The following is a 144,179-nucleotide window of genomic DNA, read 5'->3' on the forward strand; positions in this document are numbered from 1 at the left end:
GACAAATTATGAGGAAATAGACAGTGGCATAGCAGCAGTGTTTGACATGTGAAATTACACACTGTGTTGCTCTAACTCCATGAGTAGAACACAGTCTCTTCTACACACGACTTCTGTCGAGCAAATGTATACATAGTTTGATTGGTTGGTTGATTTAGACCAGTAGACCAAACAGCGACATCATCAGTCCCATCGGATTAAGGAAGGATGGGGGAAGGAAGTCGACCGTGCCCTTTCAAAGGACCCATCCCGGCATTAGCCTCAAATGATTTAGGGAAACGACAGAAATCCTAAATCAGAAAGGCCAGATACAGGTCTGAACCTTCGTCCTCCCGAATGTGAGTCCAGTGTGCTAAGCACTGTTCCCCCACGCTCGGTAATGTGTACACAGGGATTGCAGTATCTCTCAAACCCATGTTGTTAACTTAGAATCACTGTAGTTATGAAAGTGAAGACTCAATTTGTGTCCAAGATGTGGCAGGGGAATGGGTTACTTTGCATACATCTTTGTTCTTCTAGAGGAGGGTGCCGAAATAGGTTTTCCATCAGCTTGGGAGACATGATTCATCACACATGTGTTGGAAGTCCTCTGCTGACTGCGTTACAGAGAGGATTGCTGTTAATGATCGCAGATAGATAGCGCTCTGTCACACACAGAAAATGCACTTGTGTACGAGTCAAACACAGGTTATTCCATATAAATGATACGCTTTGAGAGAACAACGGGAAAAAATGCGAGATAAATGGCCTGCCACAACATCTCCCTCTGTCTAGAATGCATCATCAGTCTACTATTAAATAATACCTCGTTAGAATCTCTCTCATCCAATTACTCTGTCTACTTTCTGCCAGCCTTTAATGCAGATTCATGTCAATTTAGAGGCAGATGGTCCTCTTTTCCAAGAAAGCATCAATGACAGCAGTCAGCTTGTATGTATCCCTGTTACCTCAACAGACATACAGCAAAATGTTGTTAGAAACCAAGCAGCAACTGTTTTGTAAAGTATTTGTTAGCTGACACTTCACGGTTTTGATTGGTAGACAGTACAGGGAAGCACATTGTAAATACTGTTTCTTAGAGTTTAAAACACATAAACAGTTTTGCACAGGGTTAAACATGCGATCCATTCTGTAGTTGAATATTGCAGCTGCCAAGCTCTGTAGCTAAGGACCTTTGTAAGAAACTATAAGGTGTTTACCAATAACCTTGGGGTCACACCTGGGTTTGTGATCCAACATTTATAAATTTATTAATCAACTTTTCATGGTCATCAACGATAAACTATCTACTCCAGCCACGTTATTACTGCCCACAGTTCCCGCTGTTTCCATATCAGCTTTTTCTCATATTCCTCTGCTGTCACATACTCGTCCGCATGTGCAAGAATTTTCCTGCACCAAGCAGACATGTAAGTACTCGCTCGTTCTCGCTCAGTTTCTCCCTCAATTTATACATATTTTCTGTCACTTTTCGTGATTTTACCGATTTTATGTCACTTCTTCTCATGTGATCATGACATCACATCAGGGATAAGGGTAGAGAGTGGATCCACGAAGCGTTACGTTTGGGATGGGGTTCGAAGGTGGATCTACCATGCATTATGACCAGGGACAGGGTTTAGGGGTGGATCCACCACGCATTATGGCAGGGACAGTGTTCTAAAGTGAATCGACTCCCTATATGTCTGGGACAGTCTATGAAGACGAATTCGCCAGTGGTAGGTTGAAAGTATACTATGTGGGTCGCTCGGCAGGGGTCTGTGACTTGGCCTCGGTAAACAGAAGACGGGAAGGACTTTTAATTGTAATTATGCCCTTTATTCCTCAACAAATACGTGATGACGACGATGTGGTGGAAGGTTTCTGCTACTGGGAAGCTATGGTAGGTTGTGTGAAACGACACCCATCTGGTGTGAGTGTGGACATACCATAATTTGTTGGACACCTGTAAATGATAATCACGCTACCTCCAGCACAATGGATTTCCTGCTGACGACCTAGCTGTGCCGGTGTCCTCCAAAAGGATGCAAGGAAAGTCCAGAAGGGGGAAAGAATAAGATTTGGAAACCATGCAGTTGCAGGATTGAATCCCAGAATTTCCTGCCACATGTACCAGTCCTAGTTTCCACCAATGGGAAGCAAGGAAATACTGTCCCATACAGAGAGTATTTATTTAATTAATTAGTCAGTCGATTTGATAGAGTGAGTGGGGGTAGCGCGAATGGACTATTTTCAAGACATCCACAGCTGGAGATTTGCCAGGTACCCACTACTTTGTTCAGGACAAAAGAGGGGTTAATGTGATACACAACAGATACTTGCAGGACAAGAAGCAGCCACATGAAAGAGAGAGAGAGAGAGAGAGAGAGAGAGAGAGAGATGGAGGGTGAAGGAGAGAGTATATATGTTTCAACAGGAATTTCTCAGGTATCAATATCAAAGAGTTGCTGCCAGCTGATGCTTTGTTTGACAAGAAGTAATCAGAGGATGAGGGGGATGGGGGGAGAGGATTCGAGGGAGGAGGTGAGGTTGCTTCTCTCAGTGTCCTCTGCTGATGGTATTGTGGACCAATGCAGTCAGTATCTGCACAATGGGGCGAGCATATAGAGCTGCTGCTGCCACTGACCTGATATGGAAGGTGTGTGTTTGGGAGCAAAACAAGACATGAGTCTGGTATCAAAGGGGCACTGGCACCTGATACTTTGCTCAGTGTTTAAGTAGCAAGCAACCAGGGACTGCTATCGATGGTGGCCTGGCACTCCTGCAGTCACTGCCTGCTGTTAAACATGCGTGCAGCCGCGACCCCATCATTGCCCGGCCGTCTGCGGACAGCAAGTATGAAGAAGCAAGTGTATGCAATTTGAATGTTGTTTTTTCGACAGATATGTTTAGTGAGATCTGTAATAGTGTAATTACATGTGGTGAGTGTTGTGTGTTGACAGTAGTCCTTGTGCAATTGGAAAAAAGCGATCTATTTACCTATTTCCTGCATTTTTTTCGATATATTTTATGAGACCTGCATCTTCTAAAATTAAATAAACGGCAGAGGATGATGATGTTTTCCCGCCACATAAAAGAGAGACCTAATCCCTGCAAACTGAATTTTGTGAATAAACAATGTATTTTTATTATTTGTTAGTATTCCTCTTCAATACATTTGAATTTCCTGTTGTGGGATCCTTCCATTCCACCAGCTCAGCGATTTTTGCCCCTTTTTTCTGGAAAGGGTTGGGACGGAGGGGGATGGGACAAGGTAGAGGGAGGGACAGTCTCTGATGGTGACATTGTGCACTAGCTCAGTCAGTCCCTGCATATCAAGGCGAACACACAAAGAGCTTTCCCTGCCAATTTCCAGAAAATGTTCCAACAGGATAACACTCATAATTTCCAAAAGTAAATGTTATGTCCCTCCACACCAACAGCTCAGCACAGATCAAGGGATTTTATCGCCAGTTTCCAGATGGGGAGGGGGAAGTGGGGGAAGGGATGTGAGGTCTGGGGGATTTCTCAGAGGGGGTTATTAATTGATAGACATAGAAAGTCAGTTAATTTGATATGAAGAGTGTGTTTATATCAGGAAATGATAAAGGGGTTGGGGATTTGCCAGAGAGGTGGGGAGGAGGAAGTAGAGGGAGCGAGATGGAGGGTTTTCTCAAAAGAACCGATTGTCCCCAGGGGATCACAAATCAACCCCATGGGCTAATAAGTCAATTTGCATAACAATAGGTTTCCCATGAATTTATGCTTGCCTATGATGTATGCAACCCACACTAACAAAATGTGGCAGAATGGCTTTACCCTACTACTCCCATACGTGTAAAAGACTATGGACCACGAATTTGCTGCTGCTGCTGCTGCTGATGATGATGATGATGAATGTCAGCAAATAACAAACAAAAAACAATAATATTCACAAATGATTAAATGATCAGTTCCATAAGGCAGGTTACAAACTACATCTGCTCCACACTCCATAGGCTACCTTTTAATGTTTGGTGGGGGGTGCTTGGGCATTAACGCACATCACTGATTATATGCTCTTGTCGCTACTTGCATGCAGGAGGAAGAAGTAAGACGTGTGTGAGAAAAGTAAGGAGACTGACCACACTGCAAGTGATCTGGCAACACTGTGTTGTTCTTCTTATATAGACCGGTGTGTTCATCCCTTCCAGTTGTTCAGTCAGAGTTTCAGTTCCATACAGCCATCACTTGATTTTTGAGAGCGCCATCAGTGACGTCGTGTTTTTATGATGTGTTACGAAAACGGGACAGTGGGATTTAGAGTTATGTTATGCCATCAAGTTTTGTGTTAAACCTGGGGAGTGCATGACTGTAACCTCTTAAAAGCTGAAACTGGCCTATGGGAACATTCCATAGCCAGAGCACAAGTTTTTGTTGGGACAAGACATTTTTGGAAGCTCGAGAACACGTTGAAGATGAGCCTCACTCAGGGAGACCTTTAACTTTAAAAACCGACGAAAACGTCGAAAGTGTGCATGCTCATGTGAGATCAAACCGACGTTTAACAATAGAGATGATGGATGACCTCTGAAACACTTTCTCCTGGCATCAAAATTTGACTGATGTACTGCACATGCGAAAGGTTTGTGCCGAAATGGTGCTGAGAGACCTCACAACTTAGCTGGAGAACAATCAATGAAACATGTGCGTTAATCTTCTATCGAGGATTGGCAATGATGATGAATGGTTACATTTTTTTGATCATAGGTGATGAATCCTTAGTTTTTGAGACGAAATGGCGAAGTGAAGAGTGGCACACTAAGTCATATCCTCCACAGAAAAAAGCACTAATGAGCAAATCAAAGAGGAAAACAATGTTGATTCTTTTTTTTACAATAGTGGTGTCGTGCATAAAGAATTTGTTCCTCCAGGACAAAATTTCAACCAAGTGTTTTTACGAAGATGTCCTTGAAAAGCTAAGGCAAAGGGTGAATTGAATGAGATGGGACATTGCAGACAAGTGGATGCTCCATCATGACAACACGCCATGTCACGTGGCCACTTCCATCACGGAATTTTTGACCTCAAATAGCATTTCTGTTGTTCCACAGCCCCACTGTTGACGTGATCTTAGTCCTTCTGACCTTATTCTTTTCCCGAATTGAAAAAATGTCTTAAAAGGACACCATTTTGGGATTCTGGAGAACATTCAAAAGAATGTGATCGACGTTTTAAAGGTCCTACCATAGAAGCCTTTCAGCACTTCTACTAAGATTGGGAACGACTATAGCAGTGTATAGCTGCTGAAAGGAACTACCCTGAAGGGGATGATATTGTTGTTTGAAAAAAAATGAAAACTTTGGTAGATAAAAAATCGATCTCATTACTTTTGTCACACACCTCGTACGTTACTTGTTTCTTCTTGGAACTTACGGCATTGGAATTACAAGCGGTAATGTCCTCCATGACTCTCGAGGCCCCTGTCTTGCTGCATCTGACGAAGGAGATTAATGAGTATCGCTGCAACGCGATAGCTGTCACTAAACAAAGCATTGACGAAGACTGCCGCTATCGCAACAGTGACACACCAAATACTCGAATGCTTCACGGGAAATATTTTAACCGTATATCATTCAAAAACAAATCTGATACACTTTCAGGCAACACACAACAAACTGAAAGTCCCTTAAGTGGACGTTAATGGGCAGAAAATCAGTGAGACATTCCTATGCATCTGAATGGAATATCATTTAAGATGGAATGGCCATATTGATCATCTAATCAAGAAACGTAGCGTAGCATGCTTTGCACTATGAACTGTTTCCCAGTAGGTTTTTAGGTCATGATACTGCTGTCACTCATAGCACATCTCTATTCTCTTCTCTCCAACAGTATGATATTCTGAGGGGTTTCTGAAACAACCAAAAAAGTTTTTAAATGACACTGGTCAACAAAGAAAAATTTTCAAAAATGGAAAACGAGGTTTCTCTTGTATTTTGACCCCCCAAGCACGAATATGTTATTTGTTATTTTGTAGCACCCTCAGTCTTAAAATACATTACATAAGAATAGTTACGAAAAGCAAATAGGTAGATTTCTTTAAAAATGCAATCTATTCAAGACCGCTCTCATGACGCAACTCCCGGAAAATTTTCTTACTATTAATCTTGTACAATAGGGCAACAATGAGCACGACTAATTGTTTGTTGCTGCTGAATACCATGTTCTTATCGGTCGTGAGGAAATGCTACCTTTGTTTTCCCGTGCATTCACGAGTGTGATTGTTTCAAATGGCTCTGAGCACTATGGGACTCAACTTCTGAGGTCATCAGTTCCCTAGAACTTAGAACTAGTTAAACCTAACTAACCTAAGGACATCAAACACATCCATGCCAGAGGCAGGATTCGACCCTGCGACCGTAGCGGTCTCGCGCTTCCAGACTGCAGCGCCTAGAACCGCACGGCCACTTCGGCCGGCACACGAGTGTGAGTAGTGCGATATAAATGTACTTTGTGCTGAGTGCTTCGTTTTGTTTTAGTGGACCATTTGTGTTAGTGTTTGTACTATGTCATGGAGGGTATGTTTGAATCACTCAAATAACTTTTGCTAACCTGTGGCGAGTACGTTAGTAAATCAGGCAGACAATATGCGACACCCGTAGTGAAGAAATTGTATTTCGTGTGAAAGTTAGGTGGTCACGACCTAAAATGGGCACCATATGGTATCTGTGTGAACTGTCCGTCTCGTCTTAATGATCGGGTGAAGAGAAACGGTAAAGTTGCAATGTCTTTTGCTATTCTAATGACTTGGAGGAAACCGACCAATCACGTAGATGATTGCTATTTCTGCATGGTTAAAATAGTAGGGATGAAGGGCAACGATAGAAAGACGATCAAATATCCCTCCATCAAATCAGCTATTCGACCCTTACCGCACAGTTATTCCTTACCTGTCCACGTTCCTCCAGACAGATGGTCATACGGGGTTGAAACCTAAGTCGAATCTCACCTGCCTCGAGATGACTGGGTGTTTGTGTTGTCCTCATCATTTCATCATCATCATGGAGGTGGCGAGATTGGGCTCAGCAAAGGTTCGGAATTTATCCGGGCGCTGATAACCGCGCAGTTTAGCGCCCCACAAACCAAACATCATCATCATCATCTAAGTCGAATCTAGAACAGATGCGGAGATTGCAAGCTCTGATTTCGATTACGAAATTAAATGAAACGAAGAAACGACACTACGTCTCCTGACACAAAATGATTCGAATGACCATGTTAGGGACCTGAATCTTTCTAAGGCACAAGCTGAACTTTTGGGTTCGCGTCTCAAAAAGTGTAATTTACTAGACAAGAATTCTATGGTTTCATCCCCTGGATATTGTCAGGCTGCCCCCGTATCATTTTCTGACTTGGGAGAGACACTCTGTTGCCGCAGTGATATGAGTCTTCTGTTTAATTTTATGGGGATGAAACATTCAGGGTGACAATTATTGAACTATACAAAAAAAACAAAAAAAACTTAAATCAGTTACAGACTGCGGTGTTCAACACATTATTCAACATGTAAACGTCACTACAGATATTCGGATTTAGGTTATGGCATGTTCGATATGCCTGCCATCACTGGCGATGATGTGTCACAGACGAATAGCGAAATTCTGTATGACCCACTGAAGTGTCAGAACACCAATGCTGTCGATGACCTCTTGAATGGCTATTTTCAGTTCAGCAATGGATTTGGGGTTATTGCTGTACACCTTGTCTATAATAAAGCCCCACAAACAGAAGTCTCATGTGTTCAGATCCGGAGAATATGGCGGCTAATCGAGGCCCATGCAGTGGCCTCTGGGTACCACAGAGCCAGAATGCGGTCTCCAAAGTGTTCCTCCAGGACATCAAACACTCTCCTGCTTCGATGGGGTGAGGTCCGTCTTGAATGAACTATTTATTGTCGAAATCAGGGTCACTTTGGATAACAGGGACGAAATCACCTCCCAGAACCTTCACGTACTGTTCGGTAGTCACCGTGCCATCAAGAAATATCAAAATGGTTCAAATGGCTCTGAGCACTATGGGACTTAACTACTGAGGTCATCAGTCCCCTAGAACTTAGAACTACTTAAACCTAACTAACCCAAGGACATCACACTCATCCATGCCCGAGGCAGGATTCGAACCTGCGACCGTAGCGGTCACGCGGTTCCAAACTGACGCGCTTAGAACCGCACGGCCACACCGGCCGGCATCAAGAAATATTGCACCGATTATTCCGTGACTGGACATTGCACATCACACAATCACCTGTTGAGGGTGAAGAGACTTCTCGATGGCGAAATGCGGATTCTCAGTCCCGCAAACGCGCCAGTTTTGGTTACTGGCGAGCCCATTCAAATAAAAGTGGACTTCGTCGCTAAAACAAATCATCATGGGCATACTAATTCCCATCATTTCCCGCAGTCAACCGTGCAGTTTGAACGTCCTAACGCAAACCGTTATGATGATTTTATTTCATATCGTTCAATAATTATCACCCTGCATATCATCTGAATGGCGACTATTCGTTGATGGCTCCCAAAGTAGCCTAAAAGCGGTACTTCTTCACATTACCAAAGTACATCGTCTTGTTCCTGTAGCTTATGCCACTATTTTGAAGGAAACATACAGCAGTAAGGAACTTTTATTGAATAAAATTCAATATAACGGTCACAAGTAACAAATCTGCGCTGACTTCAAAGTAACTGGAATACTTACAGGATTCTAATTCGGGGTGTACAAAGCATTGCTGTTTTTTTTTTGCGAATGGGGTAGTGGTGATCGGAAGAGTCATTACGAGAAACGGATTTGGCCTGCCTATACACAAATGGAACCTAGTTGGAGAAATTTATCAAGCGTTCCATTGGTGAATTTGAAAGACATTTTGTTACCGCCACTTCACATAAAATTTAGACTTATAAGTCGTTCGTTGTTGCAACGAACAAAGGCGGACCTGGTTATATGTGTTTACGTCAGAAATTCCGTGCGTTGAGTGAAGCCAAAGTGAAAGCTGGTGTGTTTGTTGGCCCTCAAATTAGACAACTTATTCACGATCATGCTTTTGTCACAGCTTTGAGCCCTATTGAGCTGGACTGCTGGAATTCTTTCAAAAAACTGTTTTCTGATTCTTTTGGAAACAACGAAACAGACAATAGCGACGTGTTAGTCAACGAACTACTACAGTCTTACCGTAATCATGGTTACAACATGTCGTTAAAACTGCACGTTATTCACTCACAATTGAATTCTTTTCCTACCGGTGGTCTTGGACAGGTCTCCACTGAACATGGGGAAAGATTTCATCAAGAATATCTACACTGGAGCAATGCTGTTAGGGTCAATGTGCAAAAAGTAAGATGGCTGACTATTGCTGGACACTATTACAGGATAGCAGTGCCACGTCTAAGACATGCAGAAAACGTCCGAAAATAATTTAGATGTGTATGAAAACATATTTCATTAGCGTTTCCTGCTCTTTGTGTTGATAAATTAGTATTTACAGATGAAATCATATTGTTTAAGCAACACAAAAATCGAATGCAATTAGATAGTGACTAGTACAGTTTACACAGAAACTGTGGCTGTTGTGGAAAAACCAAAGTCAGATCCGTGTTCAGCAGGTCGAAATACGCGAGGATAACTATTTGGTGCTCGAAAATTTTAGAAAGTTGAATGTTATAGACCAGTGTTACAAAAAAGAGCAGATTTGTGGGGTTAGTAGGAACACCTCAGCTTGCTATGTGTTCACGGTTCTTCAGATATTTACAGTCACCTTTAAACATATCTACTCATTAAGGTTGTTTGTAGCCCTCTTGAACAAAGAGAACATTAAAGACCATGGCTCACGGTAGAACCATAGTTTTCGCAATGGCTCGGCATGTATCGTAAGGGTACAAAAGGAAATTATTTGTAACGAAATAAAAGTTTATAACAAGATTCCTCTCAGCATAAACAGGACATTTCAAATCCACTGGAATTCGAGAAGAAACTTTACGGTCGCAGGTTCGAATCCTGCCTCGGGCATGGATGTGTGTGATGTTATTAGGTTAGGTAGTTTAATGAAATTTGCCAATTTAAATGGAATTTCATTAAAGAATAAAAGTAAATAATCAGTTACCTTTTTTAAATTTGTTTCTTTTAGTTAATTAATTTGCCTTCTGTCTGTACGAACGAACTTTGTTGTAGAACCTCTCATTTACGTGTGGTAATAAAAAATTCATTTACACGGAACTAAGTACATTTAAAATTACGTGAACTCATATTGACTGATTAAGAATATTTATCTGAGAATTAAATCCTTTACATAATTCGGCCTTGGCACACATTTTCTAAATGCAGTGGTTTTTTTTTTTAAATATTTACTGAATTCTTTCCCGGCGTTAGCTATGGAACACAAGACTGTCTCTATTAGCAGAAAATGGTTAAATATTGCCAAGCCGACGTTTAATTATCACTGATAAAACACACATCGCTATACATTTAAGTTATTTGAAAGAACCAAAATTGTTAAATTTCAACATTAACTATCCGCCTATGAATGCACAAATGTGTAACTATTTTTAAAATCCGTAAGTCTCAGGATCGCTGTAAAAGAAGAACATTTTCTTAATTCACTGCTAATTTTTATCTGTTCCCGATTTACGGGTTTGGTTAATTTTTCTTAGCGGAACAATTTTTTAAATGTGCCGCCGCTGCAAATCGATCGGTCGCGGCACAGCCCAGCAACACCGCTAAAAATGCTGAAAATTCTTTAAAGAAATATTATAGATGACATGGGCAAGCTAATTTACATTAATAATACGCACTTTTGATAAATTATGATGTATTTATACCACAACAATAATTCAACTTACACTAGTTTGTAATTTCTCCTCTAATGGCGGCTAAATCTCGATACAGACAAAAGAAGTCTACCCATTCATAAAACGCTTCGTCACAGCTTCCTATCGCTTTCAGCTCTAAAGGAGGATGACCAAAGAATACATAGTACATTGTTCTTTTATACTACTGCTGACTATTAACATTTCTTTGTAATCTCACAACATTATTTTCCTTTGGCTGAATTTCACATCTCTGTTATCGCAGATATTGACACATTTCGCAATTACATTATGAATATAAAAATATTACCATCCTAAATACAGAGAGAATATTACTACAAAAAATATTACAATAATAACAAATGTCTTTTACACAAAATTCAATAATATTTTTTGCTAAATAATTACAGTATATACAAATTGCTCAGAGCGGCGTATATGGTACAATTAAATCTTAGTTTATTAATAGTGTGAGTTTGCCAGGGAACGTTACAGTAGCTTTAGGTAGTTCTAAGTTCTAGGGGACTGATGACCTCAGATGTTAAGTCCCATAGTGCTCAGAGCCATTTGAACCATTTTTTTTTAATTAGTGTTTACTATTGTTGCAGGTACTGATGAGTCCACTTACGCCATGGAAGAACAGATCGTAATGAGCACATGGGCTCATGAACGACCCCATGTAGGAAAATCAGTAACAGATATTCAGCTTGATGTCACTGTAAGGTTTCAGAAACTTGCCGCATCAAAATCATCAGTTGTACAAAGGGAGAAAAAGAGCTTTGCAAGTGTTCACATAAAAGATAATGCCCGCTCAGGACAACCACAATCACGACTGGAAACGCGAATGGAGACTTCAGCGTCTGTCGAACGTTCACCAAAGAAGTCCATTTGTTGCCTGTCACAGGAATTGGGAGTTCTATACCTATGAAAAAGGATTTCCACTTAAAGGCATATACACTCCTGGAAATTGAAATAAGAACACCGTGAATTCATTGTCCCAGGAAGGGGAAACTTTATTGACACATTCCTGGGGTCAGATACATCACATGATCTCACTGACAGAACCACAGGCACATAGACACAGGCAACAGAGCATGCACAATGTCGGCACTAGTACAGTGTATATCCACCTTTCGCAGCAATGCAGGCTGCTATTCTCCCATGGAGACGATCGTAGAGATGCTGGATGTAGTCCTGTGGAACGGCTTGCCATGCCATTTCCACCTGGCGCCTCAGTTGGACCAGCGTTCGTGCTGGACGTGCAGACCACGTGAGACGACGCTTCATCCAGTCCCAAACATGCTCAATGGGGGACAGATCCGGAGATCTTGCTGGCCAGGGTAGTTGACTTACACCTTCTAGAGCACGTTGGGTGGCACGGGATACATGCGGACGTGCATTGTCCTGTTGGAACAGCAAGTTCCCTTGCCGGTCTAGGAATGGTAGAACGATGGGTTCGATGACGGTTTGGATGTACCGTGCACTATTCAGTGTCCCCTCGACGATCACCAGTGGTGTACGGCCAGCGTAGGAGATCGCTCCCCACACCATGATGCCGGGTGTTGGCCCTGTGTGCCTCGGTCGTATGCAGTCCTGATTGTGGCGCTCACCTGCACGGCGCCAAACACGCATACGACCATCATTGGCACCAAGGCAGAAGCGACTCTCATCGCTGAAGACGACACGTCTCCATTCGTCCCTCCATTCACGCCTGTCGCGACACCACTGGAGGCGGGCTGCACGATGTTGGGGCGTGAGCGGAAGACGGCCTAACGGTGTGCGGGACCGTAGCCCAGCTTCATGGAGACGGTTGCGAATGGTCCTCGCCGATACCCCAGGAGCAACAGTGTCCGTAATTTGCTGGGAAGTGGCGGTGCGGTCCCCTACGGCTCTGCGTAGGATCCTACGGTCTTGGCGTGCATCCGTGCGTCGCTGCGGTCCGGTCCCAGGTCGACGGGCACGTGCACCTTCCGCCGACCGCTGGCGACAACATCGATGTACTGTGGAGACCTCACGCCCCACGTGTTGAGCAATTCGGCGGTACGTCCACCCGGCCTCCCGCATGCCCACTATACGCCCTCGCTCAAAGTCCGTCAACTGCACATACGGTTCACGTCCACGCTGTCGCGGCATGCTGCCAGTGTTAAAGACTGCGATGGAGCTCCGTATGCCACGTCAAACTGGCTGACACTGACGGCGGCGGTGCACAAATGCTGCGCAGCTAGCGTCATTCGACGGCCAACACCGCGGTTCCTGGTGTGTCCGCTGTGCCGTGCGTGTGATCATTGCTTGTACAGCCCTCTCGCAGTGTCCGGAGGAAGTATGGTAGGTCTGCAGCTCACTTGGTAGATTCACGTATCTTTGACGGTACTGTGAATCACATTGTGTATCTCACCTTGTTACGTGACTGGTTTATTCCAAATAATAGTGTCACACCATATTAAAGGACATTTTCCCCCTTTCTCTCATCGATGTCATTACGATTGTAATTAAACTGAGGTTAAATAATAATTACCATCGTCTGCATGAAAAGCAGTGACTATCAGAAACATCGTACTACGTTAACTGCAAAGTTAAAGAAAGAGGACAAAGATTGTCATGTGTACTTTATTGTAAAAGGCACAAACAATGGCGATATCGGCCATTTCATTTACATTCGCATTCGACGATCTGATGAGATTTAACGTGTGGTCTCGCACTGTGTTTTATAGGTAGTTGTGTGAAACAATTAAACTGAAAGAGTTTAATTTTAACCTGAATTATCCTTTAGAATTTCCTTTCCAGTTACTTACAGATGCGGTTCTAGGCGCTTGGTACAGACCCGAGTGGAGGGTCTGAATCAGAGGCTGAGACGGTTCTGCGACCGTGTGGGCTGCAGATTCCTCGACTTGCGCCATAGGGTGGGGGGTTTCGGGTTCCGCTGGATAGGTCAGGAGTCCACTACACGCAGCAAGTGGCTACACGGGTAGCAGGGGTTGTGTGGCGTGGACTGGGCGGTTTTTTAGGTTAGATGGCCTCGGGCAAGTACAGAAAGGGCAACAGCCTCAAAGGGTGCGGGGCAAAGTCAGGACATGCGGGGACCAAGCAGCAATCGGTATTGTAATTGTAAACTGTCGAAGCTGCATTGGTAAAGTACCGGAACTTCAAGCGCTGATAGAAAGCACCGAAGCTGAAATCGTTATAGGTACAGAAAGCTGGCTGAAGCCAGAGATAAATTCTGCCGAAATTTTTACAAAGGCACAGACGGTGTTTAGAAAGGATAGATAGCATGCAACCGGTGGTGGCGTGTTTGTCGCTGTTAGTAGTAGTTTATCCTGTAGTGAAGTAGAAGTGGATAGTTCCTGTGAATTATTATGGGTGGAGGTTACACTCAACAACCGAGCTAGGTTAATAATTGGCTCCTTTTACCGACCTCCCGACTCAGCAGCATTAGTGGCAGAACAACTGAGAGAAAATTTGGAATACATTTCACATAAATTTTCTCAGCATGTTATAGTCTTAGGTGGAGATTTCAATTTACCAGATATAGACTGGGACACTCAGATGTTTAGGACGGGTGGTAGGGACAGAGCATCAAGTGACGTTATACTATCCGAAAATTACCTCGAGCGATTAAACAGAGAACCGACTCGTGGAGATAACATCTTGGACCTACTGATAACAAACAGACCCGAACTTTTCGACTCTGTAAGTGCAGAACAGGGAATCAGTGATCATAAGGCCTTTGCAGCATCCCTGAATATGGAAGTTAATAGGAATATAAAAAAAAGGAGGAAGGTTTATCTGTTTAGCAAGAGTAATATAAGGTAGATTTCAGACTACCTAACAGATCAAAACGAAAATTTCTGTTCCGACACTGACAATGTTGAGTGTTTATGGAAAAAGTTCAAGGCAATCGTAAAATGCGTTTTAGACAGGTACGTGCCGAGTAAAACTGTGAGGGACGGGAAAAACCCACCGTGGTTCAACAACAAAGTTAGGAAACTACTGCGAAAGCAAAGAGAGCTTCACTCCAAGTTTAAACGCAGCCAAAACCTCTCAGACAAACAGAAGTTAAACGATGTCAAAGTTAGCGTAAGGAGGACTATGCGTGAAGCGTTCAGTGGATTCGAAAGTAAAATTCTATGTACCAACTTGACAGAAAATCCTAGGAAGTTCTGGTCTTACGTTAAATCAGTAAGTGGCTCGAAACAGCACATCCAGACACTCCGGCATGATGATGGCATTGAAACAGATGATGAAACGCGTAAAGCTGAAATACTAAACACCTTTTTCCAAAGCTGTTTCACAGAGGAAGACCGCACTGCAGTTCCTTCTCTAAATCCTCGCACAAACGAAAAAATGGCTGACATCGAAATAAGTGTCCAAGGAATAGAAAAGCAACTGGAATCACTCGACAGAGGAATATCCACTGGACCTGACGGGATACCAATTCGATTCTACACAGAGTACGCGAAAGAACTTGCCCCCCTTCTAACAACCGTGTGCCGCAAGTCTCTAGAGGAACGGAAGGTTACAAATTATTGGGAAAGAGCACAGGTAGTCCCAGCCTTCAAGAAGGGTTGTCGAGCAGATGCGCAAAACTATAGACCTATATCTCTGACGTCGATCTGTTGCAGAATTTTAGAACATGTTTTTTGCTCGCGTATCATGTCGTTTTTGGAAACCCAGAATCTACTCTGTAGGAATCAACATGGATTCCGGAAACAGCGATCGTGTGAGACCCAACTCGCCTTATTTGTTCATGAGACCCAGAAAATATTAGATACAGGCTCCCAGGTAGATGCTATTTTCCTTGACTTACGGAAGGCGTTCGTACAGTTCCGCACTGTCGCCTGATAAACAAAGTAAGAGCCTACGGAATATCAGACCAGCTGTGTGGCTGGATTGAAGAGGTTTCAGCAAACAGAACACAGTATGTTGTTCTCAATGGAGAGACGTCTACAGACGTTAAAGTAACCTCTGGCGTGCCACAGGGGAGTGTTATGGGACCATTGCTTTTCACAATATATATAAATGACCTAATAGATAGTGTCGGAAGTTCCATGCGGCTTTTCGCGGATGATGCTGTAGTATACAGAGAAGTTGCAGCATTAGAAAGTTGTAGCGAAATGCAGGAAGATCTGCAGCGGATAGGTACTTGGTGCAGGGAGTGGCAACTGACCCTTAACATAGAGAAATGTAATGTATTGCGAATACATAGAAATAAGGATCCTTTATTGTATGATTATATGATAGGGGAACAAACACTGGTAGCAGTTACTTCTGTAAAATATCTGGGAGTATGCGTGCGGAACGATTTGTAGTGGAATGATCATATAAAATTAATTGTTGGTAAGGCGGGTACCAGGGTGAGATTCATTGGGAGAGTCCTTAGAAAATGTAGTCCATCAACAAAGGAGCTAGCTTACAAAACACTCGTTCGACCTATACTTGAGTATTGCTCATCAGTGTGGGATCCGTACCAGATCGGGTTGACGGAGGAGATAGAGAAGATCCAAAGAAGAGCGGCGCGTTTCGTCACAGGGTTATTTGGTAACCGTGATAGCGTTACGGAGATGTTTAGCAAACTCAAGTGGCAGACTCTACAAGAGAGGCGCTCTGCATCGCGGTGTAGCTTGCTCGCCAGGTTTCGAGAGGGTGCGTTTCTGGATGAGGTATCGAATATATTGCTTCCCCCTGCTTATGCCTCCCGAGGAGCTCACGAATGTAAAATTAGAGAGATTCGAGCGCGCACGGAGGCTTTCAGACAGTCGTTCTCCCCGCGAACCATATGCGACTGGAACAGAAAAGGGAGGTAATGGCAGTGGCACGTAAAGTGCCCTCCGCCACACACCGTTGGGTGGCTTGCGGAGTATAAATGCAGATGTAGATGTACAGTCTGGAGACGCTCGACCGCTGCGGTCGCAGGTTCGAATCCTGCCTCGGGCATGGATGTGTGTGATGTCCTTAGGTTAGATAGGTTTAAGTAGTTCAAAGTTCTAGGGGACTGATAATCTCAGCAGTTAAGTCCCATAGTGCTCAGAGCCATTTGAACCAGTTCAAAACTATTGCAAAATGTAGGGTAATGAAATACTGAAGCTTTTCGTTTGCGTGTAGGGTTTAATTCTAGCTGCCAGTTACTGCACTCATTAAATACTATAGAACCTGCAATCACTTTCAGTAGTTCAGAAGTCCGAATTGAAACAAGCGAATTGTTTTCATGTAAACCGTGGGCCACTGTTATTATGAAAGTAACAGCAAAGAACTGCTAGAGATTTTTCAACAATTTAGCAGTTTTATTAAAGACAGAATTCAGTATTTAAGTCAAGGATAATTTTTGGGCTCCAATTATTACGTTTATCGTTGAAGTAAATAGCACATGTGCTAATTGAGATCTGAATTAATTAAATACCAATTAAAGACAGAGAGTAAAACTCAAATTAAACGTTAAGACTAATAGGCCGTGTATGTTCCAGCAGGATGGAACACCAGCCCATTACGCTATTAGCGTTAGAGGCTATCTCCATGAGTTTTTTCCTGATTGGACGTGGTTCCGTCCATTTGCCTGCACCATTGGAATGACCACCCTGAAGTTCTGATCTCTCATCCTGTGACAGTTCAGCACGGTGATTCGTTAACAGACGGTTGCTGCCACACAAGACAATTGACGAACTTAAGAATCCTGTTTGACGTGCGTTTACTGCCGTCATCTTAGCAATATTGGGGAGACTTTCGCTTCGTACATGGAGGAGAGTCATACTCTGTTATGAAAACGATGGTGTGCACACAGACACAGAAACTGACAATTAAAACCATAGTCAAACCACAGTTGTCCTCTACCATGTTCTCAAATTAATACAGTGCAACCATCTATGATTATGTGGCCACGCTATAGGGAGTAATGGGACTTTGTGATCACTACGTAGAAATATTGAATAATGATTAAAAATTATTTTACAATATCCACATAGCTATGGAAACTAGACTTATTAAGAAGAGACAAAATAGAAAATAAAAAGTGTTCAACTGGGAAGCATGCACCGGGAGATTAGAGTATTTATGTAACCACAGATGGAGCGCCAAATTTCGCACTCATACGTTGCAATTCTCCCCATGAACCATGGACCTTGCCGTTGGTGGGGAGGCTTGCGTGCCTCAGCGATACAGATAGCCGTACCGTAGGTGCAACCACAACGGAGGGGTATCTGTTGAGAGGCCAGACAAACGTGTGGTTCCTGAAGAGGGGCAGCAGCCTTTTCGGTAGTTGCAAAGGCAACAGTCTGGATGATTGACTGATCTGGCCTTGTAACAATAAGCAAAACGGCCTTGCTGTGCTGGTACTGCGAACGGCTGAAAGCAAGGGGAAACTACGGCCGTAATTTTTCCCGAGGGCATGCAGCTTTACTGTATGGATAAATGATGATGGCGTCCTCTTGGGTAAAATATTCCGGAGGTAAAATAGTCCCCCAGTCGGATCTCCGGGCGGGGACTACTCAAGAGGATGTCGTTATCAGGAGAAAGAAAACTGGCGTTCTACGGACTGGAGTGTGTAATGTCAGATCCCTTAATCGGGCAGGTAGGTTAGAAAATTTAAAAAGGGAAATGGATAGGTTAAAGTTAGATATAGTGGGAATTAGTGAAGTTCGGTGGCAGGAGGAACAAGACTTCTGGTCAGGTGACTACAGGGTTATAAACACAAAATCAAATAAGGGTAATGCAGGAGTAGGTTTAATAATGAATAGGAAAATAGGAATGCGGGTAAGCTACTACAAACAGCACAGTGAACGCATTATTGTGGCCAAGATAGATACGAAGCCCACACCTACAACAGTAGTACAAGTTTATATGCCAACTAGCTCTGCAGATGACGAAGAAATTGAAGAAATGTATGATGAAATAAAAGAAATTATTCAGATAGTGAAGGGTGACGAAAATTTAATAGTCATGGGTGACTGGAATTCGGTAGTAGGAAAAGGGAGAGAAGGAAACGTAGTAGGTGAATATGGATTGGGGATAAGAAATGAAAGAGTAAGCCGCCTGGTAAATTTTGCACAGAGCCCAACTTAATCATAGCTAACACTTGGCTTAAGAATCATGAAAAAAGGTTGTATACATGGAAGAAGCCTGGAGATTCTAAAAGGTATCAGATAGATTATATAATGGTAAGACAGAGATTTAGGAACCAGGTTTTAAATTGTAAGACATTTCCAGGGGCAGATGTGGACTCTGACCACAATCTATTGGTTACGACCTGTAGATTAAAATTGAAGAAACTGCAAAAAGGTGGGAACTTAAGGAAATGGGACCTGGATAAACTGAAAGAACCAGAGGTAGTACAGAGTTTCAGGGAGAGCATAAGGGCAAATTGACAGGAATGGGGGAAAGAAATACAGTAGATGAAGAATGGGTAGCTTTGAGGGATGAAGTAGTGAAGGCAGCAGAGGATCAAGTAGGTAAAAAGACGAGGGCTAGTAGAAATCTTTGGGTAACAGAAGAAATATTGAATTTAATTGATGAAAGGAGAAAATATAAAAATGCAGTAAATGAAGCAGACAAAAAGGAATACAAACGTCTCAAAAATGAGATCGACAGTAAGTGCAAAATAGCTAAGCAGGGATGGCTAGAGGACAAATGTAAAGATGTAGAGGCTTATCTCACTAGGGGTAAGATAGATACTGCCTACAGGAAAATTAAAGAGACCTTTGGAGATAAGAGAACCACTTGTATGAACATCAAGAACTCAGATGGAAACCCAGTTCTAAGCAAAGAAGGGAAAGCAGAAAGGTGGAAGGAGTATATAGATGGTCTATACAACGGCGATGTACTTGAGGACAATATTATGGAAATGGAAGAGGATGTAGATGAAGATGAAATGGGAGATACGATACTGCGTGAAGAGTTTGACAGAGCACTGAAAGACCTGAGTCGAAACAAGGCCCCCGGAGTAGACAACATTCCATTGGAACTACTGACGGCCTTGGGAGAGCCACTCGTGACAAAACTCTACCATCTGGTGAGCAAGATGTATGAGACAGGTGAAATACTTCAAGAAGAATATAATAATCCCAATCCCAAAGAAAGCAGGTGTTGACAGATGTGAAAATTACTGAACTATCAGTTTAATAAGCCACAGCTGCAAAATACTAACACGAATTCTTTACAGACGAATGGAAAAACTGGTAGAAGCCGACCTCGGGGAAGATCAGCTTGGATTCCGTAGAAATACTGGAACACGTGAGGCAATACTGACCTTACGACTTATCTTAGAAGAAAGATTAAGGAAAGGCAAACCTACGTTTCTAGCATTTGTAGACTTAGAGAATGCTTTTGACAATGTTGGCTGGAATACTCTCTTTCAAATTCTAAAGGTGGCAGGGGGAAAATACAGGGAGCGAAAGGCTATTTACAATTTGTACAGAAACCAGATGGCGGTTGTAAGAGTTGAGGGACATGAAAGGGAAGCAGTTGTTGGGAAGGGAGTAAGACAGGGTTGTAGCCTCTCCCCGATGTTATTCAATCTGTATATTGAGCAAGCAGTGAAGGAAACAAAAGAAAAATTCGGAGTAGGTATTAAAATCCATGGAGAAGAAATAAAAACTTTAAGGTTCGCCGATGACATTGTAATTCTGTCAGAGACAGCAAAGGACTTGGAAGAGTAGTTGAACGGAATGGATAGCGTCTTGAAAGGAGGATATAAGATGAACACCAACAAAAGCAAAACGAGGATAATGGGATGTAGTCGAATTAGGTCGGGTGATGCTGAGGGAATTAGATTAGGAAATGAGACACTTAAAGTAGTAAAGGAGTTTTGCTATTTGGGGATCAAAATAACTGACGATGGTCGAAGCAGAGAGGATATAAAATGTAGACTGGCAATGGCAAGGAAAGCGTTTCTGAAGCAGAGAAATTTGGTAACATCGAGTATAGATTTAATTGTCGGGAAGTCATTTCTGAAAGTATTTGTATGGAGTGTAGCCATGTATGGAAGTGAAACATGGACGATAACTAGTTTGGACAAGAAGAGAATAGAAGCTTTCGAAATGTGGTGCTACAGAAGAATGCTGAAGATTAGATGGGTAGATCACATAACTAATGAGGAAGTATTGCATAGGATTGGGGAGAAGAGAAGTTTGTGGCACAGCTTGATTAGAAGAAGGGATCAGTTGGTAGGACATGTTCTGAGGCATCAAGGGATCACCAATTTAGTATTGGAGGGCAGCGTGGAGGGTAAAAATCGTAGAGGGAGACCAAGAGATGAATACAGTAACCAGATTCAGAAGGATGTAGGTTGCAGTAGGTACTGGGAGATGAAGAAGCTTGCACAGGATAGAGTAGCATGGAGAGCTGCATCAAACCAGTCTCAGGACTGAAGACCACAACAACAACAACAACGTTGCAATTTAGTAGAAAAAGAAAAAGATGTTTGTGTATATGAGGATCTCACAGCACAATAAAACAGGAACACCTGTTGGAAGGTACACCTTAAATTTCACAAGAAACTGCAGGAATACAGCAAGTGGTTTACATCTACTCCTTCTTTCTTCTGCCGAACGCAGAAAGGGCTGTCCTTGATGCCGATTCTATGTAAATGGGAAGGAGTTGAACCATGATTGGTGAGCATTCGTGCCAAGACAGTTTCCTGCTCGCGTGAAAACTGTGAAACCGTGGTGTCCTGGTTAATGGTTGCATCGCAGCCTAGTGCACACCTTTATGGCAAGCAGAAAGGTGCCAATCCTCTGCCCATTCTTCCACCGCCAGTTGCCACATTGGATCATGAAACCGGAGGATGGTAGACTGGCGTTCGACATATGGCCAGAAACGCTGGCCTCCTTTGGCAGCTGGTCGACCTCAAAATTACTGACCAATCATACGAGGGACATTTCATAAATAATGCACAGGCTCGCGTTACTGTGGATCGTTTGGTGCAACAACAATGAAAGTTACGTCAGATGTGCTTGGGAACTTGAGGAAGAAGCACGTTTTTTTTGTTTTTTTTTTTTTGTTTTATCGCGGTGTACTCTAACATAAAATTAGCGAGAGGTAGAAATGGGCCCTGGAGGGATCTCGGGTGCTGTGATTGTTGAAAAGCAGAGGTTGTACACCAAGATCGAAATTTTACGCGGCAAAGTCCCAACAGAAGTCCACAGTGCGTTAAGTGAAGTTTACGGTGACTTTACAGTAGTCCATAGTACAGTTTCGCGTTGCGTTAACCCTTTTTGTGGAGGTCGTAAGAGCATAGACGATAATCCAAGACCCGGAAGGCCATAAACGTCAACAGATAAACAAAGTATGGAACTTGTGGCAGATTCTCTCGAAGAAGATCGCAGTGCGACTTGTGAGCAACTCACTGAAGCCACGGGAATCCCCTAACATCAGTACTACGAGTTCTGGCAAATGATTTGAAGAAGAGAAAAATACCTGCGAGATGGGTGCCACACTATTTGACTGCTGTATGGGAGTAGATATGGCTGGACATTGTAAACTTGCTCAAACAACGATTCGACCGTAAAAGTCGAGGACTCTTGTGCCGAATTGTCGCTATTGATGAATCGTGGATTAGAGACTCTGAACTGGAGTTGAAATTACAGTCTAATGAGTGGAGAGCTTCAGATATTCCACGTCGAAAAAAATTTCGACGCGCTCAATCAAAGTTCAAGTAAATGTCAATTTTTGCTTATGATCACTAAGGAATCATAAAGGCAGAGAGAGTCGCATGTGGAAGAAGTGTCTCAAGAATGTATTATCGTAACTTCATGCAAAACCTGCCCAGAAAAATGCACAAGACCCCACCTCAGTTTCTGGTCGCTGTGCCACTCATTCTCCAGGACAATGTTCGCCCTCATACCGGCAATGTTGTGGCCCAGAAACTGCGCGAATACAGATGGGAAATGGTGCCGCATCCTCCCTACATTCCAGACATGTGGCCACCAGATTTCGACTTGTTCCCGAAGTTGAAAAAAACCTCGTTATCTTCCTCTGGAAGAGCACCCAGCTAAATTTAACTTTCAAGGTAGTCCATACTGACTGAAACTGGTTTTCGAAAGTAAGTAAATTGTGATCTAGATTGTGTTATCCTGACGAAACGGCATTTGTTTCCCCAAAAGCGTTACAATTCTCCCTCTTCTGTTAGCTCTTTTGCTGACCATCCAGTTGTTTTATTCGTCTGATTTGGATAAAAAATACTCATCAAGGAGTTCTATGACTTCTTCCTTAATCTATGCAATTTCCTTTTTCATTATGTACACATAATTTAGTGCTGTAGGATGAGAATGTAGAATAATTAGGTTCAGTATATTTAGTTATATCTTAACTGATTTTTAGGCCTATTTATAAACTTAGTCTATTAATAATTATTCAAAAAGCCTTCTTCCAAAAACACAATTTTTGTTTTGTTTAATCCCAAAACATCTTTCGTCACAGCTTGGAATCTTCATGTTTTCTTTTTTGTGAAGTAAATACATACAAATTTTATGTAAGTTAGTAATAAGTTGACATCACATTCTGTTGTAAAAATTATGAATATACTTAATATTTTTCACATGATTTATGCCCTGTGGATGCCAGCAGAAATCAGCCACAAGTTCAGATTAATACTGGATGTCATCTGCAACATAAGGATGTTCAGGCAGTGTCTAAATTGAATTTTTATTTTGAATATAGCGTCGCTCTACCACGTTTCTCCAGTCACTCTTGAACCCCAATTCCAATAGAAGCAAACAGTATACTGTCATCGGCAGAATGAAGCTGGATGAGGTATGATCCATAAACATGTATTTCTTTTGTTTCCCAGCTTCAAGATATTACAATATGCTCTGCAGCTACTGAGAATAGTTTTGGTGATCTGGCATCTTCTTGCCTGACTTCTCTTTTCAATGTGAACTTCACAGAAAAAAGGCTTTTCAAATTCTGACAACTTCCTATGGCATCTCTGCAGTCATAGCGGGGCACTGGGAACTATGCTAACAGTCGTTTCATGTTAACATGTGTTTTATGTGTACAGTCGTTTCATGTTATTATGTATTTAATATGTACAGTTATTTTAACTTGGACACTGAACTTTTGTATCGCTATTATTCCCATCTCTTTTCGTTTTATTTCGTAAATTTGTGGCCGTGGAACAACTATCTTTGCCGAACTACTATTTACATTTACACAGCATGTGAAATAACTACCCTGTAAAATTACACAGCACATGAAATACCTTTGTTGAACGTCTATTTGATATTTATATTTGTACCACAGCAGCATTACTAATCGTTACTATCAGTATTTTGTTCTTCTATCATTTCTTTTAAATTAAGGAAATATGTTATTTAATATTCATACATGTAGATCAACAATGGGCTTAAAATCCCTTTGTTAAACTGGTATATATTCTCATATTATGTCATATACACTACTGGCCATTAAAATTGCTACACTACGAAGATGACGTGCTACAGACGCGAAATTTAACCGACAGGAAGAAGATGCTGTGATATGCAAGTGATTATCTTTTCAGAGCATTCAGACGAGGTTGGCGCCGGTGGCGATACCTACAACGTGCTGACATGAGCAAAGTTTCCAACCGATTTCTCATACACAAACAGCAGTTGACCGGCGTTGCCTGGTGAAACGTTGTTGTGATGCCTCGTGTAAGGAGGAGATATGCGTACCATCACGTTTACGACTTTGATAAAGGTCGGATTGTAGTCATCGCGATTGCGGTTTATCGTATCGCGACATTGCTGCTTGCGTTGGTCGAGATCCAATGACTGTTAGCAGAATATGGAATCGGTAGGTTCAGGAGGGTAATACGGAATGCCGTGCTGGATCCCAATGGCCTCGTATCACTAGAAGTCGAGATGACAGGCATCTTATCCGCATGGCTGTAACGGATCGTGCAGCCACGTCTCGATCCCTGAGTCAACAGATGGGAGCGTTTGCAAGACAACAACCATCTGCACGAACAGTTCGACGACGTTTGCAGCAGCATGGACTATCAGCTCGGAGACCATGGCTGCGGTTACACTTGACGCTGCATCACACAGACAGGAGCGTCTGCGATGGTGTACTCAACGACGACCCTGGGTGCACGAGTGGCAAAACGTCATTTTTTCGGATGAATCGAGGTTCTGTTTACAGCGTCATGATGGTCGCATCTGTGTTTGGCGACATCGCGGTGAACGCATATTGGAAGCGTGTATTCGTCCTCGCCATACTGGCGTATCACCCGGCATGATTGTATGGGATGCCATTGGTTACACGTCTCGGTCACCTCTTGTTCGCACTGACGGCACTTTGAACAGTGGACGTTACATTTCAGATGTGTTACGACCCGTGGCTCTACCCTTCATTCGATCCCTGCGAAACCCTACATTTCAGCAGGATAATGCACGACCGCATGTTGCAGGTCCTGTACGGGCCTTTCTGGATACAGAAAACGTTCGACTGCTGCCCTGGCCAGCACATTCTCCAGATCTCTCACCAACTGAAAACGTCTGGTCAATGGTGACCGAGCAACTGGCTCGTCACAATACGCCAGTCACTACTCTTGATGACCTGTGGTATCGTGTTGAAGCTGCATGGGCAGCTGTACCTGTACACGCTATCCAAGCTCTGGTTGGCTCAATGCCCAGGCGCATCAATGCCGTTATTACGGCTGGAGATGGTTGTTCTGGGTACTGATTTCTCAGGATCTATGCACCAAAATTGCGTGAAAATGTTATCACATGTCAATTCTAGTATAATATATTTGTCCAATGAATACCTATTTATCATCTGCATTTCTTCTTGGTGTAGCAATTTTAATGGCCAGTAATGTATTTATGTTTTTTACTGCGTGTTAGCTGTATACCTTTTACCTGGCTAAATGACTGATAGATGCCGAAGGGCAAATAAAATAAAATTTAATAGCTCTGAACTTCTCACATGTTGATGAAGTCAAGCTTTTGCAACAGTGTCCTAAGGAATTTCCCTGGCGGGCGAGCTCACAGTCACCCTGCTGATTACCTGTCTGAGCAGCTTGCCGGCTGCAGTCTGACCACCACTTCAGCCACCACCCAAACTCGAACCAGAACCGTCAGTGACAGATGCAGAATCAACTCCAGCACCAGCCACCTCACACTACAGCACACCACATTGCCTCCCATCACGACTCACACTGCACCCCTGTATATGATATCCAGGCAACGTCCAAGGATGAGGGCCGACACCCACACTCCTCTACGATGTTGACCTCACACCATGCCCTCCAGAGATCCGCACGTTGGGAAAGGGATGGACTTGAAGCAGCCATACGGATGAGTAGAATGCTTGTGCTTCATACTGGCAGTTTATGCTGAGTTATGAGATGCAGTGGACGATTTTGTATAGCGCAGTCTTTCGTACATCTTTGTTGCCAAAATGTCTATCTTTGCATATTACACTCTGCAGCGGAGTGTGCGCTGATATGAAACTTCCTGGCAGATTAAAACTGTGTGCCAGGCCGAGACTCGAACTCGGGTCCTTTGCCTTTCGTGGGCAAGTGCTCTACCAACTGAGCTACCCAAGCACGACTCACGCCCCGTCCTCACAGCTTTACTTCTACCAGAACCTCGTCTCCTACCTTCCAAACTTTACAGAAGCTCTCCTGCGAAACTTCATATCAATGCACACTCTGCTGCAGAGTGGAAATCTCATTCTGGAAACATTCCCTAGGCTGTGGCTAAGCCATGTCTCCGCAATATCCTTTCTTTCAGGATTGCTAGTTCTGCAAGTTTCGCAGGAGAGCTTCTGTAAAGTTTGAAAGATAGGAGACGAGGTACTGCCACCGGAGTTTATCTATCATCTCCATAATGCTTTCGCGATTGCTAAATGATCCTGTAACGAAACGCGCTGCTCTCTGTTGGATCTTCTCTAACTCTTCTATCAACCCTATCTGGTACGGATCCCACACCGATGAGCAGTATTCAAGCAGTGGGCGAGCAAGCGTATTGTATCCTACTTCCTTTGTTTTCGGATTGCATTTCCTTAGGATTCTTCCAATGAATCTGTCTGGCATCTGCTTTACCGACGATCAACTTTATATGATCATCCCATTTTAAATCACTCCTAATGCATACTCCCAGATAATTTATGGAATTAACTGCTTCCAGTTGCTGACCTGCTATATTGTAGCTAAATGATAAGGGATCTATCTTTCTATGTATTCACAGCATATTACACTTGTCTGCAATGAGATTCAATTGCCTTCCCTGCACCATGAGTCAATGCGCTGCAGATCCTCCTGCATTTCAGTACAATTTTCCATTGTTACAATCTCTCGATATACCACAGCATCATCTGCAAAAAGTCTCAGTGAACTTCCGATGTCATCCACAAGGTCATTTATATATATTGTGAATAGTAACGGTCCTACGATACTCCCATGTGGTACACCTGAAATCAGTCATACTTCGGAAGACTTCTCTCCATTGAGAATGACGTGCTGTGTTCTGTTATCTAGGAACTCTTCAATCCAATCACACAATTGGTCTGACAGTCCATATGCTCTTACTTTGTTCATTAAGGGGAGCCGGAGGTGCCTATGCTGCCCATGTTAAAATCACTAAGTTTGAGGAACATTTATGAATATACTACCAAATAGAAAAATTTGAATTTTTTTTACATATAGAGTGGTTTAGTATTGCAGTTATGACAGAGGAATTTTGGAGTATCTTTTCTAGTTTCCTTCCAATTATTTTTTTCATTAATGACCCAATTTTTTTACAAATAATTGCTTTATAATTAAACTGAAATGAAACTACTGAACATATTGCCAAATGGCTGTGTTACAATGTAAGTTTGACCACTAGGAGTGCTGTATAAAAATTCCATCTCTCTAGCTTGAGTGGATTTTGAGAAAATGTTCCTTATATTCGAAAAATTCTAATTAACGGGAAATGGCTATCAAAGTTTCTCAATACATTCCTGCACTGTAGGATGGATTTTCAGGCTCTTCTTCTTCATCCTCCAAAAGCTTCCTCTTCTGTCTTCTTTTCTGGCCTGTTGTTCCGTCATACTTCATATGCCTTTCTCTTGTTTCTGCTCGTCTTATCCTTTCTCTGTCAATATTTCTTAGTGCTCGTAGAGTGTTCACACCAGCTGTAAATCCTAATGCCTTCAGAACTTCACACTTCACACTGTTCCCTTGGTTGTAGGTTGCTATTGCATCATAAATGCCAAAGTGCAGTGTTTTTATGCTTACAAACACGCTTTTAGGAATCACTTTCCAAATAAAATTGTTTACACTCTCATTAGGATTCTGCGTCTTTCCGTGTAGACATTTGTGTAACAATTCTGGCTGTGCTAAGTCATGAAAAATTGGTTTTATTGCATTTATCACAGCTGCTGGCAAACCATGTTTGTGATCATAGTCCTTTTTTGCATTATATTTGCACCAGGAATCTTTTGGAAACAGGCTGTGTTGAGGGTATTCATTGGAAGAGGCAGTATGAAGGAACAATGCCCACACTGCTTTTCGCATGTCACTAACATTACTAGTATTTTGCCTTATAGCATACCCATAACATCTCTGTAGACGTTCAATCACCTCATCAATAGGCCTGCCTCTCCCTCCTATTGTCTTTCCATCACTGAGCTTACTTGAACCCAAAGTTTGTTTGAGCCTTCGAAGCCGTGCACCCATATGCTTTTGCACATGCCCAATGTATTCCAACTTTTCAACTACAAATTCATTTCCATATGGTTTCAGTTCCTCTATAGTCTTGAAACCTTTGGAGTCACCATCCCCAAGGTAGTATTTGTACCTAACGTTGTATCTGGGAACTGAACGTTCAAAAATTTGTTTCACTCCATCCACTTCCATTGCTCCACTTGATCCACTAAAATTTGCCTCACTGTGCTCTCCTTTGATTTTATTTTTGCACCTACAAAGTTTTGATAATATTGCAACATCTATCACTTTTGCACTATCACCACAAGTAGCAGTTACAACCCCATTCAGGGATTTATGACCCCTCTTTTGCCAGGAACCATCTAATGCCACTACCAAATCCCTAGAACCACCGTTCATTTCTACAGATTCCTCCACTGCTTCCTTCATGGTTTTCAAAGCCACATCTTCAACAGAGGATCCTACCAGTTCACAGTAGTACCCAAATTTGCTTGGAGGCGATGGCAAGTTCATAATACCACAAAACAATTTACCAGCAGCAGACCCTTTTCCAATGGATCGAAGACCATGCACAAGTCGAACATTCACATCAAACACTCTAGATCGCCCATTTTCACCAAAGAGACTGGCATGTGAATTGTAGAAAGTCACTTGATACTTGCAACATGCACAGATTATCTTCATCTCACAAGCTAAACCAAAGTGCTTTGTTATCTCTAGTCCCACTCCTACACGTGAACACATTTTGCACAGAACACTTTCTTTCAGCACAGAAGATAATAATCCAATATTCAGTACTTCGTTAATATCATTACTGTCACTAACATATTCACGAAATCTGTCACTTCCACCAGTCAGCTTCTTGCTAGAAGATGTCACAGGGCTATGGCCGGCCATGTGTTGCTTAGCAGAAGAACGCACTGTTTCAGTAATTGTAGTATCGCAACTTGGTGTTAGTGTCAATTTTCTTTTCCCTACGTTCTTCCTCTTCTTATATACACGGTTACTAAAACGTGGCATCGTAACCAAAACAACGCTTTACACAAGAAGTATAATACTACCAACAACAGGCGCAACACTGAACTAATTAGAAACGGTAAACAGCAAAGAGACGATGTTCCGCGCTCTTAGCGCTTCATTTGTCACAATGTAGCCAACCGTTGCACACTCGCTGTATGCGTAACATAAGGCGCTGTATGCGTAACAGGCCGAGAAAATCCCAAGCAGTTCGCCAGGAAGTCACGAGCCGGTGTTAGATGCATTCAGCGGCCGCCCATTTCCTCTGCAGGCGTGGGGGAAAATGGTAATAATTCCACTTCTAGGGCGAGTAGAACAATAATTCAAAGTTTACATTAAAGAGGAATGTTCCAATTAATTTTCGGTAGCAAAAAAAAATCGTAATTTTTTGGATTTGATCACCTCCGGCTCCCCTTAAACGACTGTGGGGAACTGAATCAAACGCCTTGCGGAAGTCAAGAAACACGGCATCTACCTGGGAACCCGTGTCCATGGCCCTCTGAGTCTCGTGGACGAATAGCGCGAGCTGGGTTTCACACGATCGTCTTTTTCGAAACCCATGCTGATTCCTCCAGAGTAGATTTCTAGTCTCCTTAAAAGTCATTATACTCGAACATAATACGTGTTCCAAAATTCTACAACTGATCGACGTTAGAGATATAGATCTGTAGTTCTGCACATCTGTTCCACCTCCCTTCTTGAGAACTGGAATGACCTGTGCCCTTTTCTAATCCTTTGGAACGATACGCTCTTCTAGAGACGTACGGTACACCGCTGCAAGAAGGGGGGCAAGTTCCTTCGCGTACTCTATGTAAAATCGAACTGGTATCCCATCAGGTCCAGCGGCCTTTCCTCTTTTGAGCGATTTTAATTGCTTCTCTATCCCTCTGTCGTCTATTTCGATATCTACCATTTTGTCATCTGTGCGACAATCTAGAGAAGGAACTACAGTGCAGTCTTCCTCTGTGAAACAGCTTTGGAAAAAGACATTTAGTATTTAGGCCTTTAGCCTGTCATCCTCTATTTCAGTACCATTATGGTCACAGAGTGTCTGGACATTTTGTTTTGATTCATCTACCGCTTTGACATCAGACCAAAATTTCTTAGGATTTTCTGCCAAGTCAGTACATAGAATTTTACTTTCGAATTCACTGAACGCCTCTCGCATAGCCCTCCTCACACTACATTTCGCTTCGCGTAATTTTTGTTTGTCTGCAAGGCTTTGGCTATGTTTATGTTTTTGCCATGAAGTTCCCTTTGCTTCCGCAGCAGTTTTCTAACTCGGTTGTTGTACCACGTGGCTCTTTTCCATCACTTACGATCTTGCTTGGCACATACTCATCTAACGCATATTGTACGATGGTTTTGAACTTTGTCCACTGATCCTTAACACTATCTGTACTTGAGACAAAACTTTTTGCGTTGAGCCGTCAGGTACTCTGAAATCTGCTTTTTGTCACTTTTGCTAAACAGAAAACTGTACCTACCTTTTTTAAAATTTCTATTTACGGCTAAAGCAGTTTGTGGAAAAACAGACAATTGCTTGGCGAACACAATGTGGTGTAATGTCAATGCTGACACAGCAGTACTGATCAGTATTATTGACCAGTGAAAATTCAATGCATGGAAAATTTAGTGCATGAAATATTCGCACTTTATCACCTAACTTACAGGAGTAAGACTGAACGACCAGTCGACAACAACGTCATTTCGACGACGTACAACTTCGGATTGGAGATCGTCGGGGAAGGCAGCAGGCCTTGTTCTTTTTGAAAGGAACCACTGCATTTCCCTTAAGAAATTTAGGGAAACTACAGAAAATGTAAATCTGGAATAATACGTGAACTCGAGTCCTCTCTTGAAAAATTTCGTCACATCAGTCAGTACACCTGCAGTATTCCAGTTTTTAGTCCCAGTACGGCACAGAGTTTTAATATACTAGTAAGTTTCAGAGCAGTGTGTACACCGCAACAGACTGAGAGGTTCATTCTGGAAAGTTTCACATTTATTGTCTTCCTATGAAGACGAGTAGGAAGCTTGCCCAAAACGTTGCTTCAAGGCTACGATTTTTACTCGGCTCGAAAAATGAGAGGATTTTATCAGTGATCAAGACTACATTGTCATCTGACAGGAGGTGGGAAGTAGAGAGTACTATCTGTGGCTTCGAGAGGATTAGGCGAGACACTCATCAGTTAATTACTGACAAAGGGGGGGGGGGGGGGCACCAGAGTGTCAGTGAGTCTCAAATCGTTGCGTTCCTGTCGGAAAGATTATCAGTTGAGCAGTCGCTGTCCGATAAGAGATAACGTGATGTCATCTTCAGCAGAATAGACATTTCAATAAGCATGATTTGCCCACAAACAGTGCAGACTGTCAGCTCGATGCAAATTAAACTCGGCGTCTTTCCCATACTTTTGATACTCATAAAAATTTTCTCACAAGCTTAGTTAATACACTCCTGGAAATGGAAAAAAGAACACATTGACACCGGTGTGTCAGACCCACCATACTTGCTCCGGACACTGCGAGAGGGCTGTACAAGCAATGATCACAAGCACGGCACAGCGGACACACCAGGAACCGCGGTGTTGGCCGTCGAATGGCGCTAGCTGCGCAGCATTTGTGCACCGCCGCCGTCAGTGTCAGCCAGTTTGCCGTGGCATACGGAGCTCCATCGCAGTCTTTAACACTGGTAGCATGCCGCGACAGTGTGGACGTGAACCGTATGTGCAGTTGACGGACTTTGAGCGAGGGCGTATAGTGGGCATGCGGGAGGCCGGGTGGACGTACCGCCGAATTGCTCAACACGTGGGGCGTGAGGTCTCCACAGTACATCGATGTTGTCGCCAGTGGTCGGCGGAAGGTGCACGTGCCCGTCGACCTGGGACCGGACCGCAGCGACGCACGGATGCACGCCAAGACCGTAGGATCCTACGCAGTGCCGTAGGGGACCGCACCGCCACTTCCCAGCAAATTAGGGACACTGTTGCTCCTGGGGTATCGGCGAGGACCATTCGCAACCGTCTCCATGAAGCTGGGCTACGGTCCCGCACACCGTTAGGCCGTCTTCCACTCACGCCCCAACATCGTGCAGCCCGCCTCCAGTGGTGTCGCGACAGGCGTGAATGGAGGGACGAATGGAGACGTGTCGTCTTCAGCGATGAGAGTCGCTTCTGCCTTGGTGCCAATGATGGTCGTATGCGTGTTTGGCGCCGTGCAGGTGAGCGCCACAATCAGGACTGCATACGACCGAGACACACAGGGCCAACACCCGGCATCATGGTGTGGGGAGCGATCTCCTACACTGGCCGTACACCACTGGTGATCGTCGAGGGGACACTGAATAGTGCACGGTACATCCAAACCGTCATCGAACCCATCGTTCTACCATTCCTAGCCCGGCAAGGGAACTTGCTGTTCCAACAGGACAATGCACGTCCGCATGTATCCTGTGCCACCCAACGTGCTCTAGAGGGTGTAAGTCAACTACCCTGGCCAGCAAGATCTCCGGATCTGTCCCCCATTGAGCATGTTTGGGACTGGATGAAGCGTCGTCTCACGTGGTCTGCACGTCCAGCACGAACGCTGGTCCAACTGAGGCGCCAGGTGGAAATGGCATGGCAAGCCGTTCCACAGGACTACATCCAGCATCTCTACGATCGTCTCCATGGGAGAATAGCAGCCTGCATTGCTGCGAAAGGTGGATATACACTGTACTAGTGCCGACATTGTGCATGCTCTGTTGCCTGTGTCTATGTGCCTGTGGTTCTGTCAGTGTGATCATGTGATGTATCTGACCCCAGGAATGTGTCAATAAAGTTTCCCCTTCCTGGGACAATGAATTCACGGTGTTCTTATTTCAATTTCCAGGAGTGTAGTAATAAAAAAGTTGTAGGAGAAGATGGCGTAAAGTGCCCAGGATGAGTGGTTTGCAGGGGAGAGGGCGGTAGTGGCCATTGCACATCTTTTTTTTTCCTGAACAGTGCCGCTGCCTGCCGAGAAGTTGTCAAACTATATCCAACATTGGTGTCAGTGAGTCTGACAGAGGAAGCTTGTTTCGTTATTTTTTAGCAAAAAGTTTCCTTATTTTCAGTTGTCCAGCGTAAGATAAATAATTTGTAGTATTCTTGTTACCTCACTTAGGCGAACAGTTGCATTTTGTTGCAATATGAACGCTTAAACAAAGTCTTTTGGCCTAGAAATGTAATTCTTTTTTGTTTCTTTCGGTTTGCTGGTTTCATCTGCAAACCACTAATGGTGACACGGAGTCCAATCTGGAAAGGTGACCACACTATAGTCAGTAAAAATTACCATGATGTTTACCCCTAACTATAGTTTTTGCTTTCATATATCACGCATAATATTACCGATTGACTTCTGAAGCCATTTATATACGAAGCTGTCATCCGTCATCCCACCACTTTGTGGCGATTTTAAATTAATTAATTAATATTATGTAGAACCATATGTCTTGTTATATTTGGTCAAATAATAATAATGTCGTGTGACTAGGGCCTCCCGTCGGGTCGACCGTTCGCCAGGTGCAAGTCTTTCAATTTGACGCCACTTCGGTGACTTGCGCATCGATGGGGATGAAATGATGATGATTAGGACAACACAACACCCAGACCCTGAGCGGAGTAAATCTCCGACCCAGCTGGGAATCGAACCCGGGCCCTTAGGATTGACATTCTGTCGCGCTGACCACTTTTTTTTTTTTTTTTTTTTTTTTTTTTTTTTTTGAGGTCATTTTGTTCTAGATTGTTCTTTGAATTTGTTCGTGGCAGACGTCCGATGACGCCTGTTCTGGTTGATCGTTGATTGGTTCACTCAGTTTTTTTGCTACAGAGGGTAGCTAAACCTTCTGACCGAACACGCTGATCACTCAGCTACCGGAGGCGGACATTTGATCTAATACAAAAGTATGATGAAAACGGTCTGCTGCAGCAGCTTATTGGTGTTTTAGATACTAGGGCATCAGTGTCTAGAAAATACGTCCAGATATCGGAACAACCAACATGGAAACCTATTGCGATGGCACTGCCACTTTTTACCCCCTTAGGTAGGAAAAGGTGGTCACTATGTAAGCCTTAACAAAAATTGATATAGTTACTGTAGTTTTTCCCTTTTCCACTTGTGATATCTTATAATATGTAGATTAAAAATGTGTAAACAGCGAACTTCTATGGCGGCAGCAGTGGAAATATATTCACTCATGGATCACCTCTAATGGCGGTGAACTTGTCCTGTTACTACAGTTTAAAAACGTAAAAAACATAATTCACATATACAGACATTTTCGTACTTACAGGTCTAGTCTGATAAGAGTGAGAGGGGGCACTCGGAACCATTCTAGCATTTACCTGAAATAATTTAGGGAAATCACAAGACTAACGTCCAATATCCTCACCATCCATTTGTTGTAGATTCTTAGAACATAGTCTGAGCTCAAATTACATTCTGCAAGTCGAAGTTCAAGGCGTCAAGAAGATACAGTATTTCTTGATTTCCGAAAAACACTTGCCCAACGCTTATTATCAAAAGTTCCATCGTAATCAAGTGAAATTTCTCATTGGATTGAGGATTCTTTTGTAAGGGAGGACGCAGTATATTATCTTGGGTGGAGAATCTTCGACAGATGTAGGAATAACTTAAGTTCTACCCCAGGGCAGCACTTAGGGCCCCTCGCTGTTCATGGAGTGTATTAATAACTTTGCAGACAATTTTTTCTTTTTATTATTGAGTTGAGCCTGTATGGACTCCGTGGTAACAACCAATTTCATTATAGTGTCTACGCCTTGTTCTTGTTCCAGCTTTGACTTCCTGCCAGTATCTTCTGAGCCCACCAAGAAGTACGTGTTTATGGTCTTACGCTCTTCGGACAAAGGTCTCTCCGTCTTTTGGACGTTGACGCCATTGTAAAACCTTGGTAGTTGTTCACCAATCTTCTAAATTTGTTCCTGTCAGGAATTTCTCTCTCTAAGATGCCAATCTGCCTAAGATCTTTTTCACATTCTTCGAACAATCTCGGCCTTGTTTTCTTAGATTGGATGAAAGTCCATCTCTTTTTGTTAGTCGGTCACCGCCCATCCGCATGAGATGACCGTAAAATAACAACCGTCTCTTCTTAATGGATACTGTGATAGGTTCTGTCTGGCTGTACAAGTCCTCATTTGTTCTCATTCGCCATTGTCCATCAACCCATCTATTACCTAGGATTTTCCTTAATATCCTACGCTCTCGCTTTTCCAGCCACTCGGCTTGACCTTGTCTATTCATGGTCAAAGTTTCGGACGCATATAAGCCCTCGGGTTTTGCAACTGTATTTTAACGTCAGAACTTGGCCCCTATACTCATAGACTTTTTGTTGTAGGTATTCTTTGTCAGTTGGTATGCCTGGTCTAACTTCCTCATCCTGACATTAATTGCTTCTTCTTCTAATCCATTCTCCTGGATGACTTCACCGATACACTTGAAATTCTTAACTCGTCCGATTTTTCCCAGATTGGTGATCATCCATTCAGGTCCGGCACAGATATTCGTCATATATTTTGTCTTTTGAATGAGATCTGGAGCCCAACTTTTTCAGAAATTTCTGACAGCCTATTGATCTTGTTGACTCGTGACTCTATGTTGTTAGCAAAAATGGCTAGGCGAAGCAGTCAATGTACACCCCTTTGTTCTTAGGACCAAGTCTGAACCGCTCTTCATTTGTTTCTTCTTGGGCTAACAACTTTCTACACTCTCGAATGACCTTTTCCAAGACGCAGTTGAAAAGAAGTGGGGATAGTCCATCTCCTTGTCTTACGCCCGTTCTGCAGACAATATTAGTATTAACCTCAGACTTTCGCAGATGATGCGGTTGTGTATAACGAACCAATGGAATCTGTATGTAATGGAACGATGAAATAGGCTTAGCTATAGGTAAAGCAGGTAGCAGACATAGGTTTATTGGTGGAATACTAGGGAAATGGCTTACGAAAAACTCGGCCCAACCTAGAATTTTGCTTAAATGTATGAAATCTGTTGGCAGGGGATATGGAACGTATACAGAAAAGGGCAGCACGAGTGGTCGGTTTTCAATTGTATCATTTTTTCCAATGACAGTTTAACCTGACTGTTAATACCGCTGAAAATGATTGGTTTCTGAAATAACCGATTTCGGTGTTTTATTTCTATTATTTCCTATGATAAACGTAGAACTGAACAAAGATTGAAAAATTTTGACTCTCCCAGTTTCAAGATACATAGACTCCAAATATTAAATTAAATAGGCAAATAAAAGAAATGTTACTCCGTCCAGCGTTCGCTGGTTTTCCCGATTGGTCTCCTTTACAGGTGAACCACACCTTCCCAAAATTCTCCCAAAAGCTGAAGTCGAGCCTTCCATATTACCAACCTGACGTGCTCGTCCCATTTCATATCGCTTTGCAACGTTACGCCCAAATATTTAAACAACGTGAGTGTGTCAAGCAGGACACTACTATCGCTATATTCAAGCACTATGCGTTTGTTTTTCCTACTCATCAGTATTAAATTACATTTTTCTACATTTATCGCACCTACTAGAATATTTGTCTAATTGTAACTCATCCTGTATCCTCCTACAGTCACTCAACGACGACACTTTCCAGTACGCCACAACATCGTCAGCAAATAGCCTTAGATTGCTGCTCGCCCTGTCCGTTAGATCATTTACACACATACAGCAGATGGTTTACACATTTGACATTACAGCAGATAGTTTACGCATTTGCCATTATGGCCGTTTTAGCTGAATTTGGTCACGAATTGAACCTGAAACAACAAATGGACTTTTTAGTTTCACTACAAGCAATCTACAAATGAAATAAAATACACATAGTTTTAATGAACAAAATAAGATGTAGGGCCTACTTATTATTTTGACGCAATGAACTGTCCCTCGCTTGCACAAGCATAAAAACAGTTATGTACTTTATTTCGGAAATTAGAGTTAACCAAGCATTTTAAAAGTTACAGTAGTTGTTTTGAACTCATTTACAATTTTATTGCCGACATGAATAATTTCTGCACACTACTATGTTCCTGTGTAAGCAACAAAGCAAATATAGAGTTTGAGAAACTGTCCAAGAAAGGCTTATTAATTAAGGAAAGGCCAAAGTTGCTCTAGGAAATTGCATCCCAGAATTATATCAACTCTATGTTCGTCGCTAGAAGTTTCTGTATAATAAAACTGTTTTCACTCAGTATCACAGTATTTTGAAAACTGAATTTGTAAATATACTGCACTTCTGTTACCAAGAAGCTCTCTCCGGGAAAATATGTATATACAAGTATTAGACAAAATGAGAGTGAAAAAATGCCAAATTGCTTTAAGTGTACTGTATTGCATTGTGTTATATGTTATAAACATATCCCACTTAGCAAGAAAATACATAAAATTCCCATGTAAAGAATTTTTCTCTGTTGTAAAATAGTACAAACATCATAAAAATTACCCTAGTAAATAATATTCGGTGTAACAATGTTTGAATTAAGGGAAATTTGTCCAACGTTTTGGGTATAATATACGTACCTCAAAGATTTTAGAACAAATATCAATAATAAATATATAATCCTCGGAGGTAGTGACTGCCTTGAGCTATTCTCGAGATTTGTGGTGCAGTAGGGGCCTACCTCTGCAGGGGGAGCTCCGCATTTCATTGGATCTAAATTTTTTGGAATGAGGAATTCTTCCATTAGCTGACCTGTGAATATAAAATTTCCAGCCATCTGAGCCACCAACCCATTGCTACAGTATACGTATCATAGACACAATAATCCTGTAATGAACATTCCAAGTGTTGGATGGTCAGACAGGAAGATATCTCGTTGAATAAGAACTGATTTTTGTTGCTGTTTCATTGCTCTATCAGTCCGAGATTTGTTATTCTACTTCATATCTTATCTTAAGTGTTTCGTGTGGGCTTTACAGATGTATATCTCAGTTATAAGAGACGAGAGCAAGTTTACAAGTACCACTGTTTGTAATCAGCTACAGTGTTGCTGATCTCAAGATCACTAAACATGGCTGAAAACCGCGTGACGCCGAAGTACACCCAGGTAGACTGAGACATTTTCGTATGTATTTCTATTCTGAACCCAAATTACGGTACAGTTTCATCCCTTCCCATTTCATCCATCGGTATTACGCATAAAGGAAAATGGTCCATATCCCTTTGAATGAGTGCGAATTTCTGTAATTTTAGTGACATGGTCATTATGATGTTCACTCGCTCGCCCTGAAAAGTTGGTTCTCGCAATTTTATGTGTATGGCTCTCTGAGATGCAAATCGACTATTTTTTTAAAGAAATTTCCGCCATCTGACTGTACATTAATGTTCATTTATTTCACACAATCATGATTTCGGCTTTATACCCATTCTCAAGTGCAGCTGAAATGTTGCAATATATCTGACCTGTCTACATGACACGTCGTCATAGAAAAAACGTATTTCTGGACTTGTAAACCAGTGGTCCTATTACAGAATATTGTATTGTGTTTGTATCTCTTTATTCATCCAGTAAATCGTGATTAAGTACATAGTTTGTACAAACAATAAAGAATAACTCAGGTTTGATATAGTACATACAAGTTTATACATACTATGATTTAGAAAACAACAGTCGATACATACTGAACACTGGTAACTTAATTATAAAAACAATAAGGTGATTGAAAGAATTGTATGGAGAAGAATAACGATGTAATCAATTGCACTATATTTTCTTGGCGCCCCAAATCTCAGAAGCAGAATAGAAGCAGTGTTCAAGCAAGTACTCTTTTAGTTTCACTTTAAATTTAGGTAAATTTTGTATCTGTCTTCAGAAAGGATGGCAGGCTGTTATATAACATAATGCCACAATGATACACTCATCTCCTACAAATGTTTTTACTCACTGAATTGAGATGCAGATGATGCTTCTGCCTAGTATCATGAGAGTGGAAATCACAATTATGTCTGAAGATTATTTTCTTCTTTTAATATGCTTACTTTGATGATGATTAGTACTTCGTAGATATATAAACAAGGGAGGGGCAGTATAATAAGACTTTTAAATATTGGTCTACATGAGTCTGTGTATTTAGCATGATTTATTAGTCTCATAATATTTTTTGTAGCCTAAGTGTATCTCTGCTACATATGGAGTTCCCCCAAATGATAAGTCCATACATCAGTGCTGAATGGGTATTGCTGTAGTACATTGTGAACACTGATGCACAACTTGTATTTTGTGAGAGGATTCTTAGAACTGTAATTGTATTTAACTTTTTATTTACATTTCAGGTGTATCTCGCATGTCAGGTTATCTTGGATATATATACCTAAAAATTTTGTAACATTCACAGATCAGACAGTTTATCCATCAATGTTAAAAATTGATGTTGCTGGGTGGAGTTTCTGTGAAATGTGGAAATTGACTGACACAGTTTTTCAGAATTTATTATTAGATTATTTGTTCTGAACCATTGTGTTATGTCTTGTATTATGTCTGCAGTTGTTTTTTGGAGGCTGTCTTCATCACATGACTTAAGTAGGGTATTTGTGTCATCTGCAAAAAGTACTGTTGTCTCTTTAGTTAATAGTTCAGATAGATCATTAACAGAAAAAATAAAAAGACTGGGGGCAAAGACTAATCCATGAGGCTCTCCATAACTGATTTTTTGTGGATTACTATAAAAATTAAAAATTTTGTGCATTTTTATATCTTAATATTTTGTTTGAGTGATCTATTGGCAATCACACAAGTAAGAGTGGATCCACCTGTTCGGTATGCCTTGTATTCCATAATTTCTTAGTTTATGCAACAGGATGTCATGATCAGTTACACTGAAAGCTTTACTAAGGTCAAAGAATATGACAGAAACGTGTTGCTTATATACAGCAGTTAGAATTTCATCTAGGAAGGCAAAAATAGCTGACTATGTTGAACTGCCACTTCTGAATCCATGTTGTGAATCATTGGTTATCATTTCTGTACTTAGGAAGGGTACCAGTCTCCCATGAAACAATTATTTAACAATTTTACCAAAGCCTGATAATACTGATACAGGCCTATAGTCTGCAACCTTACATTTGTCTCTTTTCTCGTGCTTTTGTCAATTTCAGATTTTGTAGTAATACACCACTCATGAAGGATGGGTTGAAAATATCTTTTAATGGTTCTATGATAAATATGGCACTTGCTTTGGTGATAATATCTGGTATTTCATCAACACCTGCTGATGTATATTGAGTAATCTTTTTATAATCACAAATAATTCCTCTGATTTTATAGGAGACATTAATAGACTTCTTGTATAAATATCTGAATCTGAATGTAGTGGATTGCTGCCTGTTTGTGAGCTGTAATGTTTAGTAATCAAGTGTTGTGTTATATTTGAAAAGTAGTTGGTAAATTTATTAGCGACTTCTGTGGGGTCAGTTGCTGTTGTTGTCGTGGTCTTCAGTCCTGAGACTGGTTTGACGCAGCTCTCCATGCTACTCTATCCTGTGCAAGCTTCTTCATCTCCCAGTACTTACAGCAACCTACATCCTTCTGAATCTGCTTAGTGTATTCATCTCTTGGTCTCCCTCTAAGATTTTTACCCTCCACACTGCCCTCCAATGCTAAATTTGTGATCCCCTGATGCCTCAGAACATGTCCCACCAACTGGTCCCTCCTCCTTGTCGAATTGTGCCACAAACTCCTCTCCAATTCTATTCAATACCTCCTCATTAGTTATGTGATCTACTCATCTAACCTTCAGCATTCTTCTGTAGCACCACATTTAGAAAGTTTCTATTCTCTTCTTGTCCAAACTATTTATTTTCCATGTTTCACTTCCATACATGGCTACACGCCATACAAATTCTTTCAGAAACGACATCCTGACACTTAAATCCATACTCGATGTTGACAAATTTTTCTTCTTCAGAAACGCTTTCCTTGCCATTGCCAGTCTACATTTTATATCCTCTCTATTTCTACCATCATCAGTTATTTTGCTCCCCAAATAGCAAAACTCATTTACTACTTTAAGTATCTCATTTCCTAATCTAATTCCCTCAGCATCACCCGACTTAATTCGACTACATTCCATTATCCTCGTTTTGCTTTTGTTGATGTTCATCTTATATCCTCCTTTCAAGACACTGTCCATTTCATTCAACTGCTCTTCCAAGTCCTTTGCTGTCTCTGACAGAATTACAATTTCATCAGCGAATCTCAAAGTTTTTATTTCTCCTCCACGGATTTTAATGCTTACTCCGAATATTTCTTTTGTTTTCTTTACTGCTAGCTCAATATACAGACTGAATAACATCGGGGAGAGGCTACAACCCTGTCTCAATACCTTCCCAACCACTGCTTCCCTTTCGTGCCCCTCGACTGTTATAACTGCCATCTGGTTTCTGTACAAATTGTAAATAGCCTTTCGCTCCCTGTATTTTACCCCTGCCACCTTTAGATTTTGAAAGAGAGTATTCCAATCAACATTGTCAAAAGCTTTCTCTAAGTCTACAAATGCTAGAAATATAGTTTTGCCTTTCCTTAATCTTTCTTCTAAGATAAGTCGTAAGGTCAGTATTGCCTCACGTGTTCCAACATTTCTACGGAATCCAAACTGACCTTCCCCGTGGTCGGCTTCTACCAGTTTTTCCATTCGTCTGTAAAGAATTGCCGTTAGTATTTTGCAGCCGTGACTTATTAAACTGATAGTTCGGTAATTTTCACATCAGTCAACACCTGCTTTCTTTGGGATTGGAATTATTATATTTTTCTTTAAGTCTGAGAGAAAGTCGCCTGTCTCATACATCTTGCTCACCAGATGGTAGAGTTTTGTCAGGACTGGGTCTCCAAGTGAGCAGTCAGCAGTTCTAATGGAATGTTGTCTACTCCTGGGGCCTTGTTTCGACTCAGGTCTTTCAGTGCTCTGTCAAACTCTTCACGCAGTATCGTATCTCCCATTTCATCTTCATCTACATCCTCTCCTATTTCCATGATATTGTCCTCAAGTACATCGCCCTTGTATAGACCCTCTATATACTCCTTCCACCTTTCTGCTTTCCCTTCTTTGCTTAGAACTGGGTTTCCATCTGAGCTCTTGATATTGATACAAGTGGTTCTCTTTTCTCCAAAGGTCTCTTTAATTTTCCTGTAGGCAGTATCTATCTTACCCCTAGTGAGATAAGCCTCTACATCCTTACATTTGTCCTCTAGCCATCCCTGCTTAGCCATTTTGCACTTCCTGTCGATCTCATTTTTGAGACGTTTGTATTCCTTTTTGCCTGCTTCATTTACTGCGTTTTTATATTTTCTTCTTTCATCAATTAAATTCAATATTTCTTCTGTTACCCACGGCTTTCTACTAGCCCTCGTCTTTTTACCTACTTGATCCTCTGCTGCCTTCACTATTACATCCCTCAAAGCTACGCATTCTTCTTCTACTGTATTTCTTTCCCCCATTCCTGTCAATTATTCCCTTATGCTCTCCCTGAAACTCTGTATAACCTCTGGTTTAGTCAGTTTATCCAGGTCCCATCTCCTTAAATTCCTACCTTTTTGCAGTTTCTTCAGTTGTAGTCTACAGTTCATAACCAACAGATTGTGGTCAGAGTCCACATCTGCCCCTGGAAACGTCTTACAATTGAAAACCTTGTTCCTGAATCTCTGTCTTACCATTATATAATCTATCTGAAACCCGTCAGTATCTTTAGGCTTCTTCCATGAATACAGCCTTCTTTTATGATTCTTGAACCAAGTGTTAGTATGATTAAGTTGTGTTCTGTGCAAAATTCTACCAGGCAGCTTCCTCTTTCATTTCTTAGCCCCAGTCCATATTCACCTACTATGTTTCCTTCTCTCCCTTTTCCTACTCTCGAATTCCAGTCACCTGTGATTATTAAATTTTCGTCTCCCTTCACTACCTGAATAATTTCAGTAATTCTGTTGTTATTTTCATGAAGTCATGTTGTTGTGGGCTAATGATGTAGTACCTGTTACTTTTTTGATTTTTTAGATGATATTCCTAGTTACTTTAGTCTTCTTTCTGAAATTTTCTATATGTTTGTCATTTTCCATCTTTTTTGCTTTTCATGCAACTTGTCTAAGAATTCGCTTATATTGTTTAAAATGGTCAATAGAAACAGGATTTGTGGTTTGCTTTGAGTATTCATACAATTTTCTTTTATTTTGTCATGATATTTTTTTCCTGCTATGATCCATTGATTTGGACTGTTCATGCAATTTATTACAGATGTCTGTTTAGGAAATACTATTTCAAAAAAGTGTTTGTATGTGGCCATAAATGTATCAAATTTGCTAACTGTGTTTGAGCTGTAAGCATCATTCCAGTTTACTCTTCTCAAGAGAGTACGAAACTAATCTTGAATTTCATCATTGAACTTCCTGATATAAGCTCTAATTTTTGGGGGAGTTTATGTCTCCTGGAATAGCTATTGTTAATATTTAGACATGTTGACGACTAAAACCAGTGTTTGCTGTCTGTGTGTTGCAGGTATATTTCTAAATACTTACAAAAACCTGATCAGTAGTTGTTGCAGAAGTACTGGTTATATGAGTTGGGTTAGTTACAATTGGTTTTAAGTTAAAGGACTTAAGTAGATCCTTGATTTCATCTTTAATTTATTGGGTTTGTAGAATTCAACACAGAAGTTTCCACGTATGAAACTATTTTTCTTCAGGGTGTTGAAATTCTCTAATTACGCTTCCATATTACTATAAAAAAAATTTGTGTCACCATCAGGTGACCTGTGTACGCAGATGATTACTGTATTTTGATTTAACAGTTCTACTATTGACAGTTCTATGTCTCTTTCTCTGGATAAGCTATCAAATTTTGTCATATTACTGAATTCTTTATTTTCTCAGATCTATATGCAGCTACGACCATGCCTGAGTATTTTTCTACAAAATATGCCTGCTAATTTGAACTGAGATAGATGTGTCAGTTCTAATATTTCTGTATTCAACCAGTGTTCAACAAAACATAAAACAGAAATACAGTCTGGTGAAACAATTTAGAGTTTGAACTAGGGATTTTACTGCACCTAGCTTGACCATTACTTCTCTTTTTTGATCTAGCATTGTTAGCTGTACAAAATCCTCCTCATTTTGCGAGATGTCAGCTGGATCCATGGAACCTGGGTCCTGCCTTTCTTGCGATGTAGTTTTTATAATTATAATCCATTTGTCGAGAAGCATTTGTTTCATTTTTGTCACTTGTATCTCATTGGCTTTCAAACTGTATTTATTTTGTTGAAACTCTGATGTCTTCAAGCAGACTTGTTGTTTCAAAGACGAATCCACCCATGTTACACAACTGCTACTTTTAATTACTCAAGAAAGCCTATTGCATACTTGCTGCTTTCCCTGTCTGGTCAAGTGAAAACTGTGATGCTTTTGAATTTATCACGTGAGTCTTTCCATTTCAAGGTTCACAGGTATTCTGCTTTTGTTGCACGATTTCGAACAGTTCACTGTTTGCACTAAATAATGATTAACCTAGATAATTTTGATATGAATACGTATCGAAAATACATAATATGACTGACATTGTTCACAGTTGATAACCGTTAATATACAGTGTTGCATATGTATACTCTGTTCTTCATACGAATAAATCTTATATAAACAAACACAAACGCGATGGTTGGTGAGACGACGTAGCACACGTACACTGGTGGTGTTACGCTCTTGGAAGTAGGTCCTACTTATGTATTAGATATCTTGTTACTTAATTACGTTAAATGAAACTTTAAGGTTGTTCTAGAGTATTAACAGCCATCAACGTTTGACTTAATTACGCTTTAGCCATGTAGTTTTTATTGCAAAAATCGTGTGCAGTCACTGTCTCTGTACTGTTGTGCACTGATCGTCGCACTGTTAATACGTAGTATGAAAGTGGCTGAGGCTGCTTCCTGCTCCATAGTGAAACACGTGTGTGGAACACGGCTAAAAATGCCGAGAAATTGTTGTTTTTAATGTTTTTCAGAAATTTACAGAAAAAATCGACTTTGAAGTTCTTCTTGAGATTGTATTTGATACAGTTGAGACACACAAGCGTAGTGGGTATTTAGCGGAATCGGTAGTATATTAATAATCTGGTGAAGTTCATGGATTGCTGTTTCAAGCCTCGGCTAGGTCAATGTTTTTTCGTGCTATTTGTAATACCAACATCTCGTAGTTGTAAAATTCATCATAATTTTTATGAATAATGCACGTCTTCTTATTTCTAATTACATATTGGATGTGAAATTTCTGTTTCATTTCAAATATAAATTCTTAGTTATTGAGCTTTTATGAAACACTGTTAATAAATGTTGCTTAAGGGGAGTTGGAACGCACTATCCACACATTGTTAAAATTAGTGACTTGGCTCCCCTGTACTTCAGGAACCACTGTATCCATTAATATGAAACTTTTACAGGACATTAAACTGTGTGTTCTGAGTCTACTGAAATACAATAATTGCACTTCAGCCATTGCTTTCGGAAATCCAAATTTTTCCTTACACGGTTAAAGTTTTGTGTACCTTTTTGTACGTTATCCTAATTAATATTAATTATACATAACATTGTGTTCTTCTTTATGCAGACACTTCTTTGGTAATTCAGGATTTGCCAGGTCTCTGTAAATAGGTTTTATGATATCCATGACTGCTGCTAGGATGGAATCTTTGTGGTTGAATGAACTGTTTGAGTACTGGGCTTGCAATAATTGCACCATGAATCAAGTCCAGGAGTGCAAAGGTGGAGTACTGGCTTTTCATTAGTTGACGTTCTGTGGAAGAAGGTAACCCATGCTGCCTGCTTCATTTTCGACAAATTCTCAGTATTAATTCTAACGGCCATCCCAGAATACTGCTGTAGTTCATCAATCATTTTGTCCATCAGCCTGCCTCTTGTGGTTTTATCGTCACTTCGACAAACAACGCATATTTATACTATGAAACTATACAATACTGTTGTTGACAGTGCTACCAATACAAACACATAATTTAACCTTTATAACACCGCAATCTATAGCCTTCTATATAAAAAATTACCGATTTTATTCGATCTTGACGTAATGCACGTAAAAATTTTAACATTTTTAACCAGTGTAGATTATATTAAAGAAATAAAATAAAATACTTCCCAAGTGAGTTGATTCGGTAAATTGCAAATTTTATTATGAGATAAAAATCCGAAATGTGAAAAAAATTTCCGTTCGAAGTCCCCAAAAAATAAAAAAAAACATAACAGTTAATTTTTTAGGACAAAAATGACAAAAATGAAAAACCAAATATTCTATATTTGGACTATGTCCATTGTTTATTCTACAAATGTAGGTCACACGAACCAATGTGGTAAGTGTCGTAGAAACACGAAAAACTATCTTTTTCACAGCATCTTGCACATCATATAAGCTGGCCAGTGTGGCCGAGCGGTTCTAGGCGCTTCAATATGGAACTGCGCGACCAGTACGGACGCATGTTCGGATCCTGCCTTGAGTATGGATGTGTGATGTCCTTAGGTTAGTTAGGTTCTAAGTTCTAGGGGACTGATGACCTCAGATGTTAAGTCCCATAATGCTCAAGCCATTTTTGAACGCCATACAAATGCTGCATTTTTACATTTTCCACTGTACCATTATAATATGAACCCAACAAAAGTATCTGGGCCAAGGAAAGGGATTTGTTGAGAGAAATAACAATAGTGTTAAACTGTTAAAACTAAAGCCTAGTTTACACGACGACACTAGGTTCCAGGCAACTGCGCTACCGGCCACTGCGTATGCGCGCCGCGCGTTTGCGCAACTCGTTGTTGAAACTAAACACTTTCGGCGTGTTCCAACCTTGGCGACACTAGTTGCATTAGTTTTGAGGTTGTGTGTGTTAGTAGAGTGTAGACAAACTGAAATATGAAGTGGGGAACAGAGAATAATGTTCGCTTTTTGGATATCTATGCTTTGCATAGGTGTTTATGGGATTTCAGTGATGCTGATTACAAAAATAAGCAACATATTGCTGCCACTGAGACCATCATCTGCGATTGTAATACAAATGTTTCGACAATATCTGAGCTGCAAAGCAAAATTTATTGAGTTAGGTGCACATATACAACTGAATTAATAAAAATACAAGCAAGTGTAATTCTAGGCAACGGCCTTGCTGCAGTGGATACACCGGTTCCCATGAGATCACCGAAGTTAAGCGCTGTCGGGTGTGGCTGGCACTTGGATGGGTGACCATCCAGGCCTCCATGCACTGTTGCCGTTTTTCTGGGTGCACTTAACCTCGTGATGCCAATTGAGGAGCTACTGGACCGAATAGTAGCGGCTCCAGTCAAAGAAAACCATCATAACGACCAGGAGAGCGGTATGCTGACCACTTGCCCCTCCTATCCGCATCCTCAACTGAGGATGACACGGCGGTCGGATGGTCCCGATGGACCACTTGTGGCCTGAAGACGGAGTGCAAATGTAATTCTAGCTGTGGCAATGCTATCGTCTACGAGACTAAAATCCCATCGTTGGAGTTGGCCAACTCTTTGTTAAGGAATATTGTTGACAGGGGGAAGGTTATACAGATTCAAGAAGCAGCCTTCTTTATTCAATATTCATCTTTTTAAAACGTCGCTGCAGTGTTCCCCATTCACATATGTTAGAATTTTGAAATATTGCCACTGTAAATATCTCTCTTCAAGAGAGTAGTTTGCAAACCATTCTCTTCTTAATGCGGCCTCCTTCGAGTAATTATTGTTGCTAATGTTGATAATTATTACAGTTAATGTTGATAATTATTGGTGTTAATGAAAAAGCGTCATCACCAACTAAAACCGCATCTTATAGCATGCCGAGTGCACTTGATTGTATTGCATACAATGTGATATGTAATTTCAGTTCTGGCGTCAGTGCTTCATGCAATACAATATCTTTATTCCTTATCGCATAATTAACTCTGTTTAGAAGAAACGTTAACACTTCTGGTGACATTCTACGATAATTAAAAGAACTTCTTGGATGTTCCATTACAAATTATTTCAGCAAGGATGCTGACCAACCGAACTGACGTCTTTTCTTCATCCAGTCACGAATCGAAACGCGTTTCTTATGCAGCGATTCCACGCAACAAGCGTTAAATCACAACTCGTGCGACGTGCAGCTGCCAAAACTTTCATTTCAGACACGACTCAGGAACTCACAAAACGATGAAACTGATGTATATGCTGGTTTCGCCGTGTCTGCAGTAAAATATGAAACCATTTGAGTGCAACTCATTCCAAGCAACGAGTGGCGCAACCCAATGTCATCCTGTAAACTAGGCTTACGGCACGTTGCTTTTTTACATGTCACCACCGAACGCTGGCGTGATATAGAACGGCACGTCATACAAGAAGAGGAGGAAATGCGGCGCCTGGGTGACTTCGTGGATTCTGTTGTTCACAAACTCGTTATCAACGTAGCAGATGACAGTTCCAGAACGGAAATGTATTTCTCGGATTCGGATAAGGAAAGAGCTAAGAGATTACCAGACTCTGACGCAATTAATACATTCAGGATTCAACAATACGGTGAAATCCCTGCAGTAAGCATTTGCATTACACGTCGCTCAATCAGAAGAATTGTCCCGTCTTGTTAGGAATTTTCATCACTCTTGTTTGTAATTAGAATACTATGTTAGGTGAGACCGAGAGTATTTTATCCTTATGCTTTCCGTCTGGTCACCTAAGAAGCGCGCGGCAGTTTTGCCGAAAGTTATTTCATTCTCTCTAAAAATTAAATGACATTCGTAGCTGCATTGTTTCTCTGCCTGTCTCTTTTTACTGCTCTGAACTGCAAAGCTCACATCATTGCAAGTTAGTTGGACCAACTGGATTGTCAGCTCTGTCCAAGTTAAATGCGTCGCTAAAGCTGTTGTCCCGCATTATCGCTCAGTCTATGTGCGTGTAATACAGGATAAAACGTATCCTTATGACCGTACTTGACTGTACTGGACACGGCTTGGCTTTCGCTCCACGTGAAACACAATCCAACGACATTCTAGCAAACGAGGAAGAATACGTGGTGTAATGTTTACATCAGGTTTATTCTTATGATGAACAGAGTATAGGAATCAATGCACTGCAGTGGCCTGCGTTTAACAGATCCATCCATCAACTGACGATAACATTTGTCAAGACAGATATACGGAATTGTAACATTTTAATATGCACTTGAGAATGGCTATAAAACAGAAATCACGGCTGTTTGAAACAAATGAAGAGTAATTTACAGTCAAGTGGTGAAAATTCGTGTAGAAAAGTTCTGCTTGACTATGGTTGTACACGAAGGGGAAAAAATGGTTCAAATGGCTCTAAGCACTATGGGACATTAACATCTGTGGTCATCAGTCCCCTAGACTTATAACTACTTAAACCTAACTAACCTAAGGACATCACACACATCCATGCCCCAGGCAGGATTCGAACCTGCGACCGTAGCAGCAGCGCGGTTCCGCACTGAAACTCCTAGAATCGCTCGGCCACGGCGGCCGGCCACGAAGGGAAAATAATCGTTTATTTTGCAGTGCATCCAATTACAGTTCGTTGGGCATTCCTGCGCATATCACGCTGACCAAATGAACCACCTGACGAATCGCGCACTTCTTCCTTGAATCGTTTCTATCTTGTCGTTAATCCAACTTGGGAAGGATCCTCTACCGATGAACATTACTCACGAATTGTGTATTGCAGTATCATTTATTACCAGTTCTGCATCATTCACCAACCTTGGCTGGATACACTGCATCAGATTTACAATATTATTAAATTACAGTCTCGCGGTTTGAGGCGTTGTGTCACGGACTGCGCGGCCCCTCCCGCCGGAGGTTCGAGTCCTCCCTCGGTCATGGGTGTGTGTGTGTGTTGTTCTTAGCATAAGTTAGTGTAAGTAGTGTGTAATTCTAGGGACCGCTGACCTAAGCAGTTTGGTTCCTTAGGAGTTCACACATTTGAACATACTACATTACAATACAGCTAATATACAGGGTGGTCCATTTATCGTGACCGGGCGAAATATCTCACGAAATAAGCGTCAAACGAAAAAACTACAAAGAACGAAACTTGTCTAGCTAGAAGGGGGAAACCAGATGGCGCTATGGTTGGCCCGCTAGATGGCGCTGCCATAGGTTAAACGGTAATCAACTGCGTTCCTTTAAATAGGAACCCCCATTTTCATTACATATTCGTGTAGTACGTAAAGAAATACGAATGTTTTAGTTGGACCACTTGTTTCGCTTTGTGATAGATGGCGCTGTAATAGTCACAAACATATGTCTCACAATTTTAAACGAACAGTTGGTAACAGGTAGGTTTTTTAAATTAAAATACAAAACGTAGGTACGTTTGAACATCTTATTTCGGTTGTTCCAATGTGATACATGTACCTTTGTGAACTTATCATTTCTGAGAACGCATGCTGTTACAGCGTGAATACCTGTAAATACCACATTAATGCAATAAATGCTCAAAATGATGTCCGTCAACCTCAATGCAACTGGCAATAAGTGTAACGACATTCCTTTCAACAGCGAGTAGTTCGCCTTCCGTAATGTTTGCACATGCATTGACAATGCGCTGACGCACGTTGTCAGGCGTTGTCGGTAGATCACGATAGCAAATATCCTTCAACTTTCCCCACAGAAAGAAATTCGGGGACGTCAAATACGGTGAACGTGCGGGCCACGGTATGGTGCTTCGACGACCAACCCACCTGTCATGAAATGTGCTATTCAATACCGCTTCAACCACACGCGAGCTATGTGTCGGACATCCATCATGTTGGAAGTACACCGCCATTCTGCCTTGCAGTGAAACATCTTGTAGGAACATCGGTAGAACATTACGTAGGAAATCAGCATACATTGCACCATTTAGATTGCCATCGATAAAATGGGGGCCAATTATCCTTCCTCCCATAATGCCGCACCATACATTAACCCGCCAAGGTCGCTGGTGTTCCACTTTGTCGCAGTCATCGTGGATTTTCCGTTGCCCAATAGTGCATATTATGCCGGTTTACGTTACCGCTGTTGGTGAATGACGCTTCGTCGCTAAATAGAACGCGTGCAAAAAATCTGTCATCGTCCCGTAATTTCTCTTGTGCCCAGAGGCAGAACTGTACACGACGTTCAAAGACGTCGCCATGCAATTCCTGGTGCATAGAAGTATGGTACGGGTGCAATCGATGTTGATGTATCATTCTCATCATCGACGTTTTTGAGATTCCCGATTCTCGCGCAATTTGCCTGCTACTGATGTGCGGATTAGGCGCGACAGCAGCTAAAACACCTACTTGGGCATCATTATTTGTTGCAGGTCGTGGTCGACGTTCCACATGTGGCTGAACACTTCCTGTTTCCTTAAATAACGTAATTATCCAGCGAACGGTCCGGGCACTTGGATGATGTCGTCCAGGATACCGAGCAGCATACATAGCACACGCCCGTTGGGCATTTTCATCACAATAGCCCTACATCAACACGGTATCGACATTTTCCGTAATTGGTAAACGGTCCATTTTAACACGGGTAATGTATCACGAAGCAAATACCATCCGCACTGGCGGAATGTTACGTGATACCACGTACTTATATGTTTTTGACTATTACAGCGTCATCTATCACAAAGCGAAAAAAGTGGTCCAGCTAAAACATTCATATTTCTTTACGTACTACACGAATATGTAAAAAAAATGGGGGTTCCTATTTAAAAAAAAACCGCAGTTGATATCCGTTTGACATGGCAGCGACATCTAGCGGGCCAACCAAAGCGCCATCTGGTTTCCCCCTTCAAGCTAGACGAGTTTCGTTCTTTGTAGTTTTTTCGTTTGATGCTTATTTCGTGAGATATTTGGCCCGGTCACTATCAATGGACCACCCTGTATATAACAACTGATTTAAACAAATCAAACATTTTACTGTAGAATAAATTTTTGATGAACATATTGTTCATCAATAAATCTACGAAGTTTGGAGAAAGTTCAGTAGATCCATTCACTGCTATGAGAGTAACATAGCATCGAGCATAGCAGATGCAGTTTTAGGTCGCATGTAGATATTTTTTCATGAACTTCTCTAGTGGTACAATTTGCACTTCCAAGGGTAATGATTCTAACCAATGGCACCTTTGTCAGGATATGCGCATGCAAACAGTGGTAGGCGCCTAATCGTACATCACTGCCAGTGGCGGTATCAAGTGCAGTGTTCACGCCAGGAAAATAATTATTTAGTGACGATTTGTACAAATCCCAGTATGATGTGGATAACTCCGACTTGTTGCGTTAAACCTTTAACGTAAGATTATACCTCTTAATGAGTAGAGTACGCCAGCATTTTAAATTCTTCCAGTAATTATATTAAGCACTGAAAAATAAATTCTAGTTGCCTCTGGAAGCTGTTAGACAGACAACCTGCAACTACGAACCAGGTGATTAGTAATAAACACACGTAATTTGCCAGGCCGTTTATATACACCGCAGCATGCAGGGGAACCGCGATCTGCGCCAACAAAATTTAGAAGGTTCGTCAAAGATATTTTCTGAGCATTATGGTACAAGACAAGTGTGGACCTCAGCGGCTCGTTACAGAAAAATTGAGTATCGTTTGATTGCTTACCCCCCCATTTATCTTTGTATCCACGCTTGACGCTACACTGAAAACATCTGCACTGCAGTGCAAATGTCGAAGGCATGCACTGTAGATCTTGTTCCATTCACTCACGATACCTGCGGTTGACTGCAACGGTTCACTTCACTTACTGTATACTTCGCAAGCCACCTTGCGGTGCGTGGCGGAGGGTACTTTGTGTACCAATGCCGCGTCCCCCTATTCTTGTTCCAGTCGCGAATGGTTCGCGGGAAGATTGATTGCTGCAAAATCTCTGTGTGGGATCGACTCTCTCTAATTTTATCTTCATGTTCATTTCGCGAGATGTATGTACGAGGAATTTTAACTGTAGACCTGATGCAGAAAGCCTCTCATGCAGCGTCTGCTACCGGTGTTCGCTGAGAACCTCCGTGAACCTGTCGCGCTTACTAAATGAAACTGTAACGAAATGTGCTGCTCTTCTTTGGATCTTTTCTGTTTCCTCTGTTAATCCTTCCCTGTTTCCCTGTGGAGTGCAGTGTGTTGACAGTTGTAGTACTAGTGGTTATAGGAATTGCAAAACAATGAAGTGCAGTGAAAATTAGAACTTCCTATTTAATACAAAAAATAATTTTAGCATTTCCAGCCATATTAACAACGATATTCAGTTAAATGCAGATAGTTAAGTCGTTTGGAGTATCCCAGTGTACTGCAGTTCCCCTTAGACTTGATATCAGAGTTGGGCATCCTACAGCGAAACCTGTGCACATATCCTACGTCTGGGGCATTAGACACAATTTTTTTGAGAGTAAATAACTTGGCAACAGAGTTTAAACCATTATGTGACCTCCTTCAGCAGGTGTTCAGTTCAATTCAATCTCTTTATTCATCCGTTAACAATATACGTTGTATGGATGTAGTCGACAAGAAATGATCCATTCTACATACAACATTTACAAATGAACTTTTTAGAAGCATACAGACATGCATACTTTGATACAACCCTCCCCTCCCCAAAGTGCTTTGTTCACACTCAATACACATAAAAGGATCAAATTACTACAGAGTAATGCAGTGCAAAGTAAGCTGACTGACTGAAATACGAAAACTAATCGACAAAGCCTAACAGACTCAAATATGCAATTGTTAAGCGTTTGTTCAAGAATGGTGGTACTGTGAGGTTTTCAACTCCCGGCCAATTCCATTGCTAACAAGTCTTTCTAAAATCCTAGAGAAACTAATGTTCAAGACAATCATGTATTATCTTAATAAACATAACATCCTTAATAAAAATCAATTTGGATTCCAGAAGAATATTTCAACTGAACACGAATTTTCTCATTTGTAAACCGACTCCTCGAATCTGTAAACAATAAAATGTCACCAGTTGGAATCTTTTGTGAGCTGTCTAATGTTCGACTGTGTAAATCACAAAATTCTGTTTATGAAGGCTGAGAGCTATGGCTTATACTGTAAAGTAGGAAGTGGCTCAAATCAAATCTAGATTAGAGAAGGCAGAAGGTAGTACTGAACAATTCTGAAATGGCACATGCCTCCTCTGATGGGTCAAAGTGAAATGTGGAGCATCACAGGGCTCGGTGCTTAATCTAGAGAACTGTGTGACCACTATACTCAAAGAAATTCTAGATTGGTTCACTTCTAATGGTCTGTCCATCAATCTCAACAAGACTGAATTCATGCAGTTTCAAACAGCAAACAAAAATCTGAAAAACACTGAAAGAAAATGTCGTGATGATGGAATATTGAGAGCTGAGTCTTCCAGGTCTTGGGATTACACATTGACAACACCCTAACCTAGTCAATTCACATCACTAGCCTATGGAAAAGGCTATATTCAGGAGCATTTGCCACTCACTCAATTTCATCTGTTTGTGACTTGGAAACAATCAAAACTGCATACTTTGGATATTTCCATTCACTTACGACATTTGTCATCATGTTTTGGGGAATCCAGTCATGAGCAAATAAAGTCTTTATTGCACAGAAGAGAGTCATCAGAGTTATGGAGAGATATGAATTAGAATGTAAGCCTTGTGGCTTTTGGGACCACACAGCCCAAGAAATTAGTATAAGATTAGGAAAGCCGTTTAGTTCAACAGAATGTCTAATTACTACATCTAGGAAGTATAATGACCAGAATATACGACATTTCCTTAAATATCTGTGTAAAGAAACTTGGGAAGACATCTATGAATGTAAAAGTACAAATGATAAAAGTTCAACAAATTCCTAAATAGTTTTAGCTATTCCTATTTTAAGAATTACAAAAAGATTTTAATTAAAGTCATAAAAGAAGCAAAAAGAATGGCAAATAGTTCCTTCATAGCAAATGAAAGCCATATGGGACATTGTAAGGCATGAAACAGGAGTAAAATGAAGAGTATACCATAATATCAAACTGAATGATAACACTTCTGTAATATCTGATCCCTAGCAGATAGCAAATAATTTTAACTCATATTTCTCTGAGGCAGCTGAGATTCTGGTGAAGCAAAACTTTCAATACGCTGTCACTGCAAATCAGATTAAAACTATCCCAAGTAACAAGTCACTCTTCCTATACCCAACAGATGAACAGGATGTGCTAAAAACAATAGGGGAGCTAAAATCGAAATTTTCTTCTGGTACTGACAACATACCACACCAAATCATTAAAAAATGTGCACCCTTAGTAGTTAGGCCCATGGTAGACATATGCAATAGTTCACTTTCTCAGGGAATCTTCCCAGAAAGGTTAAAAATCGCTAAAGTGAAACCATTGTACACAAAGGGTGAAAAAACAGATATAACAAATTATAGGCCAGTCTCTCTACTATCTGTTTTTTTCTAACACAATTGAAAAAAATCTTTTATAAAAGACTCATAGATTTCATAGAAAAAAATAAACCTTTCTCAGCTACACAGCATGGTTTCCGAAAAAGTAAATCCACTGAGACAGCTATTATCAATTTCTTAAATGAAGCTTTAAATGCATTAGATAAAAAAGAACACATGGCAGCAATATTCCTAGATCTTTCAAAAGCATTTGACATCATTAACGATGGTCTACTGCTTAGAAATTAGAAAATGTTGGTGTCAGAGGCCCAGCCTATGAGTGGGTAAAGTCATATCTACAAAACAGACACCAAATAGTTGAAGTCTTGTACAAAGAAGGAAAAAATTTAACTTCCTATCAATCAGAAAAACAGTGTGTTAAATACGGTGTGCTGCAGGGTTCCGTATTGGGACCAATCTTGTTCTTGCTGTTTGTAAAGGATCTGCCCTAACTATAAGTACATTAAAAATGCCAGTGATACAAATATACTTATCAAAGGAAAGATCCCAGAAGAGCTTCAAAATGAAATAAAAAAGAGCACTTCACATGTATCAGAATGGTTCGCAATGAACAACTTAATAATGAACACACATAAAACAAACACTATGCATCTACACACAGTGCAGAATAAACAGCCTTTAACTGCAACCATAGAACTGTTAGGCAAAAGACTTGAAATTGTAAATAGCACCAAATTTTTGGGAGTTTGGATCCAAGATGACCTAAGATGGCAGAAACACACACAAAGCCTATGTAGCAAATTAAATACCATTTGTTATAGTATAAAAATTCTTGCTGGATGCACATCAATGCAAGCCATAAAAAATGTGTACTATGCCCAAGCAGAATCACTACTAAGATATGGTTTAATTTGCTGGGGAAATTCACCACTCAGCAAAAGCTGTTTTATTGCACAAAAAAGAATTATAAGAGCCATGGAAGGCTCAGCACCTCAATCTTCATGAAAACCCTCATTTAAAAAGCTTCATATTCTTCCATTACCATGCCTATATATCCTAGAAACAATAATGTTTATAAGGAAAATCATAGATGAAAATAGCAAGATTGCTCCAAAAAACCAAAATATCCATTCATACAACACAAGGAATAATCAAGACTCACATATGCAGTTTTCACATACAACACTAAAACAAAAAGGACCCTTGCAAGCAGGAAAAAAACTGTATAACAAACTACCTAAAAAAATTAAGGCAATAACTGGCATGCATAAATTCAAAACTGCAGTGAGTGACTACTTGCTACAGAATTGCTACTATAGTGTTGATGAATTTTTATCTACAATGTAAATATGTGAAAAATTTAAATATGTTATGCAATTAAGACCAAAATAAGAAATCTGTACATGTAGATTTATCTGTGTATTATATGTGGTCTATTACATACATGTATGTGTCTGTATAATCAAGGCCGAAAGTATGAAATGTGTGTGTGTAAAATTTATTTGTGTATTTGTGAAATGTTATTCCCATATGTTAGAGTTATATTGCTATAGACTGAAAACCATACAACAGTTTTTCTGTTAAACTTTATTGCAAATTATTTGACTTATCCTACATCATTATGTACCCCTGTACAGTGTATGGTTCACAGGACCAATAAATATACAATACAATACATATCTGGTAAGGATCCCAGACTGATGAGCAATATCAAAACAGGGGTCACATTAGCGTTTTGTAAGTTATCTCCTTTTTTAATGGAATACATTTCCTGAGGATTCCCTGATGAATCTGTCTGGCACTTGCCTTACCTGTGATTAATTTTGTGTGGTTTTTCCACTTTAAATTGTTCCATATGCGTATCCCATATTTTAAGGAAGTAAGTCTATGTACTGTATATGTGGTGCATTACATTTATGTTGAGGGTCAGTTACTGCTCCCTGCAGCAAGTGTTGATACTCTACTGGTCTTCGTTTCAAGGTTCAAGGGCATACAGCCTGCAAATGTCCAGAATAGGTTGAGTTAAACCTATCTGGCCAACCTGTCTATAGTGAAGGCACTTAGAATTTGATCAGTTGCATGATGCGGAACATTTGCAAACTTGGATCCCAAAAAGTGAGCAAAGCCAACACAAAAACATCTGTTCTGAGTCATGGATAGAATGTCCATCCCCATTGACTGAGTGTGTGCGTGTGTGTGTGTGTGTGTGTGTGTGTGTGTGTGTGTGTGTGTGTGTGTGTGTGTGTTGTGAACAGATGGTGTCTGGAATTCCCGGTAACTGCTGCATCATGTTGTTTACCCATGGTGTCACTGTCTTGTATCTCTGTGAGTGCTCAGTGTCATTCAACAACTTGTTGCTGTGACAAACAAGTTAAGAACTGCTACCAGTGTAAGCTTTGGCTACCACAATAACAATGTTGCCAATGGTGTCCAAATGAAAAAAATCTATCTGCAATTTGTAATCTGCCTTCCCACATAACATATTCATGCAAAATCATTGCATCCTGTTTAGGTGGGGGTAGCTTATTTAATCACAAAGTCCAAAGTGTATCATATCATGTGTATGTTGGATTTATTAGTTCATGTAAATGTCTCCAAAACTGTGATGGTGTTCTACTGCCCAGATTTTCTACGTACACCACTGTTTTCTTGTTTTCGGTTAGGTGTTTGAGCAAGGTGGCTTTGTTGTATCAAATTTGTTGGTGGTAGGAGGTGATTGTATCTCAGTGCTTATGAGATTAGAGGCTCGTAGTGTGGAAAACATCGAAGTGTCATCCATTAAGTCACAGCTGGAAAGGAAGTTGTTCAGATGGAGAACACCTTCTCACAGGAATTTAATGGAAAATATATCCATCAGAATCTAGTTTCGTCAATCTGAGGGCTTTCGTGGATGATTTTACATGGCATAGAAGGAACGCCAAAATTTTCTCATGTAACCCAACTGTGTTCTACATGGATTCGACCGGATTGCTTCCAGCATGGAAGGGCAAAAATGATGTGGGGGGCTGCTGTGCAGTTTTGAATTAGCTAGGAATATAGACCCAAACACATGCACAATGTTCTGTACTTGGAGAACTTGATCAGAATCATTTGTAAAGTCAGTTAGGGGAATTGACTATGTTGCAATTTTTATAGTTATTCCATGTGACCATGATTATGTGCTGATGGTGAAAGTTTGTCACTTTCTGATTTCACTGTATACACTGTCCGTTCAGCATTGCTCAAAACATGTTGAAGGCCACTAAGAAAGCCCCCACACTGGTAAAATGGTCCAAGTAGTTTGGATAACAGTTGTTCATTGGAACAAGCCATTATCTCTGTAAAATACACTGTAGTATATCTCAGATGTCATCAAAAATGATTTGCTTACTTGTCACATGTCACCCCTGTAGAAACTGTAAGTAGATTGATACTCAGAATAACACTCATGTGGGTGTAGAGGGATGTTACAGTATTTGACTGAGTAGATCACTGAACACATGAACAAAGTGTTAACACAAGTAGGTTGCAAAGAACTAACTGTACTCATGCTACTCTATGAAGACAAAACACACTTCAAAGAACTGGTCACTCAGAGATAGTTGCACGCAGTCTATTGCTCTTTGGGTGTGAAGTCCCCACTTCCACATTACTAAATGGCTAAAACAGTTCCTGGTGCTCGGTCCCAGGTACAGGTTGTGTGTCTGATGGCTTCCAGGGCCAGCAACAATTTGATTTCAAATATTTCATATAATTATTGACCAGATTTAAAAATTTAAAATTCTGTCATAATATATTCATTTCCCTCTACATTGATGCACTAATGATATTTCTTTTCAGTAATTAAAATCAGTTTTAATTGAATTGTGATTTACGTAATCACAATAAAAGGTAGAAAAATTATGCCCATACAGACTCAAGCTCCTCATGTAGGATTCAGAGTGGGTTTTACATTGTATTGTGACAGTATTACACAAACTTCTATCTGGCATAAAGGAAGGAGTTGAGAATTCCTGTAGATTCAAAAGAAATAGACCTAATTAGTTACCTCTTTTATAAACTATCTTATTACTTAGTTTTGATGGCTGAAGCTTTCTGTTATGTGCATGACAAGAAGCTGTATTCATTCCACCAGGCCTTTGTTCTTATGGTACATAGTTAACTATTGTTCTATGATAAATATAAAAGTAATTCTTCATTATGGATATATAAAATATATTGCATGAATGAATGAACTGAAAGAGCACTGCTGGGGCAAATATATTTTGGAAAATTGGAATACTCAATAGGAAAAACATAAACCACTTACAATCCACTGTTCCTTCTTGTCAATATGTTGTGTAACAGAGTGGTTTTCTCCTACCATCATATATTCTGATGTTGTGCTAATTGTTAAGATTATTTGAGTTGAGAAAATAGCGGCTGTTGACAACAATAAATTTCGTGAAATCTTCTCGGGTGATCAGCCGAGTAAAGGCGTCGTCTTCTCGCAACGTTTCGAAGGGTTTCGTACCCATCATCTTCAAGCGAAGATGATGGGTACGAAACCCTTCGAAACGTTGCGAGAAGACGACGCCTTTACTCGGCTGATCACCCGAGAAGATTTCACGAATGGAATACGCCGAGAAAGTCTCAAATCACATTTAACAATAAATTTATGAAGCAGTCTTCACAAAATTTTATTAACAAAAAGTCAAAGGCAAAGTTTAATGAGGGATACTTTGTAGTCATTATCCCAAAATTATTGAAACCATTCTAATATGTGTTGTAGCCATCGCTGAGACCATGAATGCTATTTACAAAAGAAACATTCAAAGGTGCCTCATGTAAATTATGAACTATGCTGTTATTGCAAGTATGATAAAAATCAGAAAACTGATGCTTTATCTCATTTCATTTCAGCTATTCATCAATAATGAATTTGTTGACTCAGCATCTGGAAAGAAGTTCCCCGTCATAAACCCTTCTACAGGTGAAAAGATTGCTGATGTTGCAGAAGGTGACAAGGTAAGCATTTAAAAAAAGTATTTCTTAAGGTTCACATGTTAATGTGAGTAATATGCAGTGCAACACTGCACACTGTGAGGCTATAAAGATTAGAGACGTTTGTAAGTTGCTAATATCTTTTTGGTGTGACCAAATTTTAGTACTAGTCCTGGACAAAGTCAGAACAATTAGGGGAATTAACTGTACTTAGCTTTATGATGTTGAAGTTTTGATGATAACCTCCCAGGCTTCTCCTTCTTCCTGTGCAGGCTTGTAAAAATAGGTTCTGGCAGCACGTTTATGTTTGGCCTTTTTCCTTTAAATAAATAGTCTTGGCCATGATGTCATTTTTTTTACCATACGGTTTAATTCCAGATTCTGATACACTTTCACAGTTGGTTAGCATATTCACATATATTAGTGATAACAATTGTTTACAGAGTGATCCATGACAGACATCAGCTTCCTAGAATTCCTGACAACCAAGTGAGTTATCTGCATCCATTTTTAAGACAGTTTAATACCATTATAAAGCCAGAAAAATATTAAAACACAGGTTGAGAATACCACTTACAGTCATTTTGGTAATTATTTATGAAAATATGCTGTTCTGTATCGTATTGACAATGGTATATTTAATTTGATCTGGGCATATTTTTCACTGTGATTGTCAAACAGGTGTTTCACAGTTTTTATTTTTTCTGCAAATGGGTTACATCTGCCTTAAGTTCTGTATCAGGACCTACAAATAATGAAAATAATTTTGGTGTGAACAGTTTTGTGAATTGACTATGCTTTTGAATTCAAAATTATGATGTAATTTTCATATTTCAAATTTGGCTATTTTCTATCTTGGGTAGAACTGACAAAAACTAGGAAGTGTTTCAGTGTCTCTGTCTCCAAAGTTCTTGGATGAGACACAGAGTTCCAAAAAGTAATTTAATTAATTATTTAACATATTTGCACAATTTGTAAATATTGTCTTTTGGTTTGTTATTGAAATTAAAATAGCTATTTCTATTATGTTAAAGGCCAGGAGTTTGTTTACAAGCAATATGCATTTTGTCTGTTTCAAAATCTAAGTTCTCTCAATAACTGAGTAGTTGCGAATTTCGTTTTAAGACTGCCCTGAAGATAATTTTCGATAAGCTGCAAAATCCATATCGCATTTCTTCTATACAGATATTATAGGGTGCCTACAGGTATTATCTGTTGAAGTATTGTATGAACAGTTTGAACACATTAAGTGGTAAGGCCTGCATCTCCTGAACTTCAAAAGATGAACTAGACAGCTTTAATGAATCTACTGATACCATATCCATAATGTTAATGTTCCTCCCACATTGGTAGGATAGCTCTTTTCCTTTAACTCAATTCACTCAAGACGAGGGGAGTATTTTAAAGGAAAAATATAACTAAAGATGACCTGTACAGTCCAAAATGCAATGTACTAAAGTAAAACATGAGTGCCTGTGACTAAAAATGGTGTTCATGGCACTCTCTGTGTAAGGTAACTGGTGATTTTAACAATAAAGTAATATTTTCAAAACACCATTCATATTGGCACTTAAACTTAAAGCTGATCTTGTGACTTGATGGTTGATTTGAACACCATGGCGAGTTAACAGACATGGTCTCAGTGAATTTGGTATGCCTATGTCTTCGTCTGATCTTTGAACTGACTTACCCAGGCAGTATGGGGGGGACTATGGATCTCTTAAGTCAGGTGCAGATCAAGAGGGTGATGAGAAGGAGAAGGCATCAAGACATTTCACTACAAGCACTCATATTTTTAACTGTATCAATTTAGAAATTTTTTGTCTAATTTTGTGAGAATGTAGTAGCAAGAAAACTAATGAGTTTCAAAAATGGCAACGAATTCTGGAAAACTAAATGCTCTGATTAACACTAATACTTTCCACTTGATTTGTAATAGACTTCCTTCTAGTCTTACAGCTTTTTATCCTGGTAGATATTCAGGCATCAGCTTTCTCTTATATCTATAGGCACAATTCATAAACAAGAGTCACAGAAAGGCTCAAATAAACTGGTATATTAAATAAAAATTCCAGATTGAGACACAAGGTCATTCTTTCTTCTTCATAAAGCACAAGTTTGCAACAAGTTTCAAGTTGCAAGTATTCAAAGAATCAGCAAAAAATCAATTCAGTGATAAAATTAAGTCCCTACATTAAGATGACAGTGAGGAGTAGTATTATGGCCATCCCTTAGAAACTAGGTATACAACAATGTGTGTTACTCACACAAAGTAGGAAAACGTTGTCATACAATTAAAGAACCACACCTTCTTGCTGTGGTCCAATGAATGTTTCTTGAGGTAGGGAGAGAAATACCACCATTTTAAGCTGAAGCCTTCAACATGCCAAACTATTTCCAGAGTCATGCTGAAACTCATATATTACACACAATAATCAACATTTGGATGAATACCGTTGTGTAAATGGACACCAATTTTACCATATTCAGTGCCAAAGAGCCAGTGGCTGATAATCTCACAGTGTTATTCGTAAAGAGTTGTCTTAAGTAACCATGACGCAGTTTTCTATTTCTCAAGAAGGCGACTAATTTAAAACTCCAAATTAAATTTATGGTTTATGGCAAATATTTATGAAAGCTGTTAAGAGATTATCAGAATCCCTTAAAACTGATATAATAAAGAGGGTTTAAGGTATGTGTTTCTCACACTAATCTTTTCATTCTAGTTCCATGTCACAGTCCATCACAACTCAGACAGCGCTTATTCAAACTGCCTGGTCAACCACAGTATGATGCATAACATATATGTTGACTCATATTTACTTGTCACTCTATTGTTGCTTAAGTGGATAAAATAACACAGAAAATAACTGCTACTAATTGTTCATATATATATATCAGGATTGTTTAAATCAGCTTGTAAGAAGAAATTTTTTTGCAGATTGATATAGACAGAGCAGTTGCTGCAGCAAAAGCTGCTTTTAACAGAAAATCTGAATGGAGACAAATGGATGCCTCAGCACGAGCAAAGCTCATGAATAAGGTAACTATACACAAGACATTTTTGGTGTTCATGGACTTCTATTGCCTGTAGTATAATACAACTACAAAATATATCTGTCCACTTTGATTCAAAGGATAAAATGCTACTCACCTTACCCAGGAGACGCTCAGTCAAAGAGAGGTACAATGAACAGACTGCTATACATTGTGGCTTTCAGCCAAAGGGCCTTCTTCTGAAATAAAACACACACACACACACACACACACACACACACACACACACACACACACACACACACATATGCACAACTCAACTCACATAGGACTACTGGTCCCTGGTCACTGAGTCTGGCCACAGTGGCCAAAGTGCCTGTCTGTGACTCAACATCTCTATATGGTCAGTAGCAACCTATCCTTTTCATATAATGTTGAAATTCCATTCTGGATTTTCATGCACAAGCTGCAACATGCTCACACATAGAATAGTGAGCCAAAAAATATAGAATAAACATCTTTCATTCAAGAGCTACAACATGCTCACACATAGAATAGTGAGCCAGAAAATGTAGAATAAATGTCTTATATTTCTGTCTATGATGACAAAATTGATAGGTCCTTAGACTACAGGTTTCAGTCAGTGATGATCAACTTCAAATCTACAGCAAAACATGGGAAAAAACAGATACAACTAGTGGACTGTGTACATAGTAAAACAATAAAATTGGCCATAATGAAAAGTATTATTGAAGTACATGTGGAAAACACGCACTTCAAATGTAACAGGGAATGCCTGTTTTAAAATGTATAACAAGGGAAATTGGTTAACTGTTAATTTCTAGTAAATATTGTAGTGTTGTATTTATTGACATTATTCTTAAAAAAGTGTAAAAAGAATTTCTGTAAACCACTATACATTATATTTTTGCAATTTTAGCTATAGACTTTTATTGTTCAAGTGTCAGACTGTCTTCCACGAATGCTTCAATGGTGTACTAACATTTCTCTATTAAAATATTTTGGAGTAAACTTTTCAGCGAACCAAGTTCCATTGTTAATATGTTTCTTCCTTTTAATTTGTTATATATTTTTAGCCCCATGTACAGTGGTGTCTGAGCATAAAGCTTTAAGTAATGTGAAGGAAATTTGAAGTTTTCCTTGTGACGAGTACCATAGCTATGCTTAAAACGGAACTTTTCAAGATTATGTTGATTATTATACACAAAAATCAAAATTTCAAAAATGTACAATGAAGTAATTGTTAGTATTTTTAATTTCTTGAACGATGGGCAACATGACTCATTTTTGTGGGCAGCACATGTTTCTACTGATTTTCCTCTGAAGAATTAGTAGCCTTGTACTACTTCTAGAGTTTCCCCAGAAAATTATCCCATACCGAATAACAGATTCAAAATAACTGTGGTAGACTGTCTTTCTTGTGTCCATGTGAGTAGCACCACATAAAATAAACATTGCAAAAGCTAGGGAATTTAGTTTATTTGCCAGGAAGTCTATATGTCTTCCAGATTAAACTTTTATCAAGGTTTAGGCCCAAGAATTTCACATGGCTCACTTCTGTCATCATTTGATTATTATGGGCTATTTGTACAGGACATATTACTGACAATTTAGAGGCAAATTGCATTATCTGGGTCTTAGCTTTAGTCTTGAGCTTTAGTCCATTTTTATGGATCCAGGATTCCAGTTTCCACAGAACATTTTCTATACTATCTGGAATCTTTCCTATTGTATCATTTTCTATCAGGACTGATTTATCATCTGCGTACAAGACTGAATAAGCATCAATACTTAATGATAAATCATTTGTATACAACAAGAACAGGTACGGACCCAGTATTGAACCCTGTGGAACTCCTTGGGAAATTGTTTTCCATTCGGAGTGGTAGTTAACTGAATTTGATGTTAAAATAACTCTTTGTTTCCTTTCTATCAGATAAGAGTTGAACCACTGTAATGCAGTATCTTCGATCCCATAGCTCTTCAGTTTGTGAAGTAATAATGAGTGGTTCACCGAGTCAAAGGCTTTTGTTAGTATATTCCTGAGACTTTTGTACCCTGGTCTAGTGATGTGCTTATTTTTTCTGTAAATTCTCTGATGGCATTTATGGTGCCTTTTCCTCTTTGAAAATCAAACCGATTTTTAAATAATAATATCATTTACTGTAAGGAAATTTTCTAGTTATTTTGTCACAAGTTTTTAAAAATATTTTAGAAAAAACAGGAAGGAGAGAGATAGGCCACTAGTTTCCCATATCATCTGGTGATCCCTTTTTAAAAATGGCTTAATCTCTGCATATTTTAGGACATCTGGGAAAGACACATGTTCAAAGGACTGGTTTACAATAATATTCAGTGGGTATGAAATAATATGGCATGCTGCCTTGATTACCATGGAAAGTATTCCATCCCATCCAGCTGATTTTTCTTTTTGTACTGATAATATTGTGTCTTCCACATCTCTCTGAGTGATTTTTCTGAATATTTTAAAACAAATGTTCTGTATGTCATCTCTGTGCCTGGAAATCATATTGTCCCGATGGGCTGTCATGTCTACTTGACATTTGAACATGATTTACAATGATATCAGCCTGAAACCTAATTTGAGAAATTTATTGGCTCTCATCTCTGATTTCTCAACAGGCTATACTGCGTTTGTTTTATTTCTTTGTTTGTTTATGAATATAATGTTTGCCAATTTTTTGCTGCCAATATCACTTTTTGGATATAGTCTTATAGCACTTAATGTAATTTACAAAATTAGGGATTCTATTTAATTTGAGCTCATTGTGCAGCTGTCTTTTTCTGGCACTTGAAATTTTTATGTCTGGTGTAATCCAATTTCATTTATTCCTGACTCTCTTTTGATAAGATTTTGAGGGGGAAATGTTTCATTGAATATATCCGCAAAACAATTTAGAGATTTATCAACATTTTTGTTGCTTGAATCACAGTGGTCTAAAGGCCAGCTTATAGCACTTAATGTATCACAAAACAACTCCAAATTTTCTTTCCTAAAATTCCTTCTTATATAAGATTCAGATTTTAGTTTCTCTGTTTTGGGTGGGCTCTATAAACAAAACTGAGTTATTAGATATCCCTAGATCTAGGCAAAAATTCCTTGCATCATCAAACTGATAATTTGTAATAATATTATCTATGCAGGTTGCTGAGTGGAAGTTTTCTCTAGTGCACATAATAAAGTATAAGTTGAAACTAGATTTTTGGATTAAATTGTGAAATTTTTCAGTGTCACTTCTTTCAATTAATGTATTTAAGTTGTTTATTACACATAAAAGAAAATCAACATAAATGTCCCCCAAGAAAATCAATTCACCTACATGACACATGAGTGGTTGCAACTAGGCTTTAGAAGAAATTAACAGCTACCAATATTTAGGAGTTAAATTTTTCAGTTCATAGTCTTCACAGGCATATGGCAGTCCAGTATCTGCCATTAAAAATGTTGCAGAGTAGTGGCTAAATGATGAAGCTTTTTATACACTAGAGAAATTTCATACAAACTGTAAAGACGATCTTATTTAGTGACTCTCTTCTCTGTGAGAATATTAAAGTCCTACAGTTCTGATTTTCCAATTTTTTTAACCAACATATTGTAGTTGATATTCTTTGTATAAAGTGTCTATGTATTTTCTATGTAAAAAATGTTAAAAGATGGAATAAAATGATTTAATTTGATTTGACCACACAACAGCATTGTAAACAATACTGTAATCTTACTCATATTTGTCAATTATGTAATTGTGCAAAATGCAATAAAAAGAAGAATACGGAAGATAAAGTCTACAGTGGGCTAACCAAATGTATAAATCATTGCAATGATAAAATGCAATACATTAAAAACATCACTAAAGTAAAATTTAGATTGTTAAAAAGGAAATGCTTAAGTGACAATATGTAGTTCTGAGATATTCTTGTGGTGATTTTACATAAAAATAATGACATATATAAGAACAAGCTTATCGAGTTAACAGATTAATATACTTTTATGTGTATCTTTTGATGCTGCCGCTATGGTTTCATTATGATACAACACATTTTAAAACAGGTATCCTTCATCATATTTTAAGAACGTTTTCTACATGTATGTCAGTAACACTTTTCATTATGGCCAATTTTAGTGTTTTAAGATGTGGACAGCACACTAGTTCTATTCATATAAAATAAAGTAACTATTTCCCATGTTTTATTGCAGATCACGAGATGGTCATTGCTGACTAAAACCAGTAGTTTATGGACTGAACAATTTTGTGATCAGAAATGGAAACAAAAGAAATTTATTCTAAAGAGATCATTGTGGGTGGCATTAAAAGGGAACAAACCTGTCTTCTTATAGTTGTTGTCAGTAGCGATTATGCACACACACAAAAGTATGGAACTGCACAAATAGGTTTAAAACAATTTTAAAAAATTGTATTACAGATTAATCATACAAAGCATGTAAACTTGTAAATAACAAGGAAATGAAAACCTTTTAACGTAAAATTACTGACTTACTAATTTAGTCAAAAGAAAATATACTTAAAAATTATAAAATTACAAAGACACGGAATGGCTGGCGAGATGTTACCTCGAATATGAAATTCCAACGTTATTGGTATTGTGCTAATATTTAAAAGTGAAAGGAATAATTCTAGGTTTTTGAATTATTAGGTTCTTCCTTATGGAGGAAAGCGGGATTGGTTGCCTAAGCTTAGGAAGGAATGGTAGGTCATTCAGAGTCCCCTCGCCCATTTGCTGCAAGGGCGAGGGGAAAAACAATGAGGAAGATAGTTAGGGTTCAGAGCAAGTAGGAGAGCAGATTAATGGAACTCACACAAACTTCATTGTTTCATGTGGAGATATGTGTACAACAAGATAATTTGGAAAATATTTCGAGTAGATTTCCCCACCATGTTATAGTTCTGGGTGGAGATTTTAATTTGCCGGATATAGACTGGGAGACTCAAACATTCATAACGGGTGGCAGGGATAAAGAATCGAGTGAAATTTTTTTAAGTGCTTTATCTGAAAACTACCTTGAGCAGTTAAACAGAGAACTGACTCGTGGCGATAACATATTAGCCCTTCTGGTGACAAACAGACCCGAACTATTTGAAACAGTTAACGCAGAACAGGGAATCAGCGATCATAAAGCCAAAGCCTTGCAGACAAACAAAAATTACACAAAGAGAAATGTAGTGTGAGGAGGGCTATGCATAGGCATTCAATGAATTCGAAAGTAAAGTTCTATGTACTGACTTGGCAGAAAATCCTAAGAAATTTTGGTCTTATCAAAGCGGTAGGTGGATCAAAACAAAATGTCCAGACACTCTGTGACCAAAATGGTACTGAAACAGAGAATGACAGACTAAAGACCGAAATACTAAATATCTTTTTCCAAAGCTGTTTCACAGAGGAAGACTGCACTGTAATTCCTTCTCTAGATTGTCACACAGATGACAAAATGGTATATATAGAAATAGACGATAGAGGGATAGAGAAACAATTAAAATCACTCAAAAGAGGAAAGGCTGCTGGACCTGATAGGATACCAGTTCAATTTTACACAGAGTACGTGAAGAAACTTGCCCCCCTTCTTGCAGCGGTGTACCGTAGGTCTCTAGAAGAGCGTAGTGTTCCAAATGATTGGAAAAGGGCACAGGTCATCCCCATTTTCAAGAAGAGACGTCGAACAGATGTGCGGAACTATAGACCTATATCTCTAATGTGGATCAGTTGTAGAATTTTGGAACACGTATTATGTTCGAGTATAATGACTTTTCTGGAGATTACAAATCTACTCTGTAGGAATCAGCATGGGTTTCAAAATGACGGTCGTGTGAAACCCAACTCGCGCTATTCGTCCACGAGACTCAGAGGGCCATAGACACGGGTTCACAGGTAGATGCCGTTTTTCTTGACTTCTGCAAGGCGTTTCATACAGTTCTCCACAGTCGTTTAATGAACAAAGTAAGGGCATATGGACTATCAGACCAATTGTGTGATTGGATTGAAGAGTTCCTAGATAACAGAACGCAGCATGTCATTCTCAATGGAGAGAAGTCTTCCGAAGTAAGAGTGATTTCAGGTGTGCCGCAGGGGAGTGTCATAGGACCGTTACTATTCACAATATACATAAATGACCTTGTGGATGACATCGGAAGTTCACTGAGGCTTTTTGCAGATGATGCTGTGGTGTATCAAGAGCTTGTAATAATGGAAAATTGTACTGAAATGCAGGAGGATCTGCAGCGAATTGACGCATGGTGCAGGGAATGGCAATTGAATCTCAATGTAGACAAGTGTAAAGTGCTGCGAATGCACAGAAAGATAGATCCCTCATCATTTAGCTACAAAATAGCAGGTCAGCAACTGGAAGCAGTTAATTCCATAAATTATCTGGGAGTAGGCATTAGGAGTGATTTAAAATGGAATGATCATATATAGTTGATCGTCAGTAAAGCAGATGCCATACTAGATTCATTGGAAGAATCCTAAGGAAATGCAATCCGAAAACAACGGAAGTAGGTTACAGTATGCTTGTTCGCCCACTGCTTGAATACTGCTCAGCAGTGTGGGATCTGTACCAGATAGGGTTGATAGAAGAGATAGAGAAGATCCAACGGAGAGCAGCGTGAGCTTCGCTACAGGATCATTTAGCAATCGCGAAAGCGTTACGGAGATGATAGATAAACTCCAGTGGAAGACTCTGCAGGAGAGATGCTCAGTAGCTCGGTACAGGCTTTTGTTAATGTTTCAAGAACATACCTTCACCGAAAAGTCAAGCAGTATATTGCTCCCTCCTACGTATATCTCGCGAAGAGACCATGAGGATAAAATCAGAGAGATTAGAGCCCACACAGAAGCATACCAACAATCATTCTTTCCACGAACAATACGAGACTGGAATAGAAGGGAGAACCGATAGAGGTACTCAGGGTACCCACCACCACACACCGTCAGGTGGCTTGTGGATTATGGATGTAGATGTAGATGTAGGAGATATGTGTACATGATGCAACAGCATACAGCAAACTGCTAATGTCAAAGGTACTCTCACTGCAGGAGGGTCAACCTCCGGCAAAGAATCTTATTATCTTGCACTTGCATCGTCAGTGATGAGGTCCCCATTGGAGCCCCATCTCCACACCTCCAGGAGAGCGGAACACTCGGGAGGATGTTGTTGGAAGTCGTAGCTGCTGGCATCACCTTTGTGAAGGTGCTAATGACCAACAGCGCTGAGGCTGACTGTTATGCAGAGCACGATTGTGTTGTTTCTTGGCAAGAGAGACGAGAAAGACTGTGATGCTCTGATCTTCACTCCATCTCTATGCAAGTGATATTGGCAGAGGTAGGGGTGGCTGTATTTGGATTGTTGGCCTGTGTCGGGATTGCAAAGCTTTGGCAGTGGAATGCTGGACTGTGGAAGTGACAGGGTAGTGGATGCAAAGACATCAGGCTCTCCTTACATGCTTAGATGCAGTTGTTGTGTCTTAGGAGCTGTCATGATGAGGAACCCATCGGTCAATGATCCTAATGTAATCATGGCTAGTTCAGTGCCAGTGGGATAGCTTTTATGCACAGTTTCATGTCAAATACCTCTGCCTTTAACTGGCTCACACAAATCCTGAGGGGCAGGGGCAGTCACACACATGGAGGAAGCATGTGCACTGCCAGAAAAGTTCATCATACTGATTCGTGTCTGTGGTGGAACAGGCAGTGCATACTGTTTTGGCAATATGTGTATGCCCGTTGCCGACACTGCTGTCTCGTTCATGTGGGTCAAGCAGCAAGATGTGCACGGACTACTGTCCAGCCAATGCAGCTGTATATAAAGTGGTAAACTCTGCAACTACTTTGCATATGGATTGCTGATGCCAAATCTGGAGAGAGATGAGAGTGACAGAAAAATTAGAACCAAGTATCAGTGACCAGAAAGGGCCATGGAAATTTTTCATACTGGCCAAGGTCTATGATGCATGTGACAGTTCTGCAAACTCAAATAGGAGATTCACTTGTGATGCATAGCTGTAGGCCAGGTAGTAAGCTCAGCAGGAGGGTACTCCTTGGAGCTGACGCTCGCTTTGGAGCTGTTGTCAGTCAGAAAGAATTGGCTTGTTGAGTTATTTAGCAGCACATAGAATCTATTATTGTCTTACTGTCACTTATAGCTAGGGAAAAACTAGTTTGGCCCACATGTGCCTGAACTGCGGCTGCATTTTTGTGTGCTGCAATATGGATTGCATGTTGCATTCGGGTGGTTGCATGGTGTGGAGCAGATTTGTGTCCGGTCGCCAGAGCGAGCATGGAATTGTTACAGTCACAATCACTTTTGCCCACTTGTGTCCAGGATATTATTGTTTGCTGTGGGTGCAATTGTCATGGCTTGCCAAAGGTCAGCAGCCTCATGGTGTGAGTTAGTGGCATCACTCTCATGAGTGTATGGAACTTCTCTGATCACGTCAGCTGCTAGTGGCTGTTCGCAGAATATTGCGCTAGGAATATACTGGTGGTGGTCACTGTTGTCTGGAACGTTCAGTGGCAGCTGCTGCCTAAGAGCACAATAGCACTTGAACATCCTAACTTCCAACACCTTGCGGATTTAATGGTTATTTTTCTTTGAATGCTGTTAAAGGTAACATAGTAACATAGGTGCTGTAATCTGAAACATATGGCACTCAAATCTAATGCACTACTGCTCCTCTAGACTCTGAAATTTGTCCTCAGGGTCACAAGCACACCTTCGTTGTGCACTTTTCAAGTAGCTTTTGCGCATGTGCAACTCATGTGCTGTAGTTGCCTTACAGGCCAAATACATACAAATTTGATAAATAACATGCACAGGTCATGATGTGCACAGCTAGCACTTACCACTCAACTAGAAATTTACGTCAGTGCCACCAGGTGGTAGCACACTGTGGCAGACTTTTATTCCCGTTCGCTTGGCATAAATCCTGCTGGATGATAGTACACTCCTCAGATATTCTAATTCACTCACTATATACTGTATTAAAATTAGATAAGACATCAGTATATCTCAGAGTTGTACTGACAGTAAAACTATTGTGGGTTTCTGAATGAGTCGTAATATGTTAAGTTACGAATTTTATCATACAGTAATCCAATTGAGGCGCTGAGAATCGTAACGGATTAAAGCACATCACCATCGATTGTGAGATTGTAGCATGTATTCATGCTTCTGAAATCTGTTGATCTTAAGGTGAGTCAAGTTTATCTGTACTGCAGGCCCACGTTGTATATAAGAAAATTCATAAAAAGCTGTATCACTGGTTTCTCTGATGATCACTTAAATTTGGCATTGACTGTAGTGTGCTTTAAACCCTTAATGTTCCCAGCACCTCATTTGTATTCTAGTCAAATGACCATGTTCATTGACATTACTACTTGAGTTTAATCATTTCCACAAATGGCACGTAGTATTTGGAGTTGGTTGTTCATTATGCGAGAATCAGCTTTCATGTGCAGTGTAACACGAACTTGTTGAATCTATTTTATATGCTAACAGAAAAATAAAGCTGTAAGGATGGGTTGTGAGGCATGCTTGGGTAGCTCAGTCAGTAGAGCACTTGCCCATGAAAGCCAAAGGTCCCCAGTTCGAGTCTCAGTCTGGCACACAGCTTTAATATCCCAAGAAGTTTCATATCAGCACACACTCCGCTGCGTTCGAGTCTCGGTCCGGCACACAGCTTTAATCTCCCAAGAAGTTTCATATCAGCACACACTCCGCTGCAGAGTAAAAATCTCATTCTGGGATAAGAAAAATAAATTACCAGGAAAAGTTAGCCACAAAGAAAGTAGAGCCTCCAAGAACAGATCCTTTGACTGAGAGAGTGACAAATTAAAATAAGTGTGACAACAAGCAAACATTTAAAAAGGGAAGTGTACAGACGGCACAAGTTGAGTGGATGCAGCATAAGAATATCTGATTTTCTGCCTGGAGTAAATTTGTTAGGGATCTTGTACATTTGTCCAAAACAAAAATGGAAAAGCACAAAAACACCCACTTGTACAAAAATGCAAAATGGAGAGTTGTGAAAGCTTACACATTATTTCATTATTGCCCTAAACTGTACTTAATTACATGCCTCTTGAAAATTTTTGGGTACAGACTCAGAATGAATATCCCAATTTAGTAAGGAGGGTGGCGGACATGTTATTAGGCTTCAATCAACTTATTTGTGTGGTCAGTATTTCCCACAAAGCCATTAGTCAAGATGAAACATTGGTCTCAACTGCAGTAGGAAGAGGATCTGTGAGTTGCTGTTTAAAATACCCAATCAAGACTGGAAAACATGACACTAAATTTGAAAATGTCAGAAAACTTAGAATTTTGAACCATGTGCATTTTTACTCTTGTTTATTTTCTTTATGGAGGACTAGTTCGATTAAAACATTTTTAAATTGGCATTTAAATGTTGACTGTTGTCCTGTTGTCATTTGTATGTTATGATATTTCAAATATTAAAATGTTCTAAATGAATCAAAAGCAATATTGTTGGAAACAGTGAAGCTTTAACTAACAAATTTGAAAAAAAAAAGAAAAAAAAAAAGAACCACATTTGTGTGCCCTGTAATTAATCTTCTCTTGTTTTCCAATATGGCAGCATAATTATTTTAAGATATTACCTGAAGCTGACTCATCCTACATTACAATAAACACTCTGTGTATATAATGTAATCAAATGGGATGAAATAAAAATTAATCAATTGTGCAATATGGAATAGTGATGTTCACAACTGTAAGAACTTCATTACTGTTTGTATTCTGTTGCAGTTAGCTGACCTAATAGAAAGAGATGCACAGCAGCTTGGGAATTTACTAACAGCAGAGGGAGGTAAGCTTTATTATGGCGCCTGCTATGAGGCTGTTCATACTGCAAACACGCTGCGCTACTTCTCTGGATGGTGTGACAAAATCACTGGGAAAACAATTCCTGCTGGTAAGTTTGTCATATTAATTTAAATAATGCTTTATCAAATAATGGAGAATCCAGGATGAAATGTAGCAAGCCAGTGCAATCTGGAATCTTCACACCAACACCAGCTTTTCTGAATTGTGCAGGTGGGAACTCTCCCTGCAATATGTCCTACATTCCCGTAATCCTACTGCGTCAACCTTTGTTAAGTCATTGTCCTTATCCATCTAGCCCCTTCCCTCTCCCCATTCCAGCATTACACAGCTCTCTATTCCACCAATGCGTCCCACAGACTTTTTACTTCTCTCCTATTCTGCTACCCCCCCCCCCCCCCTCCCCGTTCCTCCGACACTCCTGATTGATTGCACCTAGCTGCATAACGTGTCTCCACCTCTCCCCCTCTATTCTTCCACAAGCAGCTCTTTATACCATCCCCCACCCACTACACTGATATCCCTCCCAATCCAAGCCTTCTCCTTAGCCCTATCCAGTTGCTTCTCCCACCATGCACCACTACTTGCAGTCTGGCCTCAACAGCCAGAGACCATGGTCATGCATGTGTGAGCTGTGTGTGCATGAATATGTGTGTGTGTGTGTGTGTGTGTGTGTGTGTGTGTGTGTGTGTGTGTGTGTGTGCTGTCTACTTCTGACAAAAGTCTTGTTGACCAAAAGCTCACTTTCCGAGAGTCTTTTTATTGTGCCTATCGGCAGTTCAGCATCCCTGCTAAATGGTAAATAATGCTTTAAGAATAAAGAGTGAAATTGTGATTTACCCCAAAGTGGAAATAGTAGCTTCATGATGCTCCTCACAATTATAGGTAGTCATTTTCATGAAAACAGAAGAGAAAGACAGAGCCTATCTGGGAAACATATTGACACAATATATCCAATAATTTGGAATATAAATTAACTATCAAAAATAGTTCTTACTGTAACATAACAAAAGAAATGAAAGTTCTGAGTGATCACTCTTAATCTAATGTTACATCATAGTTAGTGGAACAAAAGAAGATAATTGTGAGTTACTGCAGCTGTACATCTGTTTTAACAGTGCTGTGATGGATTATGGATTTATTCCAGAATAAGATTTTCACTCTGGGAAACATATTGACACAATATATCCAATAATTTGGAACATAAATTAACTATCAAAAATAGTTCTTACTGTAACATAACAAAAGAAATGAAAGTTCTGAGTGATCACTCTTAATCTAATGTTACATCATAGTTAGTGGAACAAAAGAAGATAATTGTGAGTTACTGCAGCTGTACATCTGTTTTAACAGTGCTGTGATGGATTATGGATTTATTCCAGAATAAGATTTTCACTCTGCAGCGGAGTGAAACTTCCTGGCAGATTAAAACTGTGTGTTGGACCGAGACTCAAACTCGGGACCCTTGCCTTTCGCGGGCAAGTGCTCTACCAACTGAGCTACCCAACCACGACTTACGCCCCATCCTCACAGCTTTACCTCTGCCAGAACCTCGTCTCCTACCTTCCAAACTTTACAGAAGCTCTCCTGCGAATCTTGCAGAACTAGTACTCCTGAAAGAAAGGATATTGTGAAGACATGGATTAGCCACAGCCTAGGGGATGTTTCCAGAATGAGATTTTCACTCTGCAGCGGAGTGTGCGCTGATATGAAACTTCCTGGCAGATTAAAACTGTGTGCCGGACCGAGACTCGAACTCGGGACCTTTGCCTTTCGTGGGCAAGTGCTCTATGGATTTATTACTTAAAATATATTAGGAAGGGTGTGTTGAAAATCCAAGTATATAAAAAAAGAGATACCTCCCTTAAATACTGAGGAGTGTACTATGATACTGCCCTGGAATCAGATTAAACAGCAAATACTCACCCAGTTGTCACAGTGTCTGTGGAGGTATCTTGTGGAATACCAAGATAAGTGTGCTTTTGTAACTGGGGCAAGTATGACATGACCCAAAAATCTTGTGTATTATGAATGAGTTTGAGTTGCTTGTATTTTACTTTCAAGCCATACATTGGCTAAGTGGTTGTTAGCTGCCAAAGAAAAATTAAATAAATAAAAGCAGCATACACATGGTATGATTCAGGAGCACAAATGATTAAGGAGATAGTGACTGGCAAAAATTAGAACAGTAGCACACGTAATGTAAGTGCTTTATGTAAGTTAAAAGTAAGCATATTTTTTTGTGTATGTGAATGTTATTTCCATATTTTTTTTACATGTTTCAAGATGGTGCCGTCTTGAAGATGTAAGTTATGACTTATATCTGTAAGTTTATGGTTGATTGCAGATGGTCCATTCTTTACATATACACGAAAGGAACCAATTGGTGTAGTGGGGCAAATTGTCCCATGGAACTTTCCACTGACACTGACAGCACTGAAATGGGGCCCTGCACTTGCCACTGGATGTACAATTGTATTAAAGCCTGCAGAGCAGACTCCTCTCTGCATATTGTATTTGGCTGCTCTTACAAAAGAGGTAATTCATTTATTATATGGGTCACACTACAACTAAAGTTTACTGTAAAATTATGCTTTCAATAAATAATGTGTTTCTAGGCTGGATTTCCTAATGGTGTTATTAATGTCGTACCTGGTTATGGACCCACTGCTGGAGCAGCTGTTTCTTCTCACCCAGACATAGCTAAAGTTGCTTTCACAGGTTCTACACAGGTAAGAACATCAATAAATTCAGATCCACAATGACTTTGAGTGTTTAAATGCATTAATACACTGAGGTGGCAAATCATGGGATGGCAACATGCACATATACAGATGGCCGTAGTGTCACATATGCAAGGTATAAAAGGGCAATGCATTGGTAGAGCTGTCATTTGTACTCAGCTGCTTCATGTGAAAAGGTGTCCTTTGTGATTATGGCCACACAACTGGAATTAACAGATTTGCTTGCAGAATAGTAGTTGCACCTAGACAAATGGGTCAGCCCATTTCGGAAATCATTAGGAAATTCAATTTTCTGAGATTAGCAGTGTCAAAAGCATGCTAAGAATATCAACTTTCTGGCATTTACCTCTCACCACAGACAATGCTGTGGCTGATGGCCTTCACTTAACAACAGAGAGCAGCAGCATTTGCATAGAGTTGTCAGTGCTAAAAGATAAGTAACATCGTGTAAAATAACTGCAGAAGTCAATGTGAAATGTATGATGAACGTGTCCACTCGGACAGTGCAGTGAAATTTGGCATTAATGGGCTATGGCAGCAGGTGACTGATGTGAGTGCCTTTGCTAACAGCATGACATCGCCTGAAGCGCCTTGAGCTCTTAACTGAATCGATTGGACTCTAGATGACTGGAAAACCGTGGCCTGGTCAGATGAGTCCTCATTTCAGTTGATAAGAGCTGATGGCAGGGTTTGAGTGTGGCACAGACCCGATGAAGCCATGAACTCATGTTGTCAACAAGGTACTGGGCAAGCTGTTGGTAGCTCTATAATGAAGTGGGCTATGTTTAAATGGAAGGGACTGGGTCCTCTGGTCCAACTGAATTGATCATTGACTGGAAATAGTTATGTTTGCCTACTTAGAGAATAATTGGCAGCCATTCATGGACTTCATGTTCTCAAATAATGACGAAATTTTTATGAAAGTCAGTGTGTCATATCACCAGGCCACAACTGTTCACGAAAGGTTTAAAGAACTTTCTGGACAATTCAAGCAAATCATTTGACAACCCAGATTGCCTGACATGGGGCAGTTGGTGTGCAAAATCCTGCACAAGCAAACCTTCCTTAATTATGCACGGCTATAGAAGCAGCATGGCTCAAAATTACTGCAGGGGACTTCCAATGACTTGTTGAGTCCATGCCACATTGAGCTGCTGCACTGCGTCGGGCAAAAGGTCCTCAGAAAAGATCAGGGAGGCTACTCAACTCAAACTTGAAAAAGAAATTCCCTGAGAATTCCAGGTGGGGAACACAGTGTTATCACAAGGATTTCCTGATAAATTAACAGTGAACGAAGAAGGGAGGGGGGGGGGGGGGGGGGGGAGCATCTTGCAATAACTTTTTAACTGTTCTTTTCTCTCAGCTGAGATATGCTAGCTATAAGCAGTAGTTTGACCACAGTTATTACGCACTGATAATTTATATGGAATAATTTTCATATAAATAACACTCCAAAACACCAAATACTTTAAACTTTTTGATTTATAAAACTCAATAAAATTAAATTACAGTACTTTATTAAAAACAATTCCCAGAGATTTTATGATATTCCTAAAATTCCCTGAGATTTCCCTAATTTTTCCAGGTAAACTTTAATTCCCTGAGGATTCTAGGTTTTCCATGTTTTCCAAAAGAATATCTTAAGATATTAGAAGGTATCCTATTACTTTTGTCACCTCAGTGTAAATTTAGTTTGATAGTCGACACTAATGTGAATAACACAAAAACTGATATAAGAAAGGCCACCAATCAGGTGTACAGGGAAAACGATGAGTAGTAGTTAGGCACATTTGGAGCTGAACATATTTGCTAACCCTTTCAATCATGTGTTCTTGAGAACAAAGGATTTCAGGAATTGTAACAGTCAAAAAATGAGCGAGGACAGTCAACTACTCAACTAAAGGAGGAGTGAGGAATTGGCACACTCAAAAAGATTACTAAATCACACAAACTCTAGAACTGGGTGCCTAGAAATTCCACAGACGGAGTTTATTGCAGTGTGTGCAAACTGAACTGGACCTACGGTAACTGTACCTGATTTTCATTGGTGGATAATTTCATAAGGAGTTTCTGAAAGGATTAAGACTTGACTTAAGCTATTTGCTGCAAATAATTTTGTAAGCATGTTTCACAATTTTCCTAACTTCGTCTTGTATTTGACCACTTTATTAATAGACTTTATCATCAACAAACATCATAGTTTTGAAGAGTCCTACATTGATCTTTGTATAAATCATTTATGTACGTTAAGTCCATGAGTGGGTCAACTAGTGAATCTTATGGTACCCAACATTTAGTGTTTCCTCATCCCAAATTTTGTTTTGGCCAAGGGGCATTATTTGTTAACTTGATCCTCACTTTTGTATTATTGAAAGAAGACTCCACATAGGGAAAGGAGATGCCTTTAAAACCATAATTATTTATTTATTTGTAGTAGAATTTTATGATCTACATAGAAAATGCTAAAAGAGTTACTTTCATTGTTTGTTGTACAAAATTCGAAATTTTGGCATCATATTGTAACTGCTTTCCCTTTAGAGAATAATTTGTGGAATTCAAATTGAATAAGATAAGTGGTTCAGTACTCTGGTTTAAGCTTAATTTGAGAGGAGGGAGATGGGTCTATAATTACAGGTCATTTGCTTAGCTCAACTTCAATAAATTAGAGTTGCTTCTGCATACTTCCGTCTCTTAGGAAATTCATCTAAACACACTGAACAATTACAAAACCAATTCAAGGGAGGAAGGGAATGGATACACTATCAAGGGTTAGAAATACAAAATCAAATAGGAGTAATGCAGGAGCAGGTTTAATAATGAATAAGAAAGTAGGAAAATAACCTACTATTAACAGAATAGTGAAAGCATTATTGTACCCAAGATAGACACAAAGCCCACACCCTCCACAGTAACCTGTGCCTCTCCTTCCTTATAGTCTACAGTCGCTGTGCGCAATGGTTCCTGATGGAATCAAAGCTGATTCATTTACTACCTCCCATTGACTGCATTCTTCATTGGGCCAAACAGATGGAAGTCAGAAGGTGCGAGACTGAGGCTGTGGGCTGGAGCACTCCAACTGGTGGATGAGTGTGTTAGCACTACCAACAGAGATGCCCAGTCATGCAGCAAGGTGTTTGACTGTAATCCACTGACCGTCTCAAATGAGAGTGTCTGCACAGTCCTACATAGCAGGAGTCACAGCTGTGAGCAGCCGGCTGGCATGCAGGAGATCATATTTGCAGACCAAACATATATGTGCGATCTTGTTGTGATGATGACACATGCTTCTCCCAATGATTCACCATGCTTTTGTTCACTGCTACATCTCCAAAGAAATTCTGCAGGCACCTATGAATATCTGCAGTACTCTGGTTTTCCACCAAAAGAAACTCAATGGCAGCTATCTGCTTGGAATGCACTAACATTGCAGATACCAGTTTGAAGGCTACATACAGCACTGCCATAAACAGAAACTTCATGAAACTATAGGGGCTGAAACAGAAATATTCCACAATGTCTCACAACAAATTCCACATTTTTAACTGAAATTGGCTGAGGAAAAAGCTATGTTGCATCACCTATTGAAAGCCCCTTCTATTATGCCTACACTACTATAGTGCTTCCTTGTATCCTTTGTGTGTATCTACTCACTTTCTGTGTCTTCCAGATGAAGATGTTTCATGCACAACATATTCATAAAAGTGTAACTCACTCATGATGTAGATTCCTTGAAATACTCTGTTTGTATTAATTATTGAGTGATATTCAGCAGTCTAGGACCTCAAACAAGTTGAGCTGAAGAAGAGATAGAGAAATTTTAATGAAAAACAGCACACTTAATTGTGGGCTTGTTTTGTCAGCACAAAAAAATTGCAGAAATCTTCAACAACTGCAATGGGAGAAGCCATCAGAAAGGTACTGTTTATTATGAAGAGACTTCCTCTAAAAAATTCAAGGTATCAGAATCAATGAGGAGGAGGGGGGGGGGGGGGGGGGTCAGTAGATCTATAAAGAAGATAAATCTTTTGTTGTGAAAACATTACAACATACTGGTCATTTCATAACCATATTTATAATCTGAATTAATAGAGGGAAACATTCCACATGGGAAAAATATATCTAAAAACCAAGATGATGTGACTTACCAAACGAAAGCGCTGGCATGTCGATAGACACACAAACAAACACACAAACAAACACACGCACAAACATACACACAAAATTTTGTGTGTATGTTTGTGTTTATTTGTGTGTCTATCGACATGCCAGCGCTTTCGTTTGGTAAGTCACATCATCTTGGTTTTTAGACATATTTATAATCTTAATCATTTGGTTATGAAACTTTTATTATCTGCCATCACCTGTTAATTCACAGGCAGATGATCAAATATTTTTATAGCTGCATAGCTTGCTCCTTTCTGTGCTAGAGTAAGGTTAAGTTGTGGATCATAGGGGCTATTTTTGTTCCTAGTGTTATAATTATTAATGCCACTATTAGTTACAAATTGTGCCTGATTCTCCACAACAAAAGTTATAAAAGAAGAAATGTATTGTGATGTTGTTGTTAGTATGCCGAACTTCTTAAACAGTTGCCAAACTTCTTAAACAGATGGCTACACGAAGTTTGAGGATAGAAAACAAATATTATTCTCAGTGCATATTTCTCTGGAAACAATACTTTGCGTCTAAGAGTGAAATTGCCACAGAAAATTATTCTGCATGACATAACATTTTATTAAATCTCTCATTAAAGAAAAATGTAATATTTTTGCATTGTAGGTTGGGAAAATAATTATGGAAACTGCCGCAAAATCTAATTTGAAAAAAGTCTCGCTTGAGCTTGGAGGGAAGAGCCCACTTATTGTTCTTGATGACGCTGATGGTAAGTAAAAAATCTTGATACTTATTTGACATTATAATGTAATTGGATAGTTAAAGAATATACTCACCAAGCATGAGGACACACATATAAAAAGAAGGTTGCAAGCTTTTGGAGACAGTGGCTTCTTCTTCTGGCAGAAGGGTTGAAGGGGAAGAAAGAGGACTGAAGAAAAAGGACTGGAGAGGTTTAGGAAAAGGGGCAGATTTCAGAAAAGTCACCCAGAAACCCGGGTCAGGGGAGACTTACCAGGCTGAATGAGAAGGAAACACTGATTGGTAGGCTCTGCACTGGGCAAGATTTAAAAACCGGAGAGCTTAAAGCTGGAAGATGGGATAATATGCAAAACAAGGATTACTGCTGAAGCATCATGCACAAGTAACAGAGTTGTGAGGGGGACGGTGAAAAATAGACAGCTCAGCCACACAGCCTTGGGATTCAAGGCAAACGTATTTGTTTGGATGCAGAATCTTTACAGCAATACACCACACACTGCTGTGCAGGACATTTGACTCAGCTACAGTGATTTTCTCTGAATCAAGTAACCCGTCATGCACTCATGTCACACTGAAAGTCCAGTGCCTACATGACCTTGGAAAAGGATTGTCTCATGTTTTGGACATTCAACTTCTAATGATTGTCAGATGCTCTGGTATCATGGGTCTCTTTCATATTGCACTGTCATGCTGACAGCCAGCAGTTCTAGTGTTATCCCATGTATGTGACTTGCTGAACTGGTACATTTGCTGTGATGACAGCACTCTCTCTTCAACCAATATACAGGGTACCCACGGAGGAATGATCAGTATTCAGGGACATGACAGGAATGATCATTTGAAGCAAAAAATTCCAGTAAACATGGGCTCTAAAATATATACCTTAAGGACTATGAGCACTTGTTCAGTAGAAGAGATGTTTTTTTTACAGTGGCAAAGATGACCAAGTGCTCATAGCTCTTCAGGTATACACTTCATAGACCATGTTTGATAGACTCTTTTTCTTGTTTTGGTCCATATTACCACCTCTCAAAATACAGAAAGCATAGATCTTACAGTAGAAGACATTTGTTTCATAGTATCAGAGATGAAGTGCTCATATAATTCTTCAGGCATGCATTTTAGAGGCCTTATTTACTAGACTTCTTTGCTTTGAATGATCATTTCTGTCACATCCCAGAATATTGACTATTCCTCACCCATTTATCTCAAATTAAATTGCTCATGGCTTAATGTTCCATGCACATTAATGAGCCAAAACATGACTGCTGCACACCACAAAACTGAATGTGTCTTACCACAGAAAGTGGAGACTAGAGGTTGCCTGCTCTGTAAAACAGGATAAGTGGTGATCTGAGGCAAATCTGATAACAGAATAAAAAAATGGCTCTGAGCACTATGCGACTTAACTTCAGAGGTCATCAGTCGCCTAGAACTTAGAACTAATTAAACCTAACTAACCTAAGGACATCACACACATCCATGCCCGAGGCAGGATTCGAACCTGCGACCGTAGCGGTTGCTCGGCTCCAGACTGTAGCGCCCAGAACCGCACGGCCACTCCGGACGGTGATAACAGAATACAGTGCCCGAACAGGCACATGTGTTTCAGAGCACACTGATCATTGCACACTATTGAACATCACACTGAGTCAACGACATCGTCAGTTATGATTGCACTGGCCACAGGATCACTGAGATTGAACAGTGGATCAATGGAAAAGTTTCAGTTGGTCAGGTGAATCACATTTCTTGTCACATCAGGTCGATTGTCTTTTCTGGGAACATCGTCATCCAGTTGAACAGATGTTCAAAACATGTGTCACGCTATGGAGGGCAGTATTATGCCTTGGGAACATTCACCTGGGCTTCCATAGGACCTGTGTAAGTAATTAAAGGCACCATGGAAGCTGTGGATTGCATGAATATTATTGCAGACCACCTGCATCCCATCATGCTTGATGTCTTCTACATTGGCAATGGGATCTTCCCACAGGATAATCGTCTGTGTCACAAGACCGGAATCATGCTACATTGTTTTGAGGAGCTCGATAATGAACTCAAGTTGATATCTTGGTCACCAGTGTTAACTGATCTGAACCCAATAGAACACATCTGGGACACATCAGGTGACAGCACTGTGCCCCCAAACCTTCAGTCCTTAGAATGATATTTTCATTTGGTAGCGGAGTGTGCACTGATATGAAATTTTCTGGCAGATTAAATCTGTGTTCCGGACTGAGACTCGAACTTGGGATCTTTGCTTTACATGAGTAAGTGTCCTACTGGCTGAGCTAGCCAAGCATGACTCAAGACCTGTCCTCACAGCAGGTACTGGTGGAAGTGAAGTTGTGAGTATGGGTCACAAGACATGCTTGGGTAGCTTAGTCAGCAGAGCACTTACCTATGTAAGGCAAAGGTCCTGAGCTGAAGCCTCTGTCTGACACACAGTTTTATTCTGCCAGTTTCAGTTCAGCCCTTAATATACAGGAACTTGTGCCACATACCTCTGGAAAACTACCATCTATTTGTCAAATCCATGCCATGCAGAATTGCTGCTGTATTGCATTCTGAAGCTGGACCGACACACTATCAAGGAGCGGGTCAGAAAATTTTGACTGACTGTTGTGTTAAAATAATAAGTAACAAGAGACATGAAAAATCTACTACATTATTCTTTATTAATTTAAAACAAAGTCCTGTAGCTTCCAATGACCTCAATGACACCCTAGGAACTTCTGTTTCTGAAATTACTTCTTTCACAAGAAAAATATTTTGGAAAATGTAGTTAATATACATCAAATTTTGTTACAGTTGATGAAGCTGTGCAGATAGCTCATGATGGAATATTCATGCATCAAGGGCAGATTTGCTGTGCTGGTTCAAGAACTTACGTTCATGAAAAGTTGTATGATGAATTTGTACAAAAATCAAAAATTAAAGCAGAGGCTAGAAAAATTGGTGATCCATTTGATAATAGTGTGCAGCATGGACCACAGGTAAACTATAATATTATAATAAAATATCAATTAAGCATTTGTAATTTGTCATAGATACAGTAAAACATCCAGCTGTTTCTGTGTGGTGATTTAAATCATACAGCTCATCCTTTCCTATATACAGGGTGTCTCAAAACTTCAGGGGCAAAACTATAGCAGTGACTGAGGATTGTAAACTGAGTACTACATGAGAAGTAATGACTGGAAACAAATATTTAGCTTTTATTGACATAAACAGCGTACACCTTATGACAACAATTTAAACTCATAGCAGCTAGCCAGGCTGATGACTGCCAGTCTGAATGCATGACACGCAAAATTTGTCCCTTTCTCTCAAATGACCCTACTGTCCATTGTCCAATAAAGCAGGTAGCTAGGACAACAACAACCACTGTCAATACATTTTCTACAGGGGTTTCATTTACAAACGATTTCATGTATCAGGGTAGGGTGAAAAAATTATAGGAGTGATCCAGTGATCTTGCTGGCTATGGAACACAACTTCCCCTTTCAAGTCAATAATGATAGTATCATAATAATATGCTCCAACATGTTGATACTACGTCCTTCCATAAAAAACAAGACATACTGTCTTCAAAAACTTTGCAAGAATATACCAGATAATCACTGATCTGTGGGTTGTTTCGGGATCTTTCCAAAGCGTTTGTTCTTATAAATCATAATCAACTGCTGTTAAAATTGTATAATTATGGTGTCCGTGGTATTTCCTACAAGTGGTTCAAGTCATATTTAACTGATAGGAAACAAAGAGTACAAATTTCTCAGGATTGAAATATGTACCATTATGAATATAAAAAAGTTAATTATGGCGTGCCTCAGGGCTCGCTATTGGGACCATTGTTATTCTTGATTTTTATTAATAACCTACCTCAACAGTTATCAACAGCTGATACCATATTATTTGCTGATGATACCAGCTTCTTTATAAAAGGGAAGAATGATTATGAGATGCTCCAAAAAATCAACAAAACAGCAGAAGTGGCAGAAAAATGGTTTAAAGGTAACTGTCTAGTTGTCAATGACAAGAAAACTGTATGGATGAACTTCAACCATATAAGGAACAAAACTAGGACCAATGTAAAATTCAAATTATTGAATAGCCAAATTCAGCAAAAGAATCATATAAAATTTTTAGGATTACGGGTGGATGAGCATCGAAGATGGGAAAAACATGTAGAAATTCTTAACAAAAAATTAAGCAAGTACTGTTACATATTAAGAGTGTTTAAAGATTGCTGCAAAACCGAAACAGTGTTAAGTGCTTATTACGCACACGTGCATAGTCTACTGAAGTATCAAATAGTGTTCTGGGGAAATACCTCTTTTGCAAAGCATTCTCTTAAGCTCCAAAAGAAAGCTTTAAGATTAACAAGTCATGTTGCTTACAGAGCACCAGGTGTCTTTAAGGAATTAAAAATCATGACTTTACTATCTATATTTATATTTGAAGGCATATGCTTCATTAAAAACCATCAAGTTTCAGCTTTGAATAGTGAGATCCACAATTATCAAATAAGGAACAGGGATGGCTATCATGGGGATGTGCACAGAAAATCAATATATCAGGACAGTGCTGTTTACAAACAAAAAATTCTGTACAGTGCATTGCCAGATATCATAAAAAAATACCAAACAGTAACACATTCAAAAAAGAACTAAAAAATCCACCAATAAACAACAGCTTCTACAACATTAACGAATACCTGGAATTTTGCTCAAATCTGTAGTCTACTTCACAACTCTCTGAACAAAAATTCATAATTACTAACCATACCTAGATAAAACCAAACTTATTTCATCCATGTACGTATGTAATTATGCACCTAACTTTTGTGCTGTATGTTACTACGCCTAGTTAACTAAAATACTGGTATTTAATAGTTTTAGTAAATTCAACCAAGGGGTTTCACAAGTTTTTGTTCTATCTGTATGTACCTAAGCAGAATAATTTTTTGTTATAAAGATGTGTTGATACCAATGATAAGATTTTGTACATGATGTAAATATGTAATATTTTATCCAGTTCTGTACTTTGACAACTGCAGTATTATGAATGTGATAATACAGGCAATAAATAAATAAATAAATAAATAACTATACTCTATCCAAAGAGGATGGCAGCAAATAAGATGATATCACCTGATCTTATACAGTTCCAGACCACAGTATGATAGCAAAGTATCTCTGCCAATATTTGCATTGTGTCCTTTGGTGTTATAATACTTGCAGTTTGATGTTCTAGACAAAAGGATTCCAGTTAAGCCCCACTTAGATATCATGAGGCTTCCCTAAGGCCACAGTTGTTGTAGAGGTGCATATTTCAAGTGTCATGCCTCGCTCTGGAAGGTGGGTCCCGTTTAAAGACTGACTGACCGACAGCTGAGGGGCACCACTAAGTTCTGAGAACCTAATACGCTTGAGCAGGAGGCCTGTAAACCATACCATTACAAACAAACAAACCTTTTGTTAATTTGCAACCTCCTTAGTGGCTCAGGAATACAGGAGGCAATCTCAGTGGTTTTCTCCAAGAAAATCCAACTTCTAAACCATTAGGGAACTGGCCGCAAACAGTGGTGGAGCTGCAACAGGAGATGGCAAGAGAACATCACTTGAATTCCCTTGTTGTATGTCAGCTACTGTTCAGGGACTTTTCAGGAAGTTTGGTATCCTGTAAGAAAGACTAGTTGGTGTGACGGCCCAGTATCAGTTGTTCATTGCATGACACTGCAAACTAAGCCGTACATGACACAATGATATAACAGGGAAGTAAAAACCCTGAATGGCCGAGCAGGTATAAGAAGAGGAAAGCTGGCAAGCAGAAGCATTATAAGTGATTGTGATTTCACATTCAAAGCCGTTTTAACAATTCAGAAGCCATATGCATATCATTCAGAGAGCATTCTGAGGTCTTTGGGAGTTCATTTTGAGGTGATTGGGGAGACAATGTCAATCTTTTCATGAGATTTTCACACATCATGCTAAGTGATTTGCATCTTTTGCACAGAGCATTCTGACTTTGCCCTCTGGAGGCGTGTCATTTATTTATTTATTTAGTCCTTCAAATCCTACATGAATAGAATATGGTTAGGTATTTACAAGATAAGATACAGTTTGTATTGCAGTCCTAAGGACTAGATATTGAAGTAATTTAGCAAAGAATCATACATACATGCTATTTTCTACCCAGTTTTCTTACACTGGCTCTGATCACTGCATTCATTCTGATTGCTATTATCACTTTGTGATATCCTTGTTTTACCAGTTTATGTCAGATTGTCCTTCTTGTGGTTCAATGCTTGAATCTTTAAGCATATAACTGTGTTCCCTTCATATGACCTTATCTAATGTGGACACTGCTCTATAGTCTACTTACTACACCCTAAAGCCATGGTACATGAAGAAAAGAACTACTGGCTGTAAAATTCAAATTATTTATTCATCCAGAAAATTTTTACAGATTGTAGGATGTCATCATTTGTGCATGTCCCCCCCCCCCCCCCCCACTCCCCTCCCACACACATAAGTTACATCTAACATCAAAATACACTGTAGTAGTTCAATAAATTAATTGTATTAGACCTAGCAGTTTTCACACATTTTTGTTTCAAATCTGCTGTACTTCTTCACATGATCTAAAAATTCTGCAACTGAATATATGCAGTGATCTACTAAGAATGACCTTAAGGATTTATAAAACAGTGAAAATGAGGAACTAACTTTTATGTTATATGGCAAACCATGGCCCATTTCTATAGCACTATTTTTAGTGGGGGTTTTACACACACACACACACACACACACACACACACACACACACACGGCTGCTATCTTCGGCTGCGGTGCCCTGGGACAGCAGCTTGAGAAATCAGCCATATGTATGTGAGCTGTGCTTGTGTAAATGTTTGAGTGTGCTTTCTATTTTTAAAGTGAGCCTTTTGGCTAAAAGCTTAAATGTTTAATAGTTTTTTCATTGTGCATCTCTGTGGCTCAGTACCTCGTGTATCTGGTGAGTAGCAGTGTATCCTTTTCATAATACTGTTGTTATTCCATACCGGACCTTCCAAAGTTTTTATTTATCTCTTTCAATTTTTTTCTCACAATATTTACATGTTCCTAGGATAAAATGCAGGAGAACAGGAGACTAAAAGACCTCTGAAAGAGGGTTCTGCAGGTCTCTTTTTGGCATGCATGGTCCATTGCTCTAATAGCTCTTTTTTGGGTCAAGAGGATGACTGAGCTAGCAGTTGCACTACCCTTGAGTGTTACAATCTGAACAGTTTAGAAGCTTGGTTTGTGTGCAAGTAAATGTAGGCTCTAGCACATTTTCTTCAATGTCACATTTGTTTTTGTTAACGTGTGTTGGCATTTAAAATAATGTTGAAGCCATCAACCTAAAATGTTTGTTTCCATTGAGGGTGTAATTCTACTTGTTCTTATTGTCACAAAGGTGTTGAAGGCTTCAAACTTTAAACAGAAGTTTAGAAAAGTTGTTTTTTATGTATTTACTATTAGCATATTTCCATCAAACCAGTCATTTAGCTGATCTGTAGCTTTATATATGTTTGTTTGTTGTTGTATTGTGGTTTCCCCTGTATGAAGGATGCCAGTGTTATCTACAAACAAGATATTTATTTGTTATTCAATGCTTAGACCTAGGTCGATTATGTACAGAAGGAAAAGTATACGCTCAAAAGAGGATCCTTGAGGGACTCCACTTTTTATTTTTCTTGCATCTGAAAAATATGTTATAATTCTAACATTTAGTTAATGTTTTATTAATCATTTCTGTTTCCCATTTGTTAAGAATGAGGAGGAGAACCATTTCAATGCAGTGCCTCTAATGCCGTACTTTTGGGGCTGTTCCAACAGGCTTTTGTCTTCAAGATGTCAAAAGCTTTGTTTGGAGCTAAGAAAATACTAGCAACATTTTGTCCATTGATTCTAAAGCATTTTGTAAAATACTGTAGATGGAATTTGTAGTAGATTTATTTTTGTGGAAACCATGTTCCACGATTCCTTCAGTGACCTGAAGACCCAGTAATAAAGAGACAGGTCTATATATTTCTAAATTTGCTTTGCCATTTTTTATGAGTAGTTACCATTTTTGCAACTTTAATACAATTAGGAAAGGTTCTCATTGAAAAGAATGAGTTGATTTATGATGAAGTCTGGAATACCACCAATTTCCGAGGTGAATGATTCATTTGGAGTTGTTTCATAAAGATAGATTATGTGGAGGCAAGAATTTACTTTGTTCCAGTGGCTATTTGAAGAGATAATTGATTTTTTTTGTGCTGTCTGCACAGTACGGCCTGAAGAGATTTGCAATCCATTGAGAGTCAGTAATACCCTTTTTGTCACAGTTCAGGATGATATTTCTTGTTACTATTTCTTTCTTGCTTTATTACTTTCCAGACTGCTTTGCTTTTATTTTCTGACTCTGATATAAACTTACCATTAGCCATTTTTTTGTCTGATTTGTGGCTTTTCTATATATCTGAATTATCTTGTAATATAACTGTTCAAGGGAGGCAATATGTTATGGCTTTTTCTGTAGTTGCGCAATTCTCTCTTTGTGTTGCTTGAGATTTTTATGCCTCTCTATCCATTTCTTTGAGACCTGTGTTCCTTGTCACCCATGTTTTGAGAGGAAACACCATTTTAAAAGAATAACTGAAAATGTCAGAGAACTTTTTAAACGTTTTGTGATACTTGTTCCCATCTTTCTGTTGTTAATAAGTGATTCAATGTTTCTATGTTCGGTGTGTTGAATATTCTTGCAGTCACAGTTTGTTTATGGTTTTGGTTGGGCAGTAAATAGCCTGTGAGTGTTATCACTTGGGCTTTATGATCACTAAAATCTGTATTTATGCAATCTGCAGTATAGGTTCTGTTTACAAATATTTCGTCCACAGTAGTAGCATTAGTTTTTGTAATTCTTGTCTGAATTGTTAGCACTTATTTCATATTGAAAGTATCTGTTAGGTTGAGCAATAGTTGTTTTCTCCCACTTGTTTCAATAATGTCAGTGTTGAAATTCCCACACACTGCTGTTGATTTTTTGCCTACATGTATCCCATTTAGTAATATTTCATGTTTATTGAGAAATGACTCGAAGTTCCCATTTGTAGAGTGACAGATACACATGACAACTGTATCTGCACTGCTAATTTCAATGATTGTAGTTTCAAAGGCTCTTTCTGCATTGAGGTACTGAAAAACTGTCAACAGTTTTGTTTTTCAATCCAATTTTAGTTAAAATAGCAGCACCTCCATTTTTGTGATTTCTTCTACAGAAGTAATTTGCCAGTGTATAGCCTGGCATCAAAAATGAAGCAATCTAATCTGCCTTAACCAGTGTTCTGAGACACACTGAACACTGACAAAATGAAGTGCAGTATTTAGCAAAACTTCAGTGTCTAAATAATAATAATAATAATAATAATAATAATAATAATAATAATAATAGCTTTATTCAACATTGAATGGTACACTGCACATGGACAAAGAAACAGTAATGATTAAAGTTATTTGTACAATACACAAGACACATTCTTCTGAATACGTCATTAATTTACAACAAAATTACAATAAGATGTTTACTGATTTCTATTCACATAATTTCACAAAGCATTTGTTGTTCTTCATATAAGTATGGTACTCTTGTAGTGTGTAGAAAGGTTGTTTTACTAAAAATTTCTTAAGCTGATGTTTCAGTTTAACTGTAGGAAGAGCCACAACTGCACTAGGCAGTGCATTAGCTAATTTTATACCTGTGTACTGAGGCCCCTTTTTGTAAAATGCTGTTCTGTGGTTGCCTATGTAAAATCTTTCTTTATTTCTAGTATTGTACTGGTGGAAATATGAATAAGTGTTTGCGTGCAGTCTTTTCACAAGCAATATGGCTTTCAGAATGTATGTGTTTATAACAGCTAACACCTCTGTTTTTGGAAACAAGTTTCGATAAGATTCCCAATATTTTGCTCCACAGATTATTCTCACACCCCTTTTTTGAAGAATGAGTAGCTTATCCAGATTAGCTTTGGTTGTTGCCCCCCAAATTTCAATACTGTAGTTCAAGTGAGAGGAAAAAAGCACATGGTATGCAGTCTTTAGGACTACAGTGTCTTTACAGAACTTGCTAATAGTACTGATTGCAAATATATTTTTTTGACAACTTAGTTGCTAGGGAGTTAATATGTGTGTACCATTTCAGGTTGCTTTGGATTGTTACGCCAAGGAATTTTATACTAGACTCTTTCTTTACCAATTTGTTGCCAATGTATAATTTAATTTCATTATTCAAACTACTTTTGTTAAACTCCATCAAACATGTTTTACTGGTGCTTACATTTAAGTGGCTTTCATTAAAAAACTGAACAATTTCTTTTGTCACATTATTACACTCAGCCTCTAGTTCATTACATTATTCCTTTTTATACACAATGGATGTGTCATCGGCATACAGAACAATTCTGTAATTCATAGTACAGTATTTAATATCATTTACATAGATCAAGAACAGAAGGGGGCCCAACACCGAGCCCTGGGGCACGCCGTATTTCATGCAAGCGATCTATGATTTGTAGATACCACTTTCCATTTTAAGCGGAACAAACTGTTTTCTATTGCTCATATAACACTTTATTAGGTCATAAGCAGTGCCTCTAATGCCCATGTTCCATAGCTTGTCTAATAGGATGTCAACATTCACACAATCAAAGGCTTTTTCCAGGTCTAGGTATACACCTGCCACATTTTCCTTGCTTTTGATACCCCCTAACACCTCTTCAATTAGTTGAGCAGCTGCAGTGCTAGTTGATTTACCTTTTAGGAATCCATTTTGATTTTCAGACATCAGGTTGTGTTTGTTAAGAAAGTTTATAATCCTGTTGTGTATAACTTTCTCAACTATTTTGGAAAAGACAGGAAGGATTGAGACTGGTCTGTAGTTTTCTATTTTGTTGTTGTCACCTTTCTTAAAAATGGGTGTTACCTGTGCTGTCTGGAAAGGTGCCTGATTCTATTATATTGTTGACTGCTACAGACAGAGGTACAGAGACATTTTGGCTACAGGCTTTTAAAACATTAATATTTAGGCCATCATGCCCAGCGGAATTAGAGGGTTTTAGAGAACTAATGATGCCCATTATTTCTGCATAGTTTGTGGGGGCTAGATATATACTATGGTCACATGTATTACCCTTAAAACTGTAGTGCATGTTTTTATGTTTGTCATTTATGGCTTCCCCTATGGAAGAAAAATATTCATTAAAAATATTTACAATTTCCAGTTGGTCTTTTATGAGCATGCCATTGTAGTTAATAGTACAGTCCATACAGGATTTGTCATTGCAGGTTCCAAAACTGTTTATGACTGCCCAGATTCCAGCAGTTACGTTGTGTGAGTTTTGAAGCTTATTTGTAACATAGTTGCTCCTGGTCTGTGTTAGTCCTTATAGTGTCCTTGATATATTTTGATGGCTTCCTTTAGCTCAGGAATCTCTCTATTATTCAGCATTGCACTGTGGAGTAGTTTTAATTTTTCCCTAGCTTCAGTGACATTACTATTTACCCAAATATTTTTGTTTATATTTTTTGTTTGTTCCTTTTTTGTGATTACAACTGGGCACGTGGTATCAAAGCAGTAACTGAATCCAGCAGCAAAGCTATTATATGAAAATCTATTATTTTCAAACCATTTTATATGTGCTAGCAGGCAGTTTAGTCTATTTATGTTGCCATTTACATTATTCTTTTAGTTACAAACTGTTTTTTGTGAGTGACTGGACAATCTTTTGGCATATGGAGAGACACGTGTCACTGTAATTTATTTGTCCACTCAATTTTAAGTTAACATGCAAATTTCCTAAGGGCATTTTTATTACATTACTTATCTCAGTTTTGCTTGGATAGTCATACAACACCATAAGAGACTTGCTGGGAGATCAACATCATCATGTCAGCTGCCCACACTTGAACTTGTCGACAATTCTATCATGTGGCAGGATTAAGTGGTTGATCTTCCACCTATATGCACAATTACCAAGTCATGTCTATGCCCAGTCAGATCAGTCCCGTGACTGTTGTACTGATGATTTGTGCATAATAATAATAAATGTTAATTTTTTGCTGCTTTATTAATTAGAATTTATTCTGTTTTGTGTACCATTTGCATATCTTTTCATTTACATGTTACAACACTGTGTACATTTTACAGGTTAGCTGAAAAGTGCTTAGTATTGATAAATCTTCTCCCATACAATTTTCTCTCATTCTACTGTGTAATCAATTTTTTTTCAATAACTTTAGGCAGCCCTCTATTTTTAACAAGCCAGTTTCTCATAAGTTTCTACCTACTGTGATGAAATTCTTCCAATTAATATTATATCTGTCATGAAACATTTCCCAGTACATCAGTTTAGCTTTCTGAGCACTGTATTTATTTATTTATTTATCCTGCAGCACCATACAGTACCTCAATGTCTGCAAGTTCTTTCAGTAAATAATGCTCCATCTTTGGCAACTGATCATGGTCTGTAAATGTTAAGCAATATCACCAATACATCACAGATGAGTGTATTAGTTTTCAAGGTAGCACCACCAGTATGATGTGGCAGAAAGTTTTTTGTTATGAAATATACACAGTTTAAAAATATATGCCTCACACACATTGCTCAAACAAGATCTTATTCCATTTGAAATTTCACTTTAGACTGTTAGTACCTCAACTAAAATATACTTATTGTAGGACTCTCCACCACCTACATAATTTTGGACCTACAGGTTTGAGACAACCGGTAGAATATATATTAAAACTGAAATATATTAAAAAAAACACGTTTTATTTCTTTTCAGATTGACGAGGACAGTTTCAAAAAAGTTATGGATTATATAAAATCTGGGAAGGAGCAAGGAGCTCAAGTTGAGTGTGGTGGTGATCGTTTTGGTGACAAGGGCTACTTTGTAAAACCTACTGTTTTTTCAAATGTTACTGATGATATGAAAATTGCGCGTGAAGAGGTGATTAATATGCATTCATTACTTTAATTTAATGGGATTTTGCCAATTTTTTAATTTATTTGTTTGTTGGAAATTTATTCGACAGTCATACAGCAATTCACAGCTTATCGCACTTACGTTAAGTATGTAAACTATTCCCATATTCATAATCTGGAATTCATTTTCGCTATTTATGTCTGAAAATGTGCATGCTGGTTGACTAAGAGAGAACATGTCATGTCTTTGGAAATGATAGTACTAACAATGCTAAGCTATGTTTGTTATATGAACAACCATTCTACTCCTCATAGCTACAACATACACATTTGACAACACAAAAAGGACTCTATGTATTGTGGGCAAGGCATTCCAGACTAACCTTGCAGACATAACCTGCCTATGGGGCATAATGGTATGAGTGGGACAAAAAACAAACAGGACACAGAAAGTGTTTTTTTCAGATTTTGGGTTCCTTTATTGGAACAGAACATTATTAAAATAAAAATTAACAGGAGAACAACAACACACTAAAATTATATAGCAATAAAAATGGACACAGGGGAAATAATTCCTACAGAACATGGTAGCGGCAATGGCCTTGCTGCAGTGGCTACACTGGTTCCCATGAGATCACCGAAGTTAAGTGCTGTCGGGCATGGTCAACACTTGTATGGGTGACCATCCAGGCCGCCATGCGCTGTTGCCATTTTTCGGGGTGCACTCAGCCTCGTGATGCCAATTGAGGAGCTACTCGACTGAATAGTAGTGGCTTCGGTCCAGAATACCATCATAATGACCGGGAGAGCAGTATTCTGACCCACACCCCTCCTATCCGTATTCTCCACTGAGGATGACATGGCAGTCGGATGGTCCTGGTAGGACACTCGTGGCCTGAAGACAGAGTGCTTTTTTTTATAGAACATGGTAGCCCCCCTGAACTGAAGGACACAATGATTGGAAAGTAATGAATTACAAGTCTCAAAATTACATACAGCAATTCTGTACCTAAGCAAATACAAGGAATAAAAAATAAAGGGTTCACAAGTATACCTTGAATGGAATTGTTTAATCTAAGTGTGCATCATGTCACTATAGGTGAGGTGCTGGGTGTAAGCCACAATGGCAACTCCATATGGATGAGGTGCACATACCGTTAATACCCATATGATCATGACAACAATGCAGAAGGCAACAAAAAATAGAAACAAAATTTGCAGACACAAATGTGGTAGTCTATGGCAGTGAGGCAATATGTGGCACACTCTCAGCGATATTGTTACTAAGAATTCCGTGATGCAGTAGTAGCCTATTGATCCCATGAAACTGTTGGCGGTAGTGCGAAAACATCAATATCAAATTAGTTTGTACGAAAAAAAAATGTAATGCTCTGCCACTAGCAGTCAATAAGGTTTTGCAGATGCCAGCAATCATTGTTCATCGAATCATGTGGAACAGACACACTGGTGTCATCTTCTCTGCACAAGTACGTGTCCAGAATACTGTTACTGCACCTCGTGGTAAGAGTTCTCTTCAAGTGGCACAGCACAATCAACACTCACTATAAAACATTATCTCATTGGGCGACCAGGTCAGTTGTTCGGTGTCAGTGCAGGCAGCAAGTCAGGGAGCTCTTTCCATCGTATGCTTCTCTCTGGAAAAACCCCACAGCTGCAGCGAGGCAGTGCATGGTGGAGAGAGGTTCCACTACTTAGGTCTATATTTACTACATATTTTGGCACAAACAATTTCATTTTCCAGCAAGAAAGAAGAGAATGTCATCAGAAATCAGGATATCAAGAGATTATCCGGGACCCTAGATCAAGAATAATGCAGCATGTCAGGAAGAGAGCCAAATCACCAGATCAAATCTGAAAATACAAATGTGCCACCTACAGCGAGTACACAATGGAAGAATTGAAAGTTACTATGGCTGAGAGGAAGCAGATACCAAGCTTTCTCTAGAGACTGAAGATAATTCTTGAAACATTAAGTGCAATTTGTAGTTGATATGGCTACAAAACAGACAAATTTTGTTATAAACTTAGATAAAAACTGTTTCCTCTAATTAAATGTCAGGAGCCACATGCATGATCAAAAGCAGAGGTTAATACGAGACCTAGCTTTTGGAATAAAAGAATCAACCATGTAACAAATGAGCAGAATGGGTCAGAGTAAATGAGACTCTCCATAAGATAAATAGAGGCAAGATAAATAGAGATTGCCCAGATCTTCAAATCAGGAAGGATATAGCAAAACAGGAAAAGAGAACCCCACAAGAAAATTCTAGCATCAGACAAAATTTGGTGTTTGAAGTTACTGTCTGTAGAATTTGCAGAGAAGATGAAGAACAGCGGATTATAAATGGGATCACAGATGAGCAGATATAATGCAAATTAGAGGAGAAGAAAATTGAACTGGTGCAGAAGAAACTGTCATTGAGAGAAAGAGTCAAGTCCACTCAACTGATGAAGAAAGCACAAAGCTCGGTACTACACAATATGTACTTTGCAACAGGGTATTGTGTGTTTCCAGCATAAAAACTACCCAGTAGCACTCAAACATTTTCACTGATGCCATTAATACAGTTTTATTTTTCCTTGGACAATAAGACACCAAAGTGCAGTTGTGTTGAAATCCAAAAATAAAGCTTTTCTCTTTCCTTATTTTCTTTGGTAAAAATTCAGGAGATATCCTCTGCTTTTTTTCTTCAAGGAACCTACTATAGTCATGTCTGCGTAGGTTGTGAAAGCAATAGCAGTCTATAGCACTCCAGCAAAACTGAGGCCTTGCTACAGAGACGTTTACCAAACTGTGCAATGCAATTGGTTGCAGTAGGCATACGAAGCTACTGTGCTCAGCCTACTACATCTGTCAGGGGTCTACTTACAATGACCCGACTGTAGGTGTCACCTTTCTCCTTTTTCAAGGTTCCAATCGGTGTAAAACTTGTAAACCAGTTACTGGTTGTGATATTCTGGTTAGAGCCTTCAACTGGCTTGACTAGTCAGAGAGCAATATCTTGGGCAATTTTCTTGAAATTGTATGGCGCCTTCAGGTTGTTTTCCTGCATATTGTTCAAGATTGTATGTATATGCAGTCTTTGCATCAACCAAAGTGATTATTTTTAGTCCATACTTGTTTGGCTTATTGAGGATACATTGTCTGAATGAACAGGATCCTCTAAGTGCTAAAAAGCTGTTCACCGATTGTAAGATATTTACTCACAGTAAAGTTATTTTGAAACTTTGTCAGAAATAACTCAAAATTTTTCCTTAATGGTGCAAGATTATCAGTTTCCTTCCTTGCAGTATGTTCGGTTACATCATCAGATCTTAGACGTCTTAGTAAAAAGCAAAACCTCTTTCCACTCTTTGAAAGACAAAAAGCCTTAATGCTATTGCCTTTTGAGTTACCCCAAAGCTGTATAATTTTTTCAATTTCAGAAGGAGAAGTTGGTGATACATCCATATGACTGAATTTTATTAGTGTATTAGCATTTCTTTTTTCAACATACTACTTAGATTTTTCTCTTGAAACACCAGTCCCTTAGGGACTATTTCATCAAGTTTAATTTTGTGACTGTGCACTCACGGTATGGTCATAAGAAAAATATGTCTGTAAAAAAGAATTGTGAAATAAGTGTAATGAAAGGTGACATTCATAACTGCAAAGCACGAATCAGATGTGGTTATCATATGACACTGAGTCTACCTGAGCTGAAAGACAATTCTATAATGCATTTCCAAATAATATACAGCATCTCTGTGGGAATCTGTTTAAGAGAAAGTTGAATTAATTGTTAACTAAAAATGTTTATACTCACTTAATGATTTCTGAACTCCACTATCAGCAGTAATACTTTTGTACATTGTAGTATATTAATGGTGGAAAATATTCATGTACTAGTATCTAACGTGCTATTTGTTATAGATATTTATTATATGTGTGGTATGATATCACTTCTGCAAATGTACAAACATGACAATGTCCATGACTGTTAAGTTTTAATGGGCAAATAAAGATTATTATTATATGAGAATGCAGGCTTTCTCTGCGAATCTTGATGATAAAATCCTCTCGGGTTGACAGCCGAGTCAATGCGTTGTTCTCTGGCAATGTTTCAGCAAGTTTCTTACTTGCCATCTTCAGGCGAAGTGTCGGGTTCATGCCTCGTCCGAATCTTTATAGCTGCTAGACCACAGGCTTCTCTGCATCCTCGGCGCTGGTCGATCCAATCAGGCATGATTGGAATTTGCATGGTTCTACACAATCTTTTGGTTTCTTCAAATTTATATGTGTGTTCTTCATTGAGGCTGTGCTCTGCTACTGCAGATTATTCCTTTTGTCCGAGGCGAATACTTCTCACATATTCAGAGATGCATTGTGTGATGCAACGCTGTGTCTGTCCAATATATTGTTTCCCACACTCACAGGAAATGCTGTAGACGCCCGGTGTTCTTAAACCCATGTTGTCCATCATTGAACCCAGCATATTCCTTATATTTTTTATGGAGGACAGAAGATGGTTTTTATCTTGTTCTTCTCCAGTATCCTAGCAATCTTGGCCATAGGCGGACCTGTGTGCAGGAGGAACACCAGACCTTTGTTGTTCTCTGCTTTGTTAAGGTCCTCCTTCTTCTTCTTGCTCATCTTGAGAGTGCATCCAATCTGTGTTCCAGTGTAGCCATTCTTCTGGAAGGTTTTCTTCAGGTGCTGAATTTCAGTAGATAAACTGTCCTTTTCGCATATGTCATGAGCTCTGTGGACAAGGGTAATGAGCCCGGATTTCCATTGTGCTGGAAGATGGCAGCTGGTGGCATTGAGGCACAGGTCTGTGTGTGTTTTCTTTCAGTAGACCGAGTGTCCCAGTGTGCCGTCTGTTTTCTTCTTTATTAGGATATCGAGGAAGGGTAGGCACCCATTTTCTTCCAATTCCATTGTGAACTTGATGTTCTCCTGTATGCTCTTCAGATAGTTGAGAAATTCCATTAGTGTCCTTGCCATACGGCCAGACTGCGAAAGTATCATCCACATATTGATAAAAGACCGTGAGCTTAAGGCGTGCTGTTTCCAAGGCGATATCCTCAAAGTATTTCATGTACAGATTGGTGATACATGGTGCCAGTGGAGATCCGATAGTGACTCCATCCACCTGCTGGTAAAACTTTCCCCCACACTGGAAATACGTGGTCGTGAGTGCATGGTGGAATAATTTCACTGTGTCTTCGTCGAAATGATTCCCAGTAGTTTCGAGGAGTCCTCTAGCGGTACCCTCGTGAAGAGGGATGTAACGTCAAAGCTGACGATAATGTCATTTTTGGCAAGACTCCCCTCCTTGAGTGTCTTAACAAACTCTGTGGAATTCTTGATGTGGTGGGGACATTTACCCACAAGAGGCTGAAGCAGTTGTCCCAGGTGTTTGGCTATACCACAGGTAGGAGAATTGATCACGTCTACTATCGGGCGTAGTGGTATCTCCCTCTTGTGTATCTTAGGGAGGCCGTATAACTGTGGTGGAACCGGAGCTCTGGAGTACAGCCTTTTTAACAGGTCCTGGTCCAGACCTGAGTTGTTGAGAAGACTGATGGTCTTTCTAGTCACAGCTGTTGTAGGGTCCTTCTCCACTTGTTTGTAGGCCTGGTCCTGCAGCAGCAAACTAATTGCCAGTGCCGAGGAGCAGAGAAGCCTGTGGTCCAGCTGCTATAAAGATATGGATAAGACGTGAACCAGACACTTCGCCTGAAGATGGCAAATAAGAAATTTGCTGAAGCGTTGCCAGAGAACAACACATTGACTTGGCTGTCAACCCAAGAAGATTTTATGATCATGATCATTATTGTTATTATTATTATTATTATTATTATTATTATTATTATTATCAATGTCTTTGAAGTGCATTATGTTTGGTGTGTGGCAAGCAGAAAAAAATATTCTTTTCTATCAATATGACTGATAATGTTACAGATATTTGGGCCTGTACAAAGTATAATAAAGTTCAAAACTATAGAGGAGGTCATCGAGAGAGCCAATGATACACTTTATGGTCTTGCTGCTGGAGTTATCACAAAGGATATTAACAAGGCTCTTACAATTGCCAATGCACTTGAAGCAGGTTCTGTGTGGTAATTATCAATGTTGTTTGAGAAAAACGATAAAAGGAATTTTTTCACTGAATATATTCAAAGCAGTTGCAACTGATAAGCAAAACTCTTTTTAATTAAAATAGTTCCAAGTTTTGAAATTACTGGTTCCATTTTTCAGAGAAGAAGGGAAGAATAGCTACTCACTTCTTAAAGGCACAGTGTGATCTGCCATTTTTATGTCAGTTGAGTTAGCATCACAGTTTATGTTGTTTGGCAGATGATGTAGTTTTCATTCTACATACAGTATGAACCTTCATTACTTCACTTTACATGGCGCAATCACATTAATGTGACCACTTCTCAAAAGTCTGAATAACCACATTTTGCAGCATGTCCATGCAGAAAGAGAGTCCGTGAAGTTGTGGAAGGTACCAATAGTGATGTGGAGCCTTGCTGACTCCAGTGCCGTGGCCAGCTATACTAGGATCCATCATGCAAACAGCTGATTGAGGTGGTCCCACAGATTCTTGACTGGGTTTAAATCTGGGGAGTTTCATGTCGAAGGGAGTACAGTAAATGCATGCTGGTGCTCTTTGAATCGTGCGCATCCATTGTAATCTATATGATGCATTGCATTATCCTGCTGGTACATGCCATTATGCCGAGGAAAAACAAACTGCTTGTAGGAGTGGACATCATCCCCAAGGATAGATGTATACTTTTGCTGATCCACTGTGCCGAGATCATCCAGGGAATGCCACAAAAACATTCCTCAGACGATAACGCTCCCTCCTCTGGCCTGGACACTTCCAAAAATTCCCGCAGGGCCGTACACATCAACAGCCGTCATTCCAATGGAGGATAACACATGATTCATCTGCCATCTGTCCTCACTCAGTGGATGTGCAAGTGTGGTATTGGCATGCAAATTCCAGCCTTTGTCACTGATGAACAGCAGTCAGCATAGTTGTATGAACCATGCCCCTGCTGCAGAGGCCCATACGCTGCAACATTCACTGAATGGCCATTGAGGAGACATTGTTAGTAGCCACTTGGTTCTGGTCTTGATTCTTGGCCTTGGCAGTCAGTTGCTCAACAGTTGCACATCTATTTTCCTGTACACATTTCTGCAGCTGATACTCACCCTTATGGTGCACCACAATCGCCTTGGTGCTGGCTTTGGATAGTGCCATTTTGCCATGCATGGTGTATTTTAACTATGCCAGTATGTGAAAAGCTTACAGACATAGTTATTTTGGAAATGCTTCCACATCAGGGCCAAAAGCGAATGATTCAGCCCTTTTGGACACCAGATAAATCGCTCTATTTCCACATTACAACAATGACTGCACTGTTTTCAGCATCTGCCCCCCCCCCCCCCCTACTCCACACACACACACGCAACACACACTTTCACGCTTTATATACCCTTCCCTCTTAGAGCTGCCATCTGTGAGTGGTTACTGCACATTGACCTCAAGCATAGATGGTGGTCACAATAATGTGACTGGACTGTGCTGTTATTGTGGCCAGCTAATACTGATGTATATATCCATTTTGGGTGTTGATAGAAGGAACTGAGTACAAACACCTGTGCTTCACCATTATACATGATAGCATTCTGTAATGTTATCCTCATTTACTGTACCTCTTACTGATGAACAGTTTCCTCGTTCCCTTCATTCTTCAAAAACATTATCGTTTAGCCTGGAAGGTCGTAATTAACAGTGTTTTTCATAATTTATCTGTCACTGTTTTTACAGTCCTCTCACAGACAAGATATAATCAGATTGTAAAAATGAAATCAACTTTAACATTGCATTAATTTTGCAACAGATAAATTAAAGAAAAAATAGATTACAGACTATTTAAATGTTTTCACCATTTTTGTTCTGATTTTATATGTTGTCATCCACAATGAAACTCTCTTCTAGTACATAAATTTAATGTATTAATCATGAACATGAACTTAAAAAGAAAATTTTTTCAAGGGTGAACTGCTTCTTTGCACTTGGACCTCAGTCCCCATTTGGTGGATACAAGCTCTCAGGACTAGGAAGGGAATGGTAAGTCGGGAAGTCATTAAGCATTTAAGGTATGATTACAAATCTTCACGAAGTCTCATAATAAAACTCTGTTACTTTATCATTTGCAGTGGAGAAGAGTCATTGGATGAATACCTGGAAGTTAAAACAGTTGCAGTAAAGTTGCCTGTGAAATTATGAAGTGTTAAAAGCTGCTGTCTTCTGTTTTATTCTTTGTTATTCTAAAATACAATGTTACATCCATGTACAATGTCAAATGTTATCTACATATATAGTGTTAACTGCATGCAGAAAACATCTATATAGTGTTACACAATATTTCAGTCTACAGTTCAGCTGATCAGATGACAGAACAAATGGCAGTTTGTTCGTATGCTATTGACACTTACAACTAAAATAAAATTATTTCTTAAATCTTTGGCCATATCAGTTAAAATTATAAGTTTTAGAGGCATTTCTGAATAAGCAGCTGCTTGAAATACCTTTTACAAGTTTCTCCAGTCGGCATTTCCAGTTTATTTGGTAGTTAATTATGATGCTTAATATTTGCCAAAGTGTCATTTGCTGTCAGGGTTAGACTTCTGGTGATTATGTGAAAATATGTTTTTTCTTGATATTACAGTTATCAATCTAGATGCTCCTACTAGCTATTTCAGTGTTTTTTCTTTTCATTAAGATAATTTTTTCCATACATTATTAGACTATTAAAGTTAATAAATAGATTTTTACATTGCATGTCTGATTTCATCTTGTTATAATCCTAATGCCTCTCTTCTGTAATATAAGAACCATTCATTAGTTTGAAAGGTGCTGCCCCACATTACTACTCTTTATGATAAAATAGGATAATCAAAACTAACAACCCTTAGGACTTGACTATTTTTTCTATATATGTATAGAACAAATGGTTCTGAGCATCATATAGACTATTTATTATCACAACAGTTTCACATTCTACTGATGAACTACACAAAATAACAATCAGACATCTTGTCACAGGCAAAAGGCACCTCACAAAAGTTCTTGGTGAGCGTCATGGATGAATGATCAAAAACTGCCAGCCTCCAAAATTTATAATAATAATAATAATTTTATTGTGATTCATCCATTACAGCAATAGGCAACATCAGGCACATAATACAATATAACTGTTAATTCAAAGAAAATAAGAGGCATGTCAATAATACTACAAAATTATATTACATTTGAAATAATCATTTATGTCATAGAATGGATCAGCAAGTAGCCATTCATACAGCTTTTGTTTGAATGCTTGTTCAGGTAGTTCTTGTACATATTGTGGAAGCTTATTAAGTAGTTTGTGCCCCATCAGTTCATAGCTGTTAAGTGACTTTGACAGTCTGTATTAAGGAGTATAAATGCATTTGCTCCTTATCATGTTGTAGAAATGTATATTTTCTCTACGTTTTGCTTCTGGTAACTTCTTTTTTGTGTAGGGTAAAACATAGTAAATATACAGGTTTATTACAGACATGAGTTTTTGTTCACAGAACAATGGTTTGCACAACTAGGATCATCTGATGGAGACTTGTCTTTTAGACTAAAAACCATCTGCTGCATTTTGTTATCATTCAATAGGAAGCCATTCACTTTAAACAAAAAAAAAAAAAAAAATGGTTCAAATGGCTCTGAGGACTATGGGACTTAACAGCTGAGGTCATCAGTCCCCTAGAACTTAGAACTACTTAAATCTAACTAACCTAAGGACATTACACACATCCATGCCCGAGGCAGGATTCGAACCTGCGACGGTAGCGGTCACGCGGTTCCCGACTGAAGCGCCTAGAACCGCACGACCACACCGGCCGGCGCTTTAAACCAATAGGATGCTTGAGTCATTGTCTGTGCAACACAAGCTTTGAGGCTACTGAAATCATTACTACAATGACGGAAAGTTGTATCATCTGTATATAGTACTGTCATGGACTGGATGAATTATGGCAGATCATTAATCATTATGAGGAACATAAAAGGCCCCAGTACAGATCCCTGTGGTACACCTATTTTAACTAATTCAATATTGGACTTTTATTTACCTACACAAACAGCTTGCTTGCGATCCTGTAGGTATGATTTTAAAAGTTTAAGGCTGTTACGTCCAATGCCATAGTACTCCATTTTTTCTAGCAATATTTTATGCTCTACATAGTCAAAAGCCTTACTTAGATCACAGAAGGCGATTTGAGCAAATCCTTTATCCTCAAACACTTGACATATGTGTTTGACTACTGAGTCTATAGCATCAACAGTTGACAAATTTTTCCTAAAACCGTATTGTGATTTTCAAAGTACACAGATAACTGTTGGTATATTACACATTCAAACATTTTAGAGACAGCTGGGATTATGGAAATTTGTCTGTAACTTGAAGGTGAGTCAATATCTCCTTTTTTATGTATTGGGACTACCCTAGGCAATTTTAGCTCATCAGGAGAACATCCCTCAGATATACACTTATTTATGCAGTATGTTAAAGGGTACACAATACAATCCATTACTTTTTTTAGAATGTTACAAGAAATGTCATATATGTCTACACTCTCAGATGATTTCAGATGTTTAACTATTTTTAGGATGAGACTAGGTGGGACCTCAGAGAAGGTAAACATACTTGTCTTTACTAATGGTTTACAGGCATTTTTTGAAAGCATCTCAGATGAGCTAATGACAGATTTGGTGATAGCATTTCCTTCTTCTTGTACTGATTTAAAAAAGAAATCATTGAATTTCTGAGGGCATATACTGATTTTTTTTCTTTATTTCATCTTTAGTAACACTATTTATTAGTTTCCAGGCAGCTGTGCATTTATTCATGGAATTCTGAAGTTTTGTGCTCCTTTGGCTTCCATAATGGTTTTTTTGTACTTATTCCTACATTGAACATAGGCTGATGTGGCATGGTCAGTCTTCAGATTTTTATGTAAGCTGTGCAACAACATAACTTTGTTTATCAGATTTGTTAGTTGTGCAGTATGCCAAGGGTTTCGTTTGTTTATACCACTGCCTTTGGAGACTTTGTCCATTATTTTGTATTTCTTTATCAGAATGCAGCCATTAAATTGTGTCAAAATGCTTCGAAAAACCTTTCAAATATTTGTTTTGCTTACAGATCTTTACATAGCGTATAATTTGTTTCATCAGACCATTAGCCACACCAGTCTCTGTTAGTATGGGACTTACAAAACCTGTCAATTTTATCATTTGTGATCAATCTAGTGATTACCATTTTTGGGACAGACTTATTAATGTTACTCTTATCAACACAGAACCTACTTATGTAATTTAATGATACAGAATCATGATCTGAGAATGGGAATACTGCCACATCACATGATTCTACTGTAGTATTGAAACTGTACAGCAAGTCGGTAGGTATGGTGAGACACTGTCATCAGATGTTTTCTTTTAGCTTTCCTAATGAGGTCAGGGTATTGCAGTAGACTTGTGACTTCAGATAACCCAGCAACCAATAATCACGAGGGTTGAGGTCTGGGGACCTGGAAGGCCAAGCATGATGGAAGTGATGGCTCAGCATGCAATTCTCACCGAACTATGTGCACAAGAGATCTTTCACACATGCAGCAATATGGGGTGGAGAGCTGTCCTGCATAAAAGTAATTCCTTCCAGTGGTGTTTATAATCCACAGGCTAGGTATGATGTGATTCTGTTAGATATTAGCGTACCTCCCATGCACCTCACACCCATCACACTCATGTGGCATCACTGACATGTTGCAGTCCATGGGCATTTGTTGGCCAGTTTTTGCACTCATCTTTTGGTTTAAATGAAGCTCAATGTCATTTTAGGCATGAGTGTCAATTTTTACCTCCCTATCTATATTATTCTGTGAAGTACTGAGTTTTCAAATGTTAACAGACTTTTGGGCCATGCTGTACAAAAACTAATCTGCAATATTCAGCTGCTCTGCCATGTCACTAGTCTCACTGGGATGAAAATCTTTGAATCCCCCCTTCACATCCCCACCTCCTCCATGTGTGTGTGTGTGTGTGTGTGTGTGTGTGTGTGTGTGTGTGTGTGTTCAGTGCATGTTATTTTACAGTATGCATAACTAAATATTTGCATGATAGCCTGCCATTATACACCCAAAAGCTTAGATATGAAACATGTTGTTAGATCTATGCTTATTATTAACACAGAAGGCACTATTAGAAATACCGAAAAAGAAATCAAACAGTGGAAAGTACAGGTAGGAATATCAACAATATTGCTGCATGGTTTCAATGCGAAACCACTGCCAGAGTGGCTGGAGATAGTGGTCACATGTGTATGAGGCTTGCTTGTCTGTGTGAATGTGTGTGTCTTTTCTTTTCTGAAGAAATCTGTGGCCAAAAGCTAAGTGTGTAACAGTGTTTTCATTGTGTCTGTCTGCAACTCGACATGTCATGTTTATGGTGAGTAGCAAACTTCCTTTTTCATAATATTGTTGAAAAAGAAATCAAGTTAGAATTAAATTTCTTCTGTGGGTATGGCAGACAACAATAAAGAATCTTACATTTAACTAGCAACCTTGCCCATGTGTGAACAAGTACAACTAACAATTTACAGATGGATGACTTGTCTAGCTTAGTGGTAACTGTGTTTACGAGCCACTGTTTGGAGTTATGATTACAATTCAGAGAACAACGTTAGGTAACAGAACATCATCACTTTCATGTAATTTAACTGAATTAAGTAGCACATTTCATGAAAGTTGTCAGCTGGCACAAATATTATCCATTCCACATTTAAACCAAGTGAGGTGGCATGTTGGTTAGAACACCGGGCTTGCATTCGGGAGGACAACTGTTTAAACCTGTGTCAGGACATCCTGATTTAGGTTTTCCATGATTTTCCCAAAACCCTTTAGGCAATTGCTGAGATGGTTCCTTTGAAAGTGCACAGCTGATTCCCTTCCCCATTCTTCCCTCATCAGATGGGACCGATGAGCTCGCTGCTTGGTCCCCTCCCCAAAATCAACCAACCAATCCACTTTTAATTGGTATTTGGGATAACAAACTGTGGCAATGACAGGAACTGTTAGCCACCATGCCAACCTGCCTGTCTGACAATAGCGCCAGTTCAGCACAGGCTATGGTCATTCGCTGGCAGACCAAGAAAGGTGGCCCAGTAATTAGCACACTGAACTGGCATTTGGGTGGACGAAGGTTCAAATCCATGTCCAGCCATTCAGATGTAGGTTTTCTGCAATTTCACTAAATTGCTCAAAGCAAGTATGAGGATGGTTCATGACAAAGGAAACTGCCAGTTTCCTTCTCCATCCTTGAAAACAATCCAAGCTTGTGTTCCACCTTTAATCACGTCAATGTCAATGGTACATTAAGCCCTAATCTTCCATGCTTTTCTCAGTGGAGGTCCAGCAAGAACTCCATTTTCTGTGTAATCTTTTCCAAGATTTCCCTTCACACCCATCAAATATTAACTCCATACCAAAAAACCTGTTCTGTTAAGTAAACACTGTGCAAGGGAATTTAAAACCTTGGTTTTCTGAGAAAATCTAAGAAGATAAATGACGCACATAGTATAAACACTAACACCACCACATACCAAAGCTAACCAAGAACAGAAGTTACTGACAGTGAAATTAATGATCAATGGGTGATGTAGCATAAACTCTGTCCCTCTGTTTCGAGTCAATCAGATACTGTTATTTTACCTGCAGACCAGGGCAATTACCATTGTTTTGGACAAGCAAGATTATGTTCAACAGATGCCATGTTTACTGTCTGATTTAGTGTATCACAGGATCAGTGCTGACCACCAAAAAGTGTTGAGAGACAGACTAACAGCCAACTTAATTGTTATTGTGCTGTTTGCACTAGGTTATTAGGCCTCCATGAGGTCCACAGGGACCTGTCTGATTGTGAGTAACACTGGTGCTTTGACATATCATGTAGCAAAACAGCGTGCTACTCTGTTGAGCCATATAGTAAGTCAGTGTAAGCAGCACATAAGAACTGGTGGATGTGGTGGTGTGTTGGGGCTTATGGGCACTCAACATCGAGGTCATCAGCGTCCTAAGAACTGGTGGATTTCTTATGTCAATTAGAGGGAGTATGTTTAAATGACTGATATTCTAGTGATTTTATGTAGTCTCTCACTTCACTCATTTTCTTCTGTCTAGTTCATTCTGCTAGATTGAGGTTATGTTTGGTGCTGAATTAATGAACCTATTTCGACATGTGTTGACTTCCACCTCCTTTTCATTCAATGATCAGAACTATGGGCAGATAGATGGAGTTGAGATGGGAAACCCATTGTCACCTATTATTGCCAATTTGTTTATAGAAGATTTCAAGGAACATGCCTTGGAGTCAGCTGCTTTGAAACCTGCATGTTTTTTTTTCCAGTTACGTAGATGATACTTTTGCTGTTTGGTGTCATGGCAGTGAGTATTTAATGAACTTTTTAGAACACCTGAATTCAATCTTCCTGAAAATTTGTTTCATGATGGAGGTGTAAAAGGATGTCTGCCTTCCCTTCCTTGATCAAGTTGGCTGGGAGGATGGTGGACGATACATTGGGATATGCCATTTACAGGAAGCCTACCCACATTGACTTGCATCTGCAGGCTGATAGTTGTCAGCATCTGGTTCAACATGGAGGGGCACTTTGTATCTTTGTCCACAGGGCCCACGTCATCTCAGACCCTGAGAGTTTGCCAGCTGAGTTAGCTCATCTCAGAGTCACCTTATATCAGAATGGTTATTACAAAAGACATGTCAGATGTGTGTTGGGCTATTGATTAACTGTGCACCATGTGAGTAATGATAATATTGAGGTGGCACCACAGTCTAGGCCTTTTTGCTTAATTTTTTGACCACCATCCGAGATTGGGGTTCTTTAAGGTTCCGTAGGGATGATCTTGGTTTGCATACAGCAGGTGTCTACCGTATTTCTTGCAGCTGTGGGCAAACTATCAGGACTGAGGAGGACTCTTGTACTGAGCATGCTTACAACAGCTGAACAAATCTGCCATTGCAAAACATTGTTTTGGCACTGTTCATCCTATGGAATATAACAATGTGGAGATTCTGGCATGCACTTCCATCTATTGGGATGGTATTGTTATGAAAGCTGTTGAAATTAAATTAGCATGTAATCGTATAAATAGAGATGCTGGTTTTTGTTTAGATTCTGCATGGAATCCTGCTCTCTTCCTTGTCAAAAAACAGGGGGAAAAAGTTTATGCTACCTCACCTGTTGATTATTAATTTCACTATAAATAACTTCTGACACAGTCATCTTTGGTCTATGTTGGCAGTAGTGTTTATAGTGTTTGTGGGTGTTATCTTTCTGGAGTTTCTCTGGAAACGAAGGTTTTTAATTTCCTTGCACAGCACTTACTTACTGCAGTTTTGCCTTGAAATAGGCAGCATATGCTCCTGCTGAAATACCAGCGATTCTTGAGTCAATGAGATCACCGGGCTGCATTCCTATAGGTTATCTGAATGTATATAATGTCTGCAGTCGGAACTCTTCTTTACATGTCAATATGTGAGACAATTTTACTTTCATTTATAAACAATATTTAACTAATATTTTAATTCCATGAGTGACTTCTGCTTTCGTGGTAGCGTTAAGCACAGTTTATGGTCCAGTGCCCAGTGGTGGTCTATGTGGGGGGCTAGGTTTGCTTCCTCTGAAATCTGCAATCTTACTGCTAACACATTGTGCTGACGTATGGAGTCATCTTTTAGGAGAGATCTATAATTACCAGAAAAACATTTAGGTGACAGAAACAGACTGTCAGAATAATAACACAAGCTAAATCAAGAGGCTCCTGAAGACCAGTTTTAAAATGTCAACATATTGCCCTTGTCTTATTTATATCACTAATCTTCACAAAAGGAAACACCTTAAAAGAAGAAAATATCAACTGAGATTTTTAGTCTTATGATACTAGACAGAAACATAACCTACATGTCGATATAGTAAGGATTAACAGTTGTGTGTTTGATTTGATTTTTTATTTGGTCCTGTTGATCATATATTGTACAAAGGGTGTACTAGTACTATAGGACAAGTCAAATGAAATAATACAAAATTATGCGAGCACCTTATATATCATAGGAAAACTAATTTTCTACAAATGATTGATTGGGGACAATATTACAACCTGCATTTTACTGGTATAAGTTTAACTGAACGGTTATAATAGCAGAATGAATGGAAGTACACATTTTTATCCCAGTGCAACAAATAAATAATGAATTTTACATTCTGTCATTACAATTTAAATTAACATACAAAATTTTTATCTTTGTCACATAAGTAAGTTCATTAGTGTAGAATAAATTGTAAGACACATTTTAACCTATTATATAAATAAATTTACATTTTATCACTATAATTTATGTTAGAAGTACACAATTGTGTCTTCATGACATAAGTACAGATTTTCTTTCCTCTATTTTCACTCAAAAGGATGCCTTATTACTCTAGGAATTCATTAATACGTTTGTTCTCTGAGGAATATTTTTAGTTTATTTTTGAATACCTGCTTGTTATCAATTTCTATTTTTATTTTCATGGGAAGCTTGTTATATGCTTTTATTCATGACTCAGTTACTCCCCTACGGACTTCCAGAGTTGCAGAGCCTTGGCGGAAATTTTTCCTCTGTCTTGTGTTATGTTTGTGAATGTCACAGTTTTTCTGGAAAAATTCTTTGTTGCTGGCTGCAAACATCATCAAGGATTTCTAACAGTAAATATCCTGACAGTCTTAAAGAGACCTTTGCAGGATGTTCTTTTAGAGACTCATACCATAGGAGTTTACAGAATGGAAATACTCAAAATATTACAAAAGCAGTGTCATACTGGGATGAAAACCATTGCCTTCCTATTGGAAACAAACACCAAATTTATACATGTTGAAAATGAAACTGAAACAGAACTTGCTTGACCACTGTTAATCTATTTAAGAGGTTTTGGAGTACCATACATTTTTGTTTAATTGATCAAGCTACCTTAACCATACTTGTTGCTTATAACCATGGTATCTGTTTTTATAATTATGTAATCAGCATGCAAGATTTATTGAATTATTATTCCAAAAACATACTATTATAAACTGTATTCCTATCTCAAATGTGGCTTTTGTATTGTATGTGCAAACTCTGCCCAAACCACAATTTGCAGCATCAATAAAGTAATAAAAATACAATTACTATTTAGCTTGTGCAACATGTGTAAGGGAGCCTTCCCTGTCTAGCACGGAGCCCACTGCACACCTTCAACAACAAGCAGCGCTGGATCTCAATGCGTGTCATTTCATTTATTTATTTATTTACATTTTCTTTGCATGGAGCCATCGTAATGATGGCTTTTGCAAATGTCAGACTTAATACTATGGTTATATTTATACTTATAAAATATACTATATTCTTAGCTGTTGCTTCTTATGTCTATTTTTTACATTTATCACATTAAAACTGATATGCTAATGCCTCATGTTACAATCACTATCTTAAAATTCATTGAAAGAATATAAACATTTTCTATTAGAAAAGATTTTAATTTTGTTTTAAAAACATTTCCCATGTACGTTCTTAGAGAGTTTGGTAGCTTGTTATACCAAATCAAACCACTGATGTATGACCTTCTATGAGTCATTTTTAGCGTTGTTATGTTACGGAAATAGTTACACTTTGCTCTATTGTTGTGACCGTGGACATCACTGCCCTTGATAGCTTCTGTTGGTTGACTTATAAAAAATAAAACTATTTTGAAGATGTACAGAGAAGATATTGTCAGATATTCATTCTGCACAAACACTTCATGACATGAATCTCTATGTCCCATCCCATGTAGAAGTCTTATTGCTCTTTTCTGTAGTAGTAGTATTCTTTCTAAATGCACATCAGCTGCATAGCCCCGTAGTTCAATTCCGTAATTGAGAAAGGGGTAAAGTGTTCCATAATATACTAATTTCAGTGCTTGGCTAGGAACTATCTTTGCGAGCTGGCTGAAGAGATATATAGCACTACTAACGTTTCCACATACGAAATTAATGTGGTATGTCCACTGCAAATTTTCATCAACATATACACCCAGGGCTTTTTAGAGTTACCATTTTCTGTTGCAGAGATATTACACACACTATTCCTATTGTTGTGATGAGAACTGCCTGTTTTAAATGTCAGTAGTTGAGATTTGGTGACATTCACCTTGAGTCCCTGATCATTGAAGTATTTTGTTACTTCTGTTACACCACTAGTAGCAAGAGATGTCATAGTGACAGTACAAGGCTGTGGGATGAAATACAAAGAAAAAATGTTCTGAATGAGGCAAACAGATAGTGCAGAAAGCCATCTGAGGTATACAGGTACCAGAAGTGATGCTGCTGCTTCATAGACTTAGAGGAGGGCAACTAAGTACAGAGAACAGACACTGGAACCGAGTCTTGTGCCTCTGCTCCCTACAACTAACAGGAGGAGTAGTGTGAACAGAAAGAGAAGGTGCAATTTTAATAGTGCAGGAAATTACTCAATGAAATCCTAGGCATGTTTCTGGTAGCATAAGCATCCACAAATATGGGGGTGGGGGGTGGTGGGGGGATGGTTGCTTACCTAACTCATTAAGTGAATCTGCAGTATGGACTTTTTATTCAATGCAGAGTTCTCATACACTTCTAGCAATGATTGTCTTTGACTCAGCTAAACCACACATTCAGGCAGTTCTAACATAATGTGCACGCAAATCAATGCAAACAGTGTACGACCTCACAATTCAACTCATCAAAATAACAGAGAAAATAAATAAATAATTTTGTTGGTGCCAGTTCCAAAAATACTCAATGTAAAGGGACAATTAATGGTAAATATTATAAGTGAACCCCTAAACAAGAATTGGAAGTCTTCTTCAAATCTCATTCGGCAGGGCAGTTCCTCGTTGATGTTCTCCCTCAATCAAAACAGGGACAACACAGTACAGCAGTTTCACACTGAAGAGCATACTAACCTTTCTTTATTTTATATACATACTTTAGTATTTACAATACATAACTATTGAAGGGATTATTACTATTCAAATATTCTGTCTCTATCTGCTCCATAATGACAATAAAAACAGTGAAAACAAATTGTTTTGTACTGCAGCTATTTGACATTCCAAATTTAAGAAAGGAAGATTACCTTCCAAGCACAGGAATGAAACAAAAATTTGATAATTTTTTACACACACATGGAATAGCCACAAAAACTTCAATAAAACAAACAAATCAAACTTGTGATCATAAATTAATTCATACCTACTGTACCCTTTAATTACAAGATTATTTTAACTTCGTATTTCATGCAATGTAGTTCCAAGATGCATTAATTGCATGGGTCTCATCCAGTAGTTTTGGGACAAATGTGGCGAGGTACCAGATGTTTAGTTCCAGAAGAAGAACAACCATATTTCATAACTGTAACTTCCCTACACAACCATAGAGCTGTTAAATATTGAAATTAACAATGATGGTATTACATGTCATCCAAAAGTAAGTTGCCCCTTTTTTATTTCTCTGCAAAATAAACTATACCTGTGACATGTGAGCAATGGAGTTTGACTATATAGTACATATTGACAATGCTGTCACCAGATTATGACGAATACCACAATATCTTGCCACTATGCTGCCAGCTGGCATGGAGGTACCGCTACAAAGTGTGTCCACTTGGGGAGCTGCACTCTGTTATTTATTTCTTCACAGTAAAACAACTACCTGCTGCCAATATCATTGGGAGTTAGCCTCTGCCCATGGGGATGGCTGTATGAGCTTTCAGATGGTTCGATGTTGGTGTGTACAGTTTGTGGAAGGGTGCATAGATGTGCATGATGAACAGCATATGGGAACTACAGTGACACATAACGAAGCCATTATTGCAATTCCCAATATTGTGGAAGAAGATCATTGTGTTACCATTGATATGATCCTAATGAGGCTACAAAATCTCCCTTACATATGTTGATTTTATATCCATGTTGTGTAGCTTCAGATAAATGAACAAGCAGTATGAGTTGGCAATTAGAGTGTTTCTTGTGAAGAAGATAATTATCTTTATTTTGTTTTTAAATTGTTTCATTTTCATAGTCTGTGCTTGTTGTATTCTTGTATGAGATATTCCTTTAGAGCCACATGCGATGCTGAGAGCAGTCAGCCTGCCTGTGATGTCACAGGAAGTAGAAGCAAAGAGACCCCACACTGTGTGCAGCTCCAAAGGAAACTACAATTGGACTTTCATCCATAACAAAGATCCTGAAAGACCATCTCCACTTTTACAAAGTCTGTGTAAGAAGGATGCCATGGTTGCTGAGAGATGTCCACCAGCAACAATGGATAGTTTGGCCAGAATGTTTCTCAAAATGCATCAGAAATAGATATGCTCTTCAAATGGCTCATTACACCTGGGAGACCTTGGTCCAGCATTTGACTCTGAGATAAAACGTCAGGGTGCGGTGTAGAAGATCCTGGCAAAAGTGCCCCATAAAAGGCGAAGGTCACACATTTGGCTGGTAAAGTTATGGCAACCATCTTTTGGGACTGTCAGGGGGTTTTACTCGTTCATTACCCACCTCACAACACCACAGTGAATCCAGAGAAGTGCTATAATGCCTTGAGGAACCTGCGAGCTGCCAAAAAAAAAAAAAAAAAAAAAAAAAAAACACTGGACTTTTCTGTCACAAAGCTCTCTCTTTGTGACAATGCTCGGTCTCATACAGTTCAAATGACCAAGGTGTAGCTCGGACGATTCAATTGGGAAGTGTTTCACACCCTCCATATTCACTAGAGCTTGTCCCAAGTAATTTTCGTATGTTCCCCCCCACTCAAAGCAATTCAACACCATTGATGAAGTGACATCAACATTGAACACCTAGTTACAAGCACAAAATGCAACCTATTACTGCACTGGTTTGGAAAAATTTGTGTCATGTTGCCAAAAATGCTTCAAAAAACATCGCAACATGTAGAAAAGTAGCAGAAGCATTGTACAATCTGAATAAAATTATGTCATCATGATCAACTGTGTGTAATGCTTGTTACAAACTAGGGAAGCTTAATTTTGGATGTCCCACGTATTAATAAGAAACTCATGTAAGCATTGCAATGGTGCTACATAGGTTTAAATTTTTGAGGAGGTTTTTCCATAAGCTCTTATATCAAAATATTGCCATATGCTTCACATATTGGAATCTTGAGAAAATTCACTTATCTAATCCTATAAAAGGGTAATAAGTTACATTCTCCCATACATATGCAAGATATTGTAGTGTGTCCAAAAACTGTATGAATTGAATGTGCTGTGATCCATGTAATGTATTGCCTTGCTTTGGGAAATGGGGATACCACAGCATTAAAGGCCTGCATATTAGTTATGTTCATATCATGACAAATTTTGGGCACTCAAAACAACATTTGATTACATCCTCCAGATTACAATTTCCACCTGCAGCCGATGGTTTTAACTGGATGGAGTAAAACTTGGAGTTGGTACCAAGTCAATCTTGCACCTTCTGGCATTATTTTCATTGTTAAATTTTCCATGTGGGTTTTCAATTGTGCTGTGTTAATCACAGTTCACATTTATCAGGAACTGCAATAACTCTGAGAGTTATGGCCATTTTGCGAACCTTTTTAGGACATCCGTTCATATGTAACTTCTACTGATATAATAATTTTGGGTGAAGTTCAATGAGTGTGAGATACTGACGTTAATAATTAGCATTATCTCTGATGTCGGGCAGTATTTGTGTCACAGCAGTTCCTTTTCTACACTCTGAGACAAAAAAAGAAAAACAACGCACCACAAAGGAATCATCTGAATGCGATGGAAATTGGCACTGTGATGTTCAAGTACAGACAAACAAATGGTTTCAGAAAAATTGGATGATTTATTCAAGAGAAAGTGCTTCACAAACTGAACAAGTCTATAACATTTTGGTCCACCTCTGGCCCTTATGTAAGCTGTTATTTGGTTTGGCATTGACAAAGAGTTGTTAGATGACCTCTTGTGAGATATCGTGTTAAATTCTGTCCCATTGACATGTTAGATCATCAAAATCCCATAATGCTGTGAATGTTCTCAACTGTGGAGAGATCTGACGATCATGCTGGTTTCGCAAGCATGAAGACAAGCAGTACAAACTCCAGCCATGTGCAGGTGGGCATTATCTTGCTGAAATGTAAGCCCACATTGGCTTACAATGAAGGGCAACAAAATGGGGCATAGAATATTGTCGATGTACCACTATGCTGTAAGGGTGCCAGCTACAAAATGAAATGACTCCCTAGACCATTGCTCCTGGCTGTCGGGCTCTATGGTGGGTGACAGTCAGCGTAGTAACCCACTGCTGTCCGGGAAATCTCCAGACATGTCTTCGATGGTCATCGAGGCTCAGTTCAAAGTGGAACTCATCAATGAAGACAATTCTACTCCAGTCAATGAGATTCCCGGCGAATGTGCCCGACTGCAATGCAAACGGGCATGTTGGTGTACAGAGGTCAATGGTAGTTGCCACGAGCTCAGCCCCCTTTCTGTAGCTACCTATTACTGGTCCTTGTGGTCAGTGAAGCACTAGTTGCATATCAGATTGATAATAATGATGAATATGGGCCTCTGAGTGCCTCTCTGACAACTCCTCAGCCCTCACATTTTGTCTTCTCTCTAGGCTGACTGATTCCTTCTTGACTCTGTGTTCAGCCATAGTTCCCCATTCCTGGCAATATTGTCAAATAGTAGCATCACTCCTATTCAAATGTTGAGGGATTTGCCGAATACTCCAACCAAATTCTTTGAGTACAACTACACATCCTCTCTTAAATGCTGAAATCTGCATATACTGTTAGTGGACCTGTCTGTGAGGATAGTTACTGTCCCACTGACGACAAGGAATGAAATTGCAAAGACTTTATGCCCTGGTGTCGATCTGTCCCCTTCTTTCTATCCTTGCCATCAGTACAGTGAAGCAGCACTACAGCATCATACACTCATCCATCAGCAACCAAAGTTCACAGTTTTGTATTTTCTGTCAACACCTGTATGAATATCAAATTTTTATTTTTTTATTTTCTTTAAGAGTGTATTGCACACTTATCTCTGTTGATGTTTAGTGTTGCGCATTTTGCGTGCAAGTCTGTTAGTCCCAGACCACCCTCAGTTAAGCTGAGGGTGCAGATCTGCAAAGAAATCTTTAAAATATCACCCCTCCATATAAATCAATATATTGCTTACAGTATAGCCCTCCCCTATTTCATTGAGGACGTGAGCTAAGTAACACGCTTTTGTAGGTATTTGCAAGATGGTTAGCTTGACATTTTTGTCACAGCTAAATAATAAATCCAGGGCTCTGGGTGCCTCTCTGACAATTCTTCAGTCCTAGCATTCTATCGTCTTTCTAGGTTGACCACTTCCTTCTTGACACTGTGTTCTACCAGCATGGATTTTTATGACTGCTCTTATTTTATGTAGTGTCAAGCACCAATTGAGAATGCACATTCTTTGTGGGTTATTTGGCACAATGAAGCCTAGCACTTCTCGCAAACCTTTGGCAGTGAACCAATTCTACTGTATATTCCACATATTGTTTGCAATTGGCGATGGCATGATGTTTTTAGGGTTAACAATTGCACCTATAGATTTTGGTACAACTGGAGGATGTTGTGTAACGTGTCAACATCTCTTGAACTTCTTATGAGAACACTCAAGTCATCTATGTAAGCTCTTCATGTGATCTGTTCATTTGCTTCTAGAATTCCTTGTCACTCCCAACATACATTGATATGGAGGAGAGAATCTAAAGCTATTACATACATTGCTGTAGATAACATGCAACACTGTCTGACTGATCTGTTGATGGGAATTTTCTTATTTAGTCTACCATTAATAATGACTTGTGACACAGCATAGCCCAAACAAAATATTCTGAATAGCATTCGTGAACTTGGCACTAAAGCCCATTGCAATCATGACTTTTTCCACATATTTATGACTGACTAAATTGGAATCCATTGGATACCAATGGTGCACAGCAAACGTTGAATATTCAAATCAAAAGAAAGACAGCAGTGAGTTGCAGAATGCATTGATTTTCTGCAGATCTAGATTTTCGCTGTAACATAGTCATCATAGTTGTCAAATTACAAGGACAGAACAAATAACAGGTACAGAATATGTATGTAATACAGTTATACAAATGTATGGAAAGTTCTGGATGAGAATAATGAATTATTTAGGAATACAGAGATGACTCACAAAAAGGCATAACAAAATGTAGGGAGACAGGCATGTGTGTGTGTGTGTGTGTGTGTGTGTGTGTGTGTGTGTGTGTGTGTGTTTTTCTCCTACGGCTTGAGAAAGAAATTTCATTCTGAAAGCTAGCAAAGCAAAGCTCTGTACATTTTGTTTGTGTATCTGTTGATAACACAGTTATACAAATGCATATAAGTGAGAACATAATGATAACATACCATTACCAGAAGAGGGACATAGGCTTAACCATGTCAGAGCATAAACATGTAACAATTGACTCAATCATTTACATGGCAGAAAAAAAGACTGAAGCCATTGCTTACAACCAGTGCAGACAGTGAGAATATGCTCATCAAAGACCTGTAGTGACCTCTATTCCAATATACATCCCAGAAGCTACAGCTCTATTTTATGAAAGATCATAACGATTAAATGAATGTTAAAATAAATATATACAGGATATGCAAAATACGTGGTGAGTATATATAATATATAAAAAGCAAATAACATAACAGACAGAGATGTCCCCTTTAGGGCTATATTGCGACAAACCATGTCGAATTTTACACACATCAAAAAAAGTTTTGCATCACCTCGGTTCTGAGAGTTCTGGAACCTGTACAGAAAATTGAAATAGAGATCAACAGAAACATCACTTCCGACCTTTTTACTGCTCACGAAAACCACACATAGCGTGTTGTACCACCATACAGCGAGACCTTCAGAGGTGGTGGTCCAGACTGTCGTACACACTGCTACCTCTAATACCCAGTAGCATGTCCTCTTGCATTGACGCATACCTGTATTCATTGTGGCATACTATCCACAAGTTCATCAAGGCACTGTTGGTCTAGATTGTCACACTCCTCAATGGCGATTCGGCGTAGATCCCTGAAGAGTGGTTGGTGGGTCACAATGTCCATAAACAGCCCTTTCGAATCTATCCCAGGCATGTTTGATAGGGTTCGTGTCTGGAGAACATGCTGACCACTCTAGTCAAGCAATGTCGTTATCCTGAAGGAAGTCATTCACAACATGAGCACAGTAGGGTTGTGAATTGTTATCCATGAAGACAAATGCCTCGACAATATGCTGCCGATATGGTTGCACTATCGGTCGGAGGATGGCATTCACGTGTTGAACAGCCGTTACGGCACCTTCCATGATCACCATCAGCATACATCGGCCCCACATAATGCCATTCTGAAACAGCAGGGAACCTCCACCTTGCTGCACTCACAGGACAGAGTGTCTAAGGCATTCAGCCTGACCAGGTTGTCTCCAAACATGTCTCCGATGATTGTCTGGTTGAATGCATATCCGACATTCATCGGTGAAGAGAACATGATGCCAATCCTGAGCGGTCCATTTGGCATGTTGTTGAGCCCATCTGTACCACGTTGCATGGTGTCGGGATTGCAAAGATGGACCTCACCATGGACATTGGGAGTGAAGTTGCGCATCATGCAGCCTATTGCGGTGTAACGACGTATTAGGTTTTCGTTTGATATATGACCATGTGCAGACTTCGTCACCTACGTCAGTTACAACCCACTTCAAAAATGATTCATATTCTTTTTAAATTGTCATAGAATGGTTCTTGAACGAAACTGTAAAACATCAGTTGAGTCGTGTGCAGAGAATTACATCACTTGGGCCAATTGGTTTTCGTAACTTTTTCGAATTTAAATTTCGTTTGTTTCTCCTCAGAAAATTATATCGACACACGTTATCTTGATCTAATCGATATCAGAATCACACATTAAATAAACTTTTTAGATTCAAAGTTTCGGCCAACGCTGTCTGAATCAATAATCTTGTCAAATATATTATTAATCCGTTCACATAACTCTTCATAAATAAATCTTCAAGACACGTGTTTCAACTTTAGTAGCATACACTATTTTATTAGCTTCCTACACCTACAGATGTGAACTTGAGCGTTGACAGACAGTGACTAACATTTCAATAAGATTAAGATCTATATGATGTCATTGTTGTACAAAAAGAGTATAAAACTTCATTTTTAATTTTTAGAAGCACGACGCAACAACTCGGTTCCAGGATCTTCTGTTGCTCCTTGGCTGTCGACCCGCGACGTATAGCGGCCAGCAATTTCCTCTCTGGTCGCGGCAACGAAGATGCTGTCCCCGTTCGTTGCGCCGACCTCTCCGTACATGAAACACATAAAAAAATACAAACTTTTAGATAATTCACATTTATTACAAATAATAAGAAAACACATAAACAAAACTAAATTAAACTTATAGTCACCTGCAAACTGGGCTGACTTTGGTGGATGGGTGACGCTTAATTTCGTCCCACTACACTATTATGCACAGTTTGAGTCGTAACATGACATCCTTTGGCTGCACAAAAAGGCATTAATCAACATGGTGACATCACTGCCAGGGTTCCTCTGAGTCATAATCCGTAGGTAGCAGTCATCCACTGCAGTAGTAGCCCTTGGGCAGCCTGAGTGAGGCATATCATCGACAGTTCCTATCTCTCTGTCTCCTCCACGTCCAAACAACATCGCTTCGGTTCACTCTGAGATGTCTGGACACTTCCCTTGTTGGGAGCCCTTCCTGGCACAAAGTAACAATGCAGATGCAATCAAACCATGGTATTGATCGTCTAGGCATGGTTTAACTACACACATGAGCCATATACATCCTTCCTGGTGGAATGACTGGAACTCATCGGCTACTGGATCCCATCCGTCTAATAGGCACTGGTTGAGCATGGTTGTTTACGTATTTGGGCAGATTTAGTGACACCTCTGAACTGTCAAAGGAACTGTGTCTGTGATAAAATATCCACAGTAAACGCCATCTTCAGGAGTTCTGGGAACCAGAGTAATGCAAAACTTTTTTTGATGTGTGTATAATAAGACTAATGAATTAAAAATTCATTCACAAACGTTTTATACACCATATTTTATTAAAGTGTTTCAAAAAGTATAAAGATACTTTGTGAATAAAGCCTGAAATATCTGCAATAATATAAAATAACATAAAATAGTGCCACAAGATGCATGAGGCGCTATCACTAAGATTACATTTGGAGAAGTAATAATCTAAAAACACTTTATATTCAGGTCCATAATGTTTGGATACATTTCCATTCACACACTTCCATATTTATGCCTGTGACATAGCTAGAGTGATTTGATATCCCTATTGGCGTGAAACAATAAAAACACTGCAAAATTCAAGGCCCTGTACACAACAATCTCCTTAGTAAATGTTGTTTCAGTATAAATGAATATTTGTTAGCACAAAGAACTGCAATATCACACAACACATTTTCATCATGATGTTGTATATATTGTAAATATCTTTTAATTTTCAAATTTGTGTCTTTTGTACGAAAAGCTGCAGTTGTAAGCTATGGTCACAAACACACTGCTAAAGCTATAAACTCTTTAAAACTAGATTAATTGTTGTAGATTCATAAGCAGAGTATGATTTTGTAGTGTATATTTGTGTTCTTTGGGCAAAAAGAGGTGATTTTGTAAACTATTATCACATGATGCAATACGAATGGTAAACATCCTATTGCTTTTCTGTGTTCTTATCAAGAGTATCCATCCATTTATCTTTTTTGAAGTTTAATCACAGTTTGAATTAAAAGGACTGAGTATAATTGTGTGTAAGTAATAACTGGCTTGGAGCATTTTTTGTGTGTCAACTCCTGTATAGTTGTAACAGACACACAGTTTATAATAACCACATTAATTCATGTTGTCTCATTTCATCTTCTCATAATATTGACTTGTCTCATATCACTTTGTATCTATATGTGTAAATGATGAAGAGGATAAATAAAACAACAAAATACAATACCACGCTGCCACCAGTAATGCTCCCCACTCATTGGCCGGAGTGCTGCACAGGGACATCTTGACGACACACTTGACCACACAGTTTGGAATTGAACTGCTACCAAATTATCTATATTTTTCAACAGTTTCCAGAACTACCCAAAAACTGGAAGTAGCTGTCGTTGCTTCCGTAATGAAGATAAAAGCAACAAAAGGAATTTGTTTTGTGCTACAGCTATTTAACAATGCAAAGATATAGCACTATTTCCAATAGAAAAGGAAATGTCCCCACTGAAAAAAATGCAAGTTTAGTTACAGCTGGTGCAAAAATGCAATGCCTTCATACAAAACTCGATACATTACCATTGTTTGCTGAGGAAGTTAGAACAGATGTGTTATGTTTATGTGAACACTGGATAGCCCATACAGAAAGAGAATACTGTGGGCATATTGAATATGTGGAAATGGTGAATGCATGTTGTAGAGAAACTTCTGTACATGATGGTGTGTATACATATGCAAATGGTAAGCTGAGTGGAAAGAAACTTGACATAAGAAACTTCTGTGTGGACTTGGATCTAGAATTGGCTGCTTTGTGGCTGCCAGATGCTAACTTAATTGTGGTTTCCATGTACCGTTCCTCAAATGGCAATTTTGAAAACTTCATCAGCAAACTGGAAAGTTGTGTGTGTCATCTAGAGTGACTAGGAGCAAAAATTGCCTGATGTGGAGACTTCAACATCCATATCTGATCACAGTGCAGTAATCATGAAGCTGTGGGCAAAATCACTAAGTACTCAACAAATTCCCAGCAGGCATTCAAGTTATGTAGGATTATCACTAAGAAAAACTTACATGATTTCAAAACTGCCGTGTTTTCTACAGATTGGCGTCATATGTGTGAACAATTGGCACCAAATGATACATTCAGTTCCATTTTCAAGACTATTAAAACCAAATTTGATGAAAGTCTTCCACTAAAACCCAGGAGATATCCAACTGCCAAATTAAAATACATACAGAAAACAGTCAAAAATAAAGAGCTGGTATACCTCTGGCTTAGCTAAAATAAAATGCACTGTGCAACTACTAAATGATAAAGTCAAAACAACTGGAGATATTGGCATCATGGACAGACTGTACTGCAGTTATCTACAAGCCAAAAAGATGTACAGAAAATAAGTAGAGAAAGCAGAGAAGGAAAGCAATGCCAGATTAATTGTAGAAGCTCACAATCCTTGCAAGGCAGTGTTGGATCTGATTAATGAATGTAGACAAAAGACCACCTCTTGCTCTATTTCTTGCAGTCCAGATGAATTTAATGAATACTTTATAAACATGGTAGACAGCACAGTAGGTGAAATTCCTGACTTCAGAACATATCCTGCAGTTGCTGCAAAATTTGGAAATAAATGCAGCATGGTAATGTGGAAGTGAGTCTATCCAAAAGACTCATTAAAAATAGTAAGCAGCAACAAACACTTAGGGAGCCCTTATATTTATGGCATGTCCTGTATTCTATTAAACAGTATATTCTGCAAAATTGCTCAACAACTGTCAGTAGCAATAAATAAAATCCTCCATCCAGGGGAATTTTCAGATTTCCTGAAATTAGCATGCACAGTACCAGTTTTTAAAAAAAGTAATCCACATGAAGTGTCCAGCTACAGGCCTGTATCTATAATATTAGTGCTACATAAGACAATAGAATTTATAATGAAAGATCAGTGAGATGATGAAAGCTGAGCTATTAAGTTATTTTGAAGGAAATAATCAATTTCATGATGTACAGCACAGCTTTCAGAAGGGCAAGTCAGCTACAACAGCAGTACTTGTAGATTGTAGATTGTATTTTATTGGTCCTGTTGTCTACATAGCAGCTTATGCATAAGACATTGGACAAGTCAAGTTATAAATATACAGTCTGAAAGTAATTTCAAGGCATACATATTTAAAGTTACAATAATACACTTTACACGTAAGTATTTATATAACACATTTCATAAATTTAAATATTCTTCAACGGAGTAAAAGCAGTGATGCTGTAAATATGACTTTAGAGATTTTCCAAATGTATTGACCTCAGTGATAGCTTTTATGTTTTCAGGAAGTTTGTTATAAAGCTTAACTCCCATGTGAAAAGTACCTTTTTGGCACAGTGCTGTGCTGATTTGAGTCATATGTAAGTTTCTGTTTTGTCTGGTAAAGTGCTCATGTATATCACAGTTTTTTTTTTTTTTTTGTAGTCTCTGGTCCTTGCCTATGACATTTAATTTAAAGAACAAAAGGGTTTCCATAATGTATACACATGGTAATGGGCGAATACCAGATTTCTTAAACAGGGGTTTACAAGAGTCTCTAGGCTTGCACCCAAACAAGATTCTAATGGCCCTTTTTTGTAGTTTAAAAGTGCTATTAGCTATTTTCGAGTTTCCCCAGAAGGTGACCCCATATCTAAGACGAGAATGAAAGTACGCATGATATGCATTCAATACTGTTTTCTCACTACAGCATGATTTTAATGAACAAAGAAGATAACATGTTTTGCTCATTTCTGCGTTGAGATATTCAATATGCTTAATCCATCTGATGTTACTCTGCAGCAAAAGGCCTAAGAATTTGGTTTCAGTACTGTTACCAACTGGTTCGTCATTGATAGAGACTGATGGGATAAACATGTCCTTGTTAGGAACATTGTGGAATTTTAGAGCAACGATTTCTTACTGTTTATTACAAGCTGATTACTCTGTGCCCAGCTGCTAAGTTGTTTCGTGACCGTGTTTACTGTCTGCTGTAACTGTTCGTCGTCGTCTCCTTTTAGTAGAATCGTGGTGTCATCTGCAAATATGATTGATTTGTGTGCATCAATATTTAAGCTTAGATCATTTATGTACAGAAGAAACAGAAGGGGTCCCAATACGGATCCTTGGGGTACACCACATTTTATTTGTTTATAGTCAGATAAGTGATTAGATACAGTTTTTAGTTCAATATTTGTGTGCTTGACGCATACTGCCTGCATACGATTTGTCAGGAAGGACCTGATCCACTTGTTGGACAGACCTCGAATACCATATCTTTCTAGCTTTGATAGCAGAATTTTATGGTCCACCATGTCAAAAGCTTTTGACAAGTCAATAAAGACTCCTATTGTTTCCTGTTTTTTGTCCATCAGCTTTAGGATGGAATTGATGCACTCATAGACAGCAGTTGTCGTTGACCTCTTATTTCTGAATCCATGTTTGAACTAGCCACAAATATAAGCCAGGGTTTTGAAGACAAGGAGCCTATAGTACTGATACTCTGTGATCTTAGTAAGGCATTTGATTGTATCGCATATAAGGCCCTGCTCAGCAAGTTAAAGTCATATTGTACTGGGGAAGGTGTTCTATAAACTCTCGAATCCTACCTAAATAACAGACAATGGATTGTATCAGCACAAACAGCAGGATCAGGTGATATGAAGTTAAAACATGGTGTGCCAAAGGGATCCATGTGAGGGCCCCTGTTGTTCTTAATTTTTGTGACATAGGCTCTAATGGGCACACCTTGTAGTTTACAGATTACACAACTTTGTTCTCAAAAGTGGAAAATATACTTCAAGCTGTTCAACAACCAGAAGTCATATTCAGTGAGGCCAAGGCCTGGTTTATCATGAACAAGATGAAAATTAATGAAGACAAAACACAGAGGACAATATGCAGCCTGAGTGATACTGTAGCACTAGGTGACACAGTAGCTGTTAAGCTTTGGGGTTTTTTCACTGATACCAAATTAACCTGACGACAGCACACTAAACATGCATGTTCCAAACACTCACGGGTCTTATACCTAATGAGGAAACTAAAAAGTGTTGTACTACACAAGTACCTACTAACAGTATACTATGCAATGTTCCACAGTCATGTCAGCTATGGGTCTTTACTGTGGGCCATTCTGAAGGCTGTAAGAATATGCTTTTATTACAAAAGAAAGCAATGAGGATCATTCCAATGTCTTATGCAAAAGATGTTTTTGTACACAACAGGACCAATAAATACAGTACAATACAATATCTCCAGAAAAAAATGTCTTGTTCACACGAAGACAAATCATGAGACCTACAGAAAGACAAATGTAGTTCATCAATAAAGCACTCATAAAGACAGTACAGACAGGCCACAATGTTGATTAACTAAGATGCAGAACACCTTCCCAATGCTGGCCCTAAAATTATTTAAAGCTCTACCTAAGGGTATTCAGTCATATCTCCTATTTTACTACTCTGCATTCTAATATTGATTGTCTTATTAATGTAATGTGTACTGTAATCTAGCTGTCAAATTGGTGTTTTGTAGTACCCACTTTAGTATTGTTGTAAAATTAACGCTTTCTGTCAGCCATGGCTACTGAATCACAAAGATATGGTAGTAACGGAAAGGAGATTCACAACGTGTATTTAAAAAAAAAAAATTGCATCGGCCGGGAATCGAACCCGGGCCGCCCGCGTGGCAGGCGAGCATTCTACCACTGAACCACCGATGCTCGCAGAAAATATGTTGTTTCCTGATATATATCAACAAAAACTCCTAACATTCTTCGCCACACAAATTTTAATAAAAGAGATGCCTTCTTTTGGAAGTTATTATTTCTATATGCCATGGCACTTATATGTATCTTAACAGCACTTCCAAATATCAATCGTCCAACTTAATCGTAGCAATTACATTTCATAAACTTTGTCAATATGTTATGGGTACATGCGACACTCTTATTTAATTTTTTCCTTTTGTTTTTAAATAAAATATTCCGAGCATTTAAAATATTTGAGTTGGCCCGTATGGCTGCACTTTAGCTGTTTGAGACAAGAGTAACAATCAGAATGACGTATGGACTGAGCTAATCTTTTTGTAGAAAACTAATTCGACTGTGACATCGACATTTAAGTCCAAGACTCACACCAACATGAGCCTGCATTTCAAAATTCTTGATCAATATTAACGCAAGGTGTTTTACACAGGCATTTATTGTAGGTCAATGTCTGGCAGCAATGAGGTTTTCGTCAAATTCCGCCAATGCACGGCAGTATTGCCGCATACTCCATCAATATTGCGCAAGTGCAGGCTCTTGTACGTAACTTCTGCGTTGTGACTAATGTGCCGGCCGGTGTGGCCAGGCGGTTCTAGGCGCGGTTGCCTGGAACCGCGAGACCGCTACGGTCGCAGGTTCGAATCCTGCCTAGGGCATGGATGTGTGTGATGTCCTTAGGTTAGTTAGGTTTAAGTAGTTCTAAGTTCTAGGGGGCTGATGACCTCAGATGTTAAGTCCCATAGTGCTCAGAGCCATTTCGTTGTAACTAATGTATTGCTGGCTTTGTCCGCTTGGGCTGGGGAATGTTAAGTATGACCGGGCCGCTCGCTACCTATAATTTGGTATCTCGATAACGGTGGTTGTGACCAACGGCACTTGGTATCCTGCGGGAAGACGTGGGGTGCGGTGGGGAACAAGCTCCGCCTCCAACTCCACGTACAAGCCTGTATTTAGAGCGTCTGCGAGCTCCTGATACCAGACTTCCTTTTCCAAATTGGAGTAGAAGGTAACCTTCCCTATGGGCCGACAACAGCATCACCGCCCACTTTCGGGAAAGCTCTAATGAAAATAACGCAACAAAACACAGCTAGCGAAAAAGCAGACAACACTGCAGTCAACACATATTAATACTACACTGCACAGTTGGCGACGAACATCTACAAATCACTACGGCACGAAGTTTCCCGACTGCTAGCGATCAGAACTGAGCATACCACGCGCTAGTTAAAATTCCCACATAGCACCCGCCTCTCTCTTGGTCTATAGGTGGTTTTCATTTCACTCTCGTTCTGCATCATGTCGACAACGCTGCGGTACTAAGTAACGCGGTTTGGGCAGTGAAACAATATGTTTTCGCCTGATATAGAAATCTTGCGGGCGTCTTTAGAGGCACTAGATTTCTTTGTTGCCCACGGGAACTGAACAGTAAATAAGTCACGGAACAATGAGTTCTATAACTGTGATACGTCTAGGCCTACGAACAGACCTGCGGGACGTAGAAATTAATGTTTACAAACCTCGCATTCTGAAATTGACTGTATCGCTCAGCAGCAGTGAGACATACAGGGTGTATAAGCGGACAAGGAAAAAAAAATCCCGGATTTCCCGCTTAAAAACACACTTTCTCCCAGGTGGCCACGCGGGATTAGCCTAGCGGTTTAAGGCGAGGCAGTCATGGACTGTGCGGCTGGTCCAGGCGGAGGTTCGAGTCCTCCCTCGAGCATGGGTGTGTGTGTTTGTTCTTAGGATAATTTAGGTTAAGCAGTGTGTAAGCTTAGGAACAGATGACCTTAGCAGTTAAGTCCCATAAGATTTCACACACATTTGAACATTTTTTTTTATTTCTCCCCGATGAAAATACACTTTGTCCGTGTTAAGTGACAGTATACTTTTCCTCGGAACTGTAAAACGTATCAATCCTTTGAATGGTAATGGTTTTATACACCGGCATAGAATTTCTCAGCCGTTTAGAAAACGAAACTCAGAATAATGGCCATGTACACTGCATATTTTTGTATTACGAAAGTATAAATTCGAATTCCACCAAACACCACATTTTACTTTCTGAAGCATTGAAATCGAGATTGCGATGCGCTTTTCTAAGCTAGTAATAGCTCATGTCACTTGATCTCGCCAGCCAATACAGGGGATATTCAGAGCTTAGGACGCGTGATGTAGTCTGCTAATAGCATTATCACTGTTAAGTAGCACAGACACGCAAATAGGAAGTTAATGATGTAAATCAATATTGATGGTGTTGCTACAAGAAAAGCAGAGCTTTCACATATAATGTTAACCTTTTTTGCGCGTATTACACTTTCAGATACATCACACAAACGTGCCAGTAAAATTTTTAATACCGACATAAATATCTTGGTCGAATTTTTTTCTAAATGGTCGTCCTCAAATAGTTGATTTTTCAAGTTTAAGAAATTCATCACACATTCTCGCACTTAGTTCATCTTGCGTAAAAGGAAATTTACTTTGAAAGTAACGCTTTTCAATCAATCATTCGCAATATTTTCCTGGGACCTGTAGAAAGAGGTATCACCACTTGCCAGAGCGCCAGATAACAGCGTCACCGTGCTTGCGCAGCTACAATGACGCAGGAAGCCCATATGTTCGTACGTGTAAAACATTAAAAGATCTTACATTATGTCATAAAAGCGCAGCTACGATGACGCAGGAAGCCCGTATGTTCGTTCGTGTAAAACATTAAAAGATCTACATTATGTCATAAAAGAAACATGACATCAGAGGAATTTCGTGAACCATACTAAAATGCATAATTCGGTTTAAAGCGCATATTCGTACGTCTAGATTCGGCTGTAAATTTTCTTGGAACACAAATACTGTATTATCTCATTTTTGGTTCTTTATTATGGCATAATGCCATACGTGCTAGAAGATGAAAGCATGCTCTTTTGAAATGCAGTGAACAGTTGAAACTAGTCAACAGTGTGGAATTAAACACTTCATTTCAAATAAATTGACTGCCTCAGCGGAAAAGATTAATAAAGCCATATTTCTTTAGCAAACCGACAAAAAGTAGAAACATTGTTCTACAAGGCGATTAATGCTTGACTGAAATTGCCGGCGGTGGCAGATACCCAGGTTTGCTCCCAGTGAATATGGCAGCTTGCGCGTGGCAGAAAATTTTTTCTGGATAGCATCTTGCTTCTTGCTGCTTTGTGGCCAGAAGCGGGAGAAGGTACATGCGCGACTCAACTGCGCATGCGCGTGGGCCCGCTCGCAACTGCTAACACGAATAAAATGTAAACAGTTGTGACGTCATGCTCATCAGAGGCAATTTGTTGTTATGAAGCATTGCACAGTCTTCCTAAAGCCTTTGACACATTTTGTTTCTGGCAGACGCTTGTATGAGCACTGTGTTTTGTTGTGCACATGGCGCATTTCTTCGCAACTTAGGTTTTATTTTCGTTTTTTTCTCTCGTTCATGTTTTATTGCTGCAATATTATTCTACAGTAGCGGGATGCAGTAATATCGTTTGTTCAAGTATTGTTTCTTACCAGTCAAAATTACAAAAAATTAACTGAAAACTAAAACAAAAAAATATCTCGGAATTCTCAAAAATTCCCAGGTTTTTCCCAGTTTTCTCCCAGATGAAAAAATTCCCGGGATTTTCCCGGATCTCCCGGTTGTCCCGGGTCGTATACACCCTGGTCATAAATGTATTCTAGATACGTTCTAAGACTTCTAAACTTTTGTAAGCGTCATCATGCACATTTTCCAACTTGTGAGCATCATCTAGCCATTATTCTGACACTATAGCGGTGAACTCAAAGAAATGGAAAGGGAGTATGGCGACAGTGGCCAAGTTCGGCCGCCAATTGCAAGTCTTACTGAGTGCCACATTGGGAAATTTGCTCGTCGACAATGGGGATGAAATGATGATGAGAACAGCACAATACCCAGTCCCTGAGAGGAGAAAAATCTCCGACCCCAGCTGGGAATCGAACCCGGGTCCCCGTGCGTGGCAATCCAAAGCGCCGACCACGTGAAAGTTCGTTTGTTGATCCTTCCACTCAGTTTTTTATTAGAGGCCAACCAGCTCTCTGACCGAACAGGCTGACCTACCGTGCCAGCACCATTCAGCTAATGGGGCGGACTATTCAAAGAGATACAGCATGCTATCTCTTTGGGTGAACTACCATAAAATATTAACATGAACGCTTAAGGAGAATGGGTGCTTTCGTTTGAAAAAGACACAGCTAGTTTCCTTCCTAAATCTGAGTATGTGTTCCGTCTCTAATGACGGCATCATCGATGGGAGATTAAGTCATACTCTTCCTTTCGATTACAAATTTCCCCTCAACAAACTACGTAAGCTTAAGCGATTTACGTAGAATTCAAATACACAGCCAGCACGGAAAACTACGATATTCCAACAGACTGTACATCAAGCGGGAACGTGTGGATATCGCCGCTTACATGTCAGTCGTGAGGTGAGCCGACTTTACTGTAGCACCCACGCACTTTTTTCGGGATGTAGGCTATGGTGAAGGTGTCATAACAGGAATTGATAAGTACACTTGCCGAAAATCTATTTATTCTGCCAAATGAGTACATGAACAAGTAACAAAAATGAAATCAGAATGCAATGTCCATTAACCATCGATTGCGATAATTGTGTTTGCATAATGGTTCCACTCGAATACCGATCCCGGAGGGGTGTACAGTCCTCAGTGACAAGCCCGTCATCCAATCGCGTGAGCGCAGAACAACAGTGAACGCGTGTACGGAACGAAACGAACCGTTTTCTCGTGATCGCTGTGTGCCGTATATTTGACGGACGTGACGAAGCGAACGCAGAATCGAACGGAGGGCACCAAACGAACTACCGTACACATCTGTGGGGAGCACGCGTTCAGAACGACCCACGTGGTCTGCGGTTACTCGCGAATGGCGCGTGGGAAGAATGTCGGTAATGCCTCTGGATTGGCTATAATTTCTCTCATTGTTGTCTTGCACACGATGGACTAGCATGGAAAGCTGCATCAAATTAGTCTTCTCCGGCCGCTGTGGCCGAGCGGTTCTAGACGCTTCAGTCTGGGACCGCGCTGCTGCTACAGTCGCAGGTTCGAATCCTGCCTCGGGCATGGATGTGTGTTATGTCCTTAGGTTAGTTAGGTTTGAGTAGTTCTAACTCTATGGGACTGGTGACCTCAGATGTTAAGTCCCATACTGCTTAGAGCCATTTGAACCATTTGAAATTAGTCTTCGGCCGAAAGGACATAACAACACGAGTTCCCCAAACTAGTTCAGGCGATTGACAATAACGTTTGTTCAATTTGGCTACATTTCATTACTTTTCTCATCTTCACTGATGGAGAACTTTTTTGCCCGTTATTATCATGGGTCATCAAACTGTAGCATGTTCTGGGGATCCTATCAAGAAGGTGGGCCTTCACGAATGTGGAATGAATCTAGGTGCACAATAACAAAAGACAAAGAAAACAGACTTAATGTGTGTACCGCATTAACAATAAAATATCGCTGTACCGCTTCATCCTGTTCATGCTTATACTAATTAAATTTAATCAAGTAAATTAGGAAGAAAAGTGTTACAAGCTGCTATTCATCTCCTATTGTTAGCTTTTTATTCACTTGACAAAATTGGTATTTTCAAAGCAAATGGTTACCTGCATCAGTAATTACTGAGTACACCCTATTGTTGGCAGAACATTACTACTTGTAATGGAACTTCACAACAAACACTGCTACTTACATGTAGCTAACAGTGCTTTTCCATAATTTAATCTGCATATTCAAATAATTTGTAGACATAGTGGCTAAATAACTGTTTTTAATTTTCTTTTGAAATTTTTGGGATTCCCAATTCCTTGCTTCGTTTTATACATGAGCTTTTCGGTTGCCATTTCACAGAGTACACAGCACCAAACCTTACATCAACAAGCAACTTCTACACGAAAATTGATGTTGAGTCTTGTATTGTAATTGTGTACATCACATTTCAGCTGATACTAATTTTTATTGTCAGTAACGAAAACCATTAGTAGTAAAAGTATTAGGAAGTGAGTATAATTATTCCAAAATACTTTAGAAGGCTTCTGCAACAGTTATCTACTTTACACTCACTTCCGCTGAATAAATGCTTTATACTTTAGATGGACTGTCCCAGAAGATAATTCCTAATTTGCAAAATAAGCAAACGCCCTTATTTTTATGTCAATATAATGGGAGATCGCTCTAAAGACAAACATGCTGCACTGAACTTCTTGTTTAGTTTATCGGTGTCTTGACTCCATTTTAACTTCTTCTCACAAGAAACTTTATTTTTGGTTACTACTACGCAGCTTGCAAAGTGTTCTGAAACAAGTGGGTTACATAACCTACGTGGCTTAGGTAACCTAAAAAGACACAACATATTCTAGTTCCGTACATCGAAACTGATGAAAATTTGAATTACAAAAAGCACATTTTGGAGCTCTTAAAAACAACTTAGTTCAGCCACATTTGCACTTAGAATCAAACAAATCATTAAGTTGACACATTTTGCATATTTTCATTCAGTAATGTCATATGGGTCCGCAGCTCGTGGTAGCGTTCTTGCTTCCTGAGCGTGAGGTCCTGGGTTCGATTCCTGCCAAGGTCAGGGATTTTCACCTGTCCCGAGATGACTGGGTGTTGTTGTGTTGTCTTCATCGCCATCATTCATACCCATTATGGTCGGAGTAAGGCAACGGCAAACCACATCCATTAGGACGTTGCCAAGTACGGCGGTGCGGGTCTCCCGCACCATTCCCCTATTCTCTGTCAAGAAGCATAGGAGTTCATTTCCAATGTCATATGGAATAATGTTCTAGGGTAACTCATCTTTGGGAGAAAAACATGTTCATTGATCAAAAACTTGCTGTAAGAATAATATGTGGTGTTCTAGTAGACAATCTGTTTCAGGATTTGGGCATTCTCACTACTGCTTCACAGCATATTTTTTGCCTCATGAAGTTTGTTGTAAATAATTCACTGCAGTTCAAAAGTAACACTGATGTATATAATTACAATAACAGCACAAAAAATGGCATTCATTACTCAACATGAAGGTTGCCTTTAGAACAAAAAGGGGTGCACAATGTTGCAACTAAAATTTTTGAATCTTTACCCAGTGATATAAAATGTCTGACAGACAGCAAAGTAAAACTTGAAAACAAACTGAAAAAATTTCTCCTTGACAACTCCATCTATTTTGAAGAGGAATTTCTACTGTTGCTTTAGCAGAGTGCAACTTTCAACTTAATGACTTCTGTGATATGAGCAATTCTAACTCGAGTTTCAGGATTAGCTGATTTTTTCTTAAGTGTTGTGGTGCCACTGATGTCTGATACAGTATTTCTCTGTCATGGATTTCACCATTAAATGTGAAAACAAAAGTAGTAGTCTTAGTGCTACAGCTTGTTTCTGATTATTTACGGAAGTTTCTGCACTGGCCAGGTAATATACAATATGTACAAGAGCCAAGAGGGAATAATAAGAGTGGACGATCAAGAATGAAGCGCTCAGATTAACAAGGGTGTAGGACAGGGATGTAGCCTTTCGCCCCTACTGTTCAATCTGTACATCGAAGAAGCAATGATGGAAATAAAAGAAAGGATCGAGAGTGGAATTAAAATTCAAGGTGAAAGAATATCAATGATACGATTCACTGATGACATTGCTATCCTGAGTGAAAGTGAAGAAGCAATACATGATCTGCTGAATGGAATGACCAATCTAATGAGGACAGAATACAGATTGAGAGTAAACTGAAGGAAGACAAAAGTAGTGAGAAGGAGCAGAAATGAGAACAGCGAGAAACTTCTGCTACCTAGACAGTAAAATAACCAATGACGGACGGAGCAAGGAGGACATCAAAAGCAGACTAGCACTGGCAAAATGGACGTTCTTGGCCAAGACAAGTCTACTGGTATCAAACATAGGTCTTAACTTGAGCACGAAATTTCTGAGAATGTATGTCTGGAGCACAACATTACATGGTAACGAAACATGGACTGTGGGAAAACTGGAACAGAAGAGAATCGAAGCATTTGAGATATGGTGTTACAGACAAATTTTGAAAATTAGGTGGACTGATAAGGTAACAAATGGGGAGATTCTGTGCAGAATCGGAGAAACAAACTGATAAGTAGAAGGGACAGGATGATAGGACATCCCTTAAGACATGAGGGAATGACTTTAATGGTACTAGACAAAGCTGTAGAAGGCAAAAACTGTAGAGGATGACAGAGATTGGAATACATCCAGCAAATAATTTAGGACATAGGTTACAAGTGCTATTCTGAGATGAAGAGGTTGGCACAGGAGAGGAATTCATGGCAGGCTGCATCGTATCAGTCAGAAGCAGAAGACTGATGACCAGGGGGGGAGGGGGTGGGGAGGGTGGAAGAAAAAAAAAGTACTGTGAATTCTTGGTGCATTTTGTGCTTGTGAATAGAAAAGTAGACAAAAAAATATATTTTGTACAAAAAAGATCTTTGTGTTCCATTTTGTGGCATGGTGGACGGAGCCATGTGTAAAAGGCTATCTGAAGATTTTTGAGTTTTTATTTATCATTACAATATGTCTGGTGTGTCATGGTCATCTGTTTATGGTAGTAGCATTTGTTTGTGAATCACTGTTACTTCAGTGAACTAATAAATACAACTTCAGTTGCAATGTTGTCTCCTTCCCAATACACATGGGTGACCATGTGTTTGTTGGTGACCGTTCAGTAGTCATATGTTTACACTGGCAAAAACTGCATTATTTGAGGGTATGGCAAACTTAGAAGTTGACACTGTAGTGTTTAACATTAAATGGTTGGCATATTTTCATAAATTTCATAACTAATGATTCAAATTTGTTCAGCGGTAATAGAGAGGATTGTACGGAATGGAGGCAGCAAGTTCTGTCCTTCACCCAGACCGGCACAGCAAGAGGATTAGTGCACAGGTAGCGCTGCCTGTCTCCCTTATGTGATGCCAGTACTTGCTGACACAGATTTTATATGCACTAGGTGACTGTCTAAGATATGTTTCTGTGCTCAGTGTTTATGTCTCTTCAGGGGCAGGAGATAAAATGTTGGGTGCAGAAACCTGCTTTAGAGCACATACTATGCCCATAAAAACCTGTTTATTTTTATTTATTTATTGGTCCAAGAATCAGTTTCGTACACTGTTTGTACAAGTGATATAAGACAATGGTAAACCTAGTTAGTTTACAATACAGTATCATTTTGACTACATTGTTGACATAATAAAAATGCATAATAATGTAGGTTGGTGTAGTACATTGCTTCTACATGTGATAATAGCAGTTATTAAGTGAGGTGACATGATAAGCACAATGTAAACTATATTATGAATTGACAATTAGTGAAATTTGGTAAATGAGGTTTAATTATTATGATGTTCCATAAACTCAGACAAGGAACAGATGCAGTGGTCAAGCAAGAACTGTTTTAACTTTACTTTAAATGCAGTTAATGTTGGTATGCATTTTAGGTAAGAAGGCATATGGTTATATAACATAACTCCAGAATGATACACTACTCTTTTGCAAAAGTCTGTATTTACTGTGTTCCTGTGTAGGTTCATCTTCTTTCTAGTGTCATATGTGTGTATATCATAGTTGTGTTTGAAGAGATTTTCCTTTTTTGAGATGCTCCCTTTTGTGAAAATTAGTATTTCGTATATATGGAGAAGAAATAAAAACTTTGAGGTTCGCCGATGACATTGTAATTCTGTCAGAGACAGCAAAGGACTTGGAAGAGCAGTTGAATGGAATGGACAGTGTCTTGAAAGGAGGATATAAGATGAACATCAACAAAAGCAAAACAAGGATAATGGAATGTAGTCTAATTAAGTCGGGTGATGCTGAGGGAATTAGATTAGGAAATGAGGCACTTAAAGTAGTAAAGGAGTTTTGCTATTTGGGGAGCAAAATAACTGATGATGGTCGAAGTAGAGAGGATATAAAATGTAGGCTGGCAATGGCAAGGAAAGCGTTTCTGAAGAAGAGAAATTTGTTAACATCCAGTATTGATTTAAGTGTCAGGAAGTCGTTTCTGACAGTATTTGTATGGAGTGTAGCCATGTATGGAAGTGAAACATGGACGATAAATAGTTTGGACAAGAAGAGAATAGAAGCTTTCGAAATGTGGTGCTACAGAAGAATGCTGAAGATTAGATGGGTAGATCACATAACTAATGAGGAAGTATTGAATAGGATTGGGGAGAAGAGAAGTTTGTGGCACAATTTGACCAGAAGAAGGGATCGGTTGGTAGGACATGTTCTGAGGCATCAAGGGATCACCAATTTAGTATTGGAGTGCAGCGTGGAGGGTAAAAATCGTAGAGGGAGACCAAGAGATGAATACACTAAGCAGATTCAGAAGGATGTAGGTTGCAGTTGGTACTGGGAGATGAAAAAGCTTGCAGAGGATAGAGTAGCATGGAGAGCTGCATCAAACCAGTCTCAGGACTGAAGACCACAACAACAAACAACATATATACAGGCAAGGCAGTGGCAATATTTTCAGAGTTTTAAAAAGGGATCTACAGGAATCCTTACATTTACATTATCACCCTGATAATCTTTTTCTGTATTTTAAATGTTTTTGTAGTATTTGTGGAATTCTCCCCAAAAAATATTCCATACGTAAGTAGCAACTGTATACTGCAATGATACATTGTCAGCACTCATGAACAGCTTGTATTTTGAGTGAGGATCCTAACAGCATATGCTAGTGAATTCAGTCTCTTATTTAAATTGTTTAGGTGTAGCTCCCACTTCAGATCTGCCTGAACATGTACACCTAGAAATTTTGTATGACTGACATTCAACACATTTTTTCCTTCGTTAGTGAAAACAGGGTTTGCAGGATGGAGGTTTTGTGTGGTATGAAAGTAAACTGCCACAGTTTTTTTCAGAATTTATGATGAGCCTATTGGTCTTGAACCAGTGTGTTAAGGTACACATAACTGATACTGCAGCCTCCTGCGGATTTTCCTCATTCTGTGATTTAATTAAAATATTAGTGTCATCTGCAAACAGTACAGTGGTTCCATCATGTATTTTACTAGCCAAGTCATTTACATACAGAAGAAATAGGACAGGTCCTAGAACTGACCCTAGTGGGACTCCATACTTGATCTTCTGCTCATCACTGTAAAAAATTGAATTTTTTTGTGTTTCACTATCTTTGTGTTTTATTTCTGTAATATGCTGATGATTACTGAGGTACGACTGGATCCACTTTTCAGACTGGCCTCTAATTCCATAATTACTTAATTTACAAAGAGAATGCCATGATCAATTACATCAAAGGCTTTAATTAGATTCAGAAATATCCAAGATACATGTTTATCATCCACTGCTTTTAATACTTCATTTAAGAAGTCAAATTTGCTGACTGAGTTGACTTTCCAGCTCTGAACCCATGCTGGGAGTCACTTATCAGCCTCTCTTTATTTAAGAAAACTTAATCTTCTAAGGAACTTTTTTTCCATAATTTTGCTGAATCCTGACAAAACTGAAACTGGTCTATAATTAGCAATATCACTTTTTGCACCCTTCTTATGCAAAGGTGTTACTTTTGCAGTTTTTAGATTATTTGAAAATACACCACTCTCAAAAGATGAAGTTACTATGTCTATTAGTGGTTCCACAATAAATGTTGCACTAGCTTTGATAATAGCATCTGGTATCTCATCAACACCCACTGAATATTTATAAGGTAATTCTTTACGATTCTTAACAGTTCCTCAGGTGTTGTTGGATGTCACCAACAACATAAATAGTGGCCACGGAAGCTTGCAATATATGAGTAAATGCTGGTGTACAACCTCAGCTGTCTGTTGTAATGTGGACTCCAAGAAATTAATAATCATTATTATCTTTTCAACTCATTAATATTTTACATTTACACTCCTGGAAATTGAAATAAGAACACCGTGAATTCATTGTCCCAGGAAGGGGAAACTTTATTGACACATTCCTGGGGTCAGATACATCACATGATCACACTGACAGAACCACAGGCACATAGACACAGGCAACAGAGCATGCACAATGTCGGCACTAGTACAGTGTATATCCACCTTTCGCAGCAATGCAGGCTGCTATTCTCCCATGGAGACGATCGTAGAGATGCTGGATGTAGTCCTGTGGAACGGCTTGCCATGCCATTTCCACCTGGCGCCTCAGTTGGACCAGCGTTTGTGCTGGACGTGCAGACCGCGTGAGACGACGCTTCATCCAGTCCCAAACATGCTCAATGGGGGACAGATCCGGAGATCTTGCTGGCCAGGGTAGTTGACTTACACCTTCTAGAGCACGTTAGGTGGCACGGGATACATGCGGACGTGCATTGTCCTGTTGGAACAGCAAGTTCCCTTGCCGGTCTAGGAATGGTAGAACGATGGGTTCGATGACGGTTTGGATGTACCGTGCACTATTCAGTGTCCCCTCGACGATCACCAGTGGTGTACGGCCAGTGTAGGAGATCGCTCCCCACTCCATGATGCCGGGTGTTGGCCCTGTGTGCCTCAGTCGTATGCAGTCCTGATTGTGGCGCTCACCTGCACGGCGCCAAACACGCATACGACCATCATTGGCACCAAGGCAGAAGCGACTCCCATCGCTGAAGACGACACGTCTCCATTCGTCCCTCCATTCACGCCTGTCGCGACACCACTGGAGGCGGGCTGCACGATGTTGGGGCGTGAGCGGAAGACGGCCTAACGGTGTGCGGGACCGTAGCCCAGCTTCATGGAGACGGTTGCGAATGGTCCTCGCCGATACCCCAGGAGCAACAGTGTCCCTAATTTGCTGGGAAGTGGCGGTGCGGTCCCCTACGGCACTGCGTAGGATCCTACGGTCTTGGCGTGCATCCGTGCGTCGCTGCGGTCCAGTCCCAGGTCGACGGGCACGTGCACCTTCCGCCGACCACTGGCGACAACATCGATGTACTGTGGAGACCTCGCGCCCCACGTGTTGAGCAATTCGGCGGTACGTCCACCCGGCCTCCCGCATGCCCACTATACGCCCTCGCTCAAAGTCCGTCAACTGCACATACGGTTCACGTCCACGCTGTCGCGGCATGCTACCAGTGTTAAAGACTGCGATGGAGCTCCGTATGCCACGGCAAACTGGCTGACACTGACGGCGGCGGTGCACAAATGCTGCGCAGCTAGCGCCATTCGACGGCCAACACCGCGGTTCCTGGTGTTTCCGCTGTGCCGTGCGTGTGATCATTGCTTGTACAGCCCTCTCGCAGTGTCCGTAGCAAGTATGGTGGGTCTGACACACCGGTGTCAATGTGTTCTTTTTTCCATTTCCAGGAGTGTAGTTCCAGCCAGCTACATGTTGCTTTGCGTGCCTGCTGAATTGTTGGAAGTATACTTCCAAAGGCAATACAGAAAACATACTGAGACACAGCACAGCCCAGCATTCCTTGACTAACCAATTAGGATGCATAGAAGGGAGGCCATGTGAATGCCTCTCGCATTTACCTGCAGGGAGACACGTTTGACTCTCATTTTCTTGTGCATTAGTTACGCTTCAGGGCAGATGGCTTTATACTCTCTGTCTTGAACTTTTCTTCTCTCTGGATCTTTTGTGTTCCAACTTTGCATCTACCTCTCTCTTTCTTTGAACATGTGTCTGTTCCTTTCTCTGTTATTCAGCCTTCACCACTGTAATATTACTGTTCCTTTCTAATATCTTTTAACTTCCAGCCACCCCGTCCTATTGCTTATGTGACTGTCATATAGAATAACTACATATATCCTGGAAGATCCCAATGTAAACTCTAAAAAGCAATAAACAAAGATATTTTCTTTGATTTTACTTCTTGCAGTTGCCATTACAGTCCACATCCACATCCACATCCCACTAGCACCACCTGTCTACGCCAGTACTTATACTTTTTAATGAGCATCTGCTCTCACTGTGTGTAGTGGTCTTTCTTGGACCATGACAGTTGCAGTACTGCTTCAAACCTCATTCTAGCATATGCACGCAACAGCCGAACACCGGCCACTGGAACTGTGAAGCTCCATATAAACACAGGATAGTGAAATGTAGCATGGCATTTGACTATGCAACTACAATTAATTGTTGGATGGTTTAAGTCTCCACTGATGGTTACAGTATGACTGGGGAATTTACGTACAAGTGAACTTTGGTTTTCTCTAAAGATTTTAATTACATCAGGAGACGAGTCTGATGGGCAACAGAAACATCCAACTATCATTTTACACCCATCACTAATACTGAATCTTCTCCAAACCATCTCTTATGCAGCTTTTCTTTCTACCTCAGTGGATTTGAATTTTTCATCTAGTGCAACAAATACACCACCCATTTGCCTACCCTTTCGATATACACTTAAATTATCCCAAAAAACCAGCTTTCTGTGACTAATGTTAGATGAGATTCACTGCTTTTCATGAGTGCTTCAAATTCTGCCACTTTGTTGCTAATGCTTCATCAGTGTACCATTAGGATTTTAATACTCTCACCTGTGGGAAGCACTTCTTTTGATCTTACACTGATCCTGCAGGGTTTCATAAACTATCGTCTGGACTGGGTGGAGAGTCACCTAATCTAAAAAAAAAACCTTGTGTGCACCTCACACACAGTCAGCTACTTGAGTAGCAGCCTCTGATGTGTAGTGCACACCTGACCCATTTAGATGGACCCTAAATAAATTGTGGCTACAGTTCAAGCATCCGTAGTGTGATGTATCTGTGTTTTCTGCTGTATCTAACAAATTGATTTGTTACATATACTGTATATGTAAAGTAGCAGATAATAATCCCAATCCCAAAGACAGCAGGTGTTGACAGATGTGAAAATTACCATACTATCAGCTTAATAAGTCTCGGCTACAAAATACTAACGTGAATTCTTTACAGACGAATGGAAAAACTGATAGAAGCCAACCTCGGGGAAGATCAATTTGCATTCTGTAGAAATATTGGAACATGTGAGGCAATACTGACCCTACGACTTATCTTAGAAGATAGATTAAGGAAAGGCAAACCTATGTTTCTAGCATTTGTAGACTTAGAGAAAGCTTTTGACAATGTTGACTGGAGTACTCTCTTTCAAATTCTGAAGGTGGCAGGGAGCTAAAGGCTATTTACAATTTGCACAGAAACCAGATGGCAGTTATGAGAGTTGAGAGAGATGAAAGGGAAGCAGTAGTTGGGAAGGGAGTGAGACAGGGTTGTAGCCTCTCCCCGATGTTATTCAATCTGTATATTGAGCAAGCCGTAAAGGAAACAAAGGAGAAATTCGGAGTAGGTATTAAAATCCATGGAGAAGAAATAAAAACTTTTGAGATTCGCCAATGACATTGTAATTCTGTCAGAGACAGCAAAGGACTTGGAAGATTAGTTGAACGGAATGGACAGCATCTTGAAAGGAGGATATAAGATGAACATCAACAAAAGCAAAACGAGGATAATGGAATGTAGTCAAATTAAGTCAGGTGATGCTGAGGGAATCAGATTAGGAAATGAGACACTTAAAGTAGTAAAGGAGTTTTGCTATTTGGGGAGCAAAATAACTGATGATGGTCGAAGTAGAGAGGATATAAAATTTAGACTGGCAATGGCAAGGAAAGTGTTTCTGAAGAAGAGAAATTTGTTAACATCGAGTATAGATTTAAGTGTCAGGAAGTCATTCCTGAAAGTATTTGTATGGAGTGTAGCCACGTATGGAAGTGAAACATGGGTGATAAATAGTTTGGACAAGAAGAGAATAGAAGCTTTCGAAATGTGGTGCTACAGAAGAATGCTGAAGATTAGATGGGTGGATCACATAACTAATAATGAGGTATGGAATAGGATTGGGGAGAAGAGGAGTTTGTGGCACAACTTGACTAGAAGAAGGGATTGGTTGGTAGGACATGTTCTGAGGAATCAAGGGATCACCAATTTAGTATTGGAGGGCAGCGTGGAGGGTAAAAATCGTAGAGG

General features: G+C 39.5%; 1 protein-coding gene, 2 non-coding genes and 1 pseudogene across 3 annotated transcripts; 2 read left to right on the forward strand and 2 right to left on the reverse strand.

The window, feature by feature from the left end:
* Window positions 1-3,826: 3,826 nt before the first annotated feature.
* Window positions 3,827-103,748, forward strand: LOC124778217 (aldehyde dehydrogenase-like). The gene is made up of 13 exons (XM_047253629.1): window positions 3,827-3,878; window positions 11,426-11,535; window positions 60,761-60,865; window positions 63,783-63,884; window positions 74,658-74,823; window positions 77,080-77,270; window positions 77,351-77,464; window positions 82,256-82,358; window positions 85,166-85,350; window positions 95,230-95,394; window positions 101,338-101,495; window positions 103,448-103,522; window positions 103,612-103,748. The coding sequence occupies exons 1-13, from the start codon at window positions 3,827-3,829 to the stop codon at window positions 103,679-103,681; spliced, it is 1,596 nt and encodes a 531-aa protein (XP_047109585.1). The 3' UTR covers window positions 103,682-103,748.
* On the reverse strand, window positions 26,258-26,332 carry Trnas-cga. Its single transcript has one exon. It is a non-coding gene; the product is annotated as a tRNA-Ser (tRNA).
* LOC124721972 lies at window positions 47,617-47,734 on the forward strand (annotated as a pseudogene).
* A 24,307-nt stretch (window positions 103,749-128,055) lies between the features above and the next one.
* Window positions 128,056-128,126, reverse strand: Trnag-gcc. The gene has a single exon. It is a non-coding gene; the product is annotated as a tRNA-Gly (tRNA).
* Window positions 128,127-144,179: the final 16,053 nt, after the last annotated feature.

Source organism: Schistocerca piceifrons, chromosome 1 (genome assembly GCF_021461385.2).
Source record: "Schistocerca piceifrons isolate TAMUIC-IGC-003096 chromosome 1, iqSchPice1.1, whole genome shotgun sequence".
Classification (NCBI taxonomy): Eukaryota; Metazoa; Arthropoda; class Insecta; order Orthoptera; family Acrididae; genus Schistocerca; species Schistocerca piceifrons.

Coding starts and splice junctions, on each gene's coding strand:
- LOC124778217 (XM_047253629.1), top strand. CDS start 3,827: ATGGACCACGAATTTGCTGCTGCTGCTGCTGCTGATGATGATGATGAT. Junction 74,824..77,079: donor TGGGAAAACAATTCCTGCTG/GTAAGTTTGTCA, acceptor GGTTGATTGCAG/ATGGTCCATTCTTTACATAT. Junction 103,523..103,611: donor TCAGGACTAGGAAGGGAATG/GTAAGTCGGGAA, acceptor TATCATTTGCAG/TGGAGAAGAGTCATTGGATG.